Source organism: Oncorhynchus tshawytscha, linkage group LG09 (assembly GCF_018296145.1).
Source record: "Oncorhynchus tshawytscha isolate Ot180627B linkage group LG09, Otsh_v2.0, whole genome shotgun sequence".
Taxonomy (NCBI): domain Eukaryota; kingdom Metazoa; phylum Chordata; class Actinopteri; order Salmoniformes; family Salmonidae; genus Oncorhynchus; species Oncorhynchus tshawytscha.
This window is the reverse complement of record NC_056437.1, coordinates 79,806,826-79,950,244: the sequence shown is the minus strand read 5'-3', so window position 1 is coordinate 79,950,244 and position 143,419 is coordinate 79,806,826. Positions and strand designations below refer to the sequence as shown.

At 42.2% G+C, this 143,419-nt stretch overlaps 9 protein-coding genes and 3 pseudogenes across 12 annotated transcripts; 9 read left to right on the top strand and 3 right to left on the bottom strand.

Annotated features, from left to right (window-relative positions):
* Nucleotides 1-33,736: 33,736 nt before the first annotated feature.
* LOC121847235 lies at nt 33,737-42,280 on the top strand (annotated as a pseudogene).
* A 2,188-nt stretch (nt 42,281-44,468) lies between these two features.
* LOC112258830 (transcription elongation factor 1 homolog) lies at nt 44,469-46,779 on the bottom strand. Its single transcript, XM_042327626.1, is given in 5 exon segments — nt 44,469-45,040; nt 45,226-45,240; nt 45,243-45,295; nt 45,409-45,537; nt 46,710-46,779. Coding segments are annotated over 4 exon segments (249 nt in total). The 5' UTR covers nt 45,525-45,537; nt 46,710-46,779; the 3' UTR covers nt 44,469-44,975.
* A 2,882-nt stretch (nt 46,780-49,661) lies between these two features.
* On the top strand, nt 49,662-51,266 carry LOC112258829 (transmembrane protein 205). 2 transcript variants are annotated; one of them, XM_024433444.2, is made up of 4 exons: nt 49,662-49,808; nt 50,361-50,469; nt 50,637-50,800; nt 50,955-51,266. In XM_024433444.2, exons 2-4 carry the CDS (start codon nt 50,370-50,372, stop codon nt 51,255-51,257), a joined length of 567 nt encoding a protein of 188 aa, XP_024289212.1. In that variant the 5' UTR covers nt 49,662-49,808; nt 50,361-50,369; the 3' UTR covers nt 51,258-51,266. The 2 variants fall into 2 exon arrangements, with proteins under 2 accessions (XP_024289212.1, XP_024289213.1); XM_024433445.2 differs by having other exon boundaries at nt 49,695-49,857.
* A 3,165-nt stretch (nt 51,267-54,431) lies between these two features.
* Nucleotides 54,432-63,887, top strand: LOC112258831 (ras-related protein Rab-3D). Its single transcript, XM_024433448.2, has 5 exons — nt 54,432-54,714; nt 57,434-57,673; nt 61,923-62,041; nt 62,134-62,258; nt 62,471-63,887. Exons 2-5 carry the CDS (start codon nt 57,434-57,436, stop codon nt 62,656-62,658), a joined length of 672 nt encoding a protein of 223 aa, XP_024289216.2. The 5' UTR covers nt 54,432-54,714; the 3' UTR covers nt 62,659-63,887.
* Nucleotides 63,888-65,903: 2,016 nt separating this feature from the next.
* On the top strand, nt 65,904-70,885 carry LOC112258832 (erythropoietin receptor). The gene is made up of 8 exons (XM_024433449.2): nt 65,904-66,194; nt 66,568-66,703; nt 66,897-67,063; nt 67,166-67,317; nt 67,465-67,621; nt 67,761-67,848; nt 67,981-68,068; nt 68,279-70,885. The coding sequence occupies exons 1-8, from the start codon at nt 66,095-66,097 to the stop codon at nt 68,981-68,983; spliced, it is 1,593 nt and encodes a 530-aa protein (XP_024289217.1). The 5' UTR covers nt 65,904-66,094; the 3' UTR covers nt 68,984-70,885.
* Nucleotides 70,886-71,923: 1,038 nt separating this feature from the next.
* Nucleotides 71,924-74,866, bottom strand: LOC121847284 (annotated as a pseudogene).
* Nucleotides 74,867-75,005: 139 nt separating this feature from the next.
* Nucleotides 75,006-80,042, top strand: LOC112258833 (zinc finger protein 653). Its single transcript, XM_024433450.2, has 10 exons — nt 75,006-75,375; nt 75,606-75,643; nt 75,745-76,056; nt 76,198-76,745; nt 76,879-77,053; nt 77,214-77,304; nt 77,446-77,557; nt 77,728-77,842; nt 78,566-78,665; nt 78,886-80,042. The coding sequence occupies exons 1-10, from the start codon at nt 75,080-75,082 to the stop codon at nt 79,031-79,033; spliced, it is 1,935 nt and encodes a 644-aa protein (XP_024289218.2). The 5' UTR covers nt 75,006-75,079; the 3' UTR covers nt 79,034-80,042.
* Nucleotides 80,043-81,293: 1,251 nt separating this feature from the next.
* On the top strand, nt 81,294-95,895 carry LOC112258836 (tetraspanin-1). Its single transcript, XM_024433452.2, has 8 exons — nt 81,294-81,491; nt 86,712-86,787; nt 91,627-91,842; nt 93,953-94,027; nt 94,361-94,468; nt 94,640-94,765; nt 95,083-95,175; nt 95,356-95,895. The coding sequence occupies exons 2-8, from the start codon at nt 86,731-86,733 to the stop codon at nt 95,413-95,415; spliced, it is 735 nt and encodes a 244-aa protein (XP_024289220.1). The 5' UTR covers nt 81,294-81,491; nt 86,712-86,730; the 3' UTR covers nt 95,416-95,895.
* Nucleotides 95,896-96,031: 136 nt separating this feature from the next.
* On the top strand, nt 96,032-97,068 carry LOC112258835 (annotated as a pseudogene).
* A 64-nt stretch (nt 97,069-97,132) lies between these two features.
* On the top strand, nt 97,133-105,019 carry LOC112258834 (tetraspanin-16). Of its 2 annotated transcripts, XM_024433451.2 has the most exons (8): nt 97,136-97,682; nt 98,323-98,408; nt 98,759-98,956; nt 99,119-99,193; nt 99,343-99,450; nt 99,576-99,731; nt 99,814-99,897; nt 104,807-105,019. In XM_024433451.2, exons 1-8 carry the CDS (start codon nt 97,595-97,597, stop codon nt 104,870-104,872), a joined length of 861 nt encoding a protein of 286 aa, XP_024289219.1. In that variant the 5' UTR covers nt 97,136-97,594; the 3' UTR covers nt 104,873-105,019. The 2 variants fall into 2 exon arrangements, with proteins under 2 accessions (XP_042183547.1, XP_024289219.1); XM_042327613.1 differs by lacking the exon at nt 99,814-99,897 and having other exon boundaries at nt 97,133-97,682; nt 104,807-104,974.
* Nucleotides 105,020-106,018: 999 nt separating this feature from the next.
* LOC112258837 (tetratricopeptide repeat protein 39A) lies at nt 106,019-119,041 on the top strand. 2 transcript variants are annotated; one of them, XM_024433453.2, is made up of 18 exons: nt 106,019-106,330; nt 107,318-107,422; nt 107,935-108,066; nt 108,882-108,940; nt 109,028-109,104; nt 109,889-109,953; nt 110,233-110,332; nt 110,455-110,520; nt 110,775-110,904; nt 111,076-111,143; nt 111,447-111,506; nt 111,662-111,823; nt 112,047-112,138; nt 112,257-112,377; nt 112,504-112,615; nt 112,832-112,946; nt 113,340-113,456; nt 117,997-119,041. In XM_024433453.2, the coding sequence occupies exons 1-18, from the start codon at nt 106,296-106,298 to the stop codon at nt 118,106-118,108; spliced, it is 1,728 nt and encodes a 575-aa protein (XP_024289221.1). In that variant the 5' UTR covers nt 106,019-106,295; the 3' UTR covers nt 118,109-119,041. The 2 variants fall into 2 exon arrangements, with proteins under 2 accessions (XP_024289221.1, XP_024289222.1); XM_024433454.2 differs by having other exon boundaries at nt 106,020-106,330; nt 110,775-110,883.
* A 2,363-nt stretch (nt 119,042-121,404) lies between these two features.
* LOC112259435 (growth arrest and DNA damage-inducible proteins-interacting protein 1) lies at nt 121,405-122,652 on the bottom strand. The gene is made up of 2 exons (XM_024434138.2): nt 122,213-122,652; nt 121,405-121,814 (listed from the first exon to the last, which is right to left on the bottom strand). Exons 1-2 carry the CDS (start codon nt 122,611-122,613, stop codon nt 121,517-121,519), a joined length of 699 nt encoding a protein of 232 aa, XP_024289906.1. The 5' UTR covers nt 122,614-122,652; the 3' UTR covers nt 121,405-121,516.
* Between the last annotated feature and the right edge of the window lie 20,767 nt (nt 122,653-143,419).

Here is a 143,419-nt window from a genome sequence, read left to right as displayed (position 1 = left end):
CCACTTTAATTTTGAGTGTGACTTGTTGTCAGCACATTCAACTATGTAAAGAAAAAGTATTTAATAAGAATATTTCATTCACTCAGATCTAGGATGTTATTTTAGTGTTCCCTTTATTTTTTTGAGCAGTGTACCTTTTGTGTATGTATGTATGTATGTATGTATGTATGTATGTATGTATGTATGTATGTATGTATGTATGTATATGTATGTATGTATGTATGTATGTGTGTGTATGTATGTGTGTGTGTGTGTGTGTGTGTGTGTGTGTGTGTGTGTGTGTGTGTGTGTGTGTGTGTGTGTGTGTGTGTGTGTGTGTGTGTATATAACTGAAAAAATGTAACGCAACATTAAACAATTTTAAAGGTTTTACTGAGTTAGAGTTAATATATGGAAATCAGTCAATTGAAATACATTCATTAGGCCCTAATCTATGGATTTCATATGATTGGGCAGGGGTGCAGCCATGGGTGGGCCTGAGAGGGCATAGTCTCACCCACTTGAGTTAGGCCCACCCACAGGAGAGTCAGGCCCAGCCAATCAGAATGGGGTTTTCCCCACAGAAGGGCTTTATGACAGACAGAAATACTCCTCAGTTCCATCAGCTGTCCGGGTGGCAGGTCTCAGATGATCCCACAGGGGACGGCCGGATGTGGAGGTCCTGGGCTGGCGTGGTTATACGTGGCCTGCGGTTTTGAGGCCGGTTGGACGTACTTCCGAATTCTCAAAAGGATGTTGGAAGCGGTTCAGGGTAGAGAAATTAACATTACATTCTCTGGCAACAGCTCTGTTGGACATTCCTGCAGTAAACATTATTAAAGTCAGATATACAGATATTACTAGCATCGAATAGTCCCCACGATATGCAACTTTTCAGGGAAGTCAGGAACCAATACACACAGTCAGTTAGGAAAGCAAAGGCTAGCTATTTCAATCAGAAATTTGCATCCTGAAAGTTCTGGGACACTGTAAAGTCCATGGAGAATAAGAGCACCTCCTCCCAGCTGTCCACTGCACTGAGGCTAGGAAACACTGTCACCACCGATAACTCCACGTTAATCGAGAATTTCAATAAGCATTTCTCTACGGCTGGCCATGGTTTCCTCCTGGCTACCCCAACCCCGGCCCGCAGCTACTTGCCCAAGCCTCACCAGCTTCTCCTTCACCCAAATCTAGATAGCAGATGTTCTGAAAGAGCTGTAAAATCTGGACCCGTACAAATCATCTGGGCTAGACAATCTGGACCCTCACTTTCAAAAATTATCCGCCGCCATTGTTGCTACCCCATTACTAGTCTGTTCAACCTCTCTTTCATATCACCTCTCTTTCAGATTCCTAAAGATTGGAAATCTGTTGTGGTCATCCCCCTCTTCAAAGGGGGTGACACTCTAGACCCAAACTGTTACAGACCTATATCCATCCTGCCCTGCCTTTCTAAAGTCTTTGAAAGCCAAAGACCGTACCTTCTCCGCTGTGCAATCCGGTTTCCGTGCTCGTCACGGGTGCACCTCAGCCACTCTCAAGGTACTAAACGATATCATAACCGCCATCGATAAAAGACAGTACTGTGCAGCCGTCTTCATCGACCTGGCCTAGGCTTTCGACTCTGTCAATCACCGTATTCTTATCGGCACACTCAACAGCCTTGGATTCTCAAATGACTGCCTCGCTTGGTTCACCAACTACTTCTCAGATAGAGTTCAGTGTGTCAAATCAGAGGCCCTGTTGTCCGGACCTCTTGCAGTCTCTATGGGGTACCACAGGGTTCAATTCTCGGGCCGACTCTTTTCTCTGTATATATCAATGATGTTGCTCTTGCTGCGGGTGATTCCTTGATCCACCTCTATGCAGACGACACCATTCTGTATACATCTGGCCCTTCTTTGGACACTGTGTTAACAAACCTCCAAACAAGCTTCAATGCCATACAACACTCATTCCGTGGCCTCCAACTGCTCTTAAATGCTAGTAAAAGTAAATGCATGCTCTTCAACAGATCGTTGCCCCCGCCCGCCCGACTAGCATCATTACTCTGGACGGTTCTGACCTAGAATACGTGGACAACTACAAATTCCTAGCTGTCTGGCTAGACTGTAAAATCTCCTTCCAGAATCATATTAAGCATCGCCAATCCAAAATTAAATCTAGAATTAGCTTCCTATTTCGCAACAAAGCTTCCTTCACTCACGCTGCCAAACATATCCTCGTAAAACTGACTATCCTGCCAATCCTCGACTTCGGAGATGTCATTTACAAAATAGCCTCCAACACTCTACTCCGTAAACCGGATGCAGTCTATCACAGTGCCATCCGTTTTGTCACCAAAGCCCATATACCACCCACCACTGCGACCTCTATGAACTCGTCGGCTGGCTGCTACATATTCGTCGCCAGACCCGTTTGGCTCCAGCTCATCTATAAGTATTTGCCAGGTAAAGCTCCACCTTATCTCAGCTCACTGGTCACCATAACAACACCCACCCGTAGCACGCTCTCCAGCAGGTATATCTCACTGGTCATCCCCAAAGCCAACATCTACTTTGGCCGCCTTTCCTTCCAGTTCTCTGCTGCCAATGACTGGAACGAATTGCAAAAATCGCTGAAGTTGGAGACTTATATCTCCCTCACTAACTTTAAGCATCAGCTATCTGAGCAGCTTACCGAACGCTGCAGCTGAACATAGCCCATCTGTAAATAGCCCATCCAACTACCTACCTCATCCCCATATTGTTTAGATTTTATTTTTTACTCTTTTGCACTCCAGTATTTCTACTTCCACATCATCATCTGCACATCTATCACTCCAGTGTTCATTTGCTAAATTGTAATTACTTCGCTACTATGGACTATTTATTGCCTTACCTCCATTTGCACACACTGTACAATTGTATATAGATTTTTCTATTGTGTTATTGACTGTACTTTTGTTTATCCCATGTGTAACTCTGTGTTGTTGTTTTTTTGTCACACTGCTTTGCTTTATCTTGGCCAGGTCGCAGTTGTAAATGAGAACTTGTTCTCAACTGGCCTACCTGGTTAAATAAAGGTGAAATAAAAAAGTGACCAGTGTTCAACGATTGGGTAAAACAGTACGTAAACATGATTAAAGTGACCAGTGTTCAATGACTATGAACATAGGGCAGAAGTCTCTAAGGTGCAAGTTAGAACAGTGAATAAGGTCAGTGGTGACTATTTAACAGTCTGATGGCCTGTTTTTCTGTCTCTTGGTCACAGCTTAATTTAGTATTTTTCTTTGGTACTTTTTACCTTTTTTTTCTCCCCAATTTGAGTGCTACAGGGTGATAGTCATTTAGTTCAGTTTCTTCACTTTCAAGGGTACAGAAACAAGGGTGGACATCTTGAAGAAATTGGGAACAACAGAATGGGATATGGAGAGATTTAATGTCCATAAACACTTCAGCCAGCTGGTCTGCACATGCTCTGAGAATGCGGCTTGGGATGTTGTCTGGGCTGGAAGCCTTGCGATAGTTAACATGCTTAAATTGCTTACGTTGTCAACTGAGAACGAGAGCACACAGTCCTCAAAAGCGCCAGGGGCCCGTGTCGGCGACTCCATTTTGTTTGCCTTGAAGCGGGCAAAGAAGGTGTCTGCGATGTGGTTTGGTTTCCCTTTATAATCTGTGATTGTCTGGAGTCCCAGCCACGAGCCATTGAATTGCGACTCCACATTGTCCCTGTACTGTCATTTTGCCTCTTTGATTGCCTTACGGAGGTCATAGCTGGTCTGTGTTCTCAGTCACCTTGCCATGGTTAAATGCAGTGGTTTGCGCTTTAAGTTTTGTGGAAATGCTGCCATCTATCCACGTTTTTTTGGTCTAGATCAGTTCTAATTGTCAGTGGGAATATCATCCTCTATGCACTTCCTGAAGAACCCCGTCAGCGAGTCAGTGTACACGTCGATACTATTCTCAGAGGCGACATTTCCCAGTCCACGTGATAAAACAGCATAGAATCAGATTGGTCTGACCAACGTTGAACAGTCCTTACCACAGGAGCTTCCTGTTTAAGTTTCTGCCTATAGGTGGGGCGGAGCAGAATGGAGGCGTGATCTGATTTGCCAAAGCGAGGGCGGGGGAAGGGTCTTGCCGCCTCCTGAATGGGATAGTAACAATGATCCAGGGTCTGTGTTGCGCGTGTAGCACAGGATTTCCTTTATTAAAGTCCCCAGCTAATCTACATGCGCCCTCAGGATATATGGTTTGCACATTCCAGTGTAGTTAGTTGAGAGCCGTCTCTGTGTTGGCTTGGGGGGGGTATACACGGCAGTGACGATGACCAAAACATTTCGGGAGGTAATGCGGTCCTCATTTGATGGTTAGGTATTCCAGATTGGGAGAACGAATCCCTGATGTCTTTCTGGAAGGAGATCCTCGCCCTGAGCTTACCTACCTTTTAGTGTCCAGTGTATTGTCCAACAAGTAATATACTCGGAAGCAGTGGATGGTATGCATGCCGTCTGAGTCCGAGTAGAGCCCCACTCCTGACTAGGGCCCCATTCTTCTTTGGCCTCAACATTTTGGTGCAGCCCCCAGGATGAATTGCGCCTGTCTCGGGAAGTTCAAACAAAGGATCCACGTTTCTGCTCAATTTTCTGGTGGGTGACTGCCGATCTAATATCCAAAAGTTATTTCCGGCTGTAGGTAATAATAAAATAAACGTTCTGAGCAAATAATGTAAGAAAAAATATTGCGAAGTTGGCTAGGAGCTAGAAACAGGGCTACTGTATCTGTCGACACCATCTTGTCATGTGAAAATAAAACATCTGTGTGGTATTTGGGCTCCCCTTAGTATTGTAAAACATACATTGACGTCTGTTTGATAATTGGCTTCCCTGGCTCCTCGGCTTTGGTCATGATAAATGCAGGCTTGGTAGAAAGGAAAACAAAGGTGTGTTATTGTGCGTTTAAACTGATAGGGAAGGGGCGCTAGGTTGACAAATAATTTTTTGTTGGTAAAGGCTCCACAGGTTTCATATTTGGATACATACAGCACTATACTATTCATTGGTCGCATTGGTCAACAGTTATTATACTTCTTTACAAAGAAAGATCACTGTTGGTAGTCATATAAGAGACTACCCACTGGGAACACACTGGTTGAATCAATGTTGTTTCCACATAATGTCAATGTAATTATGTTGAACCAACGTGGGATAGATGTTAAATTGACGTCTGTACCCAGTGGGTATTGAATACTATCATACTGCCAAGCTAGCTTGTTACAGCCTTTCCACCATAGCCTCTGAGCATTCTGTATGTTGTGTGGTGATTTGAGACAGAGACCCAGAAGCCATATTAGCAGCTTCCGCAATTTGTTAGGCGCTTTAGAGGGGAGCGGCCGTTAAATTGCATAGATAAATATGGTGAATAATTGATGTGATGCGTAGTGGGAGCTGGTTTGGAGTGGCACTGATGCTCCTGGAATCCCACAGACTGTCAGTGGTAGATAGGTGTATAGCTGTATCTCCTCTTCTACTTTAGGTGTCCATACCCAGGATGTAGTCCTGTTAGACAACCCTGTCATGTTCACAGTGTAGACATTATATTGTGTATATACCTCTATACAGTATAGGCATCAATAGAAATCATATAAACAGTTGCCTAGACTATATGTCATAAAGGCCCATATGTATACCTCATGCAGTATGTTCCATGATCATGTACATGTTATAGATGGCATCTTTGGTTCAGGGCTACAGTACTAGCTACATCCGATTGGGGTTTGGGATATGGGAGACTGCCCCTCTCCATCCTTCCCTTTAATTCACTCTCCTCTGTGAGAGTCTAAGGCAGTTTTAAAGAGGGAGTGGAGCTAAAAAGACAGCTTTGAATTTCAGGCCTTGGAACCACAAGGATGCTATCAGACTCCTACCAAAATCCTCCCATTTAAACCCTTTCAGGGCTTTCTGTCTTCCTTCTTTCACTCCTCCTCCAAACGTGTGGTATGTCACATGCAGAGGTTTTTAGAATAATAGAGCTGGATTCATTCCTTTCATGTGCTCGCCTTTTAGCAGAGACGTGCAGAGCAGTGTTTTCTGGGTTTGATTCCCACCCCTTGAGGAAGCAAAGGCATGAGGATGTGAAGTCCTTATCTCCACTGACAGCCAATCACAGCTCATAATGCCAGTCCAAAGCCAGGCGATAGCAGGTCCTTTAAGTTTACAGTCTGCCTGTCCCAATAAACATATCTCTCACTCACTCCCTGCTCCCTCCTTTATGCTCTCTCTTCTCTCTCTCTCTCTCCATTTCTCTCATGTGTTCAGCGTGGGGGCCTGGGCTCCCGGCGCTGCGGGGAAGCACACTCCTTCAGATGTGTGTGTGACTGTGGCTCTCACTGATAAACGCAGGGACAGGGATGGCAAGCCTCACAGTTTACACTCAGTCAGGGGCCGGGAATTCAAAAACTGCCAACTTTATTGTACCCTGTTGTGGTGTGACAAGGTGACAGCACACGTGAGCTTGCAGTTACATCACGTTCAACTGGCCTTTCAGTCACCCCACACTGTGGGATATGGACTAGATGTCAGATATGGACTAGATATGGGAGAGTTACTGTATTTTAATACTATTACAGGCATAGATACAGGTGATATAGAAGATATAGATACAGGATACCTATTCATTCATTGACTGTTAATTCCAAATTACTACTCCAAACTGAAAGACGATTCTTCCTTTGCAAGTTGTTTTTCTTTTTTTCTCTAGGACCTGGACAATGTTAGCGGTAAATGAACCCCCGCCCACCCCTCCATCTCTCTTCCACTGAAATGAAGCATGGATAGGGGGATGGGGAGAGGAGAGAAGATGGAGGGGAGGAGGTGGCCGGAACGTTTGCTCCCGTCTCGACCACGGGTATTCTTGGGTTGATAATACAGATGTCGATGTTATTGCTTGAGAATACGCGTAGCTGAGTGGAAGCCATTTTCCTCAACCAACCTTTCCTTCTGGAGTCATATAGACATACAGGAGCAACATCCTCTGCCAAAGATCAATCTTCACTTTTGTACTATCAGTTGTTTTAAATGTTCTACATTATATGGACCCTCAGTGTTGATCCAAGCAGCCTCAACGCTGCCCAACACTCTCTCTCTCTCTGAGCTGTGTTGTGACCAGTACCTTGAGCCCCAACCAGACATCCTCTTCAGAAGGTAAGCGCCTCCCAGTCATATATCACATCCCTTTTTTGCTCTGATTATTCCTCCGCTTGACAGATGCCCTTATCAGAGGCAGTGCGTGGTGGATGGGGAATCCAATAAGAGTTTGTGAGGAAGTGGGCCTGGGCGACACCATACCACACATCAGAGGTCCAGCAGCAGCTCCTGTGGCTCGTGGCGAATAAGGTCACAGCCAAAGAGCAAATCCAATATCCAGACTGGCAGGTAGGAGCATGGACTGAATGCATTAGAGCACAAAGATAAATCTCAGCCTGGATGCTGTTTTCCAGGCTGGTTGGAGGTGGTACAGGGACAGACAGACGGGCAGGTTGAGGCAGGGCAACAGGGAAGGACAGTCTAGGCTGAATGGTGTGGGAGATTTAACAAGCATTCCAACCAAAGATGTTTGTGTGAACTGGTGTATTTGTGATACAGTGATCTTGGTTAAACTACCTTTTTGTAACGCACATCCAAATGTCGACAGTATCATTGCCTTGCAAAAGTACTCAATTTTTTCACATTTTGTTGTGTTACAAAGAGGGATAAAAATTGACTAAATTGTCATTTTTTTGTCAACAATCTACACAAAGTATTCTGTAATGTCAGAGTGGAAGAACATTTATTTTTTATACAAAAAATGTGTTTATGAAAGGCTTAGTTAAATCACATAAAAAGTTACATGGACTCTGTGTGAAATAATAGGGGTTGACATGATTTTTAAAGGACTGACCTTTTCTCTGTCCCCCATACGGTACATACAACATCTGTAAGGTCCCTCAGTCAAGTGTTGAATTTCAAGTACTTATTCAACTACAAAGACCAGGGAGCTTTTCACATTTTTATAAAAAAAACAAATTAGACATTGAATGTCACTTTAAGTATGGTCAAGTTAATAATTATGCTCTGGATGGATCAACAACATTGTAGTGACTCCACAATAATGGCCTAAATGACAGAATAAAAAGAAAAACACAAATATACAATATATTCCAAAATGTGCATCTTTTATGAAACAAGGCACAAAAGTAATACTGCAACAAAAAAAACATAGCAAAGAAATACACTTTTTGGCCTTAATGCAAAGCCCTATGTTTGGGGCAAATCCAACACAGCACCTCACTAAGAAATTGCCTCCTTATTTTCAAGCATGGTACTGGGGAGTTTTTAAGGATAAAGGGAAATAGGATAGGGCTAAGCACAGGCAAAATCCTAGAGCATAACCCGCTTCAGGAATTCACTTTTCAGCAGGACAATAACCTACAACATAAGGCCAAATCTACACGGGAGTAGCTTGTCAAGAAGACAGTGAATGTTTTTAAGTGGCCAAGTTACAGTTTTGACTTAAATCTGCTTGAAATACTATTGCAAGACTTGAGAATTGTTGTCAAGCTATGATCCCCAATATCTCGACAGAGCTTGAATAATTTTAAATAGAATAATAGGCACATATTGCACAATCCAGGTGTACAAAACTCTTAGACTTACCCAAGAAGACTCACAGCTGTTATTGCTGCCAAAGGTGTTTCTAACATGTATGGACTCAGGGAGCTGAATACTTATGAATGACTATATTTCATTTATAACATTTGTATTCATCTTACATTTTTATATATTTTTTCAATCTTCCACTTTGACAGAGTATTTTGTGTAGATTGTTGACAAAAAAAATGACAAATCAATTTTAATCTCACTTTGCAACACAATAAAATGTGAAGAAATCGAAGGGGTTTGAATACTTTTGCAAGGCACTGTACATGTACATTAATTTTCTGTTTCATTTTTTTATTAATACTTCCACTTGTTTAACTGCACCTGTACGTGGACAAGCAGAAGAGAACTAGTGGGGTTGTGTAGGGGGATCAAATTAATAACTTCCCTCCGTGGTGATTTTCATTTGAGTGTTTTTTAATAGGGTGTAATAAGATTATCTAAATACCTTGATTTCACAGTGGGAGGAGTCTGGGTCTCATCCATGTAAAGGGTCTTTGACAGCATCTCTGTACTAAACACTGGAGACACTCAGCCAAGAGGATTCTCCACAGCAGCCCCTCGAGACAGCACTGACATGAGCTCCTCTCTCAGGGTCAGGGAGTGTGTGTGTGTGTGTGTGTGTGTGTGTGTGGGTTCACATGCACGTGTGATAGACAGTTGGCCTAAGGTTAGCACAAGCCTCCAGACTCTTTATTCCAGTCTCTTCCTCCATCCTTTAATTCATGATAGAACTTGATCTCTAAGCCCCCGCTCATTAACCATTTTAATAACTTCATTTGTCCCTAATAAACTAAATTCCATGTTGACCCCATGTAATGGAAAGCTAGAAAGTAAACTGCGGACTTGGCGGGTAAGATGCCCAAGATTTGGGTTTGTTTACTTAATTACATACAGTACTGTATGTATTCAGGTTATAAATAAATGCTAAAGAGATTGCTCACACTGTTATTCCCTCCACTCCCATGGTCTTGCACTCAACAATGTTACAGTAATGTCATATTTACTATTTTTTTCTATTTTGGCTATATCAACTGACCATGTTTATTTTCTGTGCATCTTGCATGCTCTTGACACTAGCATATCACTATTGAGATCTACCGTGTCTACATCTGTGATGAAGCTGGTATGCTACTGTATATTGTTCACAACTAAAACAACACCGGACAAGTCTCACTGCAGCCTGTCTCTCTGTACACTTCTCCTAATAACCATCCCAGTGAGCAAACAGAACAGAGACTTCAGACTGGGAATAAATAAGGAGGTCTTGGATTTGCTGGGTGGGGATAGCTGTAATTTCCCCTGGATGGGTCACTCCATTACAATTACCCTGTAATATTTATCTAGACAAACAAAAGGCTGTGTGCGGGAGCAGCCGGCCGCAGGGAGGAAATCACTGTGCAATAAGAGCCCTCTCATTAGGACCCTGTCTTTACCATGGAGAAGCTCTTATGAGATGTGGCAGATTAGAGGAGGGGAACAGAAGGCCAGGAGAGAGCCATGGAGATGATGACCATCATTGCAATGATCATCACTATTTGTCATCCAATGACGCGCACGTTTGCACCTGTGGTAAATGTAAACTAACCAGTGTGTGTGTGTGTGTGTGTGTGTGTGTGTGTGTGTGTGTGGGCTGTGAGTGTGTATGTTTGTGTGTGTGTGCATGAGAGAAAGTGAGTGGAAGAGAAAACAGTTTGCATCATTTCATGCATGTGTGTGAGAGTGATTGGATGCATTTAGAATGAAGAAATAGATAAAGATAGAATTAAATAAATAAGATGCAATCACATGCATTGCTCTTGGTGCCTGGCAACCAGATCTCTTGGTTGCCATGGCAACAGTTGCTACCGAATGTGAGGTGATTGGCAACCATGCCAACGAGGAGGGAATAATATTTGACCCCTCCTGCTGACGAGGAGAGGTGAGGGGGCAGAGGGGAGCTGAGAGAGAGAGCGAGAGGGGGGGATGGAAAAGAGTAGATCAAATAAAAATGTAGATATTCATCTTCTGAAACCTCTTTCACACTCCTCCTTCTCAACCTCTCCCCTCTAGCACCAGCACACTTAACTACCACAGATACTAACACACACACTCATGCTGCTCGCCTGCACACACACACACTCACACAAGCCCAAACTCACACTCTCTCACTCAGTCATTCTATCACACCCCCACCTACAGACACAAAAACACGTACATTATCTACTCAACACTATCTCTCACACATGCAAAAAACACACACACTCATACTCAGCACACCTGTATTCATCAGCAAGGCATTGTTTTGCTCCTGAAGCTATGTGAAACAGAAGGCAGTGTGAAATCATTATGTGAACTGCTCTGCCAAGAGGAGGGCCTATCTCTTCCCTCTCCATCTCTCTATCTCTATCCTTGTTCTTCACTCTATCGCTCTTTCTCTTTATCTCTCCCCTCTTTCCTCTGTCTGCATGGCTAAACTAATAAGTGAGTGATTAATGGTCTGCTAATTGCTGTGTAATCTCCGTTAATTAGCGTTGAGATTTTTCAGTGGCTGAGTGCAGTGAGAGACAAATCTAGAGTTACTGACAGTTGGATCCACAGACAGAAACACAGACACAGAAAGACAGACTCAGAGACGAGAGAGAGAGAGAGAGAGAGAGGGGGAGACAGACCAGGGACAGATGAGTGAGTAATTTGATAAGGTGAACATTACTATACATGTATATAGTTTTTGCTTGTTGGTCAGGAACCCTCATGAATATGTTCTTTATTCCTGAATAGTTTCCTCTTTGTTCACTGGTTATTCAACCAAGATGGGCAGAATATAGCACAGCAGTATGTCAGTCAGGTCAAACCTGCACATTCACCAGATACAGATAAAACAAATGAAAGTGCATAAACAGTACACAATGTCTGTTCACGATTCTCATTTAGATGTAAACCAAACACTGGCAGTGCTTTTGAACTCTACACCTGACCCACATGCACCACAGTGTCTGGACTGGAGTATCTGCAGGTGTTTTGCACCAGTGTTTAGACTAGTAGATGTAGCTAGAGTCTAAATTACTGCAACACACTGTAAATTAGCCTCTGGGAGTTGGGCTCCAGGTAAGCCAGGTGACAGGTGTGTGGGTGTCTTCAGGATGGAGAGCAGCCATCTCAGGCCAGATGTGCTGCACCACAGATGTGTCAGTGAGAGTCATAACAGACCAGAGCCCAGCTGCTTAGATAACACATTGCGCCTTGTCTGATGGCTGCCCTTAAACTGGGTATGGCAGGCCTTGTGTTAGACGGTAAACAGGGTTAAGTTCTGCTTGACATTCATCAGGGCAAATGTATGGCTGAGATGTTGTTTGTGGTCATTGTGTGTGTGTCTGTGTCTATGTGACCTGTGTGCAATATTGTGCTTCATGCTTTATATGAATGTGTGCTCTGCTTAGTTGGTGTGTGTGTATGTGCATGTTTCTGTTAGTTAGTTGTGTGTGTGTGTGTGTAGGTGTTGCATGGAATAGATTGTGCATGGCACAGTACAATTTATGGCACCTTCTACCACCCTCCCTTTCAGATCCCCCCACACACAGAGACCTGGCAAAATCTGTACTGCTACACATCTCATTCCAACTGTTTTACATTAATAGCAGAATATTACATAATGTTGCATAAACTGAATATACACACAGAATGTATTCCTTTGAGATGAGGGCAAAGAGAGCAAAGGAGTTTGGTAAATATGGTTTATAATTTGTTTCTTTGCTATATTCACTTCTTACATCATGAAATATTGGTGCTCATAATGCCGAATTTCACAACCACAGGAGTCATTGACGACAGACAATAAACACCTTGACTCCCTTCAGAGCTGCTGCCTGTTACTATAAGATAACAATGATGCCATCTTGTGTTTCTCACCGGTACGACAAGGCCATATTTTGAAAGCTTTGTCTCGTTTTGGCCTTTGACCTTTCTTTTTTAATATAAATTACAATAATAATACGGTAATTTAGCATACAATTAGCATACATGTTCCTTATATACAGGTTTTTGAGCTTACTCAATCTTGGGCTTGTCAGCACTAAGCCCCAGGTCCAAACAACTGGGCCACTTTACTAAAACTGCTAATCTAATGTCATTATGGATGAAGTCAGCATGTTCCAGGTTAGTTTGTCCTCATTAAAATTCTATAATTGTTTCCATTTTTCTTTTACAAGTTAATTGGTACTTGCAATAAACTAAGGCTACTGATTATTACCCCGATGAGCTAATTAAACATACATAAGCTACTAACAGAAACTTTTTTATATTCAGACAGTAGGCTAACGCAATTGAACATGGAGTTTGGTGTTGCATTGCTCACAAGTGACCCTTCCATTGTCTTTTCTGAACCACACACAAATCAGCTTCTTGACAAAAATGGCCATAAGAGAAAGCAGTGTTACCCATCATTCTCTTATTTTGGCTTGTTGTTTTGTAAGTCCGTTTTTTCGTTTGTGATATATCGAGACAGTTATTTTAGAGCTATTATTATTCATATGTATTGTTATCTGAGTTAGTTGGCAATGGGCATGTAATAATGTGTGCATGCGTGTGTTTGAACTCTCCCAGCTTCCTTCACACCTCATAACCTGCATTTCTTGTCACACATCCAGACACAATTGACACAGTTGCCTTCCACAGATCATTATGCACTAACAAAGCTTTTCAAAATTCCTCATGTTACCTAATTATGCCCATTAAGTGACCACTGACATTATGTGGTTATTTTCCATCAGCCACTAGACCGACTTATTTTACTCCTTTTCATCCCATCTCCTTTCATTCAGCCACATTGAATACCCACTAACTTTCTTCACATAATTGAGTACCGTCTCTCACAAGATTGTGTCTATTGCAGAGAGATCTCATGATCCTCAATCCTGTCCCTACTGGGCAAAATAACCTGTCTCTTAGTCTCACAGTACATGTGCGATGCACGTTGCACTATCATTTAATGATATAAAGTACTTTAGCTGGGAGGGGCCTTTCTTTCTCAGCTGCTGACCTCCTCCCTCAGATGATCTTACTGAAATCCAATCAAGTCCCAAACAGCTGTTTCCTCAGGCCACGGCCAAGGCTATGTATGTCTGTGTTTCTGTCATAGTTTTGACTCTCATCTCCTTTCTTCTTTTCCTCGGAGACATGTTCTCCTCAGCCTGCCGATCGACGACCTTCTCCTGGGCTGGATGACAACTATCCAGGACCTCCATCCTCTTTGCCAGTGACATCACACAATCCACTCTTTCCCTATTCTTCCTGAACTTGACAGTGGTTCACTGTTCCTGTTGGCACACACACAAAGATTCAGATAGTATCTTGAAATCTACTCTGCCCTCCAGCTAGTAGTGCTTAAGATTCATTGCTATCATTACTGAGGAGGACACCTACAATTGGCACAGCAGTAAGGGGTGACACATTCACTGAGTAATTTTGCTAGCATGAGCCTAGAATAGCTTCCTTAAAATAGCTACTCTCATACACATATCATTATCATGATCTGATGGATTTATTTACGTTAAAGAAATATATGTTGCAAAAATAAGAGTGACAATGTGTGTAAAGAATGTGTTACTGGCAATTTGAGTATGATTTTGTTAGAAATTACATTTGTTTGACAGCCTTGATTGTGGTAAACACAGCAACCTCCCATCATGCACCAGAAGAAAATGATTAGAATGGTTTTGACTAGATGATATACAGCTATGGATGAAAGTGACTTTTTTGTAGCAGGTTAGTAGAATTTAAGCTGCAGGTTAAGATAACTTAGAAGGTTAGGATAATTAGATGAAGTTTATGAAAAGGGTTAGGGTTAGCTAAAAATGCTCTCCTAACCTGTTACGAAAAGTGACTTACGTCCATAACTGTAGCCTATCTAGTCACAACTGATAAGAATTGACCTGTTAATACTACTGCTTAGTGCTGATAGAAACATGGTAAGACAACCAGGCAGCACTTTGGTGTCAATTATCTGCCAGTTATTCTACAGGCTATGTGCTCAGAGCAAGCATTCTGCATTTTAAATATAACTATAAAAACACATGCCCGGTAGAGACATCTGTGGTATGACCAAAGGTCAATGCGGCAATCTGAGGAATTCACATAGTTTAGCAGAAAGCAAACGTTATGGAATAAGCAATGTACTTTACCACTCTACTGTACCATAATGGAATGTATAGCATACTGTTTTCCTAATTTAGCTAAAAGCAGCCTTTATGGAATAAGTGGCTATATGTTAGAGGCATGCCGTAAGGATTTCCTTTATCTTTCTCTAGGCATACCGATAACAGTGGGCATGGCGAAGCACTGCCCTCACACAGTTTTTGTAGGGCAAGTTTTGAATGTTGCCTGCACTCATGACCATGAAACCTCAGGAAGGGAAACCGTAATTCCCTTAAATTTGAAACTGAACGTCAATATAACACGTGCTACTCTGTGCAATATTTCACGATCAATAAAGTGTTAAATAACAAAAAAAATATTACAAATTATATAACTGTTTTTACAATCCTGAAGTAGTTTTAATTTCATATTTCCATTGCATGTGATTGCATTATGTCTCCCAAGAATGTGATTGTTTGGAAGAATGAGTGGTGTTTAATCTGCTCTGATTAGCAGTTCATGTTTGGTTCATCTTTGAAGCCCTTGATTGTTAGCGATAGGATTACTTTCACCGGCGTCATCTGTCTCCATCCACTCTTTCAGCACTTCACTCTTTGTCACTGGATCTCTAGCCCAGGGCCTTCTATTTACAAGAAAGCTCTAATCTAGCCTACCATCAATGCCAAATACCTACGTGTCAACATGGGAAGTGCAAGGACACAGGATGTTGGTGGCACCTTAATTGGGGAGGAGGAGCTCATGGTAATGGCTGGAGAGGAATGATTGGAATATCAAATACATCAATCACATGGTTTCCAGGTGTTTGATGCCATTCCCTTTGCGCCATTCCTGGCATTATTATGAGCCGTCCTCCCCTTAGCAGCCTCCTGTGCTGGGGAAACCAGACAGACAACCTTGACTCAGGAGGATGACTCAGTAAGTGACAGCACAGAGCCATACAATGACAGAAATAACCACTTCTTTCAAAATACATTGGATTCATAATATCTCTGTCTGTAAAACCCTTTCAGTTTCCAATTATAATAAGTAAAATACACATGGAAATGTGCTAATATAAAAAATGTAGGCTTGATTTAATTGGCCTATGGCAAATGTAAAAATATGACCTAACTAATTTGCGGTATATTCAATAGCTTGTCAAGCTGCCTGCAGTTCTTCGTGTTTTAGTTGTGGACATCTTACAAATGCAGGTTTCGTCATAGCAACGATGCTAACTAATTCTTTGTCATTGAAGAATATAACGCTGTAATGAATGTGGCCTTTGTTTATTGTGGGTGTGGCCAAGCCGAGGGGTGTGAGCTAAAGGGTGGGTGGTATCTGCGTGTACGCGTCACAGGTTAGTGCTAGCTGTCAATTGCTTAACAAAACGTCTACAACTTTATATTTTAGGCAAAACTTGAAACGCATGGTGGCAGGGAAATGAGCCTGGAATCCGCAATTATCTAGCTACTGTAATAGTTATGCATGAATGCCGCTGCTTTCGTCGTATAGCCTTTTTCACGAGGACTTACACTAGAGAGCTAGCGGGCTACTGCTAGCTAGCTGACTTGCTAAGTTAGCTACCTAAGAAAGTGAAAGAAGACGGCAGCTGAACAGAAGCTATACCAACTTACTCAGACCTATGCGACTGATATCAGGTAGTTATTTATCTAGCCAGCCTTTCACTTATTTTGTTCACAACACAGCGATACATTGAGCTAATGCACTGCAATTGGTATGTGTTAAACATTTAGCTAGTGACCGCAATACGACCAATGAATACGACCCTGGTTGTGGCAATATTGCACTGCTTTCTAGTCAGTAGCTGTGCTCTCATAATTCGTGTAGCTCGCTTGGTTAGTCTACGTTTGCGTTATTAAAGTGTACGGAAATCTCGTCACTTGTCAGTTTGCCTAGAATGCCAGTCGTAATGTTAGTCATGTGAGCTGCATTTAGACTAAAATAATATTACATTCATTGTATTTTTGCACATCCTGTCTTATAAAAACCTCAATGGCATATGCATTGCATGAGAGAGAGGGCGTTGTATATTTCCACTGGAACATGGGAACCGCTATTTGTGTTGGTCGATATACCAAAGTGTCATAGTTTGCTGACTACAGCATATAGTGCAGGAGAACAAGGTCAAAAGTGGATGGTGGTTTTCGGTATGTGCGCCTTTGCCCTCCTAGGCAGTCAGAACCAGCTTGCCAGTGTGAAGAATGCTAATGAATAATTGAAGCAGATGCAGCATATGATCAGCATGCTCTGGAACAATGAGGCTTCTCTCAAACACTGCTATTTTATTGGCCACTGCTATCTGGATAATACTACAAGTCCTGATTGCTTATAGAGTTAGCCTATTCCAGGGAGAGCTGGGGTTATTGTATGAGCCACTGCAGTAGCTAACTACGGGTTTCCTGTGATGGTGTTGATCAGCTTGTCACAATGGCCTGTCCCTCACATCCATAGATCTGGGAGATTGAAAAATTATTTGCTCAGAGCACATGAAACTGTGGTTTGTAGTAGCCTATGCTAAACATTACATGTGTTTGTATCAGACTGAAGTGGCATTAGGCTGTACTGTACCAATGCTCCTTTGTACTAGAAAACGTGTGTTGATTTTTGACACTATAGACCCTGAGGAACATGGGGTGTTCCCTATTGTCTGGCTGTCGCTCCAGGGTCCAGTCCTATTTTCTATTCATTTAGGCCAGGGGTACTAATTTACCCTATGAGTCCGAGTCTGCTGGTTTTCTGTGCTACCTGATAATTAATTGTACACACCTGGTGTCACAGGTCTCAATTATTCCAAGACTCTTGATAGCATGCATTCACCAACAGGAACCTCTAGCTCTTTACAATCATCTTTCCTTTCAATTCTTAGCCACAATTGCACATTTAATCCCTGTGCAAAATATTTGTCCAATAATGAATTATTTATTTTCTCTCGTTTCTGCTCTTTTACAACCATCTCCTTTTCAATGGCTCTCTCCCTTGCCCTCCTGTCCCTCCTTTGCCACCCTGTTTTGCTTCCTTCCATCCTCCACTTCTTCTCCTATTCCTTCCGCCCCCCCCTCTACATTCCCCCTGCCAGTCTAGGGGTATCGTGTCTTCTGTACAGTAACAGTACATGCCTCTCACCCTTCTCTCTCCTGGTGTGGTACACTGTAGGTGAGTGATGGAGACAAGAGAGTTGACTGTGGTGGCTGGCAGCTTCGTGGGGGTTTCAGCTGCTCTTCTCCGTGGCCAGCCCACTGTTCTCCTCAACCTTCACCCCTGGCTATGGCCGCCTGCCCTCCACCAAGCTCACTGAGTGGAACTCCAGGTACAATACCCTTCCAACAGGCCTCTTAACAGGTTTCACATTATAGACTAGTATTGTACCGTTTCTGCTGTAACACACTTCTATCAGACATTAACCCAGGCACACTGATCTTAGGTCAGAAATAGAGGTTGACCGATTTATCGGAATGGCCGATTTTAATTAGGGCTGATTTCAAGTTTTCATAACAATTGGTCATCTGCATTTTTGGACACCGATCATGGCCGATTACATTGCACTCCACGAGGAGACTGCGTGGCATGCTGACTACCTGTTATGCGAGTGCAGCAAGGAGCCAAGATAAGGTGCTAGCTAGCATTAAACTTATCTTATAAAAAACAATCCATCTTAACATAATCACTAGTGAACTACACATGGTTGATGATATTACTAGTTTATCTAGCTTGTCCTGCGTTGCATGTAATCGATGTGGTGCCTGTTAATTTATTATTGAATCACAGCCTACTTCGCCAAACGGGTGATTTAACAAGCGCATTTGCGAAAAAAGCACTGTCATTGCACCAATGTGTACTTAACCATAAACATCAACACCTTTCTTAAAATCAATACACAAGTATATATTTTTAAACCTGCATATTTAGTTAATATTGCCTGCTAAGATGAATTTCTTTTAACTAGGGAAATTGTGTCACTTCTCTTGCGTGCTGTGCAAGCAGAGTCGGGGTATATGCAGCAGTTTGGGCTGCCTGGCTCGTTGCAAATTGTGTGAAGACCATTTCTTCCTAACAAAGATTGTAATTAATTTGCCAGAATTGTACTTAATTATGACATAACATTGAAGGTTGTGCAATGTAACAGCAATATTTAGACTTAGGGATGCAACCCGTTAGATAAAATACAGAATGGTTCCGTATTTCACTGAAAGAATAAACGTTTTGTTTTTCGAAATGATAGTTTCCGAATTTGACCATATTAATGACCAAAGGCTCGTATTTCTGTGTGTTTATTATGTTATAATTAAGTCTATGATTTGATAGAGCAGTCTGACTGAGCAGGGGTAGGCAGCAGCAGGCTCGTAAGCATTCATTCAAACAGCACTGTCCTGCATTTGCCAGCAGCTCTTCGCTGTGCTTCAAGCATTGCGCTGTTTATGACTTCAAGCCTATCAACTCCCGAGATTAGGCTGGCAATACTAAAGTACCAATGAGAACATCCAATAGACGAAGGTATATGAAATACAAATGGTATAGAGAGAAATATTCCTATAATAACTACAGCCTAAAACTTCTTACCTGGGAATATTGAAGACGCATGTTAAAAGGAACCACCAGCTTTCATATGTTCTGAGCAAGGAATTTAAACATGAGCTTTTTTACATGGCACATAATGCACTTTTACTTCTCCAACGCTTTGTTTTTGCATTATTTAAATCAAATTGAATAGGTTTCATTATTTATTTGAGACTAAATTGATTTATTGATGTATTAAGTTAAAATAAGTGCTCATCCAGTATTGTTGTAATATTTATTATATATAGAGATCACCTTCTGAGTCAAAATGCAAGCCAAGAATTACCGTTCTGCTTTTTTTCATGACAAAAAAAATGTACGCCAATGCAACATTGACCAATTAAAAACAGTACTGTAGCAATGAGGTTTGTGCAGTAAGCTATACAAATATTAAAATCTAGACAGAAAATATTTACACAACAAGCAACCTAATATCACACAGTCAACCTCTCAGACATTTAGTAAGTTCACCATTCTGCGATTTTTCACTGTTAACATCGCACAGTGTTCAACACAATGGCTCTTTATGTCATTATTTATACACCATCACCTCATATTGGTTTTGCTTGAATTGCCCAATGCGTTGTTGTTGGGCCATTTTTAAAAATTATACTTCAAAATTTGAGGAAGGCTATAAGAACACACCGGTAATAGATCCATTGTTGCATTACTTCTGAGGCACAGCTGATTGAGAATACATTTAAATAATTTTGTCTTTTATTTTACTGGGCAGATGGTGCATCTATGGTCAGTCTCAGCGGAGGAGAGAATAGCAGACTGAGGTTCCGCCTGTCAAAATCCCTCCGCTCTCCCTTTCCTCCACTGACACTGACCAAAAAGAGACACCGTCTTCCAGCTGATGGCAACTCGAGTTGCACCGTTATTTCTGCCTCATGCACATATTCATGCTGTTACTCCTATGAACAGAGAAAGTGAACTATTAAAAGACCCAAGACGCTAATAATAACAGCAATGCAAGCCTATAGATACACTTTCCTACTCATTCATTACTGCTGCAGTGCTTGTTTTAGCGCTGAGTGGAAATGGGAAGAACATCGGCTTATAAAAGTGTTGAATACAAAGTGTTGACAGTGCTGAGGGAGAACTTTAATGTGATCTCACTCATAAAACAGCAGTTCTTTGACATATTTGTTGACAGTCTCTCTAGTCATTTGAAATCGCACAGTATCAATTTTGCTGTAGCTTTCTTTTATGCCTGCTACGTTACTGCCAATACAGTAATCTGAGCCACCCGATTGGCCAGCGGTAGGCCTATAGTGCACTTGATTTGCTCTCCAGCCCCACTGGGAAGGCAGAGTTTGTACCTTCAGACACATGAAATGGTTCAAAATGGCAACAGTTCAGATACTTGGCACACAGGGCAGCTGAATCGGTTGCACCTACCACCAACAGCCCGAGACAAATAAAATAGGAACACAAGGCTTTATCGTTGTTTTGTTTTTTTACAGAAAGGTTTGTCGATCGACTAGGAATGTCTTGGAGATCCACCAGTTGATCGCAATTCACCTGTTGGGGGGAGTCCTGAGCCTCAGTTCATACAGGGGTCATGCACACTAAGCACTGCTACAGGATGTGTGTACCATGGCATAACGTGGTTGAAGTTTGATACAAAGTTACCCTTCATTGCATAACGGCTCCCAGTGTGTCAGTGTGGTATTATTTATTCAAGCTTTGCTTGTAAAGGTACACAGAGAATATCTACAGAAAGATGCACAGCAGAGATGTAACCCTGAGGCGTAGGCTAAGGAACTAGCTAGATGGAGGGAGGGGCTAGAGGGAGAGCAAATGCTCTTGCCCCTTCTGCTTCATAAGAGACTGTCTCAAATTCCACTCTCCTCCTTGGTCATGGCAGTTATGCTCTCAGATAGTCATGTTATAATGGTGACACTAAAAATAACAATGTTCATTGTACAGTGGCTGGTTTGTGGAGCCAGCATTGCTAGGCCTTTGGGACAGCTGGTGTGCTCAGGGTCTGGGGACTGTGTGTGCTGGTGAGGGGCGATAAGAGGCGTGGTAGCACTGGAGTTCTCTTCACTAGCCCAGATAAAGAGTCCCAGAGGTCAACGAGACCTGAGTAGTTTTACACACACACACACACACACGATTCTCCTTCAAATTAGTTTGATTGCCAAGGTTCCACACGGCCCAAATGAGGTTTCTTCATTGTGTTCTCAGTGCTATAAAGGATGTTATTGTTATGTTACTTGAACTGTTTATTAGTATTACTGCTGCCGTGGTGCTAGTCTTGCATCATTCTCTGCCATGGCGCTGACTGTCCCTGTTTCTGTGTGCTTGCCCAGATTGGTGTCCACTGTCCATGCTCTGATCGTAGGCCTCTTCTGTCTCTACATCCTGTGGTTTGATGATACTGTCAACGCAGACCCCGTCTGGTAAGATGAACTGCATTACTGTCTGCTTTCTGTCACTCTAACAGCCATGGCTACTAGCCTACCCCAAGATGGTGGGAAGGATGATGCTGCCATTCCCACTGTCAGAGAGAAATCTCGGTGGAGTCTCCAGAGTAGTGTAGATTCAGTGGATTTGTCCTTTCATTGTCTTTTCTATGTTCTCTCTCCTACTGCTGACTGTGATTACATCATTGTATCCTGAAAGAGAGGAATGGTAATTTCTCCCTCTCCTTCTGTTTCTGTCTTCTACTGTGTTTCTCTCCTTCTGTTTCTCTTCCTCTCTTCTCCAAACAAGGCTCCTTTTCATAGCAAACAACATCAGCCCAGTCTTAACCCCCCTTCTGGTAACTGTCTCCCCCTGAGTCCCCTGACCCCAGCAGCACCCTGCGTCTCTGGCTGTCTGATCAATACAGCACTTCCCTCGCTCTCATTGTCTGTCTGTCGCTGATGTAGCGGAGAAAAGGGGAAGTGAAGGGCCAATGGGGAGGAGTCCTGCCACCCCCCTTCATCTGCTCTGTGTCCACATGTCTCACATTTAGACTACTCTCTTTTTCCTTCTTTCTTTGTTGTTCCTTTACTCTCATAGGGTTTGTTTAATAGGGGTGTAATTGTTGTACCCTCCCAGCCCAAGCCATGTTGTCTTGTTTTTTTCCTTTGTTTTGGTCTTTGTCTGTGTAGTATTGGTACTTACCTTTTGTCTCTTATGTATTTGCTTTCCTGCCCATCTCTTTTAGTCTCTTACTTTTCCTCTATTTAGACTGGTAGCCATGTTATTTTGCTAGCGCAGTAGCTAGTTCCTCTTATTGCAACACTGAATGGCGTAAGCATTAAATCCTCAGACAATCTGATTGCATTACAGCATCATGCCACAGACTGGCATTGTGCTGGGCTTCACAGAACTAACCGCCCACAAAACATGCATTGTGACAGATTCAGCTTCTTGCAACGTCACTCTGGCAGTTCTGCCTGGGTTTTGTCGTCATAATCCAATCAATTCAAAGCGTTTTCCAAATCCACCTCCTTCACATCGCTTGATTGGTTTATCTGAGCTTTAAAGGTACGATGTAGGCCTCCCGGGTGGCGCAGTGGTTAAGGGCGCTGTACTGCAGCGCCAGCTGTGCCACCAGAGACTCTGGGTTCGCGCCCAGGCTCTGTCGTAACCGGCCGCGACCGGGAGGTCCGTGGGGCGACGCACAATTGGCCTAGCGTCGTCTGGGTTAGGGAGAGTTTTGCCGGTAGGGATATCCTTGTCTCATTGCGCACCAGCGACTCCTGTGGCGGGCCAGGTGCAGTGCGCGCTAACCAAGGTTGCCAGGTGCACGGTGTTTCCTCCGACACATTGGTGCGGCTGGCTTCCGGGTTGGATGCGCGCTGTGTTTTAAGAAGCAGTGCGGCTTGGTTGGGTTGTGTTTCGGAGGACGCATGACTTTCGACCTTCGTCTCTCCCGAGCCCGTACAGGAGTTGTAGCGATGATAGTAGCTACTAACAATTGGATACCACGAAATTGGGGGTCAAATTCAACAACAAAAAACAAAAAAAGTACGATGTAACCAGTGAGCGCAGAATATAGACTCAATTGGTTTAAAACAATAGAGTTCAGTGATGTAACCCCAGGTGTGATTTACTGTAACATTAAGATCCCTATATTGGTCAAATACACACAAGGTCCAACTGAACTGTGACTTCAATAGAGTTTTTAACCCAGGTGTGAACACTCCAAAAGACTCATACATACACATAAATATAGAGGTTTTGGAGAGGTGCAGGGGACTACCACACTGGGCGCCCGGGGAGCTGTTGCTGGGGGTTAAGTGCCTCGCTCACGGACACAACGGCAGACAATGGAATCTAGGATTTGATACCAGCAACCCTCCGGTTGCCAGCTCACTTCCCAACAGATTTTTCCCTGCAGACCCGGGATTCAAACTGGCAACCGTCCGGTTGCTGGCTCGCTCTAACCACTAGGCTACCTGCTGCCCTGCCATACCTGGATCAGTGATGGAATCTGAGAATCTTTTGACTGATCTCCATCCTGACCCCTCCTGTTGATCTGTCTGAAGTTTATCTTAGCTTTAACAGTTTCATAAGTTTATCTACGAATGGCTGATTCTCATATGGTTGGATAGATAATTGCTTATGGGTGGGCTCCAGGATGTACAGGAAGTGGAGAAAAGATTGGCTGCATATGACATTGATCGTGGCTACATGAGTGGGTTCAGAGAGGATGTTGCACTCCGACATACCCGTTCAGGGTACGTGAGGTGAGGGGAGGGCGGTAGAGGTGAAGGAGGGCGGTGTCACGTGGAGCCCTCTGATCCAGAGAGCACGTCGTGGTGTGCTGTCACAGAGCCATGACCCCGCCCTCAGCAACAGGATACCTGTGATGGAGAGAGGACAAAATCAGTTTGTGTCACTTTACTGAGACACACACATTATTTTGACCACAGTCACTTAGCAGATGCTCTTGTCAAGCGCCTCTTGAACTCTAGTCGACACCCAGGCCTAGACAGTAAATGTGGCCCATGTGACACGGTGAACTGATAACCATGGCGTTGCCCAAACCTTGTCCAAAGCAACTGAGTCGTACAATCCACTCCTACAGTCAAGAGAAGTGGTTCTCATTCTTACAGTATGTACTATATGCAGGCTACTGCTCACATGTACACACACATCCTGACACGTATTTGTCCATGAGCACACAATCACAAATTTTTAGCAGGCAAACAGAAACACACCCTCTGTGTGTGTGAGCACAATTGTCAACACAGTGCTGTTTAAACTGGACCTTCCTGGACTACGGTATGTCAGCAGTAGCAAGACTGACTCTTGACATGGCCATGAGAAAAATGTGCCTATTTGAATGCCAGAAAAAAAGATTGTAGTTAGAAGTATAATTTTTATTTAAATGAACTCATTGGAGACCCCTGCAGTGGACTTCACTCAATACAGTATGTAGAATGTTTTGTGGACTTCACCAGATTTCTGTGAAATCGTAAGTAGCTTTTGTTTCTGTTTTACTGTGGTTTTACTGCATTAATCTGTAATGTGGCAACTGTTATTCTGAAAGAACACTTTTGTTTTGCTTTTTCTTACAGGGGAGCCTGGACTAGTGAAACTTAATATGGCCATAACGTGTGGTTATTTGCTCTATGGTGAGTCTCATGTTTATCCTCTTGTATAACAATAAGCCATCCACATTTCCTGTAGACAGTAGATGAAAATAATAAACTGTGTGCTAACTACCCTCTTGTTGTTCTGTGTAGACCTTGTGCTTCTGGCCACTAACTGGAGCACAATGGGGACAGCTTTTTGTCTGCCACCCTTGGGCGGCGCTCTATGCATATGGATATGTCTTGGTGAGTCTGGGGAAACCATGAGCACAATGGCTAATATTAGATGGCCCTTTGGTGTCTTTTGGGTTTTGGTATTGAAATACTCATGTCTTCTTTCTAAAGATGTGTTGCACATTTAGTCTGTTTTTAGTTTATTTCTGCCCATGTCTGTTTTTGTGGTATACGTCTTACGCCCCTCCTGCAGTCTCGTGGCGTGCTTCCCTTATTTTGCCAACTTCCGTCTCATTTCAGAGTTATCCACACCTTTTGTGAACCAAAGGTAAGCTAGCTCCACTTTGACCCTATATTAATGGAATACTCCTCCTATTTATCAGCCCCTACCTCTGTCAGTGTTGACATTATTCCGTTCTCCTCCACGTATAGGTGGTTCTACGAGGTGCTGAAGTACCCTCGCTCGACCGCTTGGTTGTGGCCAACGGCATGGCCATGGCAGTGGTCTTCTTCATGGTGCGCATCTTCGTCATGCCTCCCTACTGGGCCCGGGTGTTTGCCACCTTCGGGAACGGAGGCCTTTGGAGCTTGGGCATCGGTGCTCAGGTGGCCTGGATCACATCCTGTCGCCCTGGACATCCTCAACACCATCTGGATGTACAAGATGGCCGCGGCTGCTACAAGGTCATGATGGGCGCCATGGCAGGAAGGCCAGAGAGGTCTCCCCGCTCAAGCAGAACCATGTGAATAACCACACAGACTAAAGAGATACTGGCCGGCGGGGGAGATAGACAGACTCTGTGGAAGGGAGACAGGAAGGACTTCAAGGGCTCTTATAGCCCCTGCTAGCTCCAGCCTTGCTATTATCTCCATACCCAGAAATCATGCAACCGAATGGATTCAGGTCACCCAACAGATTCAGCCTCAGAATGAGACTGTTCCCACCACTAGCTTCTGTACCTCAGTGTTTCATCAATGGTATGGTGGTACCCTGTCTGGGTTTGGTTGGAGATGACAGAGTAGCTGTTAAGTAAACTCATTCTTGTTCCACCTTCAACTTCAACCCAAACTCAGTCATCTGAAGTGCCTGTGATGGACAGTGCAGCAATAAAAGAAGAAACCGTACTCTGGCTCTGTCAGACTCCCTCGGCCATCATCCTTTACCCTTTTCAGTTCCTGACCGTCCACCCCAGAGAGGCACTCCTGCTTTGCCTAGAATAAGTACCTGTTAGTGTGCTAGTTTGACAGACCGAGACACCACAATGCCTCTTACTGCATTTGCTGATGGCCTCCTTTTTATGAACACTACCTACATCGCCAGCAGACCGGTCCCCCTCTCACAGCAACAGTTCAGATGCACATCCAGGGGAAATGGAGACAGGGATGTGGGGATTGGCTCCTACCGCTGCCGCCAACTCTCCGGAATCATGTTTTTCATTGGACGCTTTTGCCTCATCTCGTCCAGGGTCTGGCTGTGCTCTGTTTGGGTCTCAGTTATCCCATTTGTTCCTCCTGTTACTCAACATCAAAACCAGGAATTGACATCAACGCGTCTTAACTTCACTACACTATCAAAACCCTCTGTTACAGCTGAGTGGTTAAATCCATCCAGTTTGATGCTTCTGTTCTACCTCTCCCCTGCCTTATAAAGATGTGTCAGTCCCTCCATATGAGAATAATCACAATGAGTTGTTTTCTCCTTCTGTAAAGACGTTTTAGCCTTTGGAAAGATCTCATCTATTATCTCTAGTATCTCTAGTGGACTGGAAAGGACGTTTTCTCTGTTTCTCTGGAGATTTTCCCAGCCACTGCAGTGTAACACTACTGTTAGACACTAGAACAAGTGTTGTGTTTATCTAAGGTACCTCTGGGGATTTTAACTTTCATTTTCTCTCTATTTTCTGTGTTCTATTGAGAACTGAATTTGGAACAAGAGCGGGTTCCTTTAGGGGGAAGCATTCTCCTGTTTTAGGTGCTGTTCTGCCTACAGAGTGGCAGCCATAGGAATGCTGGAAATGTGAGGTTCCCAATGTTTCTATAGATATTCATGTAAGATCAATTATGAATGACCTTCAGCAAGAACAGCCATACGCTGGCAATGTTGTACTATATGTGTAACCATGTAAAGTCCTACTGTATTACTCAGTTGGAAATGCGTCCTTTCAAATCAAGTTGATTTGATTGATTCAAATCACAGAGCAGGAAACGTTGGATTATGATGATTTATACTCTAGTTTGGATCACTAAACAGGATAAATATGAATTGCATTAATCTATGGGTTCTCTGCACTTCATTTTAATCCGTGTATTTTATGTTTTTCACCCAGCTGTATTGAGTGCATGTTAAGTGTTTGTTTTCTGTCCTCCTCCTGTCCCTAAAGCGTTGACGTCGTTTGGGACAGGGGTCCTGAAAATGTTTGACTTTTCACTGTGGAATTAAGCACACTCCCCATGGTGGAGCAATAACCTTTTGAGCCCCTCCATGTACCACCGAGGAGGGTTGTATTGTCGTGCCTTTACACAAACAGGAAAATGCAAACCGGTAGAGATTAGCATGACATTTAAGTAAAACTGCTGTTTTCCTTTTTTTCGCTATTGAAATCTCTTCTCTCTATGGATACTGTTATGTATATATTTTTGTACCCTGCACATAATGAATCCAGACCAGTATTCTCCAAAGTTGACCCCTCTGTAGGGCCTGCTTGTTTTTCTCCTGAACATGGGAGCAGGCCTCGACCATGAATGTTGTGGTGGTTCTAGTGACATTAGGAGGAAAGTGGCTTAGAGGCTGCTGGTTATGACCAGAATGAAGATGAGATTGGAAATGTTATTATTGTCATGTAGTTATTCAGCTACTTCAGCTCGGTTGAGAAGCTAGTGAGATTCATCCTCTTCTCACCCAGTCCTCCAATACTTCAAGCTGTGAATAGAGCAACATGTTTTATCATTCATCAGTCAAAGAAAACAATATTTTCAACTGAGTACATGTGTAGCCTGGATGATGAGATTCCTGGTGCGCCCAGTAGGCTGTGGTGTGCATTTAAGTCCGCTTCGGATGCCTGTGAGAGAGGTTGTACTTCTGCACAATGTCCAAAGTTTGTACAAACTATTAATTGGATAAGCTTAGTGTTTCCCTCACTGGCTCTTCAGTGTGTCTGTGGTGTGTTGAATTGCAATGTAGACCCTGGGTGATTTAAAATAGTCAAAGTTTTGGTTTTTGGAAATGAGAAGTGACACGGCGCTTTCTGTAACATCATGCCCGAGCGCACTTGTATCCGCAAAGAAATAACAGTGTGGCCTTCCATCCTTTGGAAGGCTAACATTGTGTATTAAGAGGGTCTCAGGCCCTGGTGAGAAAATGAGGACATGTTGTAGCTCCTGGAAGAAGAGAACCGGTTGCATTTATTTTCAGCTGCATTCATCTCTTGTAAGGTTGAACTAGCAGCTGCCCTCAAGACTTTTAGCCATTTGATACTAAATGCAATGGATTAGCCAGTAAATAACCTTTGACTGAATCAATGAACCCCAGCTTTTGTGGACTCTCTCGGATAGTCCTGCTTCACCTGTGGAGCAGATCAGACCGCAGCAGTCGCATCCTTTAAGTCACAAGGAGGTGCGGAGATGGAACAAATTAAGTCAAGAAAATAACTAATACTCATGATAGTGATGAAACGAGTGAACATGACTAATGAGGAAAAATCATAGATCAAATGTTGCCAGTGGGTTTTTTTTTTTCTTTTTTTTTTAATGCAATGACATTTGTTTATTTTTCTGAATATTTTAATGTGAAAAGAACAATACACTGGCCTTAGGGTCCCTGTCTCAACACCATGTGATTTAGATTGTCTACAATGACCTACTAATGATGTTGTTGTAGCACTGAAAGTTGAGTTTTTGAAAGTTTGCTCTTCAATAAATTTGAGAAGACCGAAAAAGCAATTGTCTCAATCATTGCTTTTTGGCTTCAGAGTATCAATTCAACACCATTGACTTTCATGTATTTTGTTTACACTGGTGCACACAAACAGACAATTTTATGAAAATACTACATGTTGGCTGCATCGTAGTCAGAATGCGTACAGCAGTGTTGGATAGTTCTAAGCCTTCTAAGGTTTGTCTGGCTCAGTCCAGTCTAGCTCGTCCATCACATTTTAATTGTCACATGCTTCGGAAACAACAGGTGTAGACTAACAGTGAAACGCTTACTTACGGCCCCTTCCCAACGATGCAGAATAAAAGTAACACGAGAAATAAATACACAATGAGCAATGATAGTTTGGCTGTATACAGGGGGTAGCAGTACAGTCTGTGCAGGGGTCTGAGGAAATTTAAGTAGATATGTACATATAGGTAGGGCTACTGAGTGGCGCAGTGGTCTAAGGCACTGCATCTCAGTCCTAGAGGTGTCACTGCAGACAACCTGGATGGAATCCAGGCTGTATCACAACCGACGTGATTAGAGATCCCATTAGGGCGGTGCACAATTGGCCCAGCATCGTACGGGTTTGGCCGTCATTGTAAATAAGAATTTGTTCTTAATTAACTGACTTGCCTCGTTAAATAAAGTTTGCATTATAAAAATGAAACGGGATAGTGACTAGGCAACAGGATAGATAATAGTTACCTGTGTGAGAGGGTGCCAGCTACTGCTGCTCTTCTGCCCATTCTACAGGAGTTAGAGAGAAAGATGCATCTGAACCACTGTTTGGCTCTGATAGAATCCAGCTCTACCGTGTGTGCCGGTCAAGGGGCTGGGTCACAGACTGGGCCTGAGAGCGTTACCAAACATGGTCACATGAGACTCAATGAAAGTCTGTTCTGCTACTACACACTCAAACACACACACACACACACACATTATGTCACCTACACTAGTACACAACATAAAATGCACAGATGTCAGTGCTTGTAATGTTTTTGTAAATGACTGAATCTGCAAATCTGTTGTTGCTCCTTGATCACAAATCTGTCTGTTTACTGTAAGTGGATAGTGTATTTAAACACAGATCTGATAGTTTAGGTCTATAAGTATTAGTGAAGTCTCCTTTTCCATTTTTTACATAGCAGTTCCATTCAGTAATCAAACTCCATGTCTTTAACCAGCACTATTGAGCAGCATATTGTTACATTAAAGTAACAAATGCAGTATTGGGATGTTTGAGGTATTGTGCAAGCTTTCCCAGACTTAAAACTACTCTGAAATCAACATTCCAGACTTCTGAGGAGGCTATGAAAAATAACCTATTTATTTTTTACAAGGTACTTGAAACCCTGACAATTCAGTGGGGATTTAACATGACTTTTAACCAGTTTATCCAAATAGCACTTTGTTATACAGCTACTATACACAAACACTTTAAAAATGCACACAGACACTTGGGTATTAATTCACAAAAAATGTATTAGTCAAGCATATTTTGATTTCAGTCCTACTGTACATAGACAGCCCAAATTATGATGCTAAGAACCCAGCCTTCTGGAATTCTTCTCAGCCTAGGTTGAGAGGCCTTCTACCATAAATAGCCAGACAGAGTGGATGAGGGTGTGGTGAGGGGGAGCTGGAACTTTGGAAATGCCCTCTACCATCCAGAACAGCAGTTTCTGTCTCTCGCTGCTCTCCATGTTTCTCAACAGTTCCAGCTACACACGTGCACATTATTTCTTTGCTTTGTCAGTATTATGACTTGCACAATTTGTCTGCCTCTTGAATCTCGTAGCTCTCCCAAAGCCTCAGTCTTCTCATCTCCCTTTGCCTGAGCTCTGTTTTTAGCCTAGGTGTCCTTCCTACCAAGGTGTACCCTCTCTAATGGCTCTTTTCTTGTGTTTCTAATTCCGTTTGAATTTAAAGTTGTAAAGTTATCCAAACCTTGTCATCTCAAGACCCCAGCATGTTAGTGTTCAAATAAACAGACCATCATAAGAGGTTTCCAATCTGGAGGTGTGGATATGTTCCCTATGCTTCCTCTCACTGTACATGACCCACAACAGACCCACTGCACAGCAAACATGTAACAGTAGTTCATTATCAGTTTGAGGGATTCCACTTTCACATCACATTACATCTGGGCTGCTCCAGCCAGTTACGGCCCTTCCTTCTCCCATCATGCCCAAATAAAGTGTCCAAATTCCTCTCGTGTGCCTCTTCTCTCCTTGAGATGTTTATAAGACCCTTGCTTGGTCCCACACTCAGCTACTCTCTCTCGCTGTACTTGTGCGCTTCTGTATTTCACTGACAGTCTGTTTATGGCCATGTTACACAAGGCTTCACTATAATTTTAGTTTGTCATCACACATCGCAGCCTCATACCTAAAGTAAGACTTTAAGGTGAGCTTTAACGGGGCAATCAGTTATTGCATCCTTTTTTAGACATAAATGAATGTTTCCATTGATTCTTGAAGAATGTAACTTAAATGCCTCATGAGCTTAGTTTTAATGTCTTGCCCCCATCAGAACCCCAAATATAAGCCTGTTTTACTCCAATGTTTGTAAACAAAATCAATGTAAACAAACACTGTATACCCTCAAAACATGGTTAAAACTATAATGTTGATATCATGGATGGTCAGTCCTTGCATCCATAGGTCTGTCTATGAATTTGAGAGTGATTACATTTCTACAGCTCCATCCCTCAGCTTTTTACCAAAACAGTGGTTATTGTTTCAACTGCTGATAGGACTCATAAACCATAAAGGGCCAATCTTCACAAACCAGCTCTATCTAAGCTTTGCTTAGTGTATCTTTTTCTGGTCATTGTTTTCAAAGTGTACTCAGACAGTGTTCTCAAACTCTTCATGACTATGTGCCGATATTAAATGTCAACTATTGGGTTATAACATAGTTGTTAACATTGTTAATGGTGCTCAGTAGTTAGGATCAGTAGCTCCAGTAAGAGTCTAAGCTTCATAACCTCTTGGTTTATACACTATAGACTATTGTGTGTAAAGATGTCTCAACCAAACTGCCACCACTACAGCTAGCCTATCAGGTTGAAACTCTCATTTATCGTCAAAAATGTGTGACCTTTTCCACACACAAATGCAATTGCCTGAGCGAGGCATTATGATTCTCAACTCAAATCATTTACTTTTATAATGTTAGGTCTGTGATCTTCTAGAAACCATATAAACAGGTATTTCACGGCTGGTGGAAATAATTCATTTATCTTTACGGAGGCAGAGAAAGTCCAATTGACTTCCACTCTTCTTCATTTGAGATGCCCTGCAAAAAAACCACATTGGTGTCCCAACGATATGCTCCAACGTGTAATTACACTGTAACTGGAATTAGTCATTAATTGTCCATCATTGTCTAGGAACCTCCATATTAAAAAACCACTTGGAATTATGTGAGCTTTGCAGACCGTTTCACTGCTGCTCTACCAAACTACTCTTGGCATTTTATCATCAACTTGATTGATTTACAGTAATCCTGCCTGTATTGTTACTGGGTCAGGGTGTTTGAACAAAACTATTCCAGCATTCCCACAGCCCTCCACCATAACCCCTTTCCTCATCCTCCATCCCCTCATAGTGCTCTTTCCAGAACCTTCTCTTCATGCCCTGTCTGGTAACGCATTACCACCATATGTACGTGAGAGTGAAAGTGGGACAGGACTAATAGCAGTAGGGTGAATCATCCTGCTGCTCTCTGGGGAGCAGTGCTGCCTGTTCCCCTTTGACACTCCACAGCCCGCTGGCTTTGCATTCTATTCCCCTGTCATCTGCCTGTGGACGAGCAGAGAAGTGGAGTGAAGCACTTTTTAAAAAGTAGATTGTAGTATTTAGTTCCAAGTTTGTTATGGAAAAACCAAGACAGGAATTGTAAAGCATCAGGGTTGAAAATGGTAGGAAGAATACATATAAAATGTTAATCACTACATAAATACATTTGGGATACATTTAATGTATTATTATCAGGATGAATCATATTGCTATTCATACTGAAATAGTTTTACATAAGAAAGTGATCAATTAAATATGCTCAAGTGAGAAAGTGTCCATTTAGCCTTTTCAATATCTGCTTTCTTAGCCATCCTTGACCATGACCATAATTAGGGTTACACTGGTCTTGAACCTCTTTGCCCAACAATATAAACCAAGTCATATAGGATCTACATCTACAGTAATGAAACATCTTGCAGCATGTATAAATATTACTTTATAATACTTTGTATAAATATAAAGTTAAATGTGTAATTCAAAACTCTAAAGGTCTGCCTTGACCTGTGATTGTGAGGTAGACCCTCAACTATTTAATAATAGCTATAGGTCTATGAATTTGTGATGTGCTTGATATTTATTTCATTTGGTAATGAAAGTGAAATTGGGATGCAGTAAAATTAGGCAATTGAGAAGGATCATCCATCCAACATCCAATTCCCTTAAGGTGGAAAAAGTGACACACTGAGCGAGTCAAATGCCATTCTGGTGACATCACCAGAGGAAGAGGCAACGTCGGGATTGGATGCAGGCACCAGCCAACGCGCCGCACTCCAGAAATCCACAGATGGGAAGAGTTTAAAAAAGATTGAGAAAAGTGTTGCAAAGTGGTCCACAGCCTCACCAGAGCGAGCAAGAACGTTACAGAAGATATCCTGAATCCGCGGCTCTGTCATATCCATTGGAGTCCAGGGAGAAAGAGGACTTGCTGTGGGTTTTCTCGTGCCAGGATAGAGGGGTGTATTTCACCATTTTTAAATCTCCTCTGTGAATAATCAAAGATAACTATGTCAAAGAATTTCAGCAGGTGGACCATCCTTCGACTTTCTGCTGAGGTCAAAAGTAAGGTATGTATCTCGCATGTCATGTAGCTTTTCTTTTAATTGAAATTAAAATAATGGGGTCTTTGCGTAACTGACATCAGCGGGCCAAGATAATGCTCACGCTCAGAAGGTGCGCACTTGACTTCGCATATCTTGTCACTACGCGCATCTCTCAGATGTATTAGTTGTAGGGAACCAATGGTATATCGAGGGCCAATAAATATATTTTTGCTTTCAGAGGATATTATTTTATCGAATAGGCTTTTGGACTGTCAAATTGGACTGTCAATGGTGATCATAGGTCTAGGGCATTAGGCCTATACTGATAAAATGGCAGCCACCATTCTGACAGTTTACTTTATCGTGAGGGTATCCAAACCAATTGTATCTGATTCACAACTTTGAACTGGGTCATTTAGATTACAGGTGATATCACCTAACCTGTTCGTCACAGAACACAATGACAGAATTACTCACAGATTCCACAAGGCCTGATATGAAGGTGTCTTTAGAAGGCTACCAGTATGTACATATATTTTTTAAAGGGTCAATCAATCTGTGATCGCTACATTCATTTTGGACATTTAAATTCATGATACCCATTGATTCTGAAGAATATGACTTATAAGTCTTCATGAGCTTAGTTCCTTGTTCTTACCCCATCATCAGAACCCATCAGTGGTTACATTTTCTACAGACCCATCCCTAAGCTATTTGACCAAAAGTGGTGGTTTGTCCACGGTTTGTTATTGTTTGAACTGCAGATTGCCCCTTTAAAGTCTAGACACAGAATAAATGAGTCACCAACACCAATCAAGAGTCTATGGACCAGTTACTGTAGGCCTACCATGTAGGCGACTGTGCTGTCAACATCCACTAATGTTCTGGGAGAGATTGTATTTTCAGTGACAGTGCAATGACAGTGATGCACAATATGTGTGTGTAACATAACTGCTGACAACCCATGTTCAACTTGGACACAGCATGACTCTGCCAATGGAATCAAATAACTATCCCATGATATTCCAGAACTCCCAACTCCATGTCTGTCAATGACAACTGAATTTGCTATCCCTATCATCAGCCTTATTGTGTTGGAAGAGCCCTGGTTCCTGCATACATAGTGGTTTCATCCATACTTTCACAGGGGCACTCTTCAAACAAACATTTCCTTATAGTTGGCCACCATGGTTAGTGCCATCATCAGTGTTAACAGTATAGAACAGGTCATATTCACAGAGTAACAGTCAGTACATATATGTACAGTGGCAAAAGTATTTAGTCAGCCACCACTGTGCAAGTTCTCCCACTTAAAGATGAGAGAGGCCCGTAATTTTCATCATAGGTACACTTCAACTATGACAGACAAAATGAGAGAAAAAAATCCAGAAAATCACATTGTAGGATTTTTTAATGAATTTATTTGCAAATTATGGTGGAAAATAAGTATTTGGTCACCTACAAACAAGCAAGATTTCTGGCTCTCACAAACCTGTAACTTCTTCATTAAGAGGCTCCTCTGTCCTCCACTCGTTACCTGTATTAATGGCACCTGTTTGAACTTGTTATCAGTATAAAAGACACCTGTCCACAACCTCAAACAGTCACACTCCAAACTCCACTATGGCCAAGACCAAAGAGCTGTCAAAGGACACCAGAAACAAAATTGTAGACCTGCACGAGACTGGGAAGACTGAATCTGCAATAGGTAAGCAGCTTGGTTTGAAGAAATCAACTGTGGGAGCAATTATTAGGAAATGGAAGACATACAAGACCACTGATAATCTCCCTCGATCTGGGGCTCCATGCAAGATCTCACCCCGTGGGGTCAAAATGATCACAAGAACGGTGAGCAAAAATCCCAGAACCACACGGGGGGACCTAGTGAATGACCTGCAGAGAGCTGGGACCAAAGTAACAAAGCCTACCATCAGTAACACACTATGCTGCCAGGAACTCAAATCCTGCAGTGCCAGATGCGTCCCCCTGCTTAAGCCAGTAGATGTCCAGGCCCGTCTGAAGTTTGCTAGAGAGCATTTGGATGATCCAGAAGAAGATTGGGAGAATGTCATATGGTCAGATGAAACCAAAATAACTTTTTTGGTAAAAAACGCAACTCGTCGTGTTTGAAGGACAAAGAATGCTGAGTTGCACCCAAAGAACACCATACCTACTGTGAAGCATGGGGGTGGAAACATCATGCTTTGTGGCTGTTTTTTCTGCAAAGGGACCAGGACGACTGATCCGTGTAAAGGAAAGAATGAATGGGGCCATGTATCGTGAGATTTTGAGTGAAAACCTCCTTCCATCAGCAAGGGCATTGAAGATGAAACGTGGCTGGGTCTTTCAGCATGACAATGATCCCAAACACACCGCCCGGGCAACGAAGGAGTGGCTTCGTAAGAAGCATTTCAAGGTCCTGGAGTGGCCTAGCCAGTCTCCAGATCTCAACCCCCATAGAAAATCTTTGGAGGGAGTTGAAAGTCCGTGTTGCCCAGCAACAGCCCCAAAACCCAAAACATCACTGCTCTAGAGGAGATCTGCATGGAGGAATGGGCCAAAATACCAGCAACAGTGTGTGAAAACCTTGTGAAGACTTACAGAAAACGTTTGACCTCTGTCATTGCCAACAAAGGGTATATAACAAAGTATTGAGATAAACTTTTGTTATATATATATATATACATATGCCAGTGGCATGACATCCGATGATAGCGGATATGCTCCAGAGACTGATAGACAGGTACGTCAGCAACCTAAACCTCCTTTTAAGGTGTCCCTGAGCTCTGTCTTACAACCTGAGCAAGTGTCTCTCTGTAAACAATTTACACTCCAGTGAGAAATGACAAAACACTGTTGAGGCAGAGGAGAGACAGACAGACAAAGCCTGTGGATTCACTGGAATGTCAACCTTCAACATGTTTGTATCCAGGGGTGAAAGTAAATGTAATGTATTCCTGGACAACCTTCTGTGTGTGTAGAATTACATATATAGAATCCCCATTCATTTAATAGGATTCTACAGGGCTAATAGTGAAGATTTGTCCTTTAACTTTAAAATGTATTAGCCTACCTTTTGATGTGGCATTAACATGACCTGTCATGTGTTTTCATCTGAGTGTCAATCAATTACTTCAAAACGCAATGTAGGCTACTTGCGCAGAAGTTAATCAGGGACGCCTGAACAACAGGGTGCGGGAATAGCTTTTAAGCTACATTTAGATATTTTCTCTGCTTTTTATTTTGTTACATTTGTTAGTCAACTTGTCTATAATTAGATCCTTACAGCTCCTCCTCTGTCATTACTTGATGCCTGGCGATTCTAGAATACTAGATAAAGTCTAATGATGGCATAATCAATAGAATTACAGTGCATCATCTACAATCTATACTGAACAAAAATATAAATGCGACATGTAAAGTGTTGGTCCCATTTTCCATGAGCTGAAATAAAAGATCCGAAATGTTCCATATGCACTAAAAGCTTATTTCTCTAAAATGTTGTGGACAAATTTGGTTGCATCCCTGTTAGTGAGCATTTCCTTTGCCAGGTGTGGCATATCAAGAAGCTGATTAAACCACATGATCATTACACAGGTGCACCTTGTGCTGGGACAATAAAATGCCACTAGCAGTTTTGTCATATAACACAAATGTCACAGATGTCTTGAGGGAGCATGCATTTGGCATGCCGACCACAGGAATGTCTAACAGAGCAGTTGCCATACAATTTAATATACATTTCTTGACTATAAGCCACAACGTTGTTTTAGAGAATTTGGCAGTATGTCGAACTGGCCTCACAACCGCAGACCACATGTAACCATGCCAGCCCAGGACCTTCACATCCACCTTCTTCACCTGCATGATCGTCTGAGGAGGGAGTGGGGGTGCTGAGGAGTATTTCTGTCTGTAATAAAGCACTTTTGTGGGGAAAAACTCATTCTGATTGGTTTGGCCTGACTCACCAGTGGGTGGACCTAGCTCCCGAGTTGGTGGGCCTATACCATCCCAAAGCGGCCCTACCTAGTCATGTGAATGAATTTATTTCAATTGACTGCTTTCTTTTTATGAACTGTAACTCAGTAAAATCTTTGATATTGTTGCATGTTGCGTTTAAATCTTTGTTCCGTATAGGTGACATGGTTAAGTTTCTCTTTTCATTTCTGCTTCTCTCACGAAGCGAGGACGTTTAGGGACCAGGGAGATTTCCAAATGACATCTGTTTGACCGGTTGCAAGGAAATGAAAAGCTGTGAAAACGATCAACATGTTTCTGATAGTATTTCAGTTCGTCTTGGAAGCATATTTAATGTGGCTGAAAATGAAATACTGTCAGCTTTCATGTAGCTGAAGAAAATTGCACTTTTAAGGCTACACAACAGGTCCCTAAAGCCTCAATCTCATTCTCTCAAGATGCAAAATAAATCAATTGTATTTCTCCACTCCTGTTCCCGGTGACAAAATTAGCATTTGGTCTATAATTTTACTGCAAAGACATGTTCTGCTGGAGTTATAATTAGTTATAATTAGTTATACATTATAATAGGCGATATATGACTACAGTCAGTGTCAGACTTTAGTTACTATTCCAACTATTACGCCTCCACACTAAAATAATTCCGGCATCCATACAGCAGTGCCTTTTTTGATACATGCAAAGATACATCACTTACAAAAACACCAAAAAAGTGTTCTGAATGACATTCGGTGATTGTCCTTCATTGGGCCTACACAAGTCTTGTAACCTGAATTGATGTGTATACTGCTGTCTGCGTGCATCTCAGTCTTGGCCACTCATCTTCTGCCTTATCAAAATGTCAGTGTTGTAGTTGAACCACTGCATTTTGGAACGTATTCCACAAGTTTTCAAGTCCATAATTCTTCATACGAATGACATGCGGTATGATAAATAGTGTGATAGCCTACAGTTTTCTTTAAATCTGTTTTAATTATTGTGATAGGTTCATGTTTTACCGGTATGACGTAAACCCACTCGTTATTTTGCCAGTACTCCATACTGGACCGTTCCATCTTACTTTCACCCCTGTTTGTATCAACTTAAACCATTTTATTCCTTATTCCTTGGCCTACGATGATTTAATTTATATTCTCTCCACTGAGTTCATACATGAGAAACACTGATAGAATCAATGGATAGGTGCCAATTTTGGCATCAAAGACTTGTACATTTTTAAATAAATGAACCAGTTCTGATTACATTCCTGACCTCCTGACACAGTTAAATGAAACTCTGACCAAAATACCTTGGCTGGATGCAAGTGCTGTCTGCAGGTCTTGGCATCTCATTATCAGATGTGGTTTGCCTGAGTAGATTGCCTCACTGTAAAAGTACAGATTCCGGAAAACCCAGAGGGAGAGAGGGAGCACAGGGAGGAGTAATAGGGTGAGCTGTTTCTCCCAAGTTTGGTGTGATGGACTGGAAGCTACGCAAACCCTGCTGCTTTGAAATACCTGTTTGTGTTGGCTCCTGGTCTCACAAGCCCTCTCCCAGACTGTGAGTGAGCAGAACATTCAGAAAAGGAGAGAGTGCAGAGTGAGAAGGGGGCTACAGACGCAACCATAGAATTTATGGTATTAGGGGGGTGCGTTTGTGCCAATAGGGAAATACATGGAAGCGGAGAATCAGTGTTTCTCCATGCAGGAATGTCCCATGGCCATTTTAACCTTTCTTCCTGTTGTTTTTTAACTCTAATCTTCATCGTTAGGTTTTATTACAATGGGTAGGCTTTCAAAGGAAAGTGGAGAGGAATGTTATCCCTCTGTTACAAGATGAGAAAGGAAAAAGGAGAAGGGGGGGATAATAGCTCTGATAAATATCATAGTTCTATGACTCGTTTACTATAGTTAGTTTGTTGTAAGATCATTTTTATTTTTCCGGTAGCCAAGCACCTGTCACAAGATCATTCATCATGCAGAACTGACAGTTACAAGACCTGAGTGTCTGCAGATGTTAGGATGCAGTCAAATGCAACACATTTACAGTGCATCTGGAAAGTAATCAGACCCCTTCACTGCGTTGTTTTCGCTGTGTCATTATGGGGTATTGTGTGTGGCGGAAAAATAATAACTTACTTCATTTTAGAATAAGGCTGAAATGTAACAAAATGTGGAAAAAGTGAAGGGGTCTGAATACTTTCCGAATGCACTGTATAACATTTGACCTCTGCCTCTTCAGTTGGCCCAGAAGTATGACCCCCAGAAGGAGGAGGAGCTGAGGCTGTGGATCCAGGACGTAACAGGCAAGAAGATCGCTGATCCTTTCATGGAGAACCTAAAGGATGGGGTCATCTTGTGCGAGTGAGTGAACGATACTCTCCTCAGTACTGTGGCCGTGCAGAATGGCAGAGCATATTGTGTGTCATATCACCATATTACTTTCTGTGGCTTCCAATATCATTGTCTCATACATTTCCCCACTGTTAATGATGACTGGGCCACTCAAAGTCAGAACAGTATTTTGACTGTTCTGTGCTTTCTCTTTCCTTGTGTGTAGACTTATCAACACACTTCAGCCAGGATCTGTGAGAAAGATTAACACTTCCCCTCAAAACTGGCATCAGGTAAGCTTGTTCTGAGACAGAATAAATGTTTTTGTATTATTATATAACATCATGCCCATCATGAAGTGCAGTAGGCTATAGTTATTATAGATACTTTGCATAGTATTGAGCAGCATAAGCATGCCAAGAGTCAGTAGTTTTTTCCACTCCATACCTTTCATCCACTGAACTCGCTAAAATATGTAACCAGATAGATAGTCTTTTGTTTGGCATAGTGATTATTTATTTACATTCCAAGCTGCAGCTACGTTTTTTAATGGGGCACATCTCCGTGTGCGTCTTCAGATCTCTTTTATGAGACTCAAAAAGAAAACAGCACTTTTAAGTGTTTGTTGAGGCACTTTCAAAGAATCATCCATGACATACAATGTCACTAAGAATCAATGCACTCACATGTGGTCCCTTTGTCGGGAATAAAAGAGAAAAATATTATCCAACTGGTGAGTAGGGCTTTGAAGAAAACCCCACACAGCTGACCATTCTGAAGTCCTGAGTCTCAAATAGAATGACTATTTAAAGAAACATGACAATATCAAAATAACAAATAACTCAGTAACTGGTGTTCTCTTTGTTTGTACTCTTGCTTTTACCTCAGTGGACCATTTGTTCTTGGCTAATTCTTCTTTCTTTTCATTGCCCAGCTGGAAAACATTGGCAATTTTGTACGAGCCATCACAGTTTATGGTATGAAGCCATACGATTTGTTTGAGGCCAACGACCTGTTTGAGAATACCAACTACACCCAGGTCCAGAGCACGCTCATCACCCTGGCTGGAATTGTGAGTGGAAACCCAAAGAGGAATCTCAGCACATTGTACAGTACTGTATGTAGAAAGTATTGTCAGTGGCATGTAAGAAAACCTACTTCTACTTCACGTGAGGATCCATAATCTGTTTTTCTAACCTTCCCCTCTTCACCAGGCCCAGTCCAAAGGTTTCCACTCCAAGCATGACATGGGAGTGAAGTATGCAACAGCACACCAGCGCTGTTTCGCCCCAGACATGCTGAAGGAAGGGCGCAATGTCATCGGCCTGCAGGTCAGAACAGTCTTTGTATCATATACACTAAGATATCACTGTTATTACAGATGTAATATAAGTAGTAGTAGCAGCATGTTATAACATACCTTCATTTGTTTTTAGTTTGGCCGATAGGATTGGTTTAATGGTATTGTAGTTCAGGCATAACCAGTGCACTACCTTTGCCTGTCTGTCCAGATGGGTACCAACAAACTTGCCAGCCAGAAGGGCATGACATCTTATGGCACGCGGCGTCACCTGTATGACCCGAGGGGGGGAATGGAGAACCCTCTGGACCAGTCCACCATCAGCCTCCAGATGGGCACCAATAAGGGTGCCAACCAGGTGGGGCGCCATTTGATTTCACAAATAGATATTCTCTGGTAGAGATAGAATTGACTAACATTCTGCACATCTTGGGAGTTTTCCCCTCTCTCTGCCTATCATGAAAACAATTAATATGATATAAAATATTACACTTTGTAGCCTATATCTAATCATCCCCCGCTTTTCTTCCTCTCTCAGTCTGGCATGACGGCCCCTGGCACCAGGAGACACATCTATGACAAGAGTCTGGGCTTGGAGGAATGCGACACCTCCACCGTCTCACTGCAGATGGGCACCAACAAGATGGCGTCCCAACAGGGCATGACCACATACGGCCTCCCTCGGCAGGTCTACGACAACAAGTACTGCTCCAACCCTGATGAATTCGTCAACAACGGAGAGAGAGGGCTGAGTTTGACGGTACTATGTACTATGACTAAAGAGAACAGAATAACCCCAGTCCCCTCCTCTCAAGAACCCCTCTCCACCAGCAAGACCACCCAAACCGTTATTTACTGTTTTCATTATCCTCATCCCTTGCTGTTTTTTTTGTGATCAACCATTCAAATAATTGTTGTCCTTTGGGGGGATTCATGCCTGGTTCAATCTTTTGACCTTGTTTTTTAAAATAAATTTAATGTAGTGGCCCACACCCCTCTCTCCCTTTGCAATGGAGATTTTTCTATTCAAATACGGTCAAAATAAATACTAAAAATACTAATAATGTCAAGAGACCCATTCCTTAATCAATCATTTTTTATTGATAGATATTTTATAGTTTATAAAGTTTAAGTTTATAGTTTAAGCTTAAACATTGAGAATACAGGAAAAAGTTCATTGAATGGAAAGAAGTGACCGACATGTTGCTGTTAACCTTTAACCCCTGAGGAACAGGAGTCCGCTCTGGGATTCAATCCCTCTGGATGACTCGAGGCCCAGAGAATCAGACTGAGTCTTCCAGAACACAGGGGCATGGACTAGAAGCTTTGATCAGATGTAATTCCTTATGACTTTGCCTGTGTATGCACCTCTGCGCTGTGCTGACATCCCTGCTCTAGCTCACAGGACTGCCAACCAGCCATTTTATACCACAGATGGAATGTTTTTTCTAGTATTCTTTAAGTCATTAGAAGATCAGTAGTAGGGTTCTCAAACCTGATACTTGAATTAATGTGAGCCCCTAAAGGCATCGTGAAAAGCCAATAGATTTGCATATTTGTAGTATTATAAGCAGTATTCAACACGTCTCGCATACTTCATTAGTGGTAAACAATGCAGATGAAATTTTAGCCCTTGTGTCAGCTATGTTAATGTGGATGTCACATAGGCCAGTTTGCATGAGACAAGTTATAATCCCTCTATAGTTTCCATGTCACACAGCTTTAATATATTGCTGCGCTATTTGCACTTTGCATCACCTTGTTGAATATGTACATGGATAGAATTGTTTATGACTAGAAGAAAGGGGGATAAGTCAGGTCATTGAGAGCCATAACATCTGCACACTGTTATACACGAGATAACGGTCTAATTAACGTCCACTTAGTCATACCGCAATACAGCAGACCCTGTATCACTAACTACTACATGATATGGGGTACCCACCGCAGATCTTGAATGTAATGTGATTTTGAGCACTGCAAGATGTGACAGTCATTCTGTGGATTCATTAAGTAATCACCTTGTACCAGCAGTCGCAAATGAATAGCATCAGTCTGCAACATATTTATGCTCGGGATAATGTAGCCTAACACAGCTGCTAATGGTTTAAACATTAAACTGTGCATGCTTGACCAAACTTTTGAAAAGCAGGCTTGTTTGCTTGCTAAGAGGTTTGTTCAAGATCAGACACTTCCTGTGTTGCACCTGGAACGTTCCACAGATCACATCTCTATGCCTTGCATGCTCATGTACAAAGCATGGATTGGTTATACCTTGTCCAGATTGCTTACAGGAAGGAAAACAACATTTTTTAAATTTGGGTGAACTATCCCTTTAAGATACATTTGAAAGGTCTTGATATCGGTTACTAGGTGGTATTGTGATGTGTTTTTAAATAGAAGGTATTGGAGATAACGCTACATAACAGAGTCCACCCTGAGGTTCTGACCTCTGGAAATTATAGTGATGATTTGTCAAACTTTTGAAGGCTTAATACTTTAAAAGGAACGTTGTTTGATGCTGAGCTCATAATCTGAAGGCCATATTGTATTTTCCCCCCCTAGATTAGTGTGCCATCTAGTGTTTTGAAATCCCTTTAACATTTAAAAAAAAACTACATTCCACAGATTTCAGGTAAAAGTCATATGCGCCACAAGAGGTGTCTTTTATTAAAGCACCTAACTTATTCTGTATCGTCACATGTCCAATAGCTGTATACGAAGTCAGTTGTGCATTAAGAAAATATTTTTAGTTTAGAATGAGAGCCAACAGTGCCTAGCCAAAATACAATTGGCAATATTACCCTCTGGTCTAAAAATGTGTGTCAATGTTGTTCAGACTATCAATTGTTCAGTATTCTGAAAATCTTGTATTTATTTGGCTTTCACTTACAATGTAATTAGCTGCAATACAATAAATCACATCAAAATTACAATTATTTAATTTGGGTTGTGAGTGCAAAACTTGCCACCAGGCCATATCAGATTATTTTTCGTTCATATTTGTTCTAGATATTTGAACCATTTCAGCAGTATGTGACAGATGCAGTTAGGTGTGAATTACATTGATGTGTTTATTGATCAAGTCATTCCCATACAAAAAAAAACATAATTGAAATAAAAATCATGACATCAAACAAAAAACTACAGAATCACCCCTTTTAAATTTGTACAAATATAACCTACTTGCTCCAGTAAAGGGGGATATGGCAGCAGTAGGAAAGTCTAAAGACATATCCACCAACAGGCTTGCCTGTAAAACATAACAAATGATGAGGTGGTTTGAAACTTAGTGGGATTCTCAAAGATCAGGACCATTAGGACATTTCCTTGCCCTACCCACATCCCACCCTGCCACAGAGAGGGAAGACAGGAAGTGTATCTTTCTTCATATCAAATCCATTAGTGTGTAGACACTGAAGATTTCACAGATGTGTTATCTGTCTTTGTTTGTTCTCCACAATCACTACTTGACAAGGCCCTGGCCCAGCCAGAGATATGTGACCCATCATAGGGAATGAGGGGTGAGGTCAGACAGGAATAGAGTCAGGGGGACCACTGCTACTGATTGGCTGCTTCGCAAGCATCTATCCAATCACTGTAAACATCCACTGGTTCTGAAAGATCTGGGACAAATGTCAAGGAAAAGTTCATCTGGGAGGTACAGTTGTAAAGACATTGCTTTTATTTTTATATTTTTATATATATATATATATATATATATTTATTTACAAATGTACAAGCCAATCTGTGAGCTATATGGTGTGTAGATAAGTGAATATAGTGAACCAATCAAAGAATCAAAGGATACAAGTAATGGGAGTCTGAATTCTTCCAAGCAGACGGTGCACGATATTATCCCTGTGTTTCGAGTGCGTTCCCTGAAAAATAAAATAAAATGTGCATTTGGATAGGGTTTCAGGATATGTATCAACATGTGATCATATTTTACAGCGAGACCATATACTGTTCCAACACAACCAAGTGAACTTACATTTTGACATCACAGGACTTCTCGTGGTTACAAAAGGGACAGGTGAATTGGGTGTCCAAGTTACCCGTCAGTTTCTTTTTGGGAGGTGGCTTCCTCTTTGATTTTCTGCGTCCCATTCTCGATGTATAACCTGTAAAATAAAATAGCTAAATTTTTCTGAGTTTACAAAACAAGTTCTGTTGACGGTCAAATTCAATAAATAATTAGGTCAATCTTGTTAGCTAGCATATATTATATCAAGTGTATGGTGCTGATATTCATTTGATTTTGGGCAGTCATGCTGCGTTCATCTCGTAATTTTGAAAAATACTACTTGTAAACTGGGAACAACGAATGTGTGGGTTCATGTGCTTTGAACTCGTTGAGAATGCTGATTGCCGGTTAATGGCAAACAAGCTGTGTCAACCATGAACGGAAAAGTACAGCTTTCACGCTCATATACATATTAGTGTTATAATAACACTTTTATAAATCATGTTTTGTTGTTTAATTGAACTGCTGAAATTGCTGTTATCGAGGTATTGGCCTTAGTAGTTGATGTCAGAGACAGAGTTCATCATATGGGCAGTAGAGCAAATTGGAGCACAGGGATGACAGACAAGTTTCCCATTAGTAATTACGAGTTGGAGGTGCGTTAATTTATTTTCCCCAGCCCTATGCCCCTATTTGCAAATTTACGAGATGTTATAAATGCATAAATATTCTGCCGCTATAGACCATTTGCTAGTACGCATGTGCGAGCTAATACGTGACTTGTGTAAACAAACATATTTTTAACCGTATTTTCCACATAAATTCAAATTATATTTTATTTACGCTATTTTTTTTTTTTCATTTAAAAGTCCGATGTCGATGATTAACGTTGCTTTTCTCTTGTTGGAGACATGTTCACACTACACAAACGAGTAGTAGTAGCTAAATTCCCCGCCATCGCGTATGGACTTTTTTTGCAGCTTGCAGCTAAAATAGGAGCTCAACAATACTGCCGTTTTACACAAAACGTCCTGCAAATTCTACAAGTCCATTTCCAACAATATTGTTAATTGCATGAACCGTTTATTTTGGGATGATTTCTGAAGAGGCAGCTAGATAGTATTAGCTAGTAACGTTAGAGCGCGAGGAAAACAAAAGTTAGCTTGTGTTAGCTAGCTAACTAACGCTGGCTTTGTAATATGCTAGCTATGCACAATTTAAACAAAATAGGATAATCACACATGTCATTTAAAATCGTGCCGGATGTATAATTTAGTTGTTTGCATGTTAGCCATATAATCAAAGCACGCTGGATTAAGCATTTTCTTACCAGATAAATGACCCAAGTAATGACGCTAACAAATAGAAATTGTATCCGGAAATTATTCTGAACTCTTTCATCTGATTGGAAGATTAAGGCGCTTTTTAGCGTTGTCATTGGTCAAACAAATTATCAACCCGCCTCTCAGAATTTATAAACCTCTTTGATACAATCCCAAAATAATTACAATATATACATTGATTATGCAGTCTACCACAGGAGACTGCTGAGGGGAGGACGGCTCATAATAATGGCTGGAATGGAATAAATTGAAGGCTATCAAAAAACATGGAAATAATGTATTAATGAGTTTGATTACCATATAATTTATTCTGTTCCAGCCATTACTATGAGCCTGTCTTCCCCAATGAAGGTGCCACCAACCTCCTGTGTTTAATAGTCTACAGTACATAAATATTGATGGGAAAAATGCAGCCTTTTACCTGAATTATTGATAAAGAAATGTGTTGAATGCACAAAGCTCAAACAGAAAATAATTGTCAGTGTAGAACACATTTTATTTTATTTGGCAGTGAGACAAGGTAGGGCAAAAGGTAGATTGAGGATTCCAGCTATGAACCTTATTTCCTTCTGCAACAGAGACAAAATGAAGAATGAAGAATTCACTTCTAATGTGGTTACCCTTATAACATATACATCAATTTAAGTGTGCTTATTAATTAGATGATAACATGAATTACTGTTGTCAGTAATAGATGAGAAACAGCAAAGAATGTTATTTGTGTGCTTTCATTTACCTGGCAGACACACTGCTTTCCACTTTGATCATTGGTGTCATTCCTTTGGCACATATTCCTTTGCCTGAATCTGAATTGGCTGGCATAACCCTCTGTCCTATTCGTTCAGTTCGGCCTAGTATGCGATGCAAGAGACCATGCACATAGCAAAAAAACTGATCTATCAATAAAAACTGATCTCAGCAAACAGAAAAATACACTTTGTATTTCAATGCAAATGCTGCATCTTTTGTAGATCAACAGCAAGTTAATTACCAGATATCTTACCTGTTTTATTGGGAGCCTTGCCTTTCGATATTGTTATAGTTTGAAGCTTATTCTGTAACTCAGAAACATCTGACCTAGGGGAGAACACTTGTTATAAGGATGCATCATCATAATTCCTTTAGGAATAGCAGTCTGTCAGATTGCTTGCCATGCTCGTCTACTCTAACCTCACCCCAGAACTTTCACCTTAAATTTCACCTGAGCATGTCCTGAGGCCTCTGCAGTTTGAGTATGTCGTCCTTTATCTGATAGCTGTCAATCATCCTCTCCAGGCACTGAAAATTGAGACAGATAGATACATATTCCAGATATATATTCCAGAACATGTCACATAACATGAGATAAGCTTCAGCAGTCCAAATCATTATAACCCATGTACAGTTCAGAAGATTGTTTCAAGTGTAAAGTTTGTATCATTTGTTTGATGAGTGAAATCATTCAGGTCAAAGTGATTTGGGGGAGAGAAATGTGAGCTCTGAGCTCTTATAATATTTGCAGTATTTCTCTGTCAATCTGCACATAGTTTCGTCTCTTAGTTTTTCTAAAAAGGAAAGGAAAACTTTAGTAAGGTTTATAAAAAGCCTCCATTAGAACAACATCATGGAAGGGGGTCTTGTTCTGAAAAACATAAAATCAAACTTGCTAAGCAGGCCATGAAAGTTGTGGACTTCCTCCCTTTAGCTCAGCAATCTGCTCCCACACGACTGAAGAAACAGACAACATACACAGAAAAATATGGAGAGGGAATTACATGTTATTACTGCATTATCCCACTGAGCTAAAGTCTACTTATCATCATGCAAGTGTAGTTCACCAAAGTATCCCCACCACACCACACTTCAGACTGCCTTATCCAGATCTACCTGTGGTAGAGTTCCTGAGAGTTGTGGTTGATGGCAGCCTGCCTCTGGATATCTGAGGGTGAGTGCTGGAGCAGGAGGCTTGGAGAGTAGGACAGGAGCAGGGAGAGTGGGACAGGAGAGTGCGCAGGTAGTGGAGCTCAGTGGAGACCTCACAGCCTAGGCCCTCAAAACGCTCCTCAAAGTGCTGGGCGGCAACATGTGCAGCCAAATGGTGCACCTCGGCTGGAGGAACGAGGACAGGAGGACCGTTTATGTCATCTTTAAGTCCTTGTTATGACAGTGCTATTTAGCCCTTATGACAGGGTTCAACTCAAGTAAAGAGTAACCCATGCATTCAAAAAATAATAATAATCAGGGAATCAAGAGTCAGGTGTGTTTCAGGCACGATTGTGTTGTGTCCTCCCTTACATTGAAGGACTGCCATGGTATTGAGATTCTGAGTTCTCTCTGCCTCGTGCATGGACAGAGTTTTGCACAGGGAATCAATAGTCTACAAAACAACAAATATTAATTGAAACAATATCCCCTGAATAAAACAGTAACCAATATAAGCCATCAAAGAAAACAGTAGACAATTGTGAATATGGGAAAATACAACATTCTACAGGAAGCAGTTAAGTCACCTTGGCTTGTGTTTCAACCTCTGACCTAATTCTTTCCAACATCTCGGAGAGACTCTGAGATTCACCTCCTGCTACTAGAAGACAACTCAAGAAAGTCAGTGAACAATGACCATGCAGTATTACACCAGGCATTGTCAAGTTATGTTACTTTCTGATGATCACATTGACACAATAACACTTACACACCTTCAGCGGGAAGGGCCGGTGGTTCACACTGAAACAACAATCGACATTGTATTGAAAATAATTCTAACAAACTATTTTGGTACTGTATGACATTGAGTGCCAAATGTGTTTTCTACTCACCAAGGCCCTCTTGTCCTCCATGTCAACTGGTCTGAGCTAAGTTAATTGTAAGTGGGTGGATAAAAACGGTGTCACAATGACAAGGCGGGGATACGTTCTATCTCATTGATAATTGGTTTGTGGGTTATAGTTAACGTAATATTTATTTTGTGATAATGTGATTTGTAGATATTGCTTGGGGGGCGTGGTTAATGGCAATTGACGTTTGAGAGAGGAAGTGTTGTTCTAGTGTTCGATCTACAGGAGTTGCGAAAAGAGTGTTTCCCTTCAGTCAACATACCACATCCAGGTAGTTATTTTTCAGTTGATTTTTTTGAAGGAAAAAAGAAGACAAACAAGTAAGAAGCCACTTTCCTCTCTTTGGAATGCACTGCAACACTACATGCGCGCAGTTGTGTAACTCACCTAGCTAGCGAGTTACTATGGGTTGTGCTAGCGACATTTGTAGTTTATCTGACAAATGCCATTCCACTCATGGTTTCCAATTCCCAAAATGTGATATTGAATTAAGTATTTAATCCTCAACAGTATCATTTTTAGATTTTTTGTTAGCTAGCTATCCAACTTTGAAGTATTAGTCTTTAGTAAACAGGTCAGAACTCTTATTTCTCGAAGCCACTATCACTTGCATGCTAATCAAGCTTGCACGTGTAAACGGACCTTTTTCCAGTCATCAAATGATGTTGTTTTAAGGGGTTTCAAAAGGTCTTTATTGAATTAGTGATTTTGGGTGAGGATGTTTTTTTTGGGGGTTTTATGTCCCTAATGCCGTAAATGAATGTTTCATTATCTGGTTTGCTTGCTAACATTTATCTGGACTTTTTCTATTTTTGTCCCCCAGATTAATACCATGGTCACAGAAGGGGAGCCTACAGATTTGGTGAAAGTGCTGCACCTGCTGGTGCTGTCCTTCGCATGGGGAATGCAGTTGTGGGTCTCCTTTATAGCAGGTGATGATATTGGGATCGATAGGGGATGAGCAGAGGAAATCTGTTAGATTGTAGGGTTTTGCTAACACTTGAAGTGGCATATCAAAAGAAGCCAAGATTAAGAATTTGAGGCACCGTATTTGTCTCCCCATTTCTCTCACTTACATTATCTCTTTTCCCACCCACAGGTTTTACACTGGTGAAGCAGGTAACACTGCACACCTTTGGGCTGGTGCGAAGCAAGCTGTTCCCTGTCTATTTCTATTGCTTACTGGGCAGCAACTTTGTCAGCCTGGCTGTGTATGCAGTCTACCACCCCAGAGAGCTGCTGGATTGGCACGAAAGCCTGCAGGTTATATCACATTCTATTTTATAATTTAGGGCAGGATTGAATCTGTACTGGTGAAGCGTTACAGATTGCGCAATCAAAATGTTAAGATTATTTCCGATTTAGATGTCACCTATGTCATCGACAATTCTGAATAAAAATTGTTCTTCCCCTATAGATGGCTCTGTACTTTGTGGCAGTCATCATGGCAGGTCTAAACGCACAGTGGTTTGGCCCGTCTGCCACAGAGGTCATGTTCAAGCTGCGGGAGGTGGAGCAGGAGCATGGCCTGGGGAACCAAATAGGGATAGGGAGCCAGAGGGAAGCCTACACCAAACTCAGGGAGCAGGATCCCAAGTACAAGGCCTACAAGAGCACCTTTGGCCACTATCATGGCCTGTCCATCCTATGCAACCTGATTGGCTTTATCTGCACAACCACCAACATAGTGTACACAGCTCTCAATTTACACACCATTTAGAGATTGTGTGGTTGGTGACAGGTTTTTATATTGTCTGTCAATGAGAGGATGTATGTATCAAGTGTCTCAGAGTAGGAATGCTGATGTAGGATTTTTTTGCCTTTAAATCACAATAAATAATATTATATAGCTCTGGAAAAAATCTGAAAAGATATGATTGGTCAAAGACCAATTAGTGGGGAAAAAATATCAGAATTGGCTGCCTGTGTAAATGCAGCTTTAGGCATAATACATATGGGGATCTTATTTCAGCGCTCCTAATGAGACGCTTGATGCATACGGCCCTCAAACATAACGCTTAACCATATTTTTTAAATGTGCCTTTTTAATCTAATTGTTTCACCTGTCAATAGAAAACAGCACACAATGTCAAAAGGATTTTGGTCTTTCCTTGTTAAACCGGGAAAGGATGAATGTAATAAACATTGATTTATATTTTCAGATGTACATGATTTAAAAATAATTAATGTTAGTGATCCTCTTTTTGATTTCCTACAGTTATTGTTCATTTTACATTGATGTACTTGAAGGGTTAGAGCTGAAGTAGAATGTGCAGTGATCCTGATAATGTTTTAAAACGGAGGTTTAACACTCACACAGAATTTGTAGATACATTTTTTTTTTTGAAAAGCACAAGATTCAGACTGTTATGAAATGATGGGAAATTGTATTGCTTATGACTTCCACTAGAGGGTACTGTCTGCAGAACTTTGTTTTTACAATCATTAGGCAGATATTTTTTAACAATATAACATTTAGCTCAGGGTTGTTGCACAGAATTATGTACTGTGAATAAATCACAATTATGGAAATTCCTACAAATGATGAATTCAATAGCACCAATAATATTTAAGTCATTTTTGATGTTGAAACAAGAAAAAAAAAGTTCAGTTTTAGTTGTTACCCTTGATGGAATCAGGAAATGCACTCTCCTACAGTTTGAGCATTTTCTTTGGAAAATCAGGTGCAATACTGGGTCAATAACATGCAACATATTGAGACCAGACCACACACTTAGTGCCCACCTCTTGGAACAGACGGGTTCTAACTTCATTATTGTGATGGACATCACTTTTTTTTTAAACAGCTTTGAATAAATGGACCGACCAGTGCTTTGCTGGCAAGCCTGGGAGGAGCGGGATGATGTCTTAATAAAGTTAGAATATCACTAATGGATAACTGGACAGAACCCAAAACTAATGGTGTTTCAGAGTGAGTGAAAAAGCTTCTAGTCTGGTTGTTTTAGCTGCATGCATGTATGTATCTTTATTAGCGTTAATGTCAAACTACAATGTTGAGATTTTGACTCAGAATAGTTAGTTTACAGTGGCAGATCAAATCAAAAATAACATGTATTTATATAGCCCTATCAGCTGATATCTCAAAGTGCTGTACAGAAACCCCAAACAGCAAGCAATGCAGGTGTAGAAGCACGGTGGCTAGGAAAAACTCTCTAGAAAGGCCAAAACCTAGGAAGAAACCTAGAGAGGAACCAGGCTATGAGGGGTGGCCAAGTCCTCTTCTGGCTGTGCTGGTGGAGATTATAACAGAACATGGCCAAGATGTTCAAATGTTCATAAATGACCAGCATGGTCAAATAATAATAATCACAGTAGTTGTCGAGGGTGCAGCAAGTCAGCACCTCAGGAGTAAATGTCAGTTGGCTTTTCATAGCCGATCATTCGGAGTATCTCTACCACTCCTGCTATCTCTAGAGAGTTGAAAACAGCAGGTCTGGGACAGGTAGCACGTCCGGTGAACAGGTCAGGGGTCCATAGCCGCAGGCAGAACAGTTGAAACTGGAGCAGCAGCACAGCCAGGTGGAATGGGGACAGCAAGGAGTCATCATGCTAGGTAGTACTGAGGCATGGTCCTAGGGCTCTGGTCCTCCGAGAGAGAGAAAGAAAGAGAGAATTAGAGAGAGCATACTTAAATTCACATAGGACACTGGATAAGACAGGATAAGTACTTCAGATATAACAAACTGACCCTAGCCCCCCGACACAAACTACTGCAGCATAAATCATCATGATGAAACCGTTTAGTATGGAAAGAGAGTGACAGTGTCATAGGATATCTTGTTTAGATTCCTTATCATGCCTTCATGTCTCTCAGCAGTCTGGGCCACTCCTCTTGGATCAGAAGGAAATACTTACTCTTGAGATGAGCCTTGTCAGACAGGCTTAAGTGGCACCAGGAAATAACATTCTTTGAACTCCAGCAGCACAAATTCACTACTCTCTGATTAGGAGAGATTTCAAGAGAAATCTCTCCCTATGTAATTAGAGGTAAACCAGGCCACCAATTCTGTAATTTCTTTGTTTACTTTTCAAAAAAAGTAAAAAGACCAAATTATCTACAGATATACACCACAAACAAACTCATTCACTCCCCATGTTACATTACCCAGATACCACAGCAGGTCAATGAGCCACAAACTGGTGGTGTTGATATGGTGGATATGGTGCTGCTAGAAGTAAGCCGTGTGAACTAGAAAACAAAGTACCCTTCATGTGCAGTAGTAGAAAAAACATTTCACACACTGTTGATTTTTGGAATTCCTAAGTAGTGACTATGTGCTAGTGTCAAACAGGATTTCCAAAACTCGGTGCCCGTTTTATTTTTTGCCCTAGCACTGACCATCAAAGCCGTGGTGGCTTTGATTATTTGAATCAGCCGTGTAGTGCTTGAGCAAAAACCAAAACATGCACCTAAAGGGGGCCCTAGGACTGAGTTTGGGAAACCCTGGTCTAAAAGACCAGGAAGTGTCAAGGGTGTACACTTATTCACTCATGGAAATAATTCTGATTTATTAACTGGTGGATGCTTTTACAAAGTTGGCTTACCATATCTGTACGAAAATATTAACTTACACAACATTTTAGAATCTAAACCCAGTGATCTCATTAGTGTATTTCTAATGATCTGCAACTCTCCATTATCAAATGTTGAGTTATACTCAATAAATTATGAGGTTGGCAGACTGCAAAGCATCTCCAAAATTCAGATCAGAAGACCCAGCTGAGAGTATTCCCTATTTTATTCAACAATTTAATACATATTAACATAAATCTAACACAAACATACTGTATATGCTGCCTTGATTTGTGAAAGTTCTCATTTCGAAACAGGCTAGAGCTGAGTGAGGGATCATAAAGTACAGGAAATTTGCACTCTGGAAGTGTGTGAGAGATTATAGCTGTGTGAATACTGTCGTGTGAGGTGGCCACTACACTGACTGCTGCGCTCTCGAAGGGTGGGTGCTCCTTTGTACACAAACGAGATCCGGGAGCTGCCTGTTCTATTCCGCAAACGCTCAGAGGAAAACGGTGAGGCAGAAAGCCGTGGGCGGAAAGAGAATTCAGCTTGTTGAAGACCCTAGGGAACTTTCACTCTTCACTTGAAAGGAAATAACATTGAAGGTTAAAGTCAAAGAATTTCCTTTTCCATAGATTAGGTAAGTGGTTGGAAAAAGTTTGGTAAATATTTTCTGCGCCTTTGTCCAGCTTCCTTCATGTACAAATATAAATAACTTGCTGGGCATTATATTCTCGTTTACTTAACTCAATTTAATGTACACTGGACTTAGTTTTACATGTTTCTATAATGTGACAACAGGTTTTCGAGTCATCGCCAATTAATCCTCGAGGCTCGAGCACCTGGTGCGATTTGATGTACGGACGGATTTTCTTCAAAAGCATTCTCTGTATAGAGTATATTTTGGCAGTTCTATATCATATAGAGATTATAGCGGTCACACTCTAGGCGGCATGTGCCTTCTCCCTACAGTTTTCAGCCATTAGCTTCATCCATGACTACCTCATGTGAACTAAAATCCTGACGCTGTGTTTCAACGTTTTGAAACGTCAAATCATCGCTTGCTATGTGGCATTTGCATTAGCGAGAAAGAATTCTTCAAATAAAAAAATGCACAGATCTATGCAGCTATGGGTGCCTCCATCTGACAAAACTATACCTCCCGAGTTACGCTTACATACAGGTGTTCAGAACACGCTCCATGGCTAATTAGCACAGGTGGTCGCCTCTTATCTTCAGTAAACAAGCTCTGTAACATGGAGATATGGCCTTGTGGGAACACTAACCACAGGAGGTTGGTGGCACCTTAATTGGGGAGGACAGGCTCGTGCTAATGGCCAGAGTGGAATGGTTAAAATACATCAAACACATAGGTTCCATGTGTTTGATGCCATTCACTCCTTTCCAGCCATTATTAGGAGTCGTCCTCCACTGACACTAACCCTATCAAGGTGTATCAATTCAACCTTTTTAAATGATTTTTCACTAGTATGAAAGATGAGGTCCTTATGCTTCCAAAACAGACGCTTGTTAATGTTCAAATTGAGCATCGGGGCTCTTAACAAAACTCCCCCATACAGAAGATGCCTTTGTCCAATAACTCATGTGTAATGTCATGATCAAGGGCTTATAGAGATGGAGAATGGACACTTGACAACTTTCAATATGATGGGTAGAGTGAGTGAGTGAGTTGACACAAAAGTATCAGCCTACTTATTGTGCTATTCATTTGAGTTTGTCCAGGTATACTGAAACCACTACAATTTACTAACCTACCTCCTTCACCTGTGTTTACGACCATTCTTTAATAGGGAACAGACAGCTGCCAACCAAGAGTTAATTTCCTATAACAGCTAGGGACCTTACTCCGCAAACAGTGCCAGCTGAGAGACCACACTAGGCCTATTCACCATAATGGCCTCTATTTGTTTTACAGAACTAATGCTTCTCCAATGCATTAAAAAATGACTCCCATTTCAACTCTACTAAGTGGAGGCCTGTTCTGTGATGACAGTGATGTAAAATCCGTCCCGTCAGAGATGTACCCGATTATTGTGGCAGATGGTGGCATGCCAGTATTAAATTCATCACCCACTGGTCAAAGTAATCTAATACTACTTGTCCACAAAGCGTTTTGGCCATGTGTTTCTCAACACCTCATCATTCAGTGACTTTGGTCTCTAATATCTTAGAATAGTTTGGACAGTATGACTGCAAGCATTGGGCTGGATTATATAATATTATTATTGGATATTGAATTGAGTGATATTGGATATTGTAGGCTACTCATTGCCTCAGCAGCACAACAGTTGTCACAGATTTAGGGTAGAAAAACAGTTTCCCAAATATTATTTTGCCTTAAAGACTTCTTGAGCCACAGTGTAAATGTGCATGATGTGACCAGGATTTAGCAGCCTTACGTTCTGAGGGGAAAACAACATTTGATCCAATGGGTTTCCAGCATATTCTTTATACACAGTGTGGGACATATGATCCAATGACTTCAGACCCACAAAGCAATGGTCAGATGAAAGTTTGATTGGTGCCATGTGATAGGGGATTATAGTAGACCTGCCTTCTGCACAGAATCGTTTTGGCCTGTACATCATGCATTTGCCTTATTTACACATTTACTGCACAGGTCATCCCCCATGTTAAAAGTAAGGGGCAGTGACTCACTCTCACACCCCTATAATCTCTGTGGGCACAAACATAGAATCATAGCGATACAGCTTCAACAACAGATTTTCTTTGCCCCCAATAGTGTCTGTGGACCGTCCTCTACATTCCCTTTGTTGTTAAATATCACTACATCTTAAGATGGCCATGCTGAGCTAGCTGGCCTGGCCCATTAATTGGCCTGGTGGTTATGTTCTGGACCGGTCTCCAAGGAGACAGTCCTCATCAGAGGGAAGCTGTGGTGTGCAGCCCTGATTGATCAGCTGAGGACGAGGGGGGAGACCATGGACTCTCCTTTCACGCCCATTCCTTGCAGTCATTACACCCACTTTTAGGAACGAGTGACAGACACTAAAAGGTCTTTATGGTGTGCAACTTGATACCCAGTGGCAGATGCTTGCAGCCTGCAAGTGACTGAGTCATAATAGCTATGACGAGCAGGTTTTAAATTCCCCGCAACCCTTCATTACTGGATCATAACAATTTAGGGGACTGGGCCTGGCCTGTTGATTTTACCTACCAACTGTTGGTATGAAATTGACTCATCAAATGTTATGTCACATGCGCCGACTACAACAGGTTACAGTGAAAGGCTTACTTACGAGCCTCTAACCTGATGATTGTGTTTAATTCACCCTGAGCTGTAGTATCACCTCTCACACCTCTGCCTTCCCTTCTAGATGGCGTCAGTGAATGACTCTCGCCTTCAGCAGCAGCCTGCACAGAAGGATGCGGCTGACCAGAACTTTGACTACATGTTCAAGCTGCTGATCATTGGCAACAGCAGTGTGGGGAAGACCAGCTTCCTGTTCCGCTATGCTGATGACTCCTTCACCTCAGCCTTTGTCTCCACTGTGGGCATAGACTTCAAGGTCAAGACCGTCTTCCGCAATGAGAAAAGGATAAAGCTACAGATATGGGTGAGTTAGCCTTATGCATTTTGTCCCACATGCCAGCTATGGTCTCTAAAACATGATTGCCACCTTTGTGCCACATTTTTGCCATCATAGTGGACTCTCATACACATCCCATCAAGAGGAAAGTTGTCTTCTGTATTAAACCAGAATATAAATCCATAGGCCAAATCCTTTGCTATTGAATTGAGTTTTTCTGACAGGTGGCTGATAATTCTATAGTGGGTCAATCACAAACTTTCATCTGCAAGGCCCTTGCATTTTACACAGTGGTGTAAAAATACTTAGAAGTACTACTTAAGTTGTTGTTTGGGGGTACTTTACAATTAATATTTGACAAATTTTACTCCATTTTATTTCTAAAGAAAATATGTACTTTTTACTACCATACACTTTCCTTGACACCCAAAAGTATACATTACATTTCGAATGCTCAGTCAGGACAACAATATGGTCCAATTCACACGCCTATCAATATTATGCCTCTGGTGGACCCACTAAACACAAATACTGCATTTTTAAAAGATGTCTGAGTGTTGGAGTGTACCCCTGGCTTTCCGTAAATCATGCCATCGGGTTTGCTTAATATAAGGAATTAGATTTATAGCATGTCATTTTTTACCTTTACTTTAAGCATGAAAATGTATTAGTTTTTCCACCACTGTAATTAAGTACATTTAAAACCAGACGCTTTAAGACTTAAGTAGTATTTTACTGGGTGACTTTCACTTCAGTCATTTTCTATTAATAAATCCTTTTGTGACTAGGGGCAGTGTTTTCATTTTGGAAAAATAACGTTCCCGTAGTAAACGGGATATTTTGTCAGGACAAGATGCTAGAATATGCATATAATTGACAGCTTAGGATATAAAATACTCTAAAGTATCCAAAACTGTAAAAAATATTGTCTGCGAGTATAACAGAACTGATGTTGCAGGCGAAAGTCTGAGAAAAATCCAATCCGGAAGTGCCTCATGTTTTGAAAGCGCTGCGTTCCAATGCGTCTCTATTGAGCAGTGAATGGGCTATCAACCAGATTACTCTTTCTCCGTATTCCGGAAGGTGTCTACAGCATTGTGACGTAGTTTTACGCATTTATGTTGAAGAATACCCGTAAGCGGCTACATTGCGCAAGTGGTCACCTGATGGCTCCCAGAGTGACTCTCCGTAAAATACAGAGGTAGCCATTATTCCAGTCGGTCCTACTGAAAAACGAATTGTCCCGGCGGATATATTATTGAATAGATATTTGAAAAACACCTTGAGGATTGATTATAAACAACGTTTGCCATGTTTCTGTCGATATTATGGAGCTAATTTGGAATATTTTTGGCGTTTTCATGACTGCAATTTCCGGGCGATTTCTCAACCAAACGTGAAGAACAAACGGAGCTATTTCACCTACAAAAATAATATTTTTGGAAAAAAGGAACATTTGCTATCTAACTGGGAGTCTCGTGAGTGAAAACATCCGAAGCTCATCAAAGGTAAACAATTTAATTTGATTGCTTTTCTGATTTCCGTGACCAAGTTACCTGCTGCTAGCTGGATAAAATGATATGCTAGGCTATTGATAAACTTACACAAATACTTGTCTAGCTTTGGCTGTAAAACATATTTTGAAAATCTGAGATGACAGGGTGATTAACAAAAGGCTAAGCTGTGTCTCAATATATTTCATTTGTGATTTTCATGAATAGGAATATTTTCTAGGCATATTTATGTCCGTTGCGTTATGCTAATTAGTGTCAGTCGATGATTACACTGCCGCATGCGGGATGGGTAGTCACTAGAGGTCTATTAAGGTATCTTTGCTTTTACTCAAGTATGACAATTGAGTATTTTTTCCCACCAATGATTTTACCCTCTGTCTCTCTTGTATGTTTTGCAGAAAACTTGGTTTCTCATCTCAAGCTACTGCAATGTGTTGCTGCTGCTTGTACCACATGCTCTAGAGACTAAGGCTGTGTTTGGACAGGCAGACTAATTCTGATCCATTTTCCACTTATTGGTCTTTTGACCAACCACAGATCTTTTCACATCAGATCTTTTTTCAAAGCTGAACTGATTAGTCAAAAGACCAATTAGTGGGAAAAATATCAGGTTCTGTGAAAATACTTGAATTACAGAGCTACCAGATTTTTACAATTTATTTCTCTTTAGCCTAGTCCCCTGACGTCTGAAAGTGTTTCAAAGCAAACTATTTCCATGTACAGTGAATGCTGTTTAAACAAGACAAACATCCTATATAGTATTGTATTCAATCAAGATGAATCAGCAGCAAACGTGTCCACACCAATGTACACACCAAAATCAAGCTGACTGACGCACTGACCCTGTTTCCACATAGGACACGTGATTTCGCTTAATGTCGTCAGTGGTGGCTGGGATCACTAAATGCCATCCGATGAGCATCCAGTGATTTTCAAATCAGAGAAGAATGAATCCTTCCTCAGTTTGCCTCATACATTGGAGGTGTGGAAGTAGCAACCATGTTCAATAAATGAGCCCTGGCTTCGAGAGCAAGTGTACAGTTAATGAACAACCCTATTTGGATGGCGTTTAATCTGCAGCATCCTGTTTTCACTCAAACCCTCTGAGCCTCACCAATCTATGAAGGGTGTACAGGTGGTGCGCTGTCCACACTGCTGCAAGCTTTCCTCCGCGTCTGTGGCATGAAAGGCTTGAAATTATTTTTTATCATGGTTTTAAAATGAGTTTAATTTGAAGCCTTCTATAGAACCATTATGGTTCTACTTCCTCAACCTGAACCATACTGTTTATTCTAGGAGGATACACCACATGGCAATATGTTAACTGCACAATGACACACCTGGTGTCGGAACCACAAAGCCCAGGGCTTAGAATGTGTCCCTGCTTTGTGTGGGCGGCAGGACCAGGTGACGCATGCTGAGAAGGGTCCTAGTGACATCAATGGCTCTGACCCCCAACCATTTTACACTTATTGTCATCATGCATATGCTTTTGGACAGTATTTTCTTTACTTGGTGTATAGATAGTTGTGGAGACAGTGTATTTGGTTAGTGCTACCGTAAGATCCATTACGATGCCAAATATTTGATCATGTCTGCACATATCAGATAAGATATGCATCTGATATCTTTCATTCATAAATGAAACAAATGACCCTGAGATGACGCAGACTCTCCTTCTGGGTAAGGTCATTTAACAGAAGTACACCGCTGCGGATACACCTCCTCACACACTTACAGAGCACTTGTCTCTCTAGCCCGGCACCTGCTCTAAGTTAAGAACAGCTCTATTTCTTGCAATCTCTAAATCGGTGGCAGTTTGTTCGGGCTGACTACCCTGCACACTATTAGCCCTAATGAAACATTCATAAAACACCCACCCCACTATTCAGTGATGTGAAGTCCTCCAATGCAAATGAGGGACCTAGGCCAGGTTACAAGCGACGGCCAAGGATCGTTGCCGTGCCAATTTAATCCCCACACCTGCTTGACTTTTTCACGTTAACCTTTTCTAGGGAAGCAACTCTGACATCACACTCAACCTCTACTTAATTGAAAGGGGCGGCAGCGTAGCCTAGTGGTTAGAATGTTAGTAACTGAAAGGTTGCAAGTTCAAATCCCTGAGCTGACAAGGTGCAAATCTGTCATTCTGCCCCTGAACAGGCAGTTAACCCACTGTTCCTAGGCCGTCATTGACAATAAGAATTTGTTCTTGTCTAGTTAAATAAAGGTAAAATAAATTTAAATGAAAAGATGTTTCCGATAAACAGCTTTGCGGCACCAGAGAGCTGTTATCCACATCTGATGCTCTCAGTGTTCTTTTTGTTCTTACTGGGTTCTTGTTAGTTTTGTTAGTGGGCCAGGGTTTGTTGTTTGATAAGATGGACATGACAAATGTAGACATTAGTCTTTGTTTAATCATGTATCTGACACTTTAATTTCTAATAGTCTGAAGTTGACAGTGGCTTTGGGTGGGAAGGTTTAGGCTGATAGTGCCTTGTTCTTAAAAAGGCACTATCACAGAAGTATGTTTATTAATGTCAAATATCAATTTTCTATTTACATTTTTATTTTTATTAATTGTAGTCTTTTCTAGACCTACTGAATATTTACAAGCGTATACACACACATTCACCTCTAGCATCTCAAGTCTGTAGGCCTTAGTCAATATTGCCCCCTTCTGGTCTCACAAAATACCACACAATGTAACATGCTCCCAAACCCAACCTGTAAAGAATGACCATCCATCATGTTCCCCACAGGACACAGCGGGACAGGAGCGCTACCGTACCATCACCACAGCCTACTACAGAGGAGCCATGGGCTTCCTGCTCATGTATGACATCACCAACCAGGACTCCTTCAACGCTGTGCAGGACTGGTGAGTGAAAGGGGGAAGGTTCCATCATTTCCATATTGACCCTGCTGCCTTCTCAGACTGTGTATTCGTCTACTCTCACCTCGGTCATACAGGGCAACTCAGATTAAGACATACTCTTGGGACAACGCACAGGTGATCCTGGTGGGAAACAAGTGTGAACTGGAGGATGACAGGCTAGTCCCCACAGAGGAAGGCCAGAGACTGGCCGAAGATCTTGGTGAGTAGTATCCACGACAGCATGCAGTCTTCGCAAAGACTATACACCAAGAGGTCAAACTACCACAGCATACTGACCTCATGAGAACACACTTACACACAGATATAACATGGGACACCGAACACTTAAGTCTAAATATCTCATCTGCTTTTCTTGAAATCTCTCCACAGTAAGTAATTACTCTACTCAATTTCCCCGTCTCTGTCTGACAGGGTTCCAGTTCTTCGAAGCCAGCGCCAAGGACAACATCAACGTGAAGCAGGTGTTTGAGCGGCTGGTAGACGTCATCTGTGAGAAGATGAACGAGAGCATGGGCGGAGATGCCAACCTGTTGTCCAATCACAGGAGCACCAGTCTACAGGACTCGCCTCCAGAGAACCATGGGGGCTGTGGCTGCTAAATCCCGCCTCACTTCTCCTCACAGCCCCACAACAAACCCTGGCACTGTGCGTGAAGTATAGAGAGTACACCTCACAAACTACACCCCAGTCTCACACCCCCTAACACAGCCACTACAGTGAAAACCATGAAGCAGCCAGCTGAGATAACCATTGGTCCCTTCCCCTCGGTCCATCCAGCGTTATCCCACATATCCCCTGCTCTAGTTTCTGTATTCCCTGAAAAGGCCCCATCTCTCTTGTGTACTGTGGCCTTCACCCCCTGGTCATTATTTTAGGTAATTGTGTTCAGAGTTTAATTAATGAAAATATAATAGTTTAAGACTCAAACAGAGCAGAAGGTGCTTTTGTTTTGGATGCCCCCTGGCTAGGTGCTCTGCTTCGAATGTATTCATTGGACTAAACTTCTCAGAATCCAAAACCGGACAGAAAACAGCACCCCAAAACCTGAAAAAAAAATCCACATTTTTGCTGTCATATCCTTGATCAAAATCTAGATGTAACTGTAATTAATGAAATCAGATGACATCATCCAGACAATCACAAAACGGAGTTATTCTGCTGCTTTGGCCTTTTGCTTCCTCATTCCCTGACCTCCATGCTTTACTCTGTGACACTGAAGATGCTATTTTGCCATGTCCTCGGAATAATTGTGCACTACTATTCTTGAGACTTTCTTAACCACTACTGCTTATGGGAAAGAGAAGGTGAAAAAGTATGAGATTGTGCCAAACAATGTTAGAGCAATGTTGTGCTCCAGGATATTTGTCTGGGAGGAAGTCGTATAACACTAGTGACACTGACACGCGTCATGTGATCTGCTCTGGCATGTCCCCGCTCACCCCTCTGTGCTCCCTTCCTACTCATTGTTCTTACACTTTCCAACCCGATTGCACCAGGCTTCAACAGTGTCCTGTAATCTGGATGTGCCAGTGTAAACTGCCTGCATTACTTGCATGATGTTACTGTACTGTTCTTACATCTAAGTTACTGTCTATGAAGTAGCCTAATTAAAGTTAGGTGATTGACCAAGCATGACACCCATGCTAATTAATTTTCCAAATCATATGCTTAAACAGAAAGACAAATGGTGCACCTAAAGCATGTACAGTGCATTCCATTGTACTGCTTGGATGGCTTCAGTAGAAAAAATATGCATCTCTCCAACTGGACTGGAGAGACATGCATCTCCCTGGTCTCCGGCCCTCTGTTCTCACAGACACTGACATTTCCCCATCCTCTGTTCACTGGTCCTCTGTTACTCACAGACACTGCCATTTCCCTATCACTAGCCCCACACTGTTCACTGGTCCTCTGTTACTCACAGACACTGCCATTTCCCCATCACTAGCCCCACACTGTTCACTGGTCCTCTGTTACTCACAGACACTGCCATTTCCCTATCACTAGCCCCACACTGTTCACTGGTCCTCTGTTACTCACAGACACTGCCATTTCCCTATCACTAGCCCCACACTGTTCACTGGCCATCAGTTAGGGACAGGCACGGTCTCGGCGTGATAGCAACCTTGTGTTTTTACGCCAAAGCACTGCTAAAGCTGAGGGGTTGGGTCAAAGCCCGCCAAAAGTATTCATGAGCGCCTACTCTCTCCCATTGCTTATCACAAAGACACTTGTCCACCTGGATGCACAGCTGATGCTGACTCGCTGTTTGATATTAGCGGGCTGATTTGTATCAAGTGATTTCCCCTGTTCATCTCCTACCACGAGCAAGTGGTCTCGTTGTGGTGTGAAACATTTTACTGGAGACTTAACTGTTAACCTTTTATAGCTGTGTAAAAACACTATACCCACATTACATCTGCATTATGCCCAAGTTGTAAAGCTTTCTGGGTGGTGTTTGTCAGTGTATTTAAATAGTGTTTTTCTTTCTGCTGCTGAAGGTAACTGGATTGAAAGTGGTGAGGTTTTACTGAAAGTCCTGAGGAGGACTTCTCTAAATCACATGCTGATGTACTGATACCCAGTTTATCTAAATACTTCAATGTCTGTTGATTAAAAAAACATATTTTTTTGGATAATTATGTTCATCTGAAGTTGTGAGTCATTTTATCCTTTTATTTTTTTTCTGTGGAATTGGTTAGTTTTGTGTAGTCTGGCATTCCATAGGTTATATAGGAGGTTTGTTATACTATTAAGGGGGAACTATACTGTTGTGTCTTAATGTATATTTGTTTTGTTCCTATTTAAAGCTCTGTTTGATGGAAAATCTTATTAGAAAAGGCATATACATTGAATGTGTTTATGAAAATAAAGACTTCATTACAAAAATAAAATCTTGAGTTGTTTTATTGTGCAATCCTGATGCTAAAATCGTTTAGATGATTAGAACTTGTGAAAGCACAACATCTATGCATTCAAACGGACAAAGGCTTGAGACCCATGTTCTATGTGGTTAGGTTAGTCTTCATGGTGATACCATCTATAATTTATGGCCTTACGTCCTACCTCCCTTCCCATTTGGATGGAGGGGGGGGGGGTGTTTTTTTAATCTAACGACACAGAAAACCACACTGCCGTGGTCCTCCTCAACAATAAGAGGTTTCCTGGTGCCCTTTCCTGTCACCTACCAGTTACCCACATCCTTTCTGTGTCCTTTGCAGTTAATCTACTTGCAATGTTTTGTAACCTTTTTATATTTTTACATCATACTGTAGTCTTACATCATATACTGGTGCCTATCAGTGATCTTCCTTAGTGCCAAATGAGAAATCCTCAGCCTGAGCCCACTAAAGTCAAGTGAGGTAAGGCCAGGCTAAATTACATTCAAATGATGTAGGGTTGGGATGAGCCTAAACGCCCCCATGCTTATCACGGGACACTACCCCTTGCAATACAGATAACACAGGTCGAGCTCAAAAACATGGGTGTAGGTCAGAGATAAGAGACCGTTTATGCCGAGTTGTGAGTTCACTGGCTCCATGTGGGTTTTCAGTTATTAGGCCTACCCTATTACCTGTGTATGTCTGCCACGTGCCTCCTTTGTTCCTCACAATAAGGAACCTCAATTATGCATGTCGAAAAAAATACCCACTACAACTAAATGCAGTTGTCACTTAGAGTTGTGTTGTGGCCCTCAGCTTTCTCCGATGGTCCTTGTGGTTTGGGGGGACATATTGTTCCAATGGAAGCATGTTGTAACCTTACTCTAGTCCCGCCCACAGACATGAGTGAAAATATTTTGTATGCTCCACCTCTACAGTTGGGTTTGAGTAAAAAGTAAACAGCTTGGCTTGTCACTCGCTCACACCTTATCTCCTGTGATGCACGCACAACTGTGTTACACTATCCATAGTATCTCAGAGACAGACTGTCACGAAGCGAGATGGAGAAAACAGACGTTTGGAGCTGGTTGCCTACCAGTTATGCAGTACAACAGAACGCATAGGCCGCTTTGTTCTCAGAGGAGACAAAAAGATGACAAACAATAACCTGAATAAGCTGTTGGTATTTTGTGTATTATTTTGCGCTCAGAAAACATCCATCGTGCATGGTGCACAAGCTTTGGAAACTAAAGGTAGGACACATTTTCCCAAATAGCCTACTTGTTTTCTTCATCTTCTGTAACACAAGTGTTTACAATTACAATGCTTATTTTCAATCATGTTATATTTTGTATTTCAACATAATAGGTTTGATGTTTTAGATTTGGGTTAAGATAGACAGGTTATCAATTGTCAAAAGTTTTTGTGTTTCCTTGCACAATTTGGTCAATTTAATAGCTGTTAAAAAATAGTTATAATAATCACTAATCATCAATAGTCATTCCTCTGGAGCTGTTTGGAGACTTACTTTAAGTCTTCACCTGTGTTTACTAAATTGTTGAAACCAATAATGCCCCAACACACATTTTCCTTGTGGACTAAGACTTCCCTCCCTTGTCCACACAGTGGCTCTGCTGCTCCACGCTGAGCCAGAGAATCCAAAGTGCTTTGCTGAAGGGATGTCAGACCTCACTTGCTTCTGGGAGGAGGATGAGGAAAGGGCTGGCTCTGCTGACCAATACTCATTCATATACACATACCAGTACGTCATGATCAGGCAAAGCTTTCAGTTAATAATTGCTGCTATGTGTACCATATCCTCTCACCCTGTCTTGGTAGAGGGTAGCTACTTGCTATGAACATGTGTTTTGAAGAATGATCACCTCAATTTTCCATTTAGCCTAGAAACTTGATACAAAGTGTAAACAATCCAAAATGTCTCTCCTCCTCTGCAGGAATGAGAACAGCAGTGAGTGTTCCGTAACTGCCCTACCAGCAGCAGGTGGCAAGAGGCTGTATTTTTGCAGGTTGTCCCAGACTCAATTATTTGTGCCCCTTGACATCCGGGTGTTTCGGGACGACCTGCTGATCCACAACCGCAGTCTCTTCATTGAAGTTGTCTGTGAGTTATAGAGTTTTGGTTGTGGGTGACTTTTGGGAAATATTCCATTAGTTTTTTCTCAGGATTTAGGAATGACATTTTCTTTTCATGTCTGTGTGTCAGTCCTGTTAGACCCGCCTGCCAATCTGACATTGACGAGTACAGGGATGCAGGGGCAGCTGAAGGCCAGCTGGCTGCCTCCCTCTCTCAAGTACATGGGTGACAGCATGATGTACGAGGTCAGCTACGCCATGGCAGGGAGCCACATTGGAAAGGTATGAACAACACACACTCATATCAGAGGTAGAAGTTTGTTACCAGACAAGAGAAACGTTTGAAGTTCTTGTATAAAATGGTGCCGTTCCTTTCTTGGCCTTCGGCAGAGATGTGTCAATGACAATGCATTATCATCTCGTCTTCAGGTGGAGGCGGTGCAAGCCAGCTCTGAGCTCATCTTGCGTGGTCTGCAGTCAGGCACTAAGTACAAGGTGCGCATTCGTGTCAAACTGGACGGCATCAGCTACAGCGGCTACTGGAGCGCCTGGACTGACCCGGTACTGATGGAAACAATGCCTGGTGGTAAGCTTCAAACATTTACACAGTCACCAAAATAATGCGCTTGTCTCGTGAGCTAAACATCTTTGTTCTATTTGTGAGGGATCCCTCCCTTGGATTTCATCCCTGGTGTAACCTTGTTGATGTGTTATCTTATTTGCAGACTTGGACCCTCTCATCGTGTCCCTGAGTCTCATCATCTCTCTCGTCCTCACCCTGCTGTCTCTCCTTGTGCTCATGTCTCATCGCAGGTCAGTTACCATAAACAACAAGTTTCCAATGTTCTTAGTCTACCACTGTAACTACACTCTTTAGTGATCTCCTTTGTAGAGACATCCTCAGTGGTGTATTTATGGAATAAGACTGTACAATATTGTCCTCAGGTTCCTGTTGAAGAAGATCTGGCCAATCATTCCCACCCCTGAAAGCAAGTTCCAAGGCCTCTTTAAGGTTTATGGCGGTGACTTTCAGGTGAGACAAATAAATCCAGTATTATTCCTCGTATCCTTGGAATATGAAACTCGGTATGAAGTACCCTGTGCAGTGCTTATCTATATCCCTTTTCCTTATGAAGTACCCTGTGCAGTGCTTATCTATATCCTTTGTGTGTATCGTAGTCTGTTCATCTTGACTCAATATTAGTGCAAACTCCTGAACCTCTCTCATTTGGTTTGTCAATAGGAGTGGTTGGGCCACAGCACTGGAGGCTTATGGTTGAGGCCAACCTACTTCTACTCCGAGGAATTCCCTGCGCCACTAGAGGTGCTCTCAGAGGTTAGCCTTGGTCCCGTCTTACCCAGCTCCGCTTTGCCGCCCAAGGCCTCAGAGGCACTTGGTGAGGAGGAGGATGAAGACAAGAAGCTAAAGAGGGTGGATCCTGCATTGATGGAGGGGTGGAGAGAAACCCCCCAGGAGCACTGGCTGATGGACCAGCTCCGGGCTATTCATAAGCACCCTGCACCCTGGACCCAGTCTTCTCTACTGGAGTCCCATGATGCCTATGTCACCCTCAATGCTCAGAACCACAGTGTGGAGGAGCCTCTGGACGACATATTGGAAGAAACCTTGCCCCTGCAGGTTCTCTTTGCCTCTGGAAGGACATCCTCTGAATCTCGATCAGACTTGGGCTCCGTCCAACAGAGCTCAGGATCGGGCCGCCTCTCGTCCCAGTCCAGTTTTGAGTACCCAAACCACACCTGGCCGTCCAAGGGCCCCGGGTACACCTACATGGCAGTGGCCGACTCAGGCGTCTCCATGGATTACAGTCCGATGAGCTCGAATAAGATCGATGACATTGGGAAGGGAGTTATCTATACCAATGAGTACAAGAACGAGATCCCTGCACACAGAAGACCCATAGGTACGCCCATCCACTTTGCATTCTGAATTAAGGCTAAGCTATGTTACAGGCTATGAACTGAGGCTTAAAGGTCCATTGAAGCTGAAAAACAGTTGGGATGTTTGGCCAAGGCTTCTACATGGACTCCATCTTCTTGTCAGTGGAATGTAAAAAGCCAGGGTGTAGGCTACTCTCATAACTATGAGATAACAGACAAAGCAACATTTAAGCTCAAAGGCTTTGGTGAGGAAAAGTCAAAAGTATCCCTGATAAGGATTTCATACTTCTTTGGATGTCACAAGCTCATTCTCACAATATCCCGTCAATCATAAGGCAGCTGCTTGAGAAATACATGAACAACTAAAACACTCTAAAGCTGAAATTATAAAACACGTGTAATGTGTATATTCTTAAATCACTGGATCTTGTAGGTCAATTTATAAGGTTATTTACTATATTTTTATTGGAATAACTAGATAAAGTTGACACTTAAATTGTAAATATTGTGTTTGTCTATTGTGTACTGTACAAGAGTATCACTAAGATGTAGCCATGGTCTTAACATGAAGCTCCTGCAAGAATGAAGAGGTGCTGTAGGATGTGCAGGAATGTGTTTAGGCAATGTGTCACATTTCAGTATGATGCTATTGTACACCTCTTGCTTGCAATGCTTAGATTAACAAAGGTTGTAAAAGTCATGATGGTTCCAGTGTATGAATGTGTGTATATCTGTCTAATTGTCACCTCATTGAATCTTACATATTATCATACATTTTGAGAGGCCATAATTGCTGAAACTGTAAATAATTCAAATGTTATTTTTTTGATTTAAATAAACACCAGTTTGTTGAAAATGTTGGTAATTCCTTCCACCCAACAAACAAAAATTGTGATTTGGCTAAATGCATGGGTAGATTGAAAAAAGCTTGTCACATTTTAAGTTGTCCATTGGTAATAAAATACAGTTGTATATATAGGCACATGTGAATATGACAATTCAATGTGGTAGGGTCGGCATACTCAACTCTGACCCTACAAGGTCCGGAGCCTGCTGGTTTTCTGTTCTACCTGATAATTCATTGCACACACCTGGAGTCACAGGTCTAAATCAGTCCCTGACTAGTGGGGAACAATGAAAACGTAGTTGAACTGGCTTCGAGGTCCAGAGTTTAGTTTGAGGGTGGTAGAGTATCGCAATATTCTTTCCATGGCAAAACTATAACAAAGCAGATTAAACTCTTTGGTCCTTTAAAAGCCTGCTATATGTAAAATATTATGCGCTATAGCTTGGAAAATAAATAAACGTGGATGACAACAAAATGATTTGTTTCCAGCATTGGGGCGGTTTTCCTAAAGAAGTTAAATCTGTTTTATGTTTTGTTTCTTTGCCAAGATAGGGGTATCGTCCCGTTCCTTAGAATGTGGACAGTAGTTGAGTAGCCTGGGCATTGGGGAAAAGGGTATTTGACGTCACAAGTGAAGTTCACAACTTTCCTTATATGACTGACCTAGATCTTAGCATAATGAGATGAGGTTCTGATCTGTCCAGATAAGATGAGGAGCACAATCCCCTCACAGAACACAGGTATAGAACATAGCCTAGTAAATAAGGGGAAATCTTTTAAAAACAACCCATGGGAAATTTTGTTTAGAATAAAGGCTCCAATCAAACATGTTTTGTTTATTTTTAGTTTACTAACATTTGGAATATGAATTATTTCCTAATTTGTCTATCTTTAAACCCTTTGCTTTTCAGTTATTTTTAGTGTTCATTTCTAAACAAACTGGTGAATGTTTCCTGACTTTTTCATTACATGTTATAATACTGTGATGATTACCTATACGAAACTTCTGACAACCAATCATTTCTGTAACTCAGTATCTCTTTATGGTCAACAAAAATGTCAATATAATGCCTGAAATATAACATAAATGTTAATCAATTCTGATGTGCTTCTATATTTGATATCTTCACAATATTGTTTTTTTTTGTACTAATACGATTTAAAAAATGTATGGCATTAAAGCAAATTAAATGTTATTGGTCACATATACATATTTAGCAGATGTTATTGCGGGTGTAGCGAAATGCTTGTAAACTGTGCACCATTTGATGTACTTGTTGTCCTTTAGTTGAGAAAAATGTGGAGAGACATTCTAATTGTCCCTGACAGCTAATAGCTATAGATGGTTTGGTTGTTTAGCAATAAAACCGACAGGTGCCCAACTATGTGGCAAAATCGACAGGGTTGGCTTAGATTGTTGACAACATGTACACTATATTTTGTCTCCAATGTTTATTGAAAACATAAATAAAGTTGTACAATGAGCACTTGTTGTCTCAAATACATAGTTACAGTTGATGGTTAGCTAGCTAGACATTTTTTGCCATATTAGCATAGACCTGATATCAGTCAAAACAAGACATGGTAAGATAAAACTAGCTGAAACAAGCCACTTAAGTTTCCCCACATGGCAGTTTCTTGTCATTGTTGCTAGCTATCTGGCCACCCAGAATGACAACATACAGCCTTCTGCCCCATTGAAGCGTGCGCATCGTTTTCGTGACGTGCTCTGCTATCCCGTCTATAGCATCAGCCTAATCTTCCCTCTACAAATGATCTTAGAAAGCACCACAGGCACAATGGTTAGACAAAGGTAATGTAAAGGTGAGTTTAATGGTTGAATGTGAAGTCACATTGTGTAGGAGAGAAGACAACAGGGCAAGGGAGGAGAACAGACTAAAAATATATTGTGCCAAAGCAGTCCGGAACGGTACGATTCAATCGGAGGAGTGGTTTAATTCACACAAAAACTTTGCTGAAAACTTTTTGTAAACACTAGTGAAAACCATTTTGTGCATTGGAAAAAAACTGTTCCCCTTGCATCTCAGTCTTTGGGAATGCAATTGTTTGATATAAGTATATACTTTTTTTTGCATGTCTTTTATTTCTTCCTCGTCCACTGTGAAGTAAATTTAATAGATTTCAAACCATTGTAAACTCCATTGAGCGATTGGGGCAAATGACCAGTCGCCGTTCTCGTGCCAGACTTGAGTCCTCCTCATCCTTAGCAATAGGGTCTTCTGTGATCCCAGCACCAGAGAGGTAAACATGCCACGCGTCCTGTGGTCCTGCTACAGCAGGGGCAGAGTTCCAGTCCTGGTCCAAGCTACATCTAACCTGAAAGTCTAACACTGAGAGGACAGGGTCTGAGGAGTCCCCACCAGCATGCCCTTCCCACTCGGACTGGAACGAGGCTATGACCCGATAGGGGGCCAGACTAGCGGCTCTCTCTTCCAAGGCCTGTGAGAGAAATGCAGCCGTGTCATACAGCAGAGCAGAGATGTGTGCAGCAGAGGACTGTTCCGCCAGCTGAAGGCCACCACTCACCCCAGGCCCGCGCAAGTAGCCCTCCAGTCCGTCCACGATGATCAGCGACGGAGGGGCAGCAGCGGACTTTTCCGCCTGCTGAAGGCCACCACTCACTCCAGGCCCGCGCAGGTAGCCCTCCAGTCCGTCCACGATGATCAGCGACGTAGGGGCAGCAGATCCAGAGGCTGATTCATGCAAAGAGGCCACATCCTGAAGCAAATCTTCCAAGGACCTGGGGTATGAAAACGTGATTTTCTGCAAAAAAATCATGCCAATAATCAGAACAATTTGTTTAGGACTTTTCAGGAAAACATTTTCTCCCTCTGATTTTTAGGGAGGACTTGGCAGTGGGCCCATCAGACATGTTTTGTGCTGATAAGTGATGCACATCTCTGTGACTGATTAGGGGTACTTAGAGTGGGCTCTCTTATCTGCTTAGGAGGCAGGACAGTGAGAAGAGATAAGCATCCATCATTAGGCCTACCTCACAAACAAAGTACATACAAATGTATAATTGACTTGCTGCATATTCCAATTGAACATGACACAAAATAAAAGTGTTTGATGTCATAAGACATTGTTAGGTCAGTGGGCTGACCAATGATTTCAATAGGGAGTGTGGTGCTGTGTGTTATGTTATGTCATGTTTATCAAGGTAGTGCCAAAAAAACACAGCTGCTGGACCAGGTAGTTTACTAGATAGGTAGTTTTTATTTATTTATTTCACCTTTATTTAACCAGGTAGGCAAGTTGAGAACAAGTTCTCATTTACAATTGCGACCTGGCCAAGATAAAGCAAAGCAGTTCGACACATACAACGACACAGAGTTAATACAGTAGAAACAAGTCTATATACGATGTGAGCAAATGAGGTGAGATAAGGGAGGTAAAGGCATAAAAAGGCCATGGTGGCAAAGTAAATACAATATAGCAAGTAAAACACTGGAATGGTAGATTTGCAGTGGAAGAATGTGCAAAGTAGAAATAAAAATAATGGGGTGCAAAGGAGCAAAATAAATAAATAAAATAAATACAGTAGGGAAAGAGGTAGTTGTTTGGGCTAAATTATAGGTGGGCTATGTACAGGTGCAGTAATCTGTGAGCTGCTCTGACAGCTGGTGCTTAAAGCTAGTGAGGGAGATAAGTGTTTCCAGTTTCAGAGATTTTTGTAGTTCGTTCCAGTTATTGGCAGCAGAGAACTGGAAGGAGAGGCGGCCAAAGAAAGAATTGGTTTTCGGGGTGACCAGAGAGATATACCTGCTGGAGCGTGTGCTACAGGTGGGTGATGCTATGGTGACCAGCGAGCTGAGATAAGGGGGGACTTTACCTAGCAGGGTCTTGTAGATGACATGGAGCCAGTGGGTTTGGTGACGAGTATGAAGCGAGGGCCAGCCAACGAGAGCGTACAGGTCGCAATGGTGGGTAGTATATGGGGCTTTGGTGACAAAACGGATGGCACTGTGATAGACTGCATCCAATTTGATGAGTAGGGTGTTGGAGGCTATTTTGTAAATGACATCGCCGAAGTCGAGGATTGGTAGGATGGTCAGTTTTACAAGGGTATGTTTGGTAGCATGAGTGAAGGATGCTCTGTTGCGAAATAGGAAGCCAATTCTAGATTTAACTTTGGATTGGAGATGTTTGATGTGGGTCTGGAAGGAGAGTTTACAGTCTAACCAGACACCTAGGTATTTGTAGTTGTCCACGTATTCTAAGTCAGAGCCGTCCAGAGTAGTGATGTTGGACAGGCGGGCAGGTGCAGGCAGCGATCGGTTGAAGAGCATGCATTTAGTTTTACTTGTATTTAAGAGCAATTGGAGGCCACAGAAGGAGAGTTGTATGGCATTGAAGCTTGCCTGGAGGTTTGTTAACACCGTGTCCAAAGAAGGGCCAGAAGTATACCGAATGGTGTCGTCTGCGCAGAGGTGGATCAGAGAATCACCAGCAGCAAGAGCGACATCATTGATGTATACAGAGAAGAGAGTCGGTCCAAGAATTGAACCCTGTGGAACCCCATAGAGACTGCCAGAGGTCCGGACAACAGACCCTCCAATTTGACACAATGAACTCTATCAGAGAAGTAGTTGGTGAACCAGGCGAGGCAATCATTTGAGAAACCAAGGCTGTCGAGTCTGCCGATGAGGATGTGGTGATTGACAGAGTCGAAAGCCTTGGCCAGATCAATGAATACGGCTGCACAGTAATGTTTCCTATCGATGGCGGTTAAGATATCGTTTAGGACCTTGAGCGTGGCTGAGGTGCACCCATGACCAGCTCTGAAACCAGATTGCATAGCAGAGAGGGTATGGTGAGATTTGAAATGGTCGGCCTAGTAGTATGTGAATAGCTAATTACCTTCAAATTGTCGGGGCTCAGGTTGGACATGGATTATTGTAATGATCCTGGAAGGCTCTGAATTTGAACCTGAGTGAAAAATGAGACTTTGAGCCCCAATTCAGAGGCAGCCGTCACCGCTGCAAGTATCAGCAACTAATGGTTGATGCTACAGTCTCCGACCACCAAGGCACTGCATTTTGAAATCCTTCGTTTTTCCATTGTGTTGGTTAAATATCCTAAAGACAAGGGTCAAAATATCGGCCATATCTTTATTTAGCTATCTATCCACATGTATGAACTTGGTTTATCGTTGATAAAACGTTCTGCTCAATGCATGATGTGCAAGGAACATTTTCGTTTCCCGCCAAGTGGTGTCACTTCCTGTAAGACAACTTCCGCTAGGAATGACAACAGCAGACAGCTGTTGTCAAGATGGCGGATGGCTATGGAGGAGAGGAGGGTCCCCTGGACGCTGAAGAAGCCGGGGATCAAATTAAATCAATTTCGAGGCGTTGTAGAGGCCGTCCCAGGCTCACGGATTCTGACCGAGCACAAAGACGCCTCGAGTCCCGCAAGAAGTATGATGTTAGGCGAGTTTATCTTGGAGAATCTCACAAGGTTTGGAGTGAGCTTCGCCGGCGAACGAGTTTGAGTGACGCTGGACTTGCCGAGTACCTAATCCTGCTCAACTCCACGTACGGCGAGATATACCGGCAAAAATACGGAGGGTAAGTTTACGAATAATACTAAATCAGAATATCAAACTAGCTAGTAACTAATATTGTTTAGCTAGTTTATCCCCTCTCTTGTCATCTGTTAAATGTGAGTCCTTTCCCCAGGCCACCTCCTTCAATCAATTGGGTTAGCTAGCTCGGGCTATCAACTCAATAGTGCTTAACGTTAACACAGTATCCTCATGCAATAACGTCACTGTCATATTTATATTCCTGGTCGCTAGGAAGACAACCCCAGAAGTATGTACAAAACTGAAAATGGGTAAGAAAAAACACCACATTTGATCCATTTGCCCATAAAGAAAAGTAGCCCTACATGCGGGATTGATACATTTGTCACTGGTGATACTTATTTTCTTACAGGGAAAAGTGAGAGAGTGTCTAGCCTTTGTAGCATGGTGACCTGGTACCAGGATCACTCCCAGACCTGTCCACATGAACCGCAGCTCAGAGCTCTGGAACCCCAACCTGGATTCTCCACCTCTGCTATCTGGCAGTGTGATGCTGACCATTCATTTGTGCAGCACCTCTCCTCGCCACCAAGAGGGGCCAGTGAGCTTGAGATGGAGACAGAGATGGAGGAGGAAATTGACAGGGACACAAGGACAGAGGAAACTGGAGGAATCATGACCAGGAGGAGGAGGAGAGAGACAGATGCCCACAGACAGCTCACTGGTAAGAGATACAGTACATTCAGATACTAAGTTGGCTTTTAATTGTTCTGGGTCACATGTAATTGTATGGGAACCACTGATTTGACAAACCAGGTAACCTGTATTTAAATGCATCTGTATTCTGTACCCTTGTCTTTCCTAGATGCAGGAGGGGATTTGGAAGTGGCCGGAGCCCCGGTGACTATGGATCAGGTGGAGCAGGCCACAGCTCTCAGCCAGCTCCCAGGGATGGAGGCCCCATCCAGGGACACTCCACTGATGGAGCATCTCTCTGAGAATCAGTCTGTCTGGGAGATGGAGGTGGTGATGGAGGCAGGCAGACAGCAAGCCCAGGAGTCTGACGAGGAGGAGACAGATTACAATGCTGTAGGGGAGGACATCAACCCAGAGGAAGAGGCGGAGGACCTGAGAAGAGACAGGGGAGATGAAGGAGTGGGTACATCACAAGATGGCTACGAGTGTGTTGTAGTGACTGCATCCTTAACTGACAGACTGGACAAAGCCGATGAGGAGGACACCACACAAACATTGGGTGACACAGTTGGTGTAGACACTCAGACCATCCTCCATCCAGTCCCAACTTCTATGCAGGTGCCTGGGCAAGGGGAGCTATTTGATTCTCAGACACTACAGACTGTGGGGACCACCTGTGAGATACCAGACCAGCGAGGAACTCTGGATGGTTCTCAGGTTTAAAATACTCATTAGTAATTTGTCTTGGAATTTTATCACACTCAAGTAGCTGTCGTTCCTGAAAGCACTGCCTTTATATAGTAATATTAACATGTAGCCCATCCTATGTCCCTCTGCCTGTCATTTGTAGCTGATCATCATCACTGGCCCCAGCTATGAGGCTTTGGCATCCGAGGGCATCCAGCTCAACATGGGGGGTGGAGATGTGGAGGAGGTCACCTGCACTGTCATAGAGGGCGTAGCTTACAACCAAATGTGCCAGTCAGTGGCAGACTTTAAGACAACAGAGGAAGACTCCATCACAGGTACTGCTGGCACAGTATTTTAGCCTTTGCTTACGCCGACAGACAATGCATTAGAATATGCTGTAATTGTTGTATATGTTGATTTAAAGGATACTGACATTGACAAAAATCAATGATGAATAGCTTGCTATTCCAATGGTTTGAGATATTTTTCTCTCAGGCCTCAGTGACAAGGAGCTGCTCCAGCCCAGTATTGAGTCTCATGGCTTGGAGCCGACCTGTGAGAGGGAGCTACAGAGGGGCCTAAGCAGGTGAGTGGCCAGCATGGAGAATTATGGGGATTACATCTGTAGAGACAAACTTATATGGACATGCCATTTTCATTCCCATCTTGACTTCCTCAGAGCACTTCTGTAGACGAACCACGGGCATCACTCCCTTTTCTATTTCAGATGTAGAAGGAGCAGACGAGGTCCTGTCATCGAGGCAGACGGAATGCTCAAGATGTTCCACTGTCCGTATGAAGGCTGTAGTCAAGTCTATGTAGCCATCAGCAGCTTTCAGGTAAATAGGCTCTTTTAGGCACTCTACACTTCAGCTTTTGCCTTGAGTTGGAACACCTTGACCTTGTCGTGCTATCAAGTTACGAATAAAGAAAATAGAAATGCACACATGTTGCTGTAACTACCATTTCATGCTGTGATTCATAATACGTTTTTTATGTTCCCATGCAGAACCATGTGAATCTGGTTCACAGGAAGGGGAGGACCAAGGTGTGCCCCCACCCCGGCTGTGGCAAGAAGTTCTATCTGTCAAACCACCTGCATCGCCACATGATCATCCACTCAGGTGGGCACAAACAACTCTAAATCTGGGCTATACTGATATACTGTACATTGACGCATGAGCTAGTAGTAATGTATTCATATGTATCCTGCCATGACGTCTACTGTATAATGCAGCTTTGAATGTCAACCTGTCTCTAAAGCTAATGGTTTTGACTGCATGGAACTTTACTGGGTGATGCTTCACAATCGCCTCACATCTAACCGTGCTGCCCGTGAAATGATTGCTGACCTGATTGTAAAATCTCCAAACATTACACTGGTCTGTAGAATTACCAAATACAATGGCTGTTAAATACACAGACTGCTTTCAGCAATATTGTCTAATGGGGATTCTGAATCACTTCCAAATAAAATCTAATTGTTGAGAGCCCCAGTCAGCAGAGAGGCTAAATGAGTTGTGAGCTGTCCTGGCGACTCAACATTACAAGCATCTGAATTCTGCGCTCCAGACCGTGCCCAACCCCAACTAACTTTGTCCCCTCATTTTTCAACTAAGTTTGTCACAGATGCCGTACCCCCGGACATTGACTCGGTACCGGTACCACCTTTATATAGTCTCGTTATTGTTTATTTTGTAAATATTTTCTTAACTCAATTTCTTGAACTGCATTGTTGGTTAAGGGCTTGTAAGTAAGTATTTCACTGTAAGGTCTACTACACTTGTTGTATTCTGCTCATGTGACAAATAAAATGTGATATACATTTTTCATCAAACTTTGTGTAGGAGTCCGAGACTTCATCTGTGAAACGTGTGGGAAATCGTTCAAAAGGAAGAATCACTTGGAGGTTCACCGGCGCACGCACACAGGAGAGACGCCCCTTCAGTGAGTGAAACACTTTGATCACTCAAGTTTTTACTCCCAGACGGTTTATTTCATTTTCTCTAAACATTTTTTATTTTGGTTTTGTACAATATATGCAATTTTGTCTCACAAACAGAAATGACTACATTGCACTCCTAAAAATACTTTCTGCTGATTTGAATCATCTTACATATTCCCCCTTCATCTCTTGTTTCCCTCCACTCCTCTACCTCTTCTGCAGGTGTGAGATATGTGGGTACCAGTGTCGCCAGCGAGCATCTCTCAATTGGCACATGAAGAAACACACCCCGAGGCCCACTACAACTTCACCTGCGAACACTGTGGCAAGAGGTTTGAAAAGCTTGACAGTGTTAAGTTCCACAAGTTAAAAAGCCACCCAGACAAACAGGCAACATAAGGCGCAGTGCTGCTGGAATGTGCACTAAATATCAACTGGTCAGGGTCAGACCAGAAAGGGACTGAATCTGTCGACACAAAGAACAAGAGAAGAAGAGTGCCCATAGAGGCAGGTATGCCTTTTTGGGGAAAGAGCAGCTCTTTTGAATGAACACTCTAAGGACATTGCTTAGACTCGCTCACTATAATGGACTTTAGACCCTGCTCTCAAAGCTGTGCTGGACACAGCCTTTTTAGAGCTCACAGAGACAGCCTAGCTGTTGATATTGTACATTTCAGCACAGTTGTTTACATAATGTGCTGTATGCCTCTAAACCATACTGTCTAAACCATATTATTAACATATCCATAGATTCTTTCTTTTTTATTCACTTTTATACACTTGTCATCCACAGTTGTAATGTACTTGTTGGAAAAAAGTATGTTCTTTTTGTTAATGCTTGTGTTCTCATGTCAATACATGTACATGAACTGATGCCTGCTGGTAAAATGCCAAAACTAACATAACTTACATATTCATGGGGAAATGATAGTTACATCTTGAGTAGTAATTGTAACAATGTGCATATGGATGTAAAGGACATGTCAATGGATTCAGAAAGAAGAGTTGTGTTGTCACACAAGTGGGCTGCCTACATTGAAATAGAGAATTGGTCATTTTTGTCGTTGACCTGACCAAGGAGTAGTCTTTTTGTGTGAAAGTCTTGCATCATCTTTCAGGTCTGTCTGTTGTGCTGTGTGTCTATGAACAGAGTGATGTTGTCTTGTGGTTCTAAAATGGCAAATGTAGTTTTTGAAAACCTTTTTTTGTAAAGTTCCAAAGCAGAATCGCTAATTTATAGTTATGTTCTTTTCCTGTTTTCTATATCACTGAAATTATCAATGTAAAATATGTGAATATGACCTAAATAGGGCTGTACATATTTCTGGAAGATACATTTGTTTGAGACAAATGTAAAATAAAAAAAAAGGAGTACTGTATTGGAGTTTGATTGCCTGCTGTGGCAAGGAAAGGCATAATGTGAGCGTTGTCACACTGACACAAGGAACTGCCAAACACATTTTCAGTGCATTGTGGGATGAATGTAAGACACATCAGGTATGTCACCAATGGCTAGTATGACAAATGTTCTAAATCATTTAATTGATGATGAGTAAATCAAGGTACTTGAATGCTAATGCTCTAACCTGATATAAATGGTCATTAGACTTGAGCTAAAATCATATACTCACCACAATACTGTATTAAAGTGTCTGTCCAGTGTTTCCATATTTCTATTAAATATGACCTAGAGGGTAATTAATTACAATATAAGTGAAATAGTTTTACTCCCAATTTATTTTAAGTATGTTAAAAAGCAGCTTTTCTGTGTTGGAATGACATCATCCTCTGAGGAAATACAAGCATTTTTGAAACGGTCCGTTTGAGATACAGGTTTGAGGTGGGTTTTATTCAAGTGTTTTTTTTCCCCCTCCAATTAATGCTTTGGCCACAAGAGTATAGGATGAGTCAACAATGTAATTTGGGTATGAGTTAACAGAATATTAACTTTTACAAGTTAGGTTTTCAATGGACAGTTACTTTAAGGTTAATATTGAAAAATAGATAGGCAGTGAAATAGTCAATTCACAGAAGCTTGCGACTCCGTAAGGTTCTGTTTCAACAGGCACTGTTTCAACTGGTAGGATACTGTTTGATTGCTTATCATCGAAGGTGGTGAATTGAAAAATAAAAGTTAATCTGGTTATTATACATTTATTACAATTTACCTCCTCCAAATTCCTCCATCACTGTCACTCTGGGTATTTTTAAAGCTCAACTCAGATTCCTGCATGATTGCGAGTCTACTTTTCATTCGAGGCTGTCATGGGAAGATATAGGTCAAAGTCTGAGCAAATTTCTAATCAAGAGAAACATTCCGACTGATGAATTATCCTATGTCTACAAAACAATGTTTTCAATGGAACTCACATAGTAAGGTCTTATAGTATGTTAATTAAATAACATTTTCTTAAAAATCCATAGATATATTCTTTCTCTGCTTTCATACCATTCACATCTCCAAAAGCCCACTTTGATATACAGTGATGCCACAGGTAAAAATGGTGATAGAATGTGCTTATGCCTGTGTGTATGTAGCTGTAACATTGCTGTGACACTCCCTCAGGTGGTACTTCTACTCCACAGGGAAGTGAGCTCCTTGCCTCTGAAACCTGAATCACTCCCACCTGTTTGCCTCAGCACGACCCCTCCCTCACTGGTTATAACCAACCTGCAGCCACCGAGAAGCACAGGAAGAGAACGAGAGAGTTTGTGTGTAGAAGAGAAAAACGTAGTACAGGTCACTCTCCGAGAACACAGGTAAATCAGCCTGTTTACTGACGCCCACATTCGCTCTCCCAGCAACAGCCTCCATCACCCCAGTGAAGGTAAGGCCTAGACTCCCTTTCTTTCTCTGAGTCTCAACGAAACCTGTTGTACCACTCCACTGTAGGGTAAACAATTGTAAGTGAGAATAACAAGGGTTGACTCATCTGGTTGTTGAAAATGCCCCATAGGTAATTTGATGTTGTGTTTTATATTATCCTGTAGTCGGGTGCAGTGACAACATGGATTCCAACAATTCATTATTTGTTCCTCTCCTGAGACCTTGACTCAAGCCTGTAATTATTCCTCTCTACAACCAGGTTTCCATCCAACTGTTGTAGGCGAGTAAAGTAGATGTCGGATTAAAAAATAATGTACCGGCCTAATGGCAACACAACATTTTTCGGTAAACTTTCAAAATGTGGACAAAACAAAATACGCTAGACAAGATGAGACCTTTTTGTGTCGGTAAAATGAATTATGCGAGAAATGTAGGTGGAAACGCTTTTATGCGCAAATATTGATATAATAACCATCATGTCGAAGTAAATTTGGGAGTCACGCGATGATTTGTAGTCCCCCACTACGATTTGTCGGAAAGCATGAACTGTATTAGGTTACAAGATCAAATAAATCAGGATGAATGTAACACGGTGGTGATAGTGAAAGGTGCTGAGCTTGATGCGCCTTCCCAATAAATATCGAGGGTCTTATTATGGTGACATGATAATCGATGTTTTGCTGCCATTTAAAAAAAAAATCTCACTCTTTTGTCCATGATAATATCATACGTACGCTTTAGCACGTGCCAATACAAGTGGACACTTACTATAGAGCCCCACAATGAAGGCGTCATAATGCCCATAAAAGCTAGCGGTCAAACAGGAAAATGGTTCCAATTGTTTTTCCACCATTCATTTTTTTCCATAGGGGATTTTTAGAAACACGTGTTTCATGCTGTGGTACTTTATGTAGCCTAAGGCACCTTTTTGTGAGAAAACCATCAGTAGAGTTGAAAATGGAAAGGAAACTTGTTTAACTGAAAAATATATCTTTATGTGCACTACGTTGCATGCATAGCCTTTTATTTGCAGCAAGCCAATTTGATGGAAACTCATCTCTGCAGGGAAAATGCGCATAGTTTATATGCAAATTTTAGAATATTCGAATGAAAATCTGTCGCCAATTGGATGGAACATAGCTCATGACATCCTTTTAGATTTGTCCAGTGTTTAGAGTTTTAGCACGCTCAGCTCAGACAGAGAATCTGACTGGGTTGTCTCTGTGAGGGAATTACTGTATATACTCTTCCTGACAATTATTTAGATTTGTCATGATGGAATATTTTCATGTATTACCATTAAGTCAAAACCCCATAACTCAAAGCACTACCCTAGGGCTCATGAGGAAACCCACTTTCAACAATGTAATCCTTCATACATTTCAAACTTTCCCATTTTGGAGTAGACTACATGTTAGGAATTGTCATTGAACCATATTAGGTAAACTGTTACACGGGATAACAGCCGACTGAGATAAAGCTTTGATAAATATGATGTCCATACTTTCTTTCCTCTAGTCGTTAATTGGCATGTTCGTCAACAGACATTTGTTATCTTGATCATTCCGGGAAATGTTTGTCACCAGGTGTGTCCCCACTGGCTTCCTTGTGGATGAATTCATTATCCTAGTCTTCATGACTGAATACCACATTACTCCTAACATGATATCAACAAAGCTATACCACTCACTGTGTCATATTATTCAGCAGCTTAAAGAATACTTGCCTGAAATTCACCTGATCATTGATTTATTTTTTACGTTACTCTTGTCTAAATTATATTCTCATTTAGCTGCTTTGTGTTTATTACATTTTACTTTTCAAAGCATGTAAAGTCCTAAGGGCCATAGCTACTGTATATTATACTCACCTTTGTCTTTGTACTGTGTGTTGATGACTCCTGGCTGGGATGTTTTCTTAGTCATTTGCATGTGACTGTGTTTGTTAATACATCACCAGGTGAACTATGGCCACCGCTGTTGCCCATGGCTTTGTGAAGGTAGAAGATGAGTGACCACTTGCAGGAAACCCTCTGGGAATGAAAGGGGGAAAACCAATTCAGGATATGTTGCTATGCGCCCTCTGGCCCATTCATATGATTAACCTGATGCTCATGGCTAAACATTGACACGGTGATAAACATCCTGACGTTTAGCATCCATCTCTCAGTACTTGTACTGTATGCCGATGCCATTTCACTCTTTTTATTTATTTTTTTATTTCACCTTTATTTTAGCAGGTAAGCTAGCTGAGAACAAGTTCTCATTTGCAACTGCGACCTGGCCAAGATAAAGCATAGCAGTTCGACACATACAACAACACAGTTACACATGGAATGAACAAAACAAAGTCAATAATACAGTAGAAAAAAAGAAAACAAAGTGTGTATATATACAGTGAGTGCCAGTAAGGGAATTAGGGCAATAAATAGGCCATGGTGGCGAAGTAATTACAATATGGCAATTAAACACTGGAATGGTAGATGTGCAAGTAGAGATACTGTGGTGCAAAAGGAGCAAAATAAATAAATACAGTATGGGAATGAGGTAGATAGATGGGTTGTATACAGATTGGCTATGAACAGGTGCAGTGATCTGTGAGCTGCTCTGACAGCTGGTTCTTAAAGCTAGTGAGGGAGATGGGGAATCTCCAGCTTCAGTGATTTAAAAAAAAAAAAAAAATTGCAGTTTGTTCCAGTCAGTGGCAGCAGATAACTGGAAGGAAAGGTGACCAAAGGAGGAATTGGCTTTAGGGGTGACCAGTGAGATATACCTGCTGGAGCGTGTGCTACGAGTGGGTGCTGCTATGGTGACCAGTGAACTGAGATAGGGCGGGGCTTTACCTAGATAACCTGTAGCCAGTGGGTTTGGCGACATGTATGAAGCGAGGGCCAGCCAACTGGAGCGTACAGGTCGCAGTGGTGGGTAGTATATGGGGCTTTGGTGACAAAACGGATGGCACTGTGATAGACTACATCCAGTTTGCTGAATAGAGTGTTGGAGGCTATTTTATAGATGACATCGCCGAAGACAAGGATCGGTAGGATGGTCAGTTTTACAAGGGTATGTTTGGCAGCATGATTGAAGGAAGCTTTGTTGTGAAATAGGAAGCCGATTCTAGATTTAATTTTTGATTCGAAATGCTTAATGTGAGTCTGGAAGGAGAGTTTACAGTCTAGCCAGACACCTAGGTATTTGTAGTTATCCACGTATTCTAAGTCAGAGCCGTCCAGAGTAGTGATGCTGGATGGACGGGCAGGTGCGGGCAATGATCGGTTGAATAGCATGCATTTAGTTTTATTTGCGTTTAAGAGCAGTTGGAGGCCACGGAAGGAGAGTTGTATGGCATTAAAGCTCGTCTGGAGGTTAGTTAAACACAGTGTCCAAAGAAGGGCCAGAAGTATACAGAATGGTGTCGTCTGCGTAGAGGTGGATCAGAGAATCACCAGCAGCAAGAGCGACATCATTGATGTATACAGAGAAGGGAGTCTGCCTGAGAATTGAACCCTGTGGCAACCCCATAGAGACTGCCAGAGGTCCGGACAACAGGCCCTCCGATTTGACACACTGAGCTCTATCAGAGAAGTAGTTGGTGAACCAGGCGAGGCAATCATTTGAGAAACCAAGGCTGTTGAGTCTGCCAATAAGAATGTGGTGATTGACAGAGTCGAAAGCCTTGGCCAGGTTGATGAACTCTAAGTACTCTACCTGGGACCGTATAAGAAACACACTTATGGATACTTTAGTCATAACATCAGAAAGACAATGACACATGTCAATCAGAAACTCCTTGACAGAGTTCACTGTCACACAACTGGTGCTACTGCCACAGAGTGCTATTGGTTTGTTATTGCTGTTATTAAGAGTACAGTACAAACCAGCTGTCATTTAGTCACTCAATCACTGTTCCCACCCTATAGGGTCATATGCAGACAGACCGTCCTAAACACACATAGAGGTAAAGGGCACCACACGGGGTCATAGAACAGAGCAGGATGAGATGATCCATAGATGGTTTAACTTGCAAAACGGGACAGGACATAAACCTGCAGTTTGTGTGTAATGGGCTCCTGTGTTTTAATAGCCCTCTGATTGACACTGAGGGCGAGGAAGATAAAGTTCCTTACAATTTCCTTGTACAGGTGATGGACACTGTTCTCATCTGAATAGCAGACCACGTTGAACATTTTGATAGCTTTCTTGTAATTAGATGACTTTTTTACATTGAACATTTTGTGGCCCCAGGTGGAAGGGTTTTCAGACATCGCGTGAATTACTGTGAATACTCTTTCTGACAATTAGGCTATGGGACTGGTCTGCCTCTTGTATCATTTTAATCTGTTTAGGGGCCAAGTTATTTGTTTAGGGGCCCATTGTAAATGACAATGCAGTGGGACATGCTGCCTTGTCATTGCCTTTGTACTTTCCTTAATTCTAAAGCAAAGGCTCACTTAACTCTCATTGGTGTTGGGAAAGTGTACTGTACAGTAAATGACATATGACATTAGTACAAAAAAAAGCAAGGGTGCTCTTGACTGTTCAAGGACGATAGGGAGGATAAGTTAAGTGGCTGGTGTTTTTCCCCACTCCTTCCTTCCCACGTCTTACTGTAGATGACAAAGGGCTGGTTTCCTGGTAACAAGTCAAAGACAGCAAACAGCATCAAGGAGTGTGTAGAACTGTTAATCCTTCACCTAATTAGCCAGACATAACAACTCATTGCAAATGACTCGGAACAACTCTGCTAGAGTAGTAGAGAAACGCTTTGTCTCTGTTGTTTGACAGAATATATATTTGCTTCCTTAGTGACTGATTGTGTCCACAAAACCATAACGGTCACCTTCCAATATCATTCAAATGTCAGGTGTAGAAGGGTTCGTGGTATAAGTTTACAAGATAAGATTGTGACCAAAACCCTCAACATACAATTTCCAAAATGTCATTGATATAGAACATCATAAGAAGTACATAATTTAGCTGTTTTGTTAAGATAATACTTCCCCATTGAATTAAAGAGAACCTTTGGTCATTATGCTTCCTCCTCTAAACAGGCCTATAGACAGTAGGCTACAGACATAGGCAGTAGATTTAGACTTTTGACCTCTGATCTCATCTTAATGATTCAGAAGTCTCATTGTTTAGAAATACTTTCTCATCATTACCATAGGTGATTATTCATAACAATGTTCCCTTTCTCAACTTTTCCTCTTCTTTTCTTCCAGGCAGAATAATTCATCAAGAATGGGTTGCTTCGGATTTCTCAAAGTCATGATGTTTGCTTTTAATGGCATCATCTTTGTAAGTTGGAGATGTTTTCATCTTTTTGAGTAAATTATTGCTGATAATAGCAGAGTTCAGTTATGCTTCACAATAATGAATCTGCAGGCAATCAGAACACTCCTTATCACTTACCACTTCTTATCCTTATTCTGTGCCCCAGAAAAACAGTATCTAAATTGCAACGTGAGAAAGTTATGAGAACATGAAACAAAAGGACAGACATTTGTTATGGTTTTACTACTTTTTATGAGACTGACATGTCATTTTGGACCAGATAAGATTAAGCACAGAGTAGAATAGTGTGATGTGCTGCAAGCCAAATGCAGCATGAATGTCAGAGAATGAAAAGGAGCTATTAAATAAATAAAACATATTTAATTTTACTGGAAAATGCCTATGTAGGCATAACAAAATAAAGATGAAAGGAGAAATGTAGCATGTAGTCATTCCTCTTGACCTTTTCCACAATTTTTTGTTGCAGCCCGAATTCAACATGGATTAAATCAATAATAAATCTCAACCATCTACATACAATACCCCATAATAACAAACTGAAAACATGTTTTTAGAATTGCCTAATTTATTGAAAATTAAATACAGAAATATCTAATTTACATACACTACCATTCAGAAATTTGGGGTCAATTTAAAATGTCCTTGTTTTTGAAAGAAAAGCAATTTTTTTGTCCATTAAAATAACATCAAATTGATCAGAAATACAGTGTAGACATTGTTAATGTTATAAGATTACTATTGTAGCTGGAAACTGCTGACTTTATATGAAATTTCAAATGAAATGTATTTATATAGCCCTTCTTACATCAGCTGATATCTCAAAGTGCTGTACAGAAACCCAGCCTAAAACTCCAAACAGCAAGCAATGCAGGTGTAGAAGCACAGTGGCTAGGAAAAAGAGTATCTCTACCGCTCCTGCTGTCTCGAGAGTTGAAACAGCAGGTCTGGGACAGGTAGCACGTCCGGTGAACAGGTCAGGGTTCCATAGCCGCAGGCAGAACAGTTGAAACTGGAGCAGCAGCACGGCCAGGTGGAATGGGGACAGCAAGCAGTCATCATGCCAGGTAGTCCTGAGGCAAGGTCCTAGGGCTCAGGTCCTCTGAGAGAGAATTAGAGAGAGCATACTTAAATTCACACAGGACACTGGATAAGACAGGAGAAGTACTCCAGAAATAACAGACTGACCCTAGCCCCCCCCGACACAAACTACTGCAGCATAAATACTGGAGGCTGAGACGGGAGGGGTCAGGAGACACTGTGGCCCCCGGACAGGGCCAAACAGGCAGGATATAACCCCACCCACTTTGCCAAAGCACAGCCCCCACACCACTAGAGGGATATCTTCAACCACCAACTTACCATCCTGAGACAAGGCCGAGTATAGCCCACAAAGATCTCCTCCACGGCATTATATGGCATATCTACATAGGCATACAGAGGACCATTATCAGCAACCATCACTCCTGTGTTCCAATGACACGTTGTGTTAGCTAAGTCAAGTTTATAATTTTAAAAGGCTAACACTGAACCCAAACCGGCTGCACGCATGCACCATCGTGCATACATTTATTTTGTCCCCCCCCACACCAAATGCAGGTTACAATATCAAAACAAACTCTGAAACAATTGCATTTAATTTGGGGACAGGTTGAAAAGCATTAAACATTTATGGCAATTTAGCTAGCTTGCATTTGCTAGCTAATTTGTCCTGGGATATAAACATTGTTGTTATTTTACCTGAAATGCACAAGGTCTTCTACTCCGACAATTAATCCACACATAAAACGGTCAACCGAATCGTTTCTAATCATCTCATCTCCTTCTAGGCTTTTACTTCTCTTGACTTTATATTGCGATTGGCAACTTTTGTAAATTAGGTGCAATACCGCCACTGACCTTGTTCATCTTTCAGTCACCCACGTGGGTATAACCAATGAGGAGATTGCACGTGGGTATCTGCTTCTATAAACCAATGGGGAGAGGCAGGACTTGCAACGCGATCTGCATCACAAATAGAACTGACTTCTATTTTAGTGCTTGGCAACACAGACAATCGCGAGCAGTGTGGGTGCAATAATTGAATAATATGTATTTTGCCACGCTCGCTCACGCGACGAGAACGGTGTAGTCAGCCTGTAATTGATCATTAGAAAACAATTGCAAAAGGGTTAGCACAGCTGAAAACTGTTCTATTTAAAGAAGCAATACAACTGGCCTTCTTTAGACTAGTTGAGTATCTGGAGCATCAGCATTTGTGGGTCCGATTACAGGCTCAAAATGGCCAGAAACTAAGCTCTTTCTGAAGCTTATCAGTTTATTCTTGTTCTGAGAAATTAAGGCTATTCCATGCGAGAAATTGCCAAGAAACTGAAGATCTCGTACAACACTGTATATTACTCCCTTCACAGAACAGCTCAAACTGGCTCTAACCAGAATAGAAAGAGTGGGAGGCCCCGGTGCACAACTGAGCAAGAGGACAATCAGTACATCAGTGTCTAGTTTGAGAAACAAACGTCTTACAAGTTCTCAACTGGCAGCTTCATTAAATGATACCCACAAAACACCCATCTCAACGTCAACAGTGAAGAGGCGACTCCGGGATGCTGGCCTTCAACTAGTCTAAAGAAGGCCAGTTGTATTGCTTCTTTAATCAGAACAACAGTTTTCAGCTGTGCTAACAATTGCAAAAGGGTTTTCTAATGATCAATTACAGGCTGACTACACCGCTCTCGCACACGCCAACGACCATCTGCATTGCCAAGAACTAAAACCGAAGTCAGTTCTATTTGTGACGCAGATCGCGCTGCAAGTCCTGCCTCTCCCAACTCCTCATTGGTTTATAGGAGCAGGTACCCACATGCTATATCCTCATTGGTTATACCCACGTGGGTGACTGAAAGACAAACGAGGTCAGTGGCGGCAATGCACCTAATTTATGAAAGTTTCCAATATGCAATATAGAGTCAAGAGGAGAAAAGGCCTAGAAGGAGAGATGACTAGAAACGCTTCGGTTGACCATTTTTACGTGTGGATTAATTGACGGAGTAGAGGACCTTGTGCATTTCAGGTAAAATAACAACAATGTTTATATCCCAGGAAAAATTAGCTAGCAAGTGCAAGCTAGCTAAATTGCCATACATGTTTAATGCTTTTCGACCTGTCCCCAAATTAATGTAATTGGTTCAGAGTATGATATTTTAACCTGCATTTGATGTTGGGGGACAAAATAAATGTGTGCACGCACGCAGCCGGTTTGGGTTCCGTGTTAGCCTTTTAAAATGATAAACTTGACTTTGTTAACACAACATGCCATTGGAACACAGGAGTGATGGTTGCTGATAATGGACCTCTGTATGCCTATGTAGATATGCCATATAAAGTCAGCCGTTTCCAGCTACAATAGTCATTTACAACAGTAACAATTACTACACTGTACAATGTCTTTTGAACGATAGTGTAAGTATTCACACCCCTTTGCTATGAGACTCCAAATTGAGCCAAGATGCATCCAATTCCCCTTGATCATCCTTGAGAGGTCACTACAATTTGATTGGAGTCCACCTGGGGCCAATTCAATTGTTTGGACACGATGTAGGAAAAAACACACCTGTCTATATAAGTCCCACAGTTAACAGATTATGTCAAAGCAGAAACCTTACCATGAAGTCCAAGTTACTCTCTGAGATAGACTTGTGATGAGGCATATATTTGGGGAAGGGAATAAAACCATTTCAAGAGTGTTGAAATTTTTCAAGAGCACAGTGGTCTCCTTAAATATGGAACTACGCAGACTCTGCCTAGAGCTGGCCGTCCTACCAAAATTAACAACCGGGAAAGGACCTTGGTCAGGGAGGTGACCATGAATACAATGACCACTCTGACAGAACTACAGTGTTCCTTGGCTGATAACCTGCCAGAAAGACAAGTCTCCACAGCACTTCACCAATCTGGGCTTTGTGGGAGATTGGCAAAACAGAAGGTGCTTCTGAGAAAAAGACACATGACAGCATGCCTGGAATGAAAGACTGAGATCATAAGGCAAAATATTCTGTGGTTTGATGAGACAAAAATTTAATTATTTGGCCTGAATGCAAAGTGCTAAAGCCAGGCACAGCTCATCACCCATCTAACTTCATCCCTACCGTGAAGCATGGTGGTGGCAGCATTATGCTATGGGGATGCTTTTCAGCAGCAGGGACTGGGAGACTGGTAAGGATAGAGTGAACAAGGACTGGAGCTTAATACAGGCAAATCCTTAATGAGAACCTGCTTCAGAGTGCAAATGACCTTAGACTGGGGTGTGATTTACATTCCAACAGGACCATGATCCCAATCATACACCAAAAGCAACGCTGGAATGCTTCTGAACAAGAATATGAAAGTCCTTGGGTGGCCCAGCCAAAGTGTTGACTCAAGGGTGTGAATACTTATATAAAGTAAATGGGATTTCTGTATGTAGAGGAAAACATTTTTTACTTTGTCTTTATTTAACTAGGCAAGTCAGTTAAACAAATTCTTATTTTCAATGACTGCCTAGGAACAGTGCATTAACTGCCTTGTTCAGGGGCAGAACGACAGATTTGTACCTTGTCAGCTCGGGGATTCGATCTTGCAACCTTTCGGTTACTAGTTAAACGCACTAACCACTAGACTGCCTGCCGCCCCTTAATCAATTTTGAAACGAGACTGTAACAAAACCAAATGCGGAATAAGTCAAGGGGGAAGAATACTTTCAGAAAGCACTGGATGGGCATGTTAGGTAAGACGAAGGGCAGCAGTTGATGTGTTCTTCATTGAATTAATAGAAACCACCCAACAATGCTATGCTCTCTTCCCCCCCAGTTGGCGGGCGCTGCCATCCTGGGCGTAGGGATCTGGGTGAAGGTGGACAGCGGCTCGATCCTGGGGCTCCTCAAGGGGATAAAAGATGCTCCAGCGGAGATGAACCAGATCCTAAACGTGGGCTACCTGTTGATTGCTGTGGGGGCAGTGCTGCTGATCATAGGTTTCCTGGGTTGCTGTGGCGCCATGAAGGAGAGCAGGTGTATGCTGCTCCTGGTAGGTCACCTCAAACATGAGCTCTTCAGTATATGTGCTATGTTGTCACCAATGTGATTGACACTGACTCAGTGAACAAGCTTGATTGTCAAGCTCCTCATCTCTCCTTTCAGAATTTTCTACAGTAGTGTAGGTAGCTACACGGATAAATGAAACATTTCAAAGATTTTACTGACTTACAGTTCATATAAGGAAACCAGTCAATTGAAATAAATTCATTAGGCCCTAATCTATGGATTTCACATGACTGGGAAGATGTGCATCTGTTGGTCACAGATACCTTAAGGAAAAGGCGTATTTCAGAAAACCAGTTAGTATCTGGTGTGACCACCATTTGCTCATGCAGGGCGACAACTACTTTGCATATTATTATGCTTTTTTTAAACCTTTTTTTTCTCCCCAATTTGTACTTAGTCTTGTCCCATCGCTGCAACTCCAGTACGGACTCAGGAGAGGCAAAGGTTGAGAGTCATGTGTTCTCCGAAACACGACCCATCTCGACACACTGCTCGCTTAACTCGGAGGCCAGCCGAACCAATGTGTCAGAGGAAACACCGTACAACTGGCGACTGAAGTCAGCAAGCATGCACCCGGCCGCCACAAGGAGTTGCGAGATGGGACAAGGACATCCTAGCCGGCCAAACCCTCCCCTAATCCGTACGACACTGGGCCAATTGTGCACCAATTCATGGGCCTCCCAGTCGTGGCCGGGTCCAACACAGCCAGGGAACAAACCCGGATCTGTAGTGACGCCTCTAGCACTGCGATGCAGTGCCTTAGACTGCTGCGCCACTTGAGAGGCCCTTCCTTCACATAGAGTTGATCAGGCTGTTGAATGTAGCCTGTGGAATGATGTCCCACTCCTCTTAAATGGCTGTGCAAAGTTGCTGAATATTGGCGGGAACTGGAAAAAGCTGTCATACACGTCAACCCAGAGCATCCCAAACATGCTTAATGGGTGACATTTCTGGTGAGTATGCACGCCGTGGAAGAACTGGGACATTTTCAGCTTCCGGGAATTTTGTACGGATCCTTGCGACATGGGGCCGTGCATTATCACGCTAAAACATTAGATGATGGCGGCAGATGAATGGCACAACAGTGGGCCTCAGAATCTCATTGTATCTCTATGCATGCAAATTTCCAGCAATAAAATGCAATTGTGTTTGTTGCCTGTAGCTTATGCCCACCCATATCATAACCCCACCGCCACCATGGGGCACTCTGTTCACAACGTTGACATCAGCAAACCTCTCGCCCACATGACGCCATCTGCCCGGTACAGTTGAAACTGGGATTCATCTGTGAAGAGCACACTTCTTCAGCATGCCAGTGGCCATTAAAGAGGAGCATTTGCCCACTGAAGTTGGTTATGACACCAAACTGCAGTCAGGTCAAGACCCTGGTGAGGACAACGAGCATGCAGATGTGATTCCCTGAGACAGTTTGTGCAGAAATTATTTGGTTGTGCAAACCCACAGTTTCATCAGCTGGTCCCGGTGGCTGTTCTTAGACAATCCCGCAGGTGAAGAAGCCAGATGTGGTCCTGGGCTGGCGTGGTTACACGTGGTCTGCGGTTGTGAGGCCGTTTGGACGTACTGCCAAATCCTCAAACAATGTTGGGAGGCGGCTTATGGTAGAGAAATTAACATTACATTCTCTGGCAACAGCTCTGATGGACATTCCTGCAGTCAGCATGCCAATTGCACGTTCCCTCAACTTGAGATATCTGTGGCATTGTTGTGTGACAGCTGCCCATTTTAGAGTGGCTTTTTATTGTCCACAGCACAAGGTGCACCTGTGTAATGATGATGCTGTTTAATCAGCTTCTAGATATGACATATCTGTCAGGTGGAAGGATTATCTTGGCAAAGGAGAAATGCTTACTAACAGGGAAGTAAATATATTTTTGCACAAAATGTGAGAACAATAAGCTTTTTGTGCATATGGAACATTTCTGAGATTTTTATTTCAGCTCATGAAACATAGGACTAACACTTTGCATGTTTACATTTTTGTTCAGTATATATGAAATGTGTGCAAATGCACTAAAGTTTTCTCAGTCCAACCACTCAATCTCTCTTTTGGTCTCCTTTTCCTATTTTTCTAGTTCTTTGTGATTGTGTTGGTGGTGTTCATTGCAGAGGTGGCTGGAGCAGTGGTTATCCTGGTGTTTAAACCCTTGGTAAGCGTACATGGAGCCCATTCACTCTCCTCATATTGCTAAAGGGGGTTAAAGACTGTCTGTGGAGAATTTGATAAAAAGACTACACTCTTACAAAAAAAGGTGCTCTCTAAAAGGGTTCTTCGGCTGTCCTCATAGGCAAACCCTTTGAAGAACCCCTTTTGGTTTGAGGTAGAACCCTTTTGATTCCAGGTAGAACTCTTTTGGGTTCCATAAGAACCCTTTCCACAGAGGGTTCTACATAGAACCACAGACGGTTCTACCTGGAATGCTACCAGGAACCTTTTGGAACCCTTTTTTCTAAGTGTGTGTGATTTGTGTTATGTATTTCAGGCAGGTGAGTTGATTGAGAAACTGGGCACCAAAGTGGTTCAGAACATTAAGAAGGACTATGGAGAAAATGTAGACGTCACCGCTCTCTGGAATGCTACTATGGATACGGTACTTTACAATATCCTGCTGGCCTGTTTTAATATCTTGGAAATAACATATTAGGCCTACAAATAATGTCTCAAATTACATTGTCATTTTTATATGCTTGTGTATTAGAAAGCTTATTCAGTCTTGTCAACAGAATTGTTCTAATATGAACTGTCTCCGTGTCCACTCTAGCTAAAGTGCTGTGGATTCTACAACTATACAGACTTCACTGGCTCTCCATTTGAAATGCGCACCCATCTCTATCCTCAACAGTGCTGCCACGGTGCTGTTTTCAGCTCCTGTAATGATACAAGTGCTGTATGTTCATGTTTTAAGTATCCCTATATTTCTGTTATTACTGTGATGTCACTCTGTTATTAGTATACCTGCGCAGTAGTCTCACTGTTGATGGAACTGGCCTGAGTATAAGGGTGACGGTGTACGGTGAAGTAAACGTTGTTAAACTGGAACCTAGTCGTTGTCATTTTGAGTTAACACTGTAGTCAGTGCGGGTCCAAACTTGGTACGAGATGTGAACTCATCACCTCAAGTTAATCACACTACATCCACACTTTACAGTTGAACACCCAGTGGCCTCACCTGTCTAAATCACTATTACATTTGTGTCCCCACAGACGATCACTGGCTGCTTTCCGAAGTTTAAGCAACTGATTGATGAAAACACTATTGCCATTGTGGCAGTGGCATTGGGAATCGCTGCCCTTGAGGTACACTGTTGACTCTTTCCGTGTGTCTATTTCAAGGTCACAATCTCATTGTTTTGAAATGCCACAAATGGTAGATGCAAATTCAACAAAAGTAATGTGATGTGTTCAGTTTCGTACAGCGGGCTTTGTTTAAAAGTTTAGCATAACCAAAGCATTTATTTACTGTTCCTGTTTCCCTAGATAATGGCGATGGTTGTCTCCATGACTTTGTACTGCATAATAGGCTCAAAGAGTGACTGAAAACCAGTGGAGGAGGGAGGGCCGTAGAGTCATCTGCCTGGATGGCATCTCTGGACACTCCTTAGGACAACTACCAGGGTGGATGCATAACAATCTCTGAAACCACCAAGGCTGAAGAGAAATCTAAGGAAGCTTTGTGATAAGGAGAGGCGCCCCACAACTGAGCCAGTTTAAATTAAATCCTGTTCAAGATTATTGGAAATGGGAAATGTCTATTTGTATTGAAGTCTTTTATTGTATTGTATACATATTTCACCTAAAAATGATGCTGTCTTACATTTAGATTGCAGCAATACATTGGGTCCCAACTCCATTCCACTCTGCACAGTATCATCAAGATTCATATTATAATAACATTATCAATTCACTGTCAGGACATATGTGCCCCTTTTTATAATTTTATTAATTGATTTTCTACAGATGCTACATGCTCTGGAGAATTAATAAAAAGGTTGCAACTTGCAACGCTCTGAAAATAAGTAACTGATTTATTGCATTGTAACTATTGTGTAACGGCAATATTTTTTTAAAGTAAGTTTGTTTAACTCATGTTTTGGTATCAAAGGCACACATCTTTCCTAGTCCAAGTTCTCTCTAAAATAGTTCAATCTGTGTGGTGTCCATCTGCTGTTTGAATTTCTTTCTTTAGTGTCTGTCTGTTCAGAAAGGATGCAAAACGGAGATTCACCACAGCACAGAGAATAACATGTTAGAATTTTTGTTTTGTTGACAATATTTTTTTTCTTTTTCATGACAGACAAAAGTCAAGTGTGCTCAGTATGGGTGGGAATGGAAACAGGGATATTAAAAGGAGTGAGCCAAAAAACAGGCTTTCAACTTCTGTGAGATGAGCTGCCCGAGCCTGGACCAGGAAGTGTGTGTCGTAGGCTGGGGAGATCAACATGAGACTGAGGTACTGGTGGGGTTTGTGAATGGCACAGTGAAGACATTTAGCACAGAGGGGCATCTTCGCTGAGACCAGACAGTGTGTGTGGAGAGCACCCAGGGCAGGTACACAGGACTTGCCGTCAGACAGTGCTCTGATCACGTGTGTGGAGATTGGACTGCTGAGGGTCTGGAAGGAGGGCAGCACAGACACAGTTGAGATAAATGCTGGGACGAATGTTTGTCGGATGTGACAGAATCCCTCGCAGCGCAACCAAGTGGCCACAGGAGGGAAGGAGAATGACCTAAAGGTCTGGGATCTGGAGAGTACTGAAACACCCATTTTCACCTCCAAGAATGTACGTAATGACTTGCGAATGCCAGAGTGGGTTAGAGACATGGTCTTCATCCCAGACTCGATCGTCACCTGCACAGATTGATTCACCACCAGGTGCGAGTGTATGACCCAGCAGTGGAGAGTTTAAGGAAAGGGCTGTGCTCTAAGAAACGCAGAAGATCTAGAGGTCTGCCAAAAGTCTGTGTTGCAGATGTACAGAATGTTTTCCTGTTGAGTCTGTACTGCAATAGCTGTAGTTTTCCTTTAAACTAAACTCACTCTGGAATTGTTTGCATGCCCTTCTATACCAACTTCCTTGAAATGTAGCTAACATAAATGATATATATGTATGTATTATTTTTGGCAACAAAAACGTGTATTGAATGTATCCCCAGGGCTATTACAATATCTTATAGAACTCTGAACATGATCGGTTATTGTGTGTGTGACAGTGCAACGCCCCTAATAAAACGACCGATGACATCTGGTTTCAAATTTTAAAAATTAAAACACAGCACAGAGTTGCTAAACCCAGAGGCGCAACATCGCGAGAATTCCGAGAACGCTTGCGAAACAGACAATCGACCAGGCAGGGCTTTGTGGTTTAAAAAGTCAATGAGAGAAGTGAAATCTAAAGGCACAATGTAGATTCAAGGCAATGTCTTAAGTAGTTGAACATGTTATTACTCCAACCTCGTGAAAGTGACAAACGGACACGTTTTCATTTTCGTCAAAAAACAACTTAAGGAGTGCATTTGATTTTGACGGCCTGCATATGCGCATTTCGGCGCGAGACGACCGTTAGAGCTGATGGCGTTTTCTAGCATGAGTTAGCTAGCAACGTCGCCATGACATCGCCTACAAGTGTGATCGGGGATTTCTATTGGAGAAGCAGTTTTAGCCTTTCTTCATACTGTACTGGTTTTGACCGCAGTGTGTTGTGACTGGACAGAGAATATGACACCTGTTGGCCAGGCAGACACAGACAGTTGGCAGCAAGTAGGCCTTAATAGCAATAGGCCTAAATCGTCTGGACCTATTAAAAGTAAGGACAGACGCGAACGTTAGCTCGCTAGCTAAAATGGCGCTAGCTAGATAGCTAATTTAACTATAACCTCTAAACATAGAGGGTAGTCTAGCTAAGTTAGCTAACTACCAGTAACACGCGATCCATGGTCAGGTCACTAACGTTAGCTAGCTACAATAGCTAGTCTAGCTAGGCTAATAGTTAGCTAACACTAGCCAGCTCGAACTGATCGTTAATGTTAGTTATTAAAGGGAGAATCTGGGATTGGTACATCCATTTTTGTATCCATATTTTTAACTAGTGATACTATTAGATCACTATTTACTCTTGAAGAATATAACTCATACATGTATCATGAGCTTAACATTAGTTAAACTGCTTTACCACATTCAAACCCAAAATTGTATAAGCATAGATATATTGTTTGTAAACAATGTACATTTAAACAAACTCTGTATAGCTTCAAAACATGGTTAATATTTGGATCTATTGGATGGTCAGTCCTGGCATCCATAGCTCCATCTTTGAATTTGAGACTGGTTACATTTCTTCAGTCCCATCTCTCAGCTGTTTACCAAAAATGTGTCTCATTAGCTAGTATTATTATAAGCCTATCCTGTTCTGTATAATTTTGTCATATTTTCTCCTTTCATTATAGAAGGTCGAACTTGCAAAATGGCTAGACATGACAAACTGTACACATGGATGCGGTATTTGATGTTGCTGCTTTGTGTGATACTTGTTGTAAGTAGCTAAATGTTGCCTAGCTGGCAAACAAAGCCCAGTTGAACTGTCTGTGTTTGAAATGCAAATAATGAACATTCTTCTATAATCGATAATGTAAACTGTTCTTGGCTAGCTATAGAAATATAGTTGCCCTCTCATAAAACCGAGGTTTGTGAATGCATTGCAAAAGTCAAACACACAGAAGAAGACAGCAACTGCTGTTGTCATTGTAATATTACCTAGCCTGAGAAATCCATCTGGCAAAACATAGAAGAAAAAAATAGGCCATAACAACTCAAATGCAATTTATTAGCAGATTATAAAATTTTAAAAATGAAAGAACACCACCATCCTTCTCTCCCCTCCAGATAAGTGGCTTTGTGCTGCTGGGACTTGGCGCATGGATTAGATATGGAGCAGCTACGTTTGTGGATGTCCTGGGCCCCTACTCGTCTCAGCTCATCTACATCAGCTACATCTGTATTGGTATGGGCTCAGTGCTGTCTTTCACGGGTCTCATCGGCTGCTGTGGGGCTTGGAAAGAGAACCGCTTCTTTATCATGCTGGTGAGAGAGAACAGTTGTGCAGTCAATTTCAAGGCACCAGACAATAATTGTCTTACTGTGTTATACTACTGCAGAGTTGTAAATGTCCCACTCTTTTCACCTGGCAAGCTTCAATAAGAGGCAACATTTTCACTATCTCTGCATTTTTTGTACCCTGAACAGTTTTTCTTCATCGTGACAATGCTATTTGTTGCTGAAATCATTGGGACTATTTTTGTCTTGACGTACCGGAATCTGGTAAGAATAAATTAACATGCTGGCATCTGTATCATCAAGTAGGCGAACCTATATCATAATTTAGAGCCCTGTAAATTATTGAATTATTTGTATGATATAGCCTAGCCAGATTATGCCTTTCAATAAGCTGTGATGTCTATATGTGACAGGTTAGCTTAGTGGTACGTGATGCAAGCAAGAATTCCCTGATGACTGTCTATATGGGCCCAGCAGCAACAGACCCAATCTCAACAGCATGGAACACAGTCATGGTCAAGGTGAGAAGCTCTAATGGGAATAGGTCCAAATAGACTTGGCTTTACTATTTGGGTCCTTTGACCACCAGAACATCTCAGACAGTAGTTATTACAGCTAATGTCTTCATTGGTTTTTCATCTCTTAGTTCAAATGCTGTGGTTTTGAGAACTCGACTGTAGATTTCAAGGGCTCTGTGTTCAGTACAACCACGGGTTTGAACTACCCTAAGACTTGCTGCGTGAACAAGACCCTTGCAGACTGTGACGGCATCACCATCACTCCAAGTCTGATCCAACCACAGGTAACTCACTGCACTGTTGTATCAGTCTGTGCTCTAAGGCTGTAAAGTCTTAAGCCAAATGCCCCCTTTGTGTTTCCCCCAGAGCTGCTTTGGTAAGGTCATCACAGTGATCAGAGAGCAGAGTGTCATCCTGGGATCAGCAGCTGGCTGCATATGTATGATGGAGGTATGGTATGGGAGAATTTCAATCGGTTTTGCTTGACTCCTCGCGTCGTCTCCTCCACCCTCTCCTCACCTGATGAAAAGATGGTGCTGAAGAACAAGGCTGACATTTTACATTCTCCCAACCAATTGTGCTATTTGTTAGTTGTTTTGTGTAACTTATTTTTTTTACTTATTGTGTACATAATGTTGCTGCTGACCGAAAATAACTTCTGGACATCAGAACAGCGATTACTCATCATGGACTGGAAGAAACTTTTTCCGTTAACGAGTCCAACAAGAAGGATATCCTGCTTTCACTGGAACAAGCCCAGATCCCCGCCTTTTGCGTGAAGAAAAGATGAAGGAAAAAGGGCCGCAGATCGGGCAGCCTTCTGAGAATCCGTAGGCGAGTGAGTAAACTCCCACTGCCATCCGTTCTTGCTAACGTGCAATCATTGGAAAATAAAACTGATGACCTACGATTAAGATTATCCCACCAACGGGACATTAAAAACTGTAACATCTTATGTTTCACCAAGACGTGGCTGAACGACGATACGGACAATATAGAGCTAGCGGGATTTTCCATGCACCGGCAGATCAGAGACGCTACCTCTGGTAAGAGAAGGGGTGGGAGTGTGTGTCTTTGTCAATAACAGCTGGTGCGTGATGTCTAATATTAAAGAAGTCTCGAGGTATTGCTTGCCTGAGGTAGAGCACCTTACCTTATGATAAGCTGTAGACCACACTATCTACCAAGAAAGTTCTCATCTATATTATTCGTAGCCATCTATTTACCACCACAGAACGAAGCTGCCACTAAGACCGCTCTCAACCAACTCTATAAGGCCATAAGCAAAGAAGAAAATGCTCACCCAGAAGTGGCGCTCCTAGTGGCCGGGGACTTTAATGCAGGCAAACTTAAATCAGTTTTACCACATTTTTACCAGCATGTCACATGTGCAACCAGAAAGAAAAAAAATCCAAGACCACCTTTATTCCACACACAGAGATGCATACAAAGCTCTCCCTCGCCCTCCATTTGACATATCTGACAATAATTCTATCCTCCTGATTCCTGCTTACAAGCAAAAACTAAAGCAGGAAGTACCAGTGACTTGCTCAATACGGAAGTGGTCAGATGACACGGATGCTACACTACAGGACTGTTTTGCTAGCACAGACTGGAATATGTTCCGGGATTCATCCAATGGCATTGAAGAGTACACCACTGTCGTGACGTTGTATTGCTTAATGTGACGACTGCTGCTCGTCGAATGATTAAACGTTTATAATTACGTGATTAAATGAATCAAGCAATTATTAACTCATTAACCTGGCGCACCATGTTAAAGTTTGGTTATATTTCACAAATTAACTCAAAGAATATCAGAATATCAATTTTACAACCGTCGCTAATCAATCAATTTCCTCTACAGTCTCATTCTGAACGTCGCATAATCCGGGAATCTGCACAAACCCGAGTCTCACCAAATAAGTCTGCACCACACCAATTGTGTTGATTATTTATTTGCTAACAAGCTAAAATGATCATATAAGATACACAAACACACAGTCTAGGCTATTGATTAGAACTCAGTACGATTAAACAGGTCCCTAGCGGGCCAACACAATATGACACGTTACAGAATAGGGATTTCAAAAGGCAGAGAGAGTGCATGAGAGAGAAAAACACACTTGGGTGCATTTGTCAGCTATGCTTATTTTAACCCTAACCTTGCCTCGAACTACCGCTCTTATGGTTCAGAATATAATGATGTAATTACGTGTTGAAGGTCTCAGATGGGTGTCTCTGCGTGGACCGGATTCCTACTTCTGATGACGGTCCATCTTCGGGTTAACTCTCTGTTTCTCCTCACGATGTCAGTGTCCTTTCTCTTGGTGGTCTGTTTCCTCACCTTTGCTCTGAAAAGTGGTTTTCGGAGGAGGGCTAATCAGCCGTGTGGATGGTTCCAGCATGGGAAGGAAACAGTGTAGACAAACAATTCCTTGGAGAGTGGTGACCAGGTGGTCCTGCTTGAATTTACCCCGTTTAGATACAGCTACTCATCCGTAACATAGGTTGTTAAAAGGTTCCTTTGTCTTCAACCTTGTGTTGCGTTTTGGATTTGCTGACCACTCAGACCTTGGCTGTAGCTCAGGGTCCCTTAATCTAATATGTTAATTCTTAACTCATGTTTTATACCCTGGGGTCAGAAATGGCAGTTTCTGCCTTTAGGGCAATTCTCTTGTCGTACCAAGTTACAAGGCAAGGTCTGGATTTTACTCAGATCCAATTTAGACAACTAACTTCACATTTCATCTTTACAAAAACATTATCTTTAATCTGGACATTTTCCACACAACGTACAATATGCAAAGAGTAGGCACATATTAGGAAAACTCTTAAAGTTACAATGTTTTTGTTATACCGTCGTCCCTTAACTTTTAATAACATAACAAAAACAACATTATTTTCATATTCCATCTATCATCATTACCACCATTGTGGCTGACAAAACCTATTGTCCCAAAGTCCATTTATTGCATGCTCTGAGGCCGGTTCTCCATAGTGACAGGACAAAGGAATTTTGTCTACTGCCTTAAGATTTACAATGGGCGTGAAGTGTCATAAAAAAAAACATCTCCATACCTCTCGATCTCTTCCCCTCTGGTGGGTGTGAGAGATCTCTCTGTATGATTGTGGTCCACGGTAACCTGACCCGAGGAGGCCAGTCATGACACCACCTCAGTCAATGGCTTCATCAATAAGTGCATCGACAACATTGCCCCCACAGTGACTGTACGTACATATCCCAACCAGAAGCCATGGATTACAGGCAACATCTGCATTGAGTTAAAGGCTAGAGCTGCCGCTTTCAAGGAGCAGGAGAATAATCCAGACACTTATAAGAAATCACGCTATGCCCTCAGACGAACAATCAAACAAGCAAAGCGTCAATATAGGATTAAGATTGAATCCTACTACACCGGTTTTGACGCTCGTCGGTTGTGGCAGGGCTTGAAAACTATTACGTCCTACAAAGGGAAACCCTGACACGAGTTGCCCTGTGACGCGAGCCTAACATACGAGCTGAATGCCTTTTATGTTCGCTTCGAGGCAAGCAACACTGAAGCATGCACGAGAGCACCAGCTGTTCTGGATGACTGTGTGATAACGCTCTCGGTAGCCGATGTGAACAAAACCTGTGAACAGGTCAACATTCACAAAGCCGCTGGGCCAGATGGATTACCAGGACGTGTACTCAAAGCATGCGCGGACCAACTGTCAAGTGTCTTCACTGACATTTTCAACCACTCCCTGACCGAGTCTGTATTACCTACATGTTTTGAGCAGACCACCATAGTCCCTGTGCCCAAGGAAGCAAAGGTAACCTGCCTAAATGATTACGGCCCTGTGGCACTCACGTCGGTAGCCATGAAATGCTTTGAAAGGCTGGCTGGTCACAGCATCCTCCTGGACACCCTAGACCCACTCCAATTCACATACCACCCGATACCGACTCAACAGATCCACAGATGACCCTAACCCTAATGCTAAACCTTTCCCCCCCAGGAGACTGAAAAGATTTGGCATGGGTCCCTAGATCCTCAAAAGGTTCTACAGCTGCACCATCGAGAGCATTCTGACCGGTTGCATCACCGCCTGGTATGGCAACTGCTCGGCATCTGACCGTAAGGCGCTACAGAGGGTAGTGAACGGCCCAGTACATCACTGGGGCCAAGCTTCCTGCCATCCAGGACCTATATAATAGGTGGTGTCAGAGGAAAGCCCATAAAATTGTCAGAGACTCCAGTCACTGCTGCAGCACGGCAAGCGGTACTGGAGCGCCAGGTCTAGGACCAAAAGGCTCCGCAATAGCTTCTATCCCCAAGCCATAAGACTGCTGAACAGCTAATAAAATAGCCACCGGACAATTTACATTGACCCCCCCTTTTGTACACTGCTGCTACTCGCTGTTTATTATCTATGCATAGTCACTTCACCCCCACCTACATGCACAATTTACCTCAACTAACCTGTACCCCCGCACACTGACTAGGTATCGGTGCCCCCTGTATATAGCCTCTTATTCTTATTGTGTTACTTTTTATTATTACTTTTTATTTTAGTCTACTTGGTAAATATTTTCTTAACTCTTCTTGAACTGCACTGTTGGTTAAGGGCTTGTAAGTAAGCATTTCACGGTAAAGTCTACACTTGTTGTTTTCGGCGCATGTGACAAATAAAGATTGATTTGACCTCTTTAAAACATTTCAAAAGTAATCGAGGAGAGGAAACGTGTAAAAAATATTTTAAAAAAGTGAATGCATGAATTGACTCTTTATCCTCTAGCTCGTCATCAGGCAGATGACGTTTATAGAGAAGGAATCGCAAAATACACGTGTAAAGTGGTAAAAATACATTTGGATAAAAAGATTAGGAACGTAGAATTTTAAAATCTGTGTATGCTTTTCTCCTCTGAGTAAACAGCTGATTCAAAAGGGGGATTGGCAGATTTCAAAACACTTCGCAGAGGATGCACTTCAGTATCCTTTGCCGAACAAAGTAATTGAGGAAGGGAGCAAACTCCTCTGTTCGCTTACTAACGAATTTCAACTCTCCTTAACCACTTATCGGTTTCCAGGTCACGGAGGAGTTGAGGAGTGGACTTTTGCCCAATTGAGAATCTCCCTATGAGTTACACTGCTCCCTCAAGTTCTTCTTTAACCTCTCTCAGACCCAAGGACTATTGCTGAAAAGAACTGCACTTTTTAAAGCATAGTAATGCTTTTTATACAGTAGCTCACCATTAGGACCTAAAGAGTATCCTAAGTTTGATTACTATCTATTCTATAGCAATTGGTTGCTGAATAGATAACGTTGCTTGGCTTCAAGTCATTGTTTTCCTGTCCGCTCCTCTTTGCAGTTATCCTCCATGATCCTTGCCATGGTTTTGTTTGTGAAGTTGGGGCTCATGAGGCATCCATGGTGAAGCCAAAGGGTCCATTCACACCTGGAGGACACCAACAACCCCCACAGGCAAAAATAAAGTTCTGCTAAATGATAAAAGTTTGTGTGTTTTCCTTAGTTGAAATTGTATGTTATTTTGGTTATATTAAAAATGTAATATATTAATTTTAAAGCTATGTACTTTGTTTTCACTGGGAAGGGGAAACCTAGTCAGTTGTACAACTGAATTCATTCAACCGAAATGTGTCTTCCTCATTTAACTCAACCCCTCTGAATCAGAGAGGTGCGGTGGGCTGCCTTAATTGATGTCATCGGCACCCAGGGAGCAGAGTGTTGGGGGTTAACTGCCTTGCTCAAGGGAAAAAAAATGAAGATTTTTACACTTTGCCAGCTCAGGGATTCAAACCAGTGACCTTTCAGTTACTGGCCCAATGCTCTTAACTGCTCAGCTACCTGCTGCCCCAATGTTATGTTCAATTCCAACAGAATGTATAATCCAAATATGACAACAGCACCCTCATGTGAAATGATTAATTAGTGAAGTGTAGAGAGAAGACATTTTTAAGGTGACTTAATATGCAATAGCTGCTTCTATTTAAACAAAATAGCTGATTGATGTAGATCTATTTTTTTTGTTGCTTTGATTATGTTTTATTTATCTATGCATCTATTGCCACTATTGTTCATAAGGTGTAGAATATGTCTTATTCAAAAAGTGACACTTGCAGGCCACATCTAAAATCCCTGTGTTTACAGGACTGTCTGTCCACATCACAAGGGATTTTGTGTATGACTTTGGCTTCCTCATGCTTGATCAATCTTTATTGGAAGGAGACCAACAACATGTACTAAACAGGCAAACAACAGAGTGGCCATGTTGACGTTGAGCCATTATGTATGTTCTTTGATTAAAGGTTATGGCAGGTTTGCAAAGTGTTCGTGGCATTGAGCCGGTTTTGTCTGGAAGGGATACAGCTTTTGTCAAAACATTTTCGTAGCAGTTTTAGGAGAACTTACTCCGCAGGTTAGGATAATTGATGTAGAAGGTTAGGATAATTAGGTTAAGGTTACGAAAATGTTTAGGGTTAGCTAAAATGCAACAAACAAACAAAAAATATCTACTTTTGACGTCCATTTGACAAAAGCAATATCCCTTCTAGACATTACCCATTGAGCCTGCGGATGTTGAAGGAGGAGTCGATTCAGTTCTAGTTTATTTTCCCACACCGTTTTCGAGCACTTGACGCTTCTCTGCTACTCTTCTTCTCAAGTTACAATCCCAACACGATTCCACAGCTCAATGCAACTTCTGTTCTTAACGCTGAATCAATCAACCCTCCACCCAGCTTGTTATTAAGACAATTCGCTAGTTAATGTTTTTTCTCAAACCCTTCTGAGTAGGCTACTTTTCGACAGGTGTTTTGGGCAGAGTGCCCGGAAGAAACATGTCCAATGGGAAAGATGCACCTGCGGCAGCGAAGTAAGTTTCAACGTCGTGAAAGCTTGGCCTACTGCCCTGAACTTTATTAAACATTTATATATCTTGGTTGTTCGGTTTATGTAGTTATTCAACATCAATTTAATTAATGTAAATACGCAGCTCTGTTTTATATATTGTCAATACAAGTACTTACTGATCAAGTAACTCAGTTACATTACTTTATTCGGGAGTTATTTTAAAGGTTATTTTCCTCTTTACATTGGTGTTGTGTTGACATTGAGATGGACAGGGTCAGGATGGTAGTTTAACAATTAATATTTTGTGAGGGTTTATTTCATGTCTAATCAAATAATTCAATAAAAGACCAGTCAATGCATGAATAGCTGAAGATATCTTATTTATTTTAGAATGACTCTCCTCCTTTCTAACTTATTCCTGTGAAGTGTAGTTTTAGTTTAGTGTTTAGTTTATTTAATGTTTCCACGAATATCACGTTTTATGTTGAACATATGTTTTGTTGACGAGCTCTTTGTGGAGGGAGAAATCCACTGTAGTGTTATCTTGAAGTCATACAAGAAGGCAGGTTTTCTTAGATCATCTTGCAGCTGATTTCTAAGAGTTCTGACTCTAAATAAATGCGTACATTTGAGAATTTTTCACAGGACTAGATTGGCCGAAAGGATTTTCTTAAATTTTATTTTTACTGTGCGTCGGAGAGCTTCAGATCCATCCGTGCCAGGTTTTAATGTTATGTGCACAAGTACAAGGAAATGCCTTTCTTGCATGCTCTGAACCCAACAATGCAGTAATGAAGGTAAGAGACACTATGAGCGGTGTGTGCAGACTGCTGTGAACAGGTGGGTGCTTGTGCATGTGTATTGACACGGTTGCAGGCTACTTACCTTAGAGCCCTTCCATTACCTATTTTCTTTCTCTCAGGAAGAGCGACGATACTAAAGCTGATTCTTACTGTCATGTAACCATTGTAGTGTGTGTGTGTGTGTGTGTGTGTGTGTGTGTGTATAGCTCCTCACAGATGACCCTGCAGGTGTGCCTTGAGGAGTGTATGGAGGCCCTGGACCTCTTCCTCAACAACCACTTCAGTGAGAGCCTGGACAAACTGCGGCCACGGTAACAGTGCCACTCTCTCTGGACTAAAGTGGGCTTCAAACTCTCCATTGGCCAATTAGCATGTAGAGGGTGTCTTGAGGTATATTTGTGCAGCCTTTAGCGATTTGTTGTTGAGTGGTGTGTAACTTAGTGCAGCATCAGCGCTGTTGAGGTGTGATGTATTGTGGTGTAGTACAGTGAAGTGTCACACTTCCTTCTACCCATGGCATCAGGCCTCGTCACTTCTCCAGGATATGGAGTGTTTACTGAAGCTGACGCCCAGGGCTCAACGGGCAGAACGGAGTCCCTGGAAAATAAACACCATACTGCTGGAGTGAAATAGGAAAATAATTAGGTGTCTGTTGTTGGCTACTCTGTCTTTCCTCATTACTAATAGGGTAAGGCCAGTCTCTATATTGGAAGAAAGCCACTTTTTTTTCGAAAGGAAATTAAAATGTTCGCTGGACGATAAATACTTGCTGTTTTCTGATTGTTGTCAGTGAGGTGTGTATGATGATGATGTTGCATTGAAGGGCGAAGGAGAGCATGTACCATGCTCTGATCTACGCCACTGTGCTGGAGATGCAGGCTATGATGACCTTCCAGCAGGATGACATCGTCAATGCAGGCAACACCATGAAGAGTGCCCAGGAGGTCTGCCAGAGGTGAGGATGCTACTATACATGGACACTCATCTGTTTCTTGTCCTCTTTAACACATTAGTTCATATTATAGACACAAGCAACATCCAGAAAAGGTAAATGGAGGGAAATCCTGGAATACTCTGACAGTTGGTCTGGCCTCTAACATTGAGGCCTAATATACCACTAGAGCTATTAGTCTCCTGTCCATCAGCCATAACCTGCAGGCAAATGAGAGCATTTACATGGCAACCAGGTCTCTTTGAGCCCCGGCTGGAATTTGCCTGTGTTTGCATGGCCAGAGCAGCTCTATTGATGGCCTACAGCAGTGGTATTCAACTCTTACCCTACGAGGTCAGGAGCCTGCTGGTTTTCTGTTCTACCTGAGAATGAATTGCCAGGTATAAATCAGTCACTGGTTTTAGATGGGAACAATAAAAACAATCACTGAAATTGGCTTCGAAGTCCAGAGGTGAGTTTGAGGGGCCTACAGCACAGGTGTCAAACTCATTCCACGAAGAGCCGAGTGGCTGCTGGTTTTTGCTCCTCCCTTGTACTTGATTTATGAATTAAGGTCACTAATTAGTAAGGAACTCTCCACACCTGGATGTCTAGGGCTTAATTGAAAGCAAAAACCTACAGACACTACGCCCTCCATGGAATGAATGACACCCCTGGCCTACAGCAAGCAAGGACACTTGAGATTGCCGAAAGGCTGTCATGTGTTATTTTAATGTTCCACATTAATGCCCATGTGATTAACATGAGAAAGATGCATTGCTCAATGAGATGTCATCTTTTTTAGTCTTACACTCAAAGATGGTCTCACTTCTTCTTAGGTTTCGACGAAAGACCCCTAGTAATATCAGTAAATCACCTGGAGAGCCTCTAACTGAAGGTAAGAGTGCTTTTATAATTGGGCATCTCAGCCTATTATTATGGCAGATTTCAAATAGCCACTGACCGGGTGTGTGTGGGTTTGCAGAGCAGCTCCAAGCTCTCCATGCTGATGCGTGTTATGCTGAATGCTTGCTCCAAAGGGCTGCTCTCACCTTCCTACAGGTAAGACGGGTCCTCCACTCTAAATCTTACTGATCCTGGTTAATGACACTGCTGATGTTTCGTTTAGCAATTATGCACAGGTAACTGCCAAAATAAAGGAAACACTTGAGTAAATGAGGGATACAAAGTATATTGACAGCAGGTGCTTCCACACAGGTGTGGTTTTCTGAGTCAATTAAGCAATTAACATCCCATCATGCTTAGGATAATGTATAAAAAGGCCTTGTTGCCCATTAGAAGAAGAGATCACTTATTTTGAAAAAGGGGTCTCAAGGGAGCATAAAGGCTTTAAAGTGGGTGCATGTGTATGTCTGTCTCTCGATCATCAGATCTCAACCCCATGTAACCCTTATTGGAGATTCTGGAGCGGCGCTTGAGACAGCGTTTTCCACCACCATCAACAAAACACCAAATTATGTGATTTCTCGTGGAGGAATGGTGTTTCATACCTCCAATAGAGTTCCAGACACTTGTAGAATCTATACCAAGATGCATTGAAGCTGTTCTGGTGGCCCTATTAAGATACTTTATGCTGGTGTTTCCTTTATTTTGACCGTTACCTGTATGTATGATAACTGTATCCAACTGATTAGATAGTGGTCGATGGAACGCATTCTAGTTGTTTGCCTTCCTGCTTCTTGGTGTTTTGAGTCTGTGTGCATAGTTTTTAAAGAGTGATCGAACAGGTTTCCCCTGTCCTCTCATTCATTTGTGAATACAGTACATTACTGTCTCACCAGTTGACACCTTTGGTTAAAATGTTTTATTTTCCCTCTTCCTTAAGGATGAGAACATGGTGAGTTTTATCAAAGGAGGAATCAAAGTACGCAACAGTTACCTGATTTACAAGTAAGTTTGCAGGAGAAAGGGCAGAAATGGTTCTCACACTAAACAGGCTCACACAGTGTGATTGTGAATCAACAGCTGGAGTCAATAATTCTGTTTACCAAATTATGCACTGCTATTACAATAAGACTAGGCTCAGTTGTTGAAACAATCATGGTAATTTTCACCGGTAAGTGTGTCGTTAGTCATTTAGATATGTTTTTATTGCTTAATAATCAGGCATTATTACAGCCTATAATAATGTTAGACTATGAATGATGACATTGCCTTTTTATGACACAGGGAGCTGCACACCTTCATACAGTCAAACAGCTCTCTCCAAGGACCCAACCACATTCACTTAGAGGGAGGGGTGTCTTTTGGGATCGGAGCATTCAACTTGGTTTGTCCCACAAGCATCCCCGTATTCCATTAATGGTCCATTTGGTAGATCATTGCGTGTTTTAGCACACATGTCAGTCAGACCTTATGCTGTATCACAGGATTCTGTACTGTTTTCCACAGACTCTTTCCATGTTTCCACCTCGGTTACTCAAAGTTTTAGAGTTTGCTGGCTTCTCTGGTGACAAGGTATAGTTGCTCATTCTAACTCATGTCTAGAAAGTGACTGGTTTACAGCAGGGCTGCCCAACCCTGTTTCTGGAGAGCTAGCCTGCTGTAGTTAATTAACATGATTCACCTTAACAAGCAGGTCATTATTATAGTCCGGTTTGCTAGATGCTCTACATGACAGCAGCTCTAAAGGAACAATGTTGGGCAGCCCTGCTTTACAGGTTGTCTCAGTCTGCCCCCTCTCACTATATATTGTATGTTTTTGTGTGCAGGAGTATGGTCTGTCCCAGCTGAATGATGGGGCCACTACAAACAACCTGCGCTCCATGCTGTGTGCCTTGCTGTTGCTCTGTTACTATACCTTCCTCACCTTCATACTCGGTATTCTACTCTTCACAACCAGGAAGTGAATGGAGATCACAAATTACTTGGCTGTTTGGAAATGACACAATTACATATTAATTTCACACGCATGTGTGAAAGAGCGAGAGATAAAGAACGAGAGGGTAGACTGTGTGAGTTTCTGGTTTTGTCCATACACAGCATCTTATTCAGTTCTTTATCACTCTACAGGGACCGGTGAGGGGGACGTGGCTGATGCTGAGAAGCTGCTGAAGCCTTTCCGGCTCCGCTACCCACAGGTGAGTGACACTCCTCCTCCCCAGGCTCTCACCCAGCCCAAAGCAAACTCAACTCTGTATGGAACACAATGTGTACCGATACCAGCAGACTTCTGGGCAAACACAATCTGAAGTAATAGGTTTACAATGTGGGCGTAATGTGGGTAAGTAATGCACTGACCATGCGTAGGCCATTTAGTCAGAGGAGGTGCTTATGTTTGAGCTACCATTGTGTAAGTGTGTCATTTTACAAGTGCTAGTCACCGACAAATTATTATATGCTGTTATCAGAGAATGTTTACATTTCTCTCCACTTCCCTTCAGGGGGCCATATTTCTCTTCTTTGCAGGCAGGGCTGAGGCAATCAAGGGGAACATTGATGAGGTGAGCCTCAAACTACATGTCTATGCTATTTTTGTTATCTGTCTGTTTTTCCAGTCATATTTAGCAGTGGTGTTTGTATTGATAGGCCTAGAATGAGATCAGTGTGTGTCTGTGGTTTGCTGGTGGGGGGTACTGTAATGACAATATGTCACCAGGCGGTGGTGCTGTTTGAGGATGGCTGCAAAGCTCAGCAGCAGTGGAAGCAGTTCCACCACATGTGCTACTGGGAGCTGATGTGGTGCTTCACCTACAAGTGCGTGTGGAGGATGGCCTACTTCTACGCTGACCTACTGAGCAATGAGAGCCGCTGGTCCAAGGCAAGAGAGTGTGCTGTAGTGTTGTATAGCCTAGTACCCAATTTAAGAAAAAAAACACTTGTGCAGACACTCTTAATTGAACCCAGTCAATGGTTTTGACCTGCCCACTAACTGTACGGCTTTTAAAGCCAATGATGCATTTTTATCCCCACAACAGACTTGACATTATTAAACTCTGCTTACTGTATGGCTGGGTCCTGACTACGGCTCATCTTTCCTTCAGGCCATGTATGTGTACATGAAGGCTGCTTACCTGAGCATGCTTGCTCCGGGGGAGGCTAGGCCTTTTGGGGAAGATGAGGTGGAGCTCTTCAGGTAAACACATGTTCATCACAACAAAAACATATAACTTGAAGTTCCCCAGTCCCATTTCATTGTGACCACCCCTCTTTCCTGGCCCCTTCTCTTTTTCTGTCTTTGCCCGCTCTCTTAGACAGGTGTCCACCTTCAAGCAAAAGATAGCAGGGAAGTCTCCACCCACAGAGAAGTTTGCCATTCGCAAGGCTAGACGTTACAAAGCTAGCTGCCCAGTGAGGCTCCCAGTACCTGTGCTGGTGAGACCCCACAAACACGCATGCGCAAAGCTGCATAAAGACATGCACAAATCTGTTGCTAAAATGGTGAGGGTCACTTGTATTTGTGTGGTTCTGACAGTATTCTCTCTTGCTACACTTCTGTAGGAGATGATGTACATGTGGAATGGCTTTTCCATGATCAGCAAGCGGCCAGAGCTGACCGAGGGCATGCTGCAGACACTGGTGGAGGCAGAGCGCATCCTACTGGAATCTCCCGGTACTGCAACATGTCGGGGCTAACAAGTTTCAGGCAGTCAGACTGACCTGGGCCAAATCAGCCTGCTTGCCTCAGCGGGTCATGAAGCAATAACCACTGTTATAATATCACCAAAAGTGAATGGATAAAGACTGAATCTACACACATTCTGCTTGACCCTGTGTTGATGAGTAATTTTGAATGCATGGTTTTATCATCTGTGTTTTGTTTTGGAAGCGAATGAGTATTCAATGGATGACCGCTGTGTGATCCACCTACTGAAGGGGCTGTGTCTGAAGAACCAGGGACACATTCGGGCTGCAGAGGAATGCTTCAACAAGGTGTACAACAGGTGACGTTGGGAGTCTTTTAGTGCGGGTATCTTTAATTTATACTCACCTGGAATCTGTGTGTTACATAACAAAATGGTAAATGCATTGCCGACGCATACGTATTATGTTTGCTGAGAGGTTATAAAATTAATTTATTGGTTTATTCGGATCCCCTTTAGTCGTTATTCTTCCTTAGGTCCAGAGTGTCACTTTTAACACGCTCATCCATGCCAAAAGGAAATATTTTCAGTATTTAATCAAACAATATGTTCTTTGTTTTGTTTAAACCACAGTGAAATGCACTCTGAATAATGTCTAGAGATGGTTTTTTTAGAACAGTCAGTGATATTTAAACATGCTCTTTGTAAACTACTAAGAGGTTGTTAATATGCCGTCTGTTCTCTAACCTCCAGTGAGAAGAAGATCAAGTTTGACCATTACCTGGTGCCCAACGCTCTGCTGGAGCTCAGTGTGGTCTACATAGACACGGGCCGCAAGGAGGAGGCCATCAAACTACTGGTGAAAGCCAAGTGAGTCATCTCTTACTGGTTGTTCCAGTACAGCCTGCAAGCTGTAGTAGGATGTAGCAGGCTTAAATTCCAGCTCGACATGAAAAAACCTTAAACTAATGAAGATTCTGTTGATTGGTTAGTTGAAAAGAATGGCACCGGAGGAGATGGTTTCTGTTTTATGGGCTCCTAACCAATTATTTAACTTATTTTGACCCGAAAAGAGCTTCTGGATATCAGAACAGCGATTACTCACCTCGAACTAGACAAAGATTTTTTTCTTTAACGAGTATTCCAGATACCCAACCAGGCCCAAATCCCTGTCATTCGTGTGAAGAGAAGATGCAGATACAGGGGATGCCTCTACCATCTGTCCTATTGGCCAACGTGCAATCATAGCAGAATAAACTGGATGAGCTCCGTTCAAGACTATCCTACCAAAGGGCCATAAACTGTAATATCTTGTGTTTCAGTCGTGGCTGAACTACGACATGGATAATATACAGTTGACTGTTTTTTCCGTGCACCGGCAAGATGGAACAGCTGCCTCCGGTAAGACAAGGGGTGCCAGTCTGTGTCTATTTGTCAATAACCACTGGTGCACGAAATCAAATAAAGGAAGTCTCTATAAAAATGCTCGCCTGAGGTAGAGCATCATGATAAGCTGTAGACCACACTATTTACCAAGAGTTTTCATCTGTATTTTTCGTAGCTGTGTATTTACCACCCCAAACCGATGCTGGTACTACGATCTCACTCAACGAGCTGTATAAAGCCATAAGCAAACAAGAAAATGCTCATCCAGAGGCGGCGCTCCTAGTGACCGGGGACTTTAATGTAGGGAAACTTAAATCTGCTTTACCTAATATTTTTACCAGCATGTTACATGTGCCATGAGGGAAAAAAATAACTATGCCATCATTACTCCACACACAGAGATGTGTACAAAGCTCTCCCTCGCCCTCAATTTGGCAAATCTGACCATAAATCTATCCTCCGGATTCCTGATTACAAGCAAAAACTAAAGCAGGAAGTACCAGTGACTCGCTCAATACAGAAGTGGTCAGATGCTAAGCTACAGGACTGTTTTGCTAGCACAGACTTGAATATGTTCTGGGATTCTTTCGATGGCATGGAGTACATCACATCAGTCATTGGCTTCATCAATAAGGGCATCGATGAAGTCGTCTCCACAGTGACCGTACGTACATACCGCAACCAGAAGCCATGGATTACAGGCAACATCCGAACTGAGCTAAAGGGTAGAGCTGCCGCTTTCAAGGAGCGTGACTCTAACCCGGACCCTTATAATAAATCCCGCCAGCTTTGAAAGGCTGGTCATGGCTCGCCTCAACACTATCATCCCAGAAACCCTAGACTGACTCCAATTTGCATGCCACCCCAACAGATCCACAGATGACACAATCTCTATTGCACACAACACTGCCCTTTCCCACCTGGACAAAAGGAACACCTACTTGAGAATGCTGTTCATTGACTACAGCTCAGTGTTCAACACCATAGTGCCCTCAAAGCTCATCACTAAGCTAAGGACCCTGGGACTAAACACTTCCCTCTGCAACTGGATCATGGACTTCCTGACGGGCCCCCCTCAGGTCGTAAGGGTAGCCAACAACACATTTGCCATGATGATCCTCAACACTGGGGCCCGCAGGGGTGCGTGCTCAGTCCCCTCCTATACTCCCTGTTCACCCACGACTGTGTGGCCAAGCATGACTCCAACACTATTACGTTTTCACACGGTGGTAGGCCTGATCACCCACAATGATGAGACAGCCTATAGGAAGGAGGTCAGAGACCTGGAAGTGTGGTGCCAGGAAAACCTCTCAACGTGATCAAGACAAAGGAGATGATCGTAGACTACAGGAAAAGGGCCGAGCACACCCCCATTCTCATTGACGGGGCTGTAGTGGAGCAGGTTGAGCTTCAAGTGCCTTGGTGTCCACATCCCCAACAAACTATCATGGTCCAAACACACCAAGACAGTTGTGACAAGGGAACGACAACGCCTATTCCCCCTCAGGAGACTGAAAAGATTTGGCATGTGTCCTTAGATCGTCAAAGTTGTATGGCAACTGCTCTGCTTCCGACCGCAAGGCACTAGACTAGAGGATATTGGGCCGTACGCACTACATCACTGGGGCCAACTTCCTGCCATCCAGGACCTCTATACTAGGCGGTGTCAGAGGAAGGCCCTAAAAATGCCAAAAACTCCAGCCACCCTAGTCATAGACTGCTCTCTCTGCTACCACACAGCAAGTGGTACCGGAGCGCCAAGTCTAGGTCCAAAAGTCTTCTGAACAGCTTCTACCCCCACAAGCCATAAGACTGCTGAACAGCAAGTAAAATGGCTACCCAGACTATTTGCATGGACTATTTGCTACTCACTGTTTATTATCTATGCATAGTCACTTTACCCCTACCTACAGTTGAAGTCAGAAGTTTACATACACTTTAGCCAAATACATTTAAACTCAGTTTTTCACAATTCCTGACATTTAATCCTAGTTACAATTCCCTGTTTTAGGTCAGTTAGGATCACCACTTTATTTTAAGAATGTGAAATGTCAGAATAATAGAGTGATTTATTTAAGCTTTTATTTCTTCACATTCTCAGTGGGTCAGAAGTTTACATACACTCAATTGGTATTTGGTGGCATTGCCTTAATCAATTTAAACTTGGGTCAAATGTTTCGGGTAGTCTTAAATTGGGTGAATTTTGGCCCATTCCTCCCGACAGAGCTGGTATAACTGAGTCAGGATTGTAGGCCTCCTTGCTTGCACACGCTTTTTTAGTTCCGTCCACAAATTTTCTATAGGATTTAGGTCAGGGCATTGTGATGGTCACTCCAATACCTTCACTTTGTTATCCTTAAGCCATTTTTCCAGAACATTGTAAGTGTGCTTGGGGTCATTGTCCATTTGGAAGACCCATTTGCGACCAAGCTTTAACTTTCTGACTGATGCCTTGATGTGGCTTTAATATATCTACATCATTTTCCTACCTCATGATGCCATCTATTTTGTGAAGTGCACCAGTCCCTCCTGCAGCAAAGCACCCCCACAGCATGATGCTGCCACCCCTGTGCTTCCCACTTGGGATGGTGTTCTTCGGCTTGCAAGCCTCCCCCTTTTTCCTCCTAACATAACGATGGTCATTATGGCCAAACAGTTCTATTTTTCTTTTCAGACCAGAGGACATTTCTCCAAATGTATGATCTTTGTCCCCATGTGCAGTTGCAAACCGTAGTCTGGCTTTTTAATGGCGGTTTTGGAGCAGTGGCTTCTTCCTTGCGGAGCGGCCTTTCAGGTATGTCGATATAGGATTCGTTTTACTGTGGATATAGATACTTTTGTACCGGTTTCCTCCAGCATCTTCACAAGGTCCTTTGCTGCTGTTCTGGGATTGATTTGCACTTTTCGCACCAAAGTACGTTCATCTCTAGGAGACGGAACGCTTCTCCTTCCTGAGCGGTATGATGACTGTGTGGTCCCATGGTGTTTATACTTGCGTACTATTGTTTGTACAGATGAACTTGGTACATTCAGGCATTTGGAAATTGCTCCCAAGGATGAACCAGACTTGTGGAGGTCTACCATTTCTTTTTCTGAAGCCTTGGCTGATTTCTTTTGATTTTTTTCATGATGTCAAGCAAAGAGGCACTGAGTTTGAAGGTAGGTCTTGAAATACATCCACAGGTATACCTCCATTTGACTCAAATTATGTCAATTAGCCTTTCAGAAGCTTCTAAATCCATAACATAATTTCTTGAATTTTCCAAGCTGTTTAAAGGCACAGTCAACTTAGTGTATGTAAACTTCTGACCCACTGGAATTGTGATACAGTAAAATAATCTGTCTGTAAACAATTGTTGGAAAAATGACTTGTCATGCACAAAGTAGATGTCCTAACTAACTTGCTAAAACTATAGTTTGTTAACAAGAACTTTGTGGAGTGGTTGAACCACTTCGGTTGGAGTCATTAAAACCAATTTACATAAACTTCCAACTTCAATTGTACATATTACCTCAACTAACTTGTACCCCCGCACATTGACTTGGTACCCCCTTTATATAGCCTCGTTATTTTGTTGCTCTTATTTTTTACTTTAGTTTATTTAGTAAATATTTTCTTATTCAACAATGATGTTACCAGAAATAAGAATTACGTGCTTGTAAGTAAGCATTTAATGTTGTCTACCTACACCTGTTGTATTCGGCGGCGCATGTGACAAATAAAATTGTATTTGAATTGGTTGCATTGAGGCTAGACTGGAACAAAATCCTGCACACTATTTTGTTCTACAGGAACAGGGTTGGTGACTGCTGCAAGGTAGTTAGCTCCAAAACAATTAGGACAGTGACTTTCTATTTTGGCTCTGTACTCCAGCACTTTGGATTTTACATTATACAATGACTGAGGATTTGATACAGGTTAAAGTGCTGGAGAGCCAAAACATGTCACTGTCCCAATGCTTTTGGGAAATGTTGTTACTATGTCTTACTCATGATTCCTATCCACTTTGTTCTGTTCCCTCAGAACTAACTACAAGGAGTACTCCATGGAGTCACGCACCCAGTTCAGGATCCATGCTGCTCTCTCCAAACTCAAGGCTGACACTAGTGACCAAGATGAAATCACACCACTGTAGTATAACAGGTGTCATTGTGCTGAGCAAGCACTGGACTTGCTTCCCCTGCCATCTGTAGATGCTCCAGGAAGACTTGCTCTCTTTTTCATCCTCAGCCACTTTGATCACTGCCTCCCAAATGTTACTTGCTTTGTGGTGAAAGTCCCCGTCCTTCATGGATGGTGGTCTCTCCCTGATTAAAACACTTGAGTTTTGAATGGGAGTTGGTAGAAGTTGCCTCTACCTGCTGGTTCTAGATCAGAGGCATTTTATCCACCTACTGGGTGATGAAAACCCGTGGTTAGGTTCAGATTCTATCTTCAGTGTTTGAATGTGTGGTACTTACATCGCTGTACTGGTTACCCATAACAGTAGTTGGGAGGCAGTTGCTCAAATTTGAATACAGTATATCCACTTTTTTTGTGGGGGAAAACATGTTGAAATGAACTTAACAATGTAAGTAATGTTTGGATATGTGAGGTATAGTTTTGATTTTAACTTCTCCAAAAGTGATTGAGTATTACTGTCAGCAGTTTGACAAAAGCATCCCTTTGGTGATAACTGAATAAGACAGACATACGACTACATAACGTATGACATTGCTTTGATCCCAGAGTTATTTTAACAAATGTATTAACAGTTATGTAGAAGGACCTTTAATAATCAATAGGTCATGCTACATTTGTTTTATGTAGTTGTCCCTGCTGCAATGTACAGAGGAAAGTAGTCAGTTGAAATAAGTTTAACCTCTGATAGTGTAAACATTTTAAGTAATGAATGTCAATCAAGACCTTGTACAAAGAAAGGTGTGGATAAACAATTTGAAAAACATGATTAAATATGTCCATTTGCTAGAATCCCTCATTGTTTTATATTTTACTGGAGCGTATCTCAGAGTGTAACCCATCCTTGTCCAGATTGCCCTATAAATAAACTGATTAAGAGGTGACTTTACAGATAAAGATGTATGACTGGTACCTACACGGAGTGTACAAAACATTATGAACACCTGCTCTTTGCATGACAGACTGACTGCGCTATGATCCCTTATTTAGGAAGGGGAGGAGACGGGTTGAAGGATTTTTAAGCCTCGAGACAATTGAGACATGGTATGTGTACCATTCAGAGGGTGAATGGGCAAGACAAAATATTAAAGTGTCTTTGAACAGAGTATGGTACTGGGTGCCAGGCACACCAGTTTGTCAAACACTGCAACGCTGCTGGATTTTTCACATTTAAGTTTCCTGGTTGTATCAAGAATTGGTCCACCACCCAAAAGACATCCAGCCAAATTGACACAACTGTGGGAAGCATTGGAGTTAACATTGGCCATCAACCCTGTGGAACGCGTTAGACACCTTGTAGAGTCCATGCCCTGACAAATTGAGGCTGTTCTGAAGGCTAAAGGAGGTGTAACTCAGATATTAGGAAGGTGTTCTAAATGTTTTGTATACTGTGTATAAACTTACCTGCTACTTCCTTGATGAACTTAATCAGTGGATCATGACATCTCACCCAGTGTTAATCATGGGGCAGCAGGTAGCCTAGTGGTTAGAGCGTTGGGCCAGTAACTGAAAGGTTGCTGGATTGAATCCCCAAGCTGACCAGGTAAAAATCTGTCGTTCTACCCCTGAACAAGGCACTGTTCTCCAGTAGGTTGTCATTGTAAATAAGAATTTGTTCTTAACTGACTTGCCTAGTTAAATAAAGGTTACATACAAGGTCTGCACAACAGTGTGCACTATGTAAGGCCAGGGGATAAATATTTTACATTGAAATTAATTTTGTGAAGTCAGCAAACAAATACACAAAACCTATAATACATACATGATCTAATTGTAGGGTGTACACCTAAACTCTTGGGGCCAGTATCCCAGACACAGATGAATCATAGTCCTGGACTAAAAATATATTTTCTAATGGAGATTCTTTATTGAACATTCTTAACCCAGGACTAGGCTTCATCTGTGTCCGGGAAACTGACACCTTAGGGTTGCAATGATATTCAGGTATTTTTAACATATCGAGTCAGCCTGAGGGTATTGAGACCATGACCAGACCAAGCCTGCATTTACTTGGTCTCAGACCAACCCTCAAAATCAAGACTCAATTTCTGGTGTACACTATATACAGCCTGCCGATTTCATATGGTTCTGGATGGTGGTTTGCTAACCCCATGCCTAGCCTCATCCCTCTGTAACTATAACCTAACTTTAACCAATTAAAATCTGTGTCTTTGGATCTGACTGTTTTATGTTAATCATATATCATACACTGAACAAAAATATAAATGCATCATGTAAAGTGTTGGTCCCATGTTTCATGAGCCAAAATCAAAGATACACCTATTCCATATGCACAAAAAGCTTATTTTTGTGCATTTTGTTTTTACATACCTGTTAGTGAGCCTTTCTCCTTTGCCAAGCTAATCCATCCATCTGACAGGTGTGGCATATCAAGATGCTGATTAAACAGCATGATCATTACACAGGTGCACCTTGTGCTGGGGGCAATAAAAGGCCACTCTAAAATGTGCAGTTTTGTCACATAATGCAATGCCACGTCTCAAGTTTTGGGGAGAGTACAATTGGCATGCTGACTGCAGGAGCATCCACCAGAGCTGTTGTCAGATAATTGAATGTTAATTTCTCTACCATAAGCTGCCTCCAACGTTGCTTTAGAAAATTTGGCAGTACGTCCAACCGGTCTCACAATCGTAGACCACATCTGTGAACTGCCCGGATAGCTGGTTCAGCCATCAGAAACGGTATCCTCTTTGTGAACTCCCTGGAGTGGCACCAAGCAGTTTCACTGCAACAACTTGCAAGGAACCCTGACCTCTGCTCAGAACTCCACAAAGTATAGCTTTTTGCAGCAGTTAACAAGGCACAACAACCCCCCTCCTTACTCCTGGCATTCTACCTCCAGGGTTAGTGGATGTGGACTAACCATGCAGCATACTTTACAACTGGTACACACAGAACAATGTGGCCTGCCACCCCTGCATCTATAGGTGATCCACAGAGGACGGCTGGTCAAATGCAACATACAGCTTCCCTTAATCTGTGTGAGGACAGACTGTTAGTCAAGATTGTGATTCTTTGTTTTTCCTTCTGCGTCTCTGGATAAAAAAAGTCTGCCAAACAGCTAAATGTGGTGTGATGTGGATTTTGCCTGTTTTTAATATATTGTGTAATTGTTTTCCAATAATAAACATGTTTATATCACATAAAATCATTCTTCCTATACTAGCTACTAGTCTATAGCTCAGTAAAAAAATACTCCTGAGTGTCAGTCAAGTATGATGAGACATTAGACCTAGTTCTAGTGCGTTTCATTTATTACAGCAGGCAAACTCAAAACGCACAGTTGACAACGACAATACATTTACAAAGTTGACTAAATAGTCATATTTACAAAGTCAGTGCCTTAAGACGAGGAATCAGCCGAGGACGCAGCAGGAGCGACGTGGCTCTGTTCTTCTTTTAGTCTACGTTTCATCAGCTTCCTTTTCTTCTTCTCCTCCTTTTCGATTTCACTGACCATCTCCAGGAACTTGGGGCTTCGGGGGTCCATAGCATAGCCAAAGCGTTCTCTGGCCTCGGCTAGCAGCCTTTCACGACGGGCCTTCTCATCTTTCAACTTCTGTTTCGCCTCACGTTTTTCCTTCCTCCAGTCAGCCACCATCTTAGGCATCTTGGCCATATTGGCTGCAACCAGTTTCTCTCTGCAAAAGAAGGAGGGAGTGTTAGCCAAGTATCATGTCATCATAAAAGCTACTATAAAAAGGTATGGTTAGACAGAGCTTTATCCACCTGTCAAATAAATGCTGTACTTCCACAACACTGTCAAAGAACAATATGAATTGGAACCAAAGCCTATCAGACTGTTGAGCATATTGATTTACGTTATACATACATGCATGCATACATACAAACAAGAGGCCTCTCATTGAGAGATGTCATGCCTATGTAACTAGTTGCCTTGAGTCATATAGGCAAATGTCAAGCAGTAACTACCATTCTCAATGTCTCTCAATGTTATCTAGTATGGCACATTGCGTAGAAACAAACATGTAATTTGACAGGTCCTAAAAAGTTAGCTAGTATTAGCATGGCTGTTTACCTCGCGAGACGTTTCGCATTGGCTTCCTTCGTTTTCGCCTCGACGTTCTTCAGCATCACCTGGAGCGGAGGGTTCCATTCCCTCTCCTCTGCTATCATCTCCTCGAGCTGGGCATGGCTGGGCCACAGCTTTGCAGGGTCGATTCCCGACGAAGAGCCATACCGCCCGAATAGCTTGCGGTCATACTTCGCTGTCTTCTGCCATTCCGGAGTTTTCTCGCTTTCCCTATCTGGTATGTATGAATCTTTCAAATTTAATTTCAGTGGTTTAGGGTTATAATTTGCTATCTGATGTAGAAGCCCGCAGTGTGAGCTGGCAGGATTATACGATTTTAAGGGTGAAACCATTCGAATAGCCCAGCTAAATATTGCTGTCCTCCTGCACAGCATGGAGGTCGCCATTTTTGGTGGCAAAGTTCGGAGGACCCTCGTTGCGTCAGATTTGATTGCTCATAGCTGACTACAACATCGCCTGTCCGTTATTCTTATCATCATCATCATCATCATCATAAGCAAGAGGATCATAGAGGTATCGAAGGTGCTGTGACAAAAGACAGTCTTGACAATTCTGATTTGAAACTCTTAGGCTATTAGGCCTAGTCAGTGTAATAATTAAAACAAATATTATTGTATTGTCAAATTACTATCCATAGCATATAATGAAGTTTAGGTCAAAATTGCCTTCATTTTGACAAGTAGTACCCTATGCTACAGAATGTGGGCTGTATCCAATCAGTCTTATCAGTGGAAGTCATGCTGGAAAAGGTAACACTATTTTAAGAGCTCATGCATATGAAATAGAGCTATGCTCAATAACTGACTTATTTGTTGTCTTATGAAGTTAAATTCTGCCACAGACCTAAATTATGACGATCATATCAACATCTCTCATGAGTCCATCATACGCTCTTGCAAACCACTTTTAGTTTGAAAACTAATTTTTCAATGGGGTTGAGTTTCAAATGTATAAATTCATCTGGGGAAAATGTCCTTTCAAGATCCAAGTGGGGCCTGGAACCAGCAGTGGGCAGGTGGGCAACAGAGCAAAAACCAGAGCCAGGGGAGAAGTATAGACTCTTTAACACCTTTTTGAACATTAGGAATACTGTGTGGGGAATTATGCAGAAAACACACTTTGAAAGAAAGGTTCTTTGTTTAAACTTCTCCCCGCTTTCCTCTATTAGCAGCCCCTCCCACAACTACTATTTTATTTTAGATTTATTTTCAAGAAGGGGAGATAGAACAAATGGGGTGGGGGGTTCTTGAGTGCAGCACTTACTGAGACAGATGTCACCGCTTTTGTGTTGCGGGAGCTGTGCAAAACTCTCCATCGTCATTAAAGATGTAGGGTTCCCATAGCAGGAGGAGGAGAGGGGTGAAGGTGGGGTGGGTATGATAGAGGCTTAATTTGGTTTAGGAGCAATCCGGTGCCAAGCTCAGGGCTTTAGGGATCAAATCAACGTCAGTCACTGGCAAATAGGCTTGTTAGCAGTTAGAAGATATGGGATGGCATGGAAAGTATATTGCCTTGGTCTATTTCTGACTTATATATGGGATATATAGATAAAGATTGAACTAAATTAAGTAGGACATCATAAAATAAACCAATCTAGTTTTCACAAAAAGCTATCAAAATGACCTGAGGATCTGTAAATAGATAACAAAATATGAACTGACTAACATGAACCCAAACGCATGTTCTATGCAGGGACCTTCCCTTCTAGAGTTACTGTATGGACAAGATGAGTTGAGTTGAAAAGGAGAGAAAATAACTGAACCACATAAGTGGACAAGCACCTCCTGCCTGCTGGCTGTAAAGACATTGAGATAAGTGATGGTGTGGATGAGGATAATGTACATGGTATCTACTGGGGAGTGTTGGCAGAAGATGGGAAAAGCAGGAGGCCCTGGCACCAAACATGGCTTCCCATGGAGAGTAGAGGGGATGCATGAGGATTGATTCAGTGTTTGCCAACCCCAGTGAGTGCAGCTATAGAGGACATCCATATTTTCTTTTGATTAAATATTAAAATGTCTCCACTTTTTCATAAACACATGTAAAATGAATGTTTAAATTACATGAGTGTCACTGTACCCTTCTTCATTCCTGTGACCCCTTCTACATTGCACTCATTTAATCTCCTAATTATGTTTTGTGAGTTCTCACGTGGTGTACAGATGTACATTAAGTTTGGCCACTTCAGCAGGATGCCAGGATAAACGTTTACCTCCACCTTCTAGTACACACACACACACACACACACACACACACACACACACACACACACACACACACACACACAGTCCAGTGGCAGTCAGTGCTGTTTAAGAGGAAGGAGGACACTTTTTTTCATGAGCATGGACTTATTTCTATTACAGCATATTGGATGACTGTCATTTATATTCCATTCACCCAGTTCAATGTAACAGTGATAGGTTTAGGTAACTAGATGATACTCTAATTTCCCTTTAACCATCATGTGCTTGCTACAACCTAGCCTATGAATGAAAGTTTACAACGTAGGTGCGCACAGGTCAACATTTCTTTTAGGTGACAGACAGTGACACATGGACAGACAGAGACACATTCAATGCCGCATTGCACCCTCATACCTGCATCTAGCTGATATAGGATGTAATCATTAGTCCCAACAGTAGAACATCAAAATGGGGCCGACGGATAGGGCTGCTGTGCTTCTAGCTCTTAGGAAACTTTGTAGTATTTTGTTACATTTCTTACATTTTTAGGCCAGAATTCTTTTTGTGTTATTACATACAGCCGGGAAGAACTTTTGGATATCAGAGCGGCAGTAACTCACCAGCATTACGACTAGGAATACGACTTACCCAAAGTATATTCCTAGTATGTTACTCGCTAATGTTCAGTCTCTGGATAATAATGTTGAACAGCTCAGGGTGAAGATTTCCTTCCAGAGAGACATCAGGGATCGTAACATACTCTGTTTCACGGAAACATGGCTCTCTCGGGATATACTATCTGAGTCCGTACAGCCAGTTGGGTTCTCAGTTCATCGGGCAGACAGGAATAAATATCTCTCTGGGAAGAAGAGGTATGTTTTATGATTAACTACTCATGGTGTGATTGTGATAACATACAGGAACTCAAGTCCTTTTGTTCACCCAACCTAGAATACTTCACAATCAAATGCTGACCGTATTACCTTCCAAGAGAATTCTCTTCGGTTATAGTCACAGCTGTGTATATTCCCCCTCAAGCCGATACCATGACTGCCCTCAAATAATTTCACTGGACTTTATGGAAACAACATATCCTGAGGCCGCATTTATTGTATCTGGGGACTTTAACAAAGCAAATTTCAGAAAAACGCTCCCGAATTTCTATCAATACATTGACTGTAGTACTCACACTGCTAAAACACTCGACCACTGCACCTCCAACTTCCGGGAAGCCATACAAGGCCCTCCCCTGCCTTCCCTTCGGTAAATCTGATCACAACTCCATTTTGCTCCTCCCTTCCTAAAGACAGAAACTCAAACAGGAAGTACCCGTGCTAAGAACTATTCAATGCTGGTCTGACCAATCAGAATCCACGCTTCAAGATTGTTTTGATCACACAGACTCGGATATGTTCCTGGGTAGCCTCCGAGAATAACATTGACGAATACACTGATATGGTGACTGAGTTGACAGGAAGTGTATAGGAGATGTTGTACCCACAGTGACTATTAAAACCTACCCCAACCGGAAACCGTGGATAGATGGCAGCATTCACGCAAAACTGAAAGCGTGAACCATCGCATTTAACCATTGCAAGGTGACTGGGAATATGACTGAATACAGACATATTCAATCTCTCCCTCTCCCAAAGGTAACTGAACTAAATGACAATTCCCCGTAGCACTCACTTCTGTCATCATGAAGTGCTTTGAGAGACTAGTCAAGTATCATATCACCACTACATTACCTGACATCCTAGACCCACTTCAATTTATTTACCGCCCCAATAGATCCACAGACGATGCAATCGCCATCTCACTGCACTATCCCATCTGGACAAGAGGAATACCTATGTACAAATGCTGTTCATTGACTATAGCTCAGCATTCAACACCATAGTACCCTCCAAGCTCATCATTAAGCTCGAGGCCCTGGGTCTGAACCCCAGCCTGTGCAACTGGGTCCTGCACTTCCTGACGGGCCGCCCCCTCAGGTTGTGATGGTAGGTAACAACACCTCCACTTCGCTGATCTTCAACACTGGGGCCCCACAAGGATGCATGCTCAGCCCCTCCTGTACTCCCTTTTCACCCATGACTGCGTGACCACGCACACCTCCAACTAAATCATCAGTTTTGCAGATGACACAACAGTAGTAGGTCTGATTACCAACAATGATAAGACAGCCTACAGCGAGGAGGTGAGGGCCCTTGGAGTGTTGTGCCAGGAATATGACCTCTCACCCAACGTCAACAAAACAAAGGAGGTGATCGTGGACTTCAGGAAACAGCAGAGGGAGCACCCCCTTATCTACATTGACGGGACCGCAGTGGAGAAGGTGGAAATCTTCAAGTTCCTCAGCTTATTGTGGCAAACCTCTTCAAGGTTAGGAGTGTTTGTCACAAATTAAGTGGTAAACTGTCGCCAAATCACCCAAGAATGAGAGTTCTTTCGAACAGGACAGTACCTGTGTGTTTGTTTCTCCGTCCTGGTCCACCCAGGCCGTAGGCGAGATCAAGGATAGCAGGGTTCGGTACACGAATCGGGTTCTCGGTAGGTCCAGGTCCAAACGCCAACAGGTAAGTCCAAAACAATCCAGCTCATACATGGTAAATCCAGCCAATCTCTATTGTCTCTTTCTCTATTGTACATAGATCCTTCCAGCCCTCTCTCTTCCTCTTCCTGGTTTTTCTTGACCCTTTATCTGTGGGTCGGCTCCACCTTCTGAGGGTTCCCCTTGCTTCTGGGACTTGTAGTTTTGGCGGTCGGCCATTGTGATCTGTAGTTCTGACGGGGGTGGCCATTTTAGTGATGGGCAGAGCCCGTTTTTTAGTTCTGCTCTCACATATCTGCCATTTATCACTTGACCCCCTTCTTTGCCACATTATACATCACTGACAAACTGAAATGGTCCACTCACACAGACAGTGTGGTGAAGAAGGTGCAATAGCACCTCTTCAACCTCAGGAGGCTGAAGAAATTTGGCTTGGCACCTAAAACCTTCACAAACTTTGACAGATGCACAATTGATAGCATCCTGTCGGGCTATATCACCGCCTGGTACGGCAAGTACACCGCCCGCATCCACAGGGCTCTCTAGGGGGTGGTGTCCGACCGGGGGCAAACTACCTGCCCTCCAGGACACCTACTGCACCCGATGTCACAGGAAGGCCAAAAAGATCATCAAGGAAAACAACCACCCGAGCCACTGCCTGTTCACCTCGCTATCATCCAAAAGGCGAGGTCAGTACAGGTGCATCAAAGCTGGGACCGAGAGACTGAAAAACTGCTTCTATCTCAAGGCCATCAGACTGTTAAATAGCCATCACTAGCACATTAGAGGCTGTTGCCTTATATACATAGACTTGTAATCACTAGTGACTTTAATAATGTTTGCATATTTTGTATTACTTATCTCATATGTATATGCTGTGTTCTATCCTATTCTACTGTATCATAGTCTATGCCGCTTTGACACTGCTCACACATTCCTTTACTTTAGATTTGTGTGTAATGTGTGTATTGTTGTTGTGAAAATGTTAGATATTACTTGTTAGATATTACTGCACTGTCGGAACTAGAAATACAAGCATTTTGCTACACCCACAATAACATCTGCTAAACACATGTATGTGACAAATAAAAATGGATTTTATTTGCAAACGAGAGTTTCTATTGGACAAATTCAAGTATGTTTATCCCCGTTTTGTTCCATTTGCTTCCATTTAAGAAACGTTTTTAAACAAAATTGGCGGAACGAATACATCCCCATTCATGCGTTTACACAGTTCACTTTCATACCAGTCACGTTGTATTCCTTCTCGCATCTATGCGCTCTCTTCCTCTCACCTTTTCCCTTCGCTTGTGGACTTCAATACACAACACATCAGCTGTATGTGACCAGGCAAAAAAAACTTCCAAACCATATCATAACCGCTACACACAACCTACATCGTTGTCACCCTATTAGCTAAAGTAAGGTCATAGTCAACATAGCTAATAGAACTAACGCATTAGTAAGCCAACTGCAATCATGCAGTAACTTTACAGTGTAGAGTCAGTAAGGAGTTTAGCTCTTACACCAGCAGGCCCCAGGGGCATTAAAAGAGTAAAACCAAAAGTTTACCTTGACTTGGAAGAGTTCATGTGTTGTGTTGGATAGTCATAGCCTGCTAGCTAACATAGCATCCCTCTATTTAAGCAGGGTGTTGGTGTAGGCTAAACTAGCTAGTTGCATTTGCTATCTAAGTAAGTGAAATAGAAAGTGAAAAAAATGACAATCTCTCTCTCTACTTCTCCCATGCTTCTCCTTCATTTTGGAATAAATAAATGTGTTCAAAACTGCTCCAATATTGTCTTTCTCTCTCTTTGAGTCAACTACTCACTACATTTTATGCACTGCGGTGCTAGCTACCTGTAGTTTATGCTTTCAGTACTAGATTAATTATCTAATACTTTAATTGGGTGGACAACATGTCAGTCAGTTCATGCTGCAAGAGCTCTGATAGGTTGGAGGACGTCCTCCGGAAGTTGTCATAATAACTGTGTAAGTCTATGGTAGGAGGTGAGAACCATGAGCCTCCTAGGTTTTATATTGATGTCAATGTACCCAGAGGAGGACGGAAGCTAGCAGTCCTCCGGCTACATCATGGTGCTACCCTACAGAATGCTGATGAGGCTACTGCAGACCTTCATTGCAAAATAGTCTGTTTTAATCACTTATTTGGTGAAGTGATTATGTTTAGTATGTTTTATCAAAAAAAGGATACAATTTTATTTTTATGAAATTCACTGAGGAGGGTCCTCCCCTTCCTCCACTGAGGACCCTCCACTGACACACACACTCACACCATGTTTGGCATTGATATAACATTTGCACAGTCAGCATTAATATTTGTTGACAAGAAGAAATAACAATCATATGGGCCCAAATATAGTCCTTGGAAATAAACAATGAAAAGTACTTCATCCAGAATTTGGCACCAAGAATCAGATTTGTCAGCATCTCGTCTTTAAAACAAGCTATGAAGACGAATTCCAAATAAAAAGCGCAGTGAATCTAAAAATATACCATTTACCAGCAGTGATGTCCTACTGTTAATACTGTACAAGAAAAAAAGCAACAACTGATTGGATGAGAAGGCTGTGCTGCAACGTTTTTGGAGGAACTATGACACATTTGTTATATAAATTCAGATCTTGCTTTAGTTTTGAGCTTCCATTTGTCAATTGACCTTGATAAATCACTTGAGTGACCACTGTAAAGTTCAATGTACAATGGGATATCACATCCAAATGAAAGAGAGGGATATTTGACTGTGGTTTTTACTGTATTGTAAGTCAATGGTGTAACCAGCGCCTTCATGGTAGAGAGTTTACTGACTGCAGAGTACAGAATAATCCATGTGCAGATTCTATCACTGGAGCATAACTTGTGGCTGTGATCACTCTTACAGCTCCCACCCACTAATGTTAAACTTGGACACAGCCCAATTCAGAACTGTTGGCGTAAGCGGTTTTAAGGCGGGAGGGGGGCTGGCGAAAATGGGATGGGGGTGAGTGTAGAGCGTTCAGCGGGGAGTGGCGGCGTATTTTACGGTAATGGATGTACCACATGGAGATCCGGTTAGTGATGTGTTTGGAGCGCTACGGGACTCGTGGGCTCAGTGCCCTGCTCCTCTGTGTCTGTGGAAAAAGAGAGAGATGCTTGTGGCTTTTAAAAAGATTAATCCACCTGGGCCGTGGGAGGGGGAGGGGGGGTAATCCAGAGGGTTCCTTTATTTCTGTTCACTTTGCAGCAAAGAGTTCAGTTTTAATGTCAGGTTGGGACTCCCCGAGCCTCACTGCATTTCCTGTGGGCCGTCACATAATCGCTGTTGCATTTTAACCAAATTAACTCACAGGAATGGGTCCTCTTCGCATATGTAAACAAATACAGAGATACATACATGGGTACATAAATACAGACAGATGATAGATTTCATTTCAAACAACAAAATATTTGGCATCCTGTTACATTGTAGACCTAACAGCAACAGTAGCAGCAACATATCTCTCAAATGGTAAAGGGACAGTGGCCTGTGATCAAAATATTTTCCTCCAAAAGATGGCAACCGCATTTAACTAATTAGTGATTTTTTAAAAATCATTATCCAATGCGACTGGACGTAGGCCTACCATAAACAACCATAACCTACCCCATACCGCTTGTCTTTGGAAGAGCTCAAAGTCTCCCACAATGTTGGGAGTCCTCAACCCACCCCTGGCCCAAACTCTTAATGAGATGATGAATGGTAGCATAAGGAGTGATGTAGGCCCTATCCACCGGTGGCTACTAATTTAAGGAGAGATTTATCAAACGTGGGGATGCACTCCGCTGGGGGTGCGTCTCCATAACAGGGTGCTGGGGTCCCATGAAGATGAATGGGGGTAATTACTGTCTCTCTCCTCCGTTCACAGCCCTTCTTCCCCTTCTCTGTTTCCTGTGGTTCAGGAGCTGGTCATTTGTCTCTTTACACATGGCACCCCTTTATGTTTCAACCCATCACTTCACTGTGTGGTCATGATGAAAAGCCATGCTTGTTTTCAAAATTGCATTTCATTCTGTTTTAGAGTAATTGTTGACAACAAATGTGATCACTACTGTCTGTGCATCAACTCAAGTTACAATATACTTTTGGTAACTAAGAACTCTTGATTTTCCATATCCCTTTATACCGGTATGGGAAAAACACATTTTATACTTCCACTTCAGTAAGACATTTTTGGCAGCTTATAGCATTTTATCACTACAAAAGAAAATATATATGCCTACATCTAGAGCCCAGCAAACTCTGAGATCTGAAGCTTGATGTGGGCAGATGGATTTGACCTCATATGCTGTTGTATGTTCCATCTCCAGGGAAGTGGAAATGCTGAAGGACTTCCAGCCACCAGCTTGTCCTGCCTGTGTTACCTGACCCAACCAGAGATTCAGACACACCCACTGTCTGTAGCAGCGTGCCAATCCCTGGTACCCTGTGATCCCACGGCACTGAGTAATGTCACACACACACACACACACACACACACACACACACACACACAGACTACACACACACACACACACACACACACACACACACACACACACACACACACACACACACACACACACACACACACACACACACACACACACACACACACACACACACTGTTTTGGGTTATGGGAATGGGGTGCAGAGAGGGAGTTTAAGAAGAGTACAGGTGGCACAAGGCTGGTTCAGACATCTCCCCATCGCTCCCTTAGCCACACCGGTACCATCTGTCATCAGCGTGAACATCTGCAAACCCAAGGTGCCCTTGTCAACCAATGTTACAGCAGCATGTTTGGTGTTTCCATTAGCGGAACCACAGTGCAGCACCAGAACCAAATATTAGATTTGAGTGCAGTGATTCAGCTGGATTGGACTTGTGCACACTGGGTAAATTCTCCTCAAGGCAAATCCATCTGGCTCGCATGACATCCCATCCACTGACTGTCAATTTGGCCTTAGTCTTCTCTTTCTTTATGAGGTTTGACTCCTCCAGATTATACCGTAAAACAGATGGCCCCATCCCCTCCTTGTTTTCACTCTCTTTTTGTAAGAATTTGGGGTAACACTGAGTCTGTGTGCATGTTGTATTTTTGGGAAATGTGAATGCATGATGTTGCAGTGTTTATGACTGTCAGAAATATCAGGTTTTACCGGAGTTATTTTACCATCTACTTGAACGGTAAATATGACTTGGTTGATAGTATCTCCCTAAATAAATATTATAATCATGTGTATTTTACATTCAGATATATTTTCACTAATTGAATCGCATGTGTTACACAGTGCTGCAATAGTATTCAACACAGACTATGTATATGCAGTAGTTCTGCTGACTGAGGCCTCCTCTAGCCTACTCCATATGGTGCTGAAGCACTGATCTGGATTACAGCAACAAGATCAAAACAATATGTCCATTGTCCACCATGCACGGATATAATCTCAAGGATTACTCTGGAATGAAACCAACGGCCGCCTCTAAAGATGATACAGAGAATGATATGAGGATTTTACGGAAGGCTTGGCAGAGAAGCTCTTTTTGAGATTTCCTGATCTTTGAGATTTCAAGGTTCTTTTCTTATTATTATCTGTGCTTGCACATGACGCTGCTAGACTCAGAACATTGGGCAATGCTTACCTCCCACAGCTGCCTCTAAACCAATACACATGCACTTGCTCACAAATGTGGAGCTCCCAAACCATCTGCTGAGAGAGTGAGGATGACTCTGTCCAGTTAATTGTAAATTAGAGGCAGCAGCTGAGGATGCAAACTGTGCCCTGGCCACATAGAGTGGTACTGCTGCTCAGTACACTAACAAATCTGCTAACAAATTCACATGCACATCAAGATTATGGGTGTCACACTCTCACACACTCTCCCAAGAACAGAATGAAAGTAGTGGGCAATAATTCATCATTGTTGTTGGGGAACCTCACACAATCTCCATATTGAAAGATTATACATTCTTCAGGGCCACTGGCATGTCATGTAATTTAAAGGTTCTATAACTGTGTTGTAAGTAGGCGTAAGTATATTGCTTTTCAGCCGTTGTGATTATCAGAAGAAAAAAGACTTTAGAGACTTTAGAAAACCAAGCAATTACTAAATGTACTGAATAAGACTAACATTCGTTTCAGTATTTTACCCAGATTTTAGCAGGGATGCAGAGAAGCATATTTAGTATTTGTTTTAAATAACCACCAGTCAGGAAGATACAGACAACGCAAGAGGTATGCTTAGATGTGCAGAAAAATAAACATATTTTTGACATAGAATTAAACAAAATGATTATAGCTCTAGGAAACAGCTGTTTCATGTGTTTGAAAAATGATTTAACTTCCACCGCACAGCCATCCTGTAACGGTCTTCTTCCTCCTCTGACGAGGAGTAGTAGGAAGGATCGGAGGACCAATGCGCAGAGTGGTAAGTGTCCATATTTTTAATAGAGAAATTGAACACTGAACAAAAACAACAAAGTGAACGAACGAAACCGAAACAGTTCTGTCTGGTGCAGAATACAAACACTCAACAGAAAATAATCCCCTACAAATCAAGGGTGAAAACAGGCTGCCTAAGTTTGGTTCTCAATCAGGGACAACGATTGACAGCTGCCTCTGATTGAGAACCATACCAGGCCAAACACAGAAATACCGACTCATAAAAAAAAAAAACATAGACAACCCACCCAACTCACGCTCTGACCATACTAAAACAAAGACATAACAAAAGACCTAAGGTCAGAACATGACACATCCTCATGTACTTTGTGCCAGTGGCGTGTATGCATGGTGCCAAAAATGTACCAAGAAAAAAACAACAACATAGAAACTATTTTTATATTTCGTCTTTCTGTGTTTCCTAATTATCCTTCAATTCTCAATAGGCTGAATGTATCTCATCGGAGAAAACATCCGAGCGAGCGAAACAGGTCATCTATCTCATACTATCTGGTCAAAAAGATGATGACATTGTTGCCGCCTGTAGCATTGAATGCCATCGAAGCCAGTGAGCATTTGGCCTCCCTTGATAAAATAAATTATACAATTATAGCCAATCAGTGTTAAGGTAAACTGAGTGAGCTCACCTGGGTATGGTCCTGGCGCACCAAAAAAAGTGTCAAGGGAAGCCCGTTTGAATTTGGCTTCCCTCCAATCACATCGAGAGCAATGTGTCATTGACAGAAACAACTTGAATTGTTGCAGCTCATTGTGTTGTTGTCCTCCTGTGGTTAGCTAGCTAGCTAAAATTGTCCCTTTCCTAAATCAGCCATGGATGGAGATAGGGATTTAGACTTGTGGTTTTACTTAATTCTCTGTACTGACCAATGATTATAATGGCAATTCTGATCCAACCATAAATTCATACATTGTGCCCTTGGCCTGAGAGGATGGAAGTTCAATATATAGCTACATGTAGTAGGCTAATGTTAACTAGCTAACATTGCCCATGAAAGGAAGTTAGGCTAGCGAGCAAGCATTTTAGCCAGGTAGCTTAGGGCAATAAAAAATAAAAGCATGTATGTATGACAGAGAGGAGGAGGGCATTGGCGTTTCCAAGTAGGGTGAGTCAACATTTTATTTTCTACTTGCATGAACACACACACACAAACACACACACACACAGAAATCAGAACCATGGACAGCCACATCATATTTAGCTTACTTTGATTGGACTAAATAGTTTTTGATATCTATTAGTTGTCCCTGTATTAGACTAAGCAGAGGTGATTTGATGATGTTGAAGTTGAAATGGTGCTGGAAGTGAAGGCAGCTCCTGTTTTCTTTGTGACTTGCGGTGACTCTACGTGGTTCTAAATCAACAGTTGTTTAGTTGTCCAAAAACGTCAGAAACATTAACTTGCTTGAGCATGCTGTAGGTCATGTAACTGTTTGTTACATGCAATATGCTTTGTGGACTTCTCCTATGTTTTGTGATAGTTGTGCTGTTTGCAGTATAACCTGTTAGTTCATATACCAGTGGCAAGGCATATGAACTAACCGGTTATACTGAAAACAGCACAATTATCACAACACATAGGTTGTAATATGACTTTTTTCTAGCTTGGCTTCCCCAGTGATTTTACCCACACACCGCTACAGCTTTGTGCCCCCTCAGATTTTGGGGTACATGACGCCCTGACTGTACTTTTAGAAACGACATGAACAGACTCATTATCCTGACTGTTACAGGTTTATAGTAGACAAGAGAAAATCTTGAAAAGTTCCTCGTGACAGTGTTGAAGGCTGCATTCTGTAAATAAAATAGGCTACCCAGTACGCAAACAAATGGCCCTGCAAGCAGCTCAACTGCAAGCAGCTCAACTGCAAGCAGCTCAACTGCAAGCAGCTCAACTGCAAGCAGCTCAACTGCAAGCAGCTCAACTGCAAGCAGCTCAACTGCAAGCAGCTCAACTGCAAGCAGCTCAACTGCAAGCAGCTCAACTGCAAGCAGCTCAACTGCAAGCAGCTCTGCAAGCAGCTCAACTGCAAGCAGCTCAACATTCAAGATCAGCCAAAAAGTGCCTGGCAATTGGCCTGCTTTTGAAAACAGCACCTGCAAGATATGTGTCCCTCACAAGAACAACAAAAAGTCTCTCTAAGCCTCCCAAAAAATATTGGCACTCTCTGTTTAACTCAAAAGTATAGAAGAAACCCAAGCACAAGCTGAAAATGCCTGTGGGTTTCTGACGACAGAAGTTTCAACTCTACCGTGTAGCAATTTGTCACCTGGCTTGTTTATTTTCTTCTGCTTATTTAGGACTCTCCTTTGTCCTAATGGGCTCATTAGCGGGAGCTTCGTGCCGGCAAGGCGCGAATCACAGGTTAGAGTAATGAGACTCCAATTTACAGGCACCACACGGTAAATTAGGCTTGGCCCTCAAACGTTGGGTAAGCTCACAAAATACAATATGGTTTCATTTTAACTATGCTATTTTCTTAACTCAACTATAGCACACACAAAAATTAGTTTCATAAGAAATACAGTATATTATATTCAACAAGGGAATCTCACCATGTTGGAATGTTTTATATTCTCTACTTGAGAGGCAAAAACAACGGATTTAGGAATAGCCAACTGTAGGCTGTGTTTAAATGGTTGCCCTAAGTGCTTACAGCACATTTCAAGTCAGTGGGAGCAAGTTTAGAGAATAGTATGGAACATAAATTTGGAGACCCAAAGGTTTCCTGTGTTTGGCGTTGGCGACAGCAGGCCTCATGTACTTTCACAGGTGATTTATTGACGGGCCTCCACTAAACCAGTGAGTGAGAACCTTAAGCCAAGAGTTCAACTAAGGATAACATGAACCGACTTTAAGAAACTTAGGGAGCTATGAAATGTAGGCTGCAGTCATTGTCTTGTTTGGTAGAAGTCTTCTAAACCTATTATGTATAATTAATTACAACTCAGAGATGGGATATTTAATCTCAAATTGTGACAATTAATAGTTCCAGGCCTTATTTCTCACCCTGAAACATGTAGTAGCCTACAGTGATAACTTTAGTATGATAGGCCTACACATAGGCCTCCAATGTTTACTGATTTGTACATCGGTTGAAGGGAAAGTGTGTGTGTGATGTAAATTAATTCCTTTTTATTCGCTTTCTCTTCACTTTTCAGCCAGGTACTTAAAAAGTGTCAGCCAGGCTTGATGAGAGAATGAGCCTTGCTTGATGATGGGTAGAAGGAGAACAGGAGAGAGCGAGAGATGGACAAAGCGGGATTGGGTGGTATATGAGGGTGGAGGAGAGAGAGAAGAAGGGGGGTAGAATTCAAAGCAGATGGTAATGCTGGCACCTGTCTTGTGCTGAAATCTGTTTGGAGCTGTTTTCCACATGTAAAGAAGCCAATCCTGCTTATTGTGGGGGGAAAAAACTCAGGTTTAACCCTTTGTGACCAAGCCCTCCCCTGGTCCTCTATCATAATGGGATGCCTCCTCAGTACAGGAGGAGATCCAAAACCGCCTCTTATTCCCTCCACTCTCTCACACCCAGGGCTTGTAGTCAAACAGAGGGTGCATTCATGGTATGAACAGGAGAGAGACTAATTTAAAGCTTTAATCTGTAGGCCACATGCTGCACATTGCCAAGCACCAAACGGCTGTGTCAGTGTCTGTGTCAGTGTTAAATGCAACTGGTATTTATTTGGCCAGGCAGACTAAGAGTCTCTTCCAGGTGGTTACATATATTAGTTTTGACATTACATTTGCCTTCCATCTTTCACAGGACATCAGTGGTCAATGAGGCTTCTGCATAAAATCCAATGCAGCTGTTTTTATCTCAATATTGAATCATTTCTGGGTAGTAATTAAGTACCTTACTGTGAATAATAGCTTCTTTTCAAAGAACAATTTCTCAAGCAATAATTTTGCTATGACTGTCTGGGAGTGGTCTGAGTGGGGAGGGGAATAAACTAGCTGTTATTGGCAAGAGGTTTGGAGCTCTCGTTCTTATTGATGAAAACAAGGCATGCCAAAACGTACACCAAGGGCATTATGATCATTTTCACAATTTCACAGTTTTATTCCAACCTCATAGTGTGGCAACATTTATACATTAAAAAAATACAAGATAATCACATTTTTGACTGCACTGGGCCTTTAAGAAGCTATGGAAATGTTAAATTGACCTATAGTTCCACACATGTTAGGGTATTAGGTTTTTGTACATGGGGTTGACTATTCTGAAGTAAAGGGCTAGGTATAGTGTCTCATTGTATGGCAGAATGAAGGACAAACTGGTCTTTTTGTTTTGCATCTACTGGAACAAATTAATCCAATGTTCTTGCAAATGATAATCTGTGAGCACTATATGCACCAAAACACTTCTTGACAGATATTAAAGGTGAACACTATACACCCCAAAAATTATTGACAGATATTAAAGGTGAACACTATACACCCCAAAAATTATTGACAGATATTAAAGGTGAACACTATACACCCCAAAAATTATTGACAGATATTAAAGGTGAACACTATACACCCCAAAAATTATTGACAGATATTAAAGGTGAACACTATACACCCCAAAAATTATTGACAGATATTAAAATAAATAATTTGACAGATATTAAAATAATCATATACATACATTTCAGTATGTATTGCATTGTTCTGCAGGCATTTTCTTTAATACCACACCTATAATCACAGCCAATGAGATGTGCACAATGCAATGTTCCAAAGCCATCAGCAGAGAGCACCAGAGTACTCATTTAGTCCCTGAAGGTTGGTTGTTCCTCCTGCATGCCACCGGTCTTTCTGTTACACCACAACCACATCCAGCCCCACCTCAACTCACACACGTTCTATTTGAACCAAAGAACAGACACCTGTCAAAGGTTATTGTCGCCAGGGTGTTTCAACACTTGCCAAACTTTTATAAACTGAAATAGCTTTCCTTCCCCTCCACTCACATATTTTTTTTAAGGGGAACCACAAATTGTTTCCAGGTTTTCACACATAGTAACTTAGTGTTTGGGGCTATTTGGAACAGAAACAATTACAAACAAACCTGTATTACACCACTTCTTTGTTAATGGATTTGAGTAGGAAAGAAAGAAAAATAATACATTCAGTTTCCCCTTCAGGTTATTTTAGGTTGTGTTTATATGTCTTCATTTTCCCCATGTTTTAAGCAGAAATGTTTCTGAGTATGTACATGATGAAACTGCTTGGGCAATGCATGCTCAATGAGTACACAATGCACAGAAAAATTGTACATTGTTTGAAGATGCTTCACCACCTTCACCAAATGTATTGCAGTTGACTATGTGAAGTCTTGTAAGAATATGATGATGGAGTAATGGACAGGGCTAAAGGCTTGGTGTGGGTGTAGTTGTATCACAACCTGGCATTGCCCGTATTCATGATCTGGGTTTCATATGTGTCTGGGGGTTCAGAGGATGCTGGCATGCAACCTGATGTGGCAGATACACACATAAACAAACACACACACAAACCCCAACAATGGTCTGCTTTATAATGTGCCCACCGATGCCATGGTAACCCCCTCGTCCTGGGGAAGACGGGTGGAGTGGTGTGCCAAAAAAAAATGCCATGGTTACTTTTTTTTCTTAAACCAGTTGCCCAGAAACCTTTGAAATGTAATAAGTGAAACTAGTGGGTCGGCACATTATGCCGGGAGTGTGAGGGAGAGCAGGGGAGAGAGTAAATTTGACATTTTAGTGTGTCCTGTCTCTGAGGCATACATTTAGCCTTGAGTGGAAAATTGCTAACATGTGATTACTGATCAGAAACTGTAGAGGGCCAGGCAGGGAAGGCCAGACAGGGCTTCATCCACTATTAGGTACAGTACGGATGATACCGTTGTACCACTCTACAGATTACTTTAGTGGTATGGTTTTAGCTAATAAAACTATTTTTGGTGATCAAATCCACCTACAGTATACACCATCAGTATCTGAAAGCTCATGAGCTGCATGTAAATGTATCTGGAACACTTATATAACATTATAGCAGCACGGGAACTGTAGAGGTAAGTCGAGGTTCCTAAAGAGGGCAGTGGTGATTTTATGTTGGTAGCAACTTTTGGAGCCGGAATGGTTTTGATAAAGTCAAGAGATGAGGGATGTATGTACTGTATGTGTGTTGATGGGGTATTGTTAGGAGTTTCTCCAGCCATTTCCATATTACCCGGGGTCATCTAGGCATTGCGCCCACTCCCTCTGCTTGTTGGCCCCGCTGAGGCCTGGTGAGATTGAAGACAGCGCTGGGGGAAGGGAGGGGGCGTGTGGGGTCACACAAAAGGGTCCCGTCTAGCGCTTTTTAATTCAATTGGGGCGACGTGCCAAGCCCAGCTTCTCTGTAACAGCTAGCACGCCATAACAGGCCCTATAATTACCACTCATCCCACACCTCGGGTCCCCATCCAGGCTTTGTCTCTCTTTCTCTCTCCGTACACAGCCTCTTTCCTCTATCTTATGTACTCGTTCACACGCATGTAACATTCACAGATGACAGCAGCACTTACGCAAAATCACCTGGGAATACATGGCGTTGTGGTGGCTCTCTCCTTCACAGTCTGTCAATGACTACAAATGAGACCCTGGATAAACACATATCTGTATCATGATCCAGCTACGACTATACTGGACAGACAGACAGTGAGGCAGACAGACAGACAGGTATCTGTGTAAGTTGATGGAAATAATGACTTACAGTGAGTGGCAAACAGTGTAATGGATAATAGTACTGGTTTCTTTGGAATAAGCACAAAGCCAATGAAAGTGCAAGTTACATTTGTATCTTATTTCTTTTTTGTTTTCCATAATAGGCTCGACTAAATGGAATTCTCAGTAATGTTTTCCTCATGGGCAGTGACTAAATGTTTATACCACTGAGGAAAATGACTTTCTTTTGTTTTCATTATGCTCATCAACAACAGACTTCCATCCAGTTGGAATATGCATTATGGATGGGAACCAAGAAGACGTCATGTCGCAAGGTGAATCAACCACAAGGAAAAGGTGATTTGCGGAGGACAAGACACAGCTATTGAAGTCAATGGTCATTTTATTCAATTCACTATCAGTGGCAACCATTTTTGTGAAATTACTATATTTTATTCACAGAGACTGAAGATAAAGGTCTGTAACATGGAGGCACTTCAATGACGGTGCTCTGACATGTGACTTTGGCTCACAGCACCTTGTAGCATGTATACACCATGGACTTCCAGAACAATAGGCAGCCCAACATACAATACAAATGGTAAATTCTTTAAGTACACATTGGTACATTGACCCCCACTCCCCCCACACACACACACACACTCACATACATACATATACACACACAGCTTAGAATTGGTTCAGAAATGGTGCTTCTCTAAGTCTACATATGGCAGGGTACTGGGACTGGACTGGCAAAGCCCGTGCACAGCTGCTTGGAGAGGGCTTCTTGGTGTTTTTGTGTCCGTGTCCTCTCCCTCACACACACACACACACACACTCACACTGGGTGCATCCTGGTAACACACAGCTCCTGATTGGTGCTCCATCCGTGTTTTCCCTTATTGACTTATTTATATATTTATTAGGCATCACGGGAAGAGGATTTTGGCTGGCGGAGTGAGCGCAGGAATGGCGTCGGACAGACAGTGTGACCCAGGGCTCAGGTGGCAGCTGTGCTACGACTTCTCTGCCAGGTCATGGTGGATGGTAGGGATTCTCCCTGTCTATCTCTATTGCTTTCTCCATCACTCTCGCTTTCTTCTCTCTCCATTGACCATCTCTTCATTAAATTTAAAAAATGTATTTAATTAAAATGACATTTGGGTGGAGGTTGTTGCTCAGGTATAGGGCATAGAAAATGTTTTGTTACTGTGGGTATCTACTTTTAAAATGGCAAGTTGATGGTCAGGAATCAATTGATTGAATGTTTGATGAAGTGATTTCTGGTGAGAGGATGTATTGTTGTGCGAGGGTCTAGTTGACTTGGGTGAAAGTATTCCTGTAGAGAAGTTGGAGTCGCCTGCATCAATTGATATTGGAATGATGGTGTAGTCATCAAAATCCTGATGACAATTGTGATCATTTTGTGTTTTCAATAATGCTTTTTCTTTGGGCTACTTTAAATGGTAAAAAGCTCAGTGTGTGTGTGTGTGTGTGTGTGTGTGTGTGTGTGTGTGTGTGTGTGTGTGTGTGTGTGTGTGTGTGTGTGTGTGTGTGTGTGTGTGTGTGTGTGTGTGTGTGTGTGTGTGTGTGTGTGTGTGTGTGTGTGTGTGTGTGTGTGTGTGTGTGTGTGTGTGTGTGCAAAATGAGGCTGCTGCCCTGAACTCTACTTTCATTGCTAGTTTTTGTAAGTGAAAGTTGGTAGATACTTAATGCCACTCACACAATTATTTAACATAATTCAGTGCCAGATTCAATATTTCAATTGCCGTGGAATAAAGACTCTGACTGTTATTAAATACAATCTTATCTCTGTTGCTATCCTATTACTCTCAGAATATTGGGACTTCAAATGTTTTGAAAATGCTTGTTACTTTTGGCTTGCATACATTTATCATATCATATCACCTACTGAATAATAAATGATCTCATATTTGAGATTAAAGATAATACCAATGGATGTAGTTTCAAACTGTACTTCAACTTGTACTTAATATTCAGTGTTTTCCCCACAAGTCTTTAAATAAAAATGGACAGAGGACTGTTTCTAATAAGGATTGATTGGAGGTATAATTAACAAAAAGCATAACGTAATGATTTTAGGTCATATTTTTGCGTCCACATATCCTACATTTTTCACCCATATAGATCATATATCCTGCTTTATACACATACAAAACAACTAGAACAATTTTTGCGCCCTCAGGTTCAGAACCAGATGCCAGCCACCAATCATTTGACCCCTTACATCAGACCCCTTTATATTAAATAGTACATATTGATAACATTGATCATTCTGTACCACTCTTGTTTGCATTGTATTGATTGTCCTTTGTGTGTTGGTACACCGCGCAGAGGTGTCCTGAGGCCTGACACAGTTAGAAAACCCCAGGCTTCCCTGCAGTGCCAGCCTGCTGCGCTCACTGCTATGTAGGGCACCACAGGGCCTGCTGCCTTGCTGAGAGGGGGAGAGGGAGGAGGAGAGAAGGATAGGAAGGCCAGCCAGAACTGGGGCCCCTCGTAGGGGGGTGGCAGGGGATGAGGCGACTGCAGGGTGCTGGGGCACAGGGGTGGGCAAGGCTAGGTTATTATGGCTGGCAAAGGAACGTTCTCTCACCCTGTGGAGAATCACCAGGCCCTGCTAACCGGAACGTACGTGTCAGCAGATCTAGTATTGTTCTAGCACTCTTACTGTCATTGCTAGGGCCTGATTCTGTTTCTTCATTAGTTGCGTTTCATGACTGCTCATACGTATGTATATAAGTCTGTAATAGACTGTTCCTTACTGTATCATTCTATTGAAACCTCACACTCAAATGTGCTTAAACACATTACAATGTCTCTTTATCCTATGTCCCTCCTGTCCAGGAGACCTCTCCTACCAAAACTGAATGTCTGTCTGTCTGTCTGCAGACCCTCCTGCCATTATCCCCACCTTTCTGTCTCACTTTCTCTGCTGTTCCTCAGCCTGTCTGTCTGGCTGTCTCACTTTCTCCCCTGTTCCTCAACCTGTCTGTCTGACTGTCTCACTTTCTCCCCTGTTCCTCAACCTGTCTGTTTGACTGTCTCACTTTCTCCCCTGTTCCTCAACCTGTCTGTCTGACTGTCTCACTTTCTCCCCTGTTCCTCAACCTGTCTGTCTGACTGTCTCACTTTCTCCCCTGTTCCTCAACCTGTCTGTCTGACTGTCTCACTTTCTCCCCTGTTCCTCAACCTGTCTGTTTGACTGTCTGACTTTCTCCCCTGCTCCTCAACCTGTCTGTCTGACTGTCTCACTTTCTCCCCTGTTCCTCAACCT

Coding starts and splice junctions, on each gene's coding strand:
- LOC112258831 (XM_024433448.2), top strand. CDS start 57,434: ATGGCGTCAGTGAATGACTCTCGCCTTCAGCAGCAGCCTGCACAGAAG. Junction 57,674..61,922: donor GGATAAAGCTACAGATATGG/GTGAGTTAGCCT, acceptor TGTTCCCCACAG/GACACAGCGGGACAGGAGCG. Junction 62,259..62,470: donor GAGACTGGCCGAAGATCTTG/GTGAGTAGTATC, acceptor TCTGTCTGACAG/GGTTCCAGTTCTTCGAAGCC.
- LOC112258837 (XM_024433453.2), top strand. CDS start 106,296: ATGTCCAATGGGAAAGATGCACCTGCGGCAGCGAA. Junction 109,954..110,232: donor AACAGTTACCTGATTTACAA/GTAAGTTTGCAG, acceptor TTTATGACACAG/GGAGCTGCACACCTTCATAC. Junction 111,824..112,046: donor ATGAGAGCCGCTGGTCCAAG/GCAAGAGAGTGT, acceptor TCTTTCCTTCAG/GCCATGTATGTGTACATGAA.
- LOC112258829 (XM_024433444.2), top strand. CDS start 50,370: ATGGTCACAGAAGGGGAGCCTACAGATTTGGTGAAAGTGCTGCACCTG. Junction 50,470..50,636: donor GTGGGTCTCCTTTATAGCAG/GTGATGATATTG, acceptor TCCCACCCACAG/GTTTTACACTGGTGAAGCAG. Junction 50,801..50,954: donor ATTGGCACGAAAGCCTGCAG/GTTATATCACAT, acceptor CTTCCCCTATAG/ATGGCTCTGTACTTTGTGGC.
- LOC112258832 (XM_024433449.2), top strand. CDS start 66,095: ATGACAAACAATAACCTGAATAAGCTGTTGGTATTTTGTGTATTATTT. Junction 66,195..66,567: donor ACAAGCTTTGGAAACTAAAG/GTAGGACACATT, acceptor TTGTCCACACAG/TGGCTCTGCTGCTCCACGCT. Junction 67,622..67,760: donor GATGGAAACAATGCCTGGTG/GTAAGCTTCAAA, acceptor TCTTATTTGCAG/ACTTGGACCCTCTCATCGTG.
- LOC112258834 (XM_024433451.2), top strand. CDS start 97,595: ATGACACCTGTTGGCCAGGCAGACACAGACAGTTGGCAGCAAGTAGGC. Junction 98,957..99,118: donor ACCGCTTCTTTATCATGCTG/GTGAGAGAGAAC, acceptor TACCCTGAACAG/TTTTTCTTCATCGTGACAAT. Junction 99,194..99,342: donor TCTTGACGTACCGGAATCTG/GTAAGAATAAAT, acceptor TATATGTGACAG/GTTAGCTTAGTGGTACGTGA.
- LOC112258833 (XM_024433450.2), top strand. CDS start 75,080: ATGGCGGATGGCTATGGAGGAGAGGAGGGTCCCCTGGACGCTGAAGAA. Junction 76,057..76,197: donor TGCCCACAGACAGCTCACTG/GTAAGAGATACA, acceptor TGTCTTTCCTAG/ATGCAGGAGGGGATTTGGAA. Junction 77,558..77,727: donor TAGCCATCAGCAGCTTTCAG/GTAAATAGGCTC, acceptor GTTCCCATGCAG/AACCATGTGAATCTGGTTCA.
- LOC112258836 (XM_024433452.2), top strand. CDS start 86,731: ATGGGTTGCTTCGGATTTCTCAAAGTCATGATGTTTGCTTTTAATGGC. Junction 91,843..93,952: donor GCAGGTGTATGCTGCTCCTG/GTAGGTCACCTC, acceptor CTATTTTTCTAG/TTCTTTGTGATTGTGTTGGT. Junction 94,028..94,360: donor TCCTGGTGTTTAAACCCTTG/GTAAGCGTACAT, acceptor TATGTATTTCAG/GCAGGTGAGTTGATTGAGAA.
- LOC112259435 (XM_024434138.2), bottom strand. CDS start 122,613: ATGGCGACCTCCATGCTGTGCAGGAGGACAGCAATATTTAGCTGGGCT. Junction 121,815..122,212: donor AATGCGAAACGTCTCGCGAG/GTAAACAGCCAT, acceptor CTTCTTTTGCAG/AGAGAAACTGGTTGCAGCCA.